At 38.2% G+C, this 144179-nt stretch overlaps 4 protein-coding genes and 1 long non-coding RNA gene across 8 annotated transcripts; 1 reads left to right on the top strand and 4 right to left on the bottom strand.

Moving 5' to 3' along the window:
* Nucleotides 1-22866: 22866 nt before the first annotated feature.
* Nucleotides 22867-102022, bottom strand: LOC148889626 (uncharacterized). The gene is made up of 6 exons (XR_016116906.1): nt 101854-102022; nt 99167-99342; nt 97576-97730; nt 71245-71661; nt 27845-27936; nt 22867-23498 (listed from the first exon to the last, which is right to left on the bottom strand). It is a non-coding gene; the product is annotated as an uncharacterized LOC148889626 (long non-coding RNA).
* Nucleotides 71193-87470, top strand: hs3st1l1 (heparan sulfate (glucosamine) 3-O-sulfotransferase 1-like1). The gene is made up of 2 exons (XM_089012127.1): nt 71193-71340; nt 86133-87470. The coding sequence occupies exon 2, from the start codon at nt 86312-86314 to the stop codon at nt 87197-87199; it is 888 nt and encodes a 295-aa protein (XP_088868253.1). The 5' UTR covers nt 71193-71340; nt 86133-86311; the 3' UTR covers nt 87200-87470.
* Nucleotides 102023-104674: 2652 nt separating the features above from the next.
* On the bottom strand, nt 104675-109298 carry vox (ventral homeobox). Of its 2 annotated transcripts, XM_089012129.1 has the most exons (4): nt 109161-109298; nt 106290-106491; nt 105977-106203; nt 104675-105093 (listed from the first exon to the last, which is right to left on the bottom strand). In XM_089012129.1, exons 2-4 carry the CDS (start codon nt 106447-106449, stop codon nt 104836-104838), a joined length of 645 nt encoding a protein of 214 aa, XP_088868255.1. In that variant the 5' UTR covers nt 106450-106491; nt 109161-109298; the 3' UTR covers nt 104675-104835. The 2 variants fall into 2 exon arrangements, with proteins under 2 accessions (XP_088868255.1, XP_088868254.1); XM_089012128.1 differs by lacking the exon at nt 109161-109298 and having other exon boundaries at nt 106290-106542.
* Nucleotides 109205-120672, bottom strand: kndc1 (kinase non-catalytic C-lobe domain containing 1). The gene is made up of 14 exons (XM_089012119.1): nt 120329-120672; nt 118969-119059; nt 118790-118887; nt 118512-118696; nt 117353-117463; nt 117124-117271; nt 115491-115631; nt 115103-115288; nt 114712-114794; nt 113375-113534; nt 112960-113082; nt 112724-112783; nt 110811-110965; nt 109205-109433 (listed from the first exon to the last, which is right to left on the bottom strand). The coding sequence occupies exons 1-14, from the start codon at nt 120668-120670 to the stop codon at nt 109205-109207; spliced, it is 2112 nt and encodes a 703-aa protein (XP_088868245.1). The 5' UTR covers nt 120671-120672.
* On the bottom strand, nt 120534-133719 carry LOC148889630 (kinase non-catalytic C-lobe domain-containing protein 1-like). 3 transcript variants are annotated; one of them, XM_089012122.1, is made up of 15 exons: nt 133448-133719; nt 130603-130801; nt 130353-130411; nt 128782-128928; nt 128184-128286; nt 127977-128101; nt 126829-127467; nt 125442-125556; nt 125208-125279; nt 124933-124994; nt 124707-124865; nt 123988-124083; nt 123820-123907; nt 123279-123392; nt 120534-120672 (listed from the first exon to the last, which is right to left on the bottom strand). In XM_089012122.1, the coding sequence occupies exons 1-14, from the start codon at nt 133511-133513 to the stop codon at nt 123325-123327; spliced, it is 1998 nt and encodes a 665-aa protein (XP_088868248.1). In that variant the 5' UTR covers nt 133514-133719; the 3' UTR covers nt 120534-120672; nt 123279-123324. The 3 variants fall into 3 exon arrangements, with proteins under 3 accessions (XP_088868248.1, XP_088868246.1, XP_088868247.1); XM_089012120.1 differs by having other exon boundaries at nt 128184-128301; XM_089012121.1 differs by lacking the exon at nt 120534-120672 and adding an exon at nt 121891-121974 and having other exon boundaries at nt 128184-128301.
* Nucleotides 133720-144179: the final 10460 nt, after the last annotated feature.

Here is a 144179-nt window from a genome sequence, read left to right on the forward strand (position 1 = left end):
ATTATGATAGGCTAGTCACTAGCCAATCATAGGATCACTAGCCGCTTGGCGATAAGAGCACATTGTACTGGCCAGCGCTAGCAAGTTCTATCTGTAGCGAGCTATACATATTGTGCAATACATTTTGTGTTTCTTTAATATCGGTTTTGTCAACCCACAATGGCTGAAAGAGGAGAAGAAATGGATTTGGTTGCAGATATACTGTTAAAGCCATTTTCAAGACGGACTTTTCAAGAATAAATGGACATCATTAAGGTTGGACAGCTCCTAAGCTAGCAATAATAGCAAATAATATTGCAATTTTATGAGGGTATCATGAATATACACGTTCATAGTAAAAATTCGAACGATTTCATGACATTATTTCTTAAGTTTCTTCAAGTCACAAGTTATTTCCTGGCCAATGACAGTCTGTAGCGGACGTGTCATAAATCATACCACATTGGCAGCTGTGAAGTGATTTAGACGTAGCACTACTGAAGGCCTCGGAGTGACATGCACGGCTCGCCACTGGTAACAGCAATTGAAACGGCATTAGTTTATGAATTTAGAGGAGTAGAATTATACTTTTAAATGTTCTATTTATGTATTTTTTTATTTTAACTTGATCCTGCTTGTATTATGAATGTGTTGAGCAAAGTTCTGAATATGTCTGCATTTAATTTGATGAAACTACAGTTGTGAATGATAGGACACACAATAATTTACAGGATGGCATGTGATTGTCAGTTTAGCTACAGTATGCATGCATGTGACTGAACCTGTATAACAATTCACTAGATCAAATAAAAAATAGCGTGATCATTTTGCTGAAACAAATTACAATCGTAAACATATTTGCTTCACCTACACGCTATTTAAAATAATATTGGATGAATAAACGCCGCCATCCGCTGTAATTATTGACATGGCTGTACAATAATTGACATCACCATACAACAAGAGAAGCAAACAAACAACATGTACAATTCTACCTCTTCTCCTTTCTTTGCCTTCCCCAGAGCGTACCGCTGTCTTGTGTGTATAAACCGGATTGGGATGTTGTACACTCTGCCTTGAAAATACACCAGCAACGTGGAGGGCTAATTTGTGTCCTGCCCTGCACACTTCCTCACCATGAAGGCCCCGTCCTGAAGCAGAAACCAACAAAGGGGAAGACAAGTTCCATTGACTATGTAAGAAACAAGTTTGGTAAGACTCTTACTTGATTTGTGTGAAACAAAAGCTCTTCTGCAGTCTTGCGGTCACATTCTCCAGCAAACCATGACTTCTCATACAACTCTGAACGCTAAAGGAAAGAAGAAAAAAAAAACAATGCATGGGAAATTTAAATGGTTTCATTTTACTCTTAAGCACATTTTAATACTCAGAAGTTAACCTTGTCTTGGTCAATGGTCCCAGTGTCTGTTTTTTTCTGGTACACAAAGAAAACTAAATTTCAGGAAAAACAACATTGTGGATATCTTCTAATGTGGTTGTATTCTTCAAACTATACAAAAAAAAAAAAACAAAGTCAAAGTCAGCTTTATTGTCAAATATGCTAATATGCATGACATTACTGTCCACCCGGACCCAGCGTGCAAGGCACCTGTAATGACTTTAACAAATATAATAAACACGAAAAGGCCAATTTTTAATCAAATGTTACTTATTAAAGGAAGACACATTAGGTCTATAAGAAGAAAGTCACAACAAATAGCAGGTCACAATGATCGAGAGTAATTTTAATAATTGGTTTTGCACGTAAAATACTGCATTCGCCTTACTTTGGCCATTTCATATCCGGAGTAAGCGGTTTTGGAAGATGTCCTTTACGATCTGGGTCAATCATTGGTAGCGTTGGACCTGTAATAATCCGCATGGAGTATCAAACTGGGTTATCAATCCATTCCATTTCTAAACTGCTTGTTTCTCAACAAGTGCCTTTGTATTTCTGTCATCAATGGAAAATAATCTGCTCTGCTTTAAAAAGTTTTAAAATGCAATTCCAAGTTATGTAATTGAGGCCATAAAGGGACACGGGGATACCTAGAAAAAACATGCTCATTTTTGCTGGTTGGTTGGACCAAATACAAAAAAACTTGCGCTCAAAGTCTCTCCGCTTTATAGCTTGTGCCTGAAATAAGAGTCATGCATGTAATTTCAGAAACGGATAACAAAGGGATCAGTCAAGAAATCTTAACTCAACCCTATCGAGTAATAGAACCTACCAGACTTAAGGGAGGTTTTGCTGACCTGATCAAATGAAAACAGGCCTCATCAAAACATCCATCATTTGACAAGTCAACAGAATGTAATATAATGTTTTTATATATTTATTTTCTTACTTACAGTCTTGGGAAATGTTTGGCAGGCTCTCCATTTTGGTCATTGTCATAAAAGGAAATCACAATAACAAGTGCAAAAGATCTCTATGAGACGTTTAAATATCCTGTGACTGTAAAGTGTCCTTGAGAGTTTTGAAAGGTGCTTATAAATTAAATGTATTATTATTATTATTATTATTATTATTTATTATTATTATTATTATTATTATTATTATTATTATTATAAATGCTTGAGGAAACGGTTCTGCATTTATTTTAGTTGTTACACTAGCCAGCCTCTAGGTGGCGACATTTGCCAATTTACAAAAATCGGTTTTTACTGTAATTAGAGTTAATTCATCTTCCAGTTAAGACTCACTGACGTTATGATCCCACATGTTGTATGACGAGTCACTTTCAACCTGATGCTTCTGGATGACATCACATTTATGTGCGGGCACACACACATACACACACAAATTAGCTTGTAGTAGAGCATTCTGTATATGATTGGCCCAATCATATACAGAATGGGGTGTGATTGGGTGTGCTCATTTGTTCAAACATACAGGACAAGGTGATCTCTTCATTTGTACTCTAAAAACAAGTTCAGAATAGTGACACATGTATACATGCTATTTATTGGGCCATCAGTTTCTCTTTTTCCATTTCTTTTTAGTGCTGTTTAGAAATATGGCTAATTTCACTCTCACATGTATTAATTTTACCTGAGTACCAGTGACGTGTGGTGAGGTTCATGGCTGGTGAGGCACTGACGTCATCACAGTCAGATTCACAAACATGAACTCCACAGAGTAGCGTCTTCACCATTTGATTGGCATCCATCAATCCACTTAAGCAATGAAAACCAATTGGAAACGGTTTAGAAGCGAGCAGACATGTAAATCAGTTCAATAACAGATATTTTCAGTGTAGCAACTTAGTGTGATATCTATCCTTAAGGGGATTCAAATCAGAAAAAGTAAGTGAGGCAGAGGCCATCTGTTTGAGCTATTTTTGGCTTTGTCATCTTTCCTGTGAAAATTAGTCTGAAAGGAGAAATATTTGCCACCAAGATTCATTTTTAGATGTAAGAAATCTGCCATTGTGATGAACAAGGCATGTGTAATTTCATTTGCTGTAATTGTAAGGCAGTATATCGTTCATTTTCCGTGCACAAGTAGTCCGTTTCGGGTCAAGTTAGCCTTCTGATAGTTGTTGATATCGTAACATCGGCACTTCTCGGGACTGTTTCAAGTGCACTTTGGTACTACAGTCCCATAAGCAAAACAATTGAAAGAAATCAAATGCAATGTTTTGGAATGTTAGCTCATCATCTATAAGCCTGGACCACTGATGTTTTGACATTGCTGTTTGTTCAGGAGCCTAAGATGAGTAATAAGAGTATGGTCCGTGGTACTTACGGTCGATGGAGCGGGCTGAACTTGCTCACGTCGCCATCTGATATGGTCTGTTCAAACAACACAGATTAGCTGTATACAGATCTGATAAGTAAAAAGATGGCTTTGTTGAGGTCATTTTGCACTCGTTGTTGGCCTGTTTCCAAACAGTGGATGGCAGTATTTCACTTTATCATGTTGTGAATGCCTTCTATAGTGCAATTTGCAATTTTTTTAAATCCAGCATTTAGAGGTGATACTAGGGTCACCCTGGAGCATTTTTGGGGCGCACATTTATTTCCATATTTTAATAAGCAGCAGTCTCACAAACAGTACGAAAACAACAATAGACAATGAGCAGCGTTGCATCAGGAGGTGCTCATCATGAGTGTTACTTGACACTGTCAAATCTTATTCAGATGCTCCCCAACTTTAAAGGAGATACGTTCCGAACAGTCGTCCGTCAGGAGAATTAGTTCGTACGTTGCTTCAATGCTATATTTTGTATGGATTGTATGTTTCAGGCTTACATAAATGTATTTAATGTTTACACAAGTGTGATTAACTACAAAATCTAACTTAGAGCATCTCTGTCTTGTCTGAACATTTTTCGACATACAGTACCCGCCAAAAAAATATTTGTATGTACCATTCTTCATAGCTTGAATGTTCGTAAGGGGTGTATGTTTATGTAAACTAGGTTGTTCATATGAATGGATACAGTGTGAACAATTTTAGTACACCATCCGAAATCAAAAGACACTGTTGTCACTTGATGTATGCGGACAACTACCGGCTGAGGGGAAATTTAGACTCTTCATGGATGTTTTTGGACTGTGGGAAGAAGCCTTAGAAACTATACAGAGAAAAGTCCAGGGAGAGATTGTGATCCACTTGGACTGTGAGACAGACACTTACCACCAGGTTATGGAGATGCTATATTATCACTGGCAAAAAAATGGGGTAACAAAAAAATAAAGATAAATGTACTGGTAAATTTTGGAACAACAAAGCAATGGTAAATGAAAAGGTAAATGATTACCATAAAATATGCAACAATACCAACTAAATTATGTATTTTTTCTTCATTCATAATTCATTGCTTCATTGCTCCAACTCTCTGAGTCGCCTTCTTTTTTATATTATGTTCGGGAACTCCCTGACAATAAAATGCCATGTAAACAAGCAGAATCAAAGAAACACATGTTACAAATAATAATAATAATAATAATAATAATAATAATAATAATAATAATAATAATAATAATAATAATAATAATAATAATAATAATAATAATACATTTTATTTATAAGTGCCTTCCAAAGCTCTCAAGGACACTTTACAATTACAAAACAGTCACAAGTAAAAAAAAAAACCTTCAGATAAAATTATAAATAGAGACGGGAGATAAAACTATACAGAGAATGCAATTTTAAATTGTGAGTTTTGAATAAGCAGTTAAGAAGCAAATAAGCATTTAACTCATTCACTGCCAATCGTGTGCAAAAATGTGTACACTCCAGTGCCAAGGCTTTTGTCATTGTCACTCGAATTCCAGGACCCACAGAATATTGAGTTTTAGTACGACATAAACATTAAATGCAGCGTAAGAAACCTTAGACATTCTTCTTTCATCAGAAAAAAAGAGTTAATTCCTAAATTATATGAGCCTGGAGTTATATGAGCTTGAAATCAGGGCGGCTGTCCAAAATACAATGCAATACATACATATTTGTTTATATAGCGCTTTAACAACAACTGAAGCTGGAACAAAGTGCTAACCTGAAAAAAAGAAAAATGCTGTCCCTTTGTGGAAGGGAAAAAACATTGCCAGAGGTCTGACCAGCGCTTTATCGGCACCAAAGCAAGAAAAAATGGGAATGGCGCTCTACGTCATATTTTCAATTCCCAAATAAATATGTGAATGGTAGTGAATGAGTTAATGAAGAGCTATTTCATTTTAACTACTAAAGTATACAATTGTATAAACCAAAAGCGTCCAATTGTATGGTTTTAAAGCCACTACCATGACCTTTATTTGAATGTAGGAAGCTCCAAGATATGCGCAGTGAATGCCCTTTAGAGCAGAGTCTTGTGATTTCCCCATTTGTAAATCAGAGAATGAGATTGCTTGATATGAAAGGCTTTACCACCTTAAAAAAATGAACTTTAACCTAATGCTTCATCATCATGCAATTTCCAGTAGGGAAAAGAGTGACTGTGTAAATCAAATTTAGCCTTCCGACACAGAATAAAATATCAAATAATCTACCCCAGTGGATACTTAGGCACCATCCCAATGTTGAATTATTTATAGTAGTGTCTGTGCTTGTTCAAGTGAGACGCAACTTCTCTCAGCTGCAGTCTATATCTCGCCTTCGTATTGCACACTGGAAACCGTGCGGAGAGCCGCTTTTCAAATCATAACAACTCACCTGCTGTTTGAATGATGTTCAACCGCAATTCTTAACTCATTTACTGCCATTCCCGAATTTATTTGGGAATTGAAAATATGACGTGGAGCGCTTTAGAGCTTTGTTTCAGCTTCAGCTGTTAAAGCGCTGTATAAACCAATGTGTCGTGCATTGTATTTTGGACCGCCACCCTCATTTCAAGCTCATATAACTCCAGACCCATATAATTTAGGAATTATCTGTTTTTTTTTTCAAAGAAATAAGAGAGTCTAAGGTTATTAACGCTGTATTGAATGTTTATTTTGTCCTAAAACTCAATATTCTGTGGGTCCTGAAATTCGAGTGACAATGACAAAAACCCTGGCACTGGAGTGGACGCATTTTTTGCACATCTGGCAGTGAATGAGTTAATCCTGCTTGCAGACCTGATCAGTACGATTGATACCTCTGTCATACAGTGTGGTTGAAAGAGACAATCAAGTGAGAAACCTATAACTTTGTTTGGGAAAGTGGAAGCAGAAGTGAACAATTATGGCCACTGACTACATCCTCAAGCAGAAAGGGAGAAGTAAGGCAACTAAATTGTTTTATGTATTTCCTTTTGCCTCGATCACAATTTATAGTACATTTAACATTAAAATGGACAATAGATATTGTATGTAATCATGAGAAGATGAATGGAAAATTGTGTACTGAACGTACAGCATCCCAAATTGCCTGTTAATCATTTTTGACAAACAGCCTCTTTTGTATGTTTTCACTGTGTTGCGGTAACAGCATAATCCTATTGCTTGGTCGGTCGGATTTGTCCATTTGGAAGTAATTAGAATGATAAATTGCTCAGCTGCAAACCAGATATGACTTCAGAAGATTAAAACAAATCATAGGCAGTTATTTTCAAGTTGAAACAAACAAACACACAAAAAACAAAACAAAACTTGGAGCTTCAGTACTCACCATGAGTTTCTGTACACATGTTCTCACTTTGTTGACAGTTGTAGCACCCTCTTCCATATTGTTTTAGTGGCAATAAAATACAGCACCGAACACTTTTATGCCACAGTTCTGTTCCGTTAACATAATTAGTATTCCAAAAATATGCATTGTTTTTACATTTCTGTAATGGTCAATCCACAAATACAGAAATGTTATCAAGAAAACTATTGTATACTTTAATTGATTGTTTTTAACATGAGTTTGCAAATTCACAAAATGACATTTTTTTAAAATTTGTATTTTTTGACAGACAAAATTGGATACTATTTTTAATGCGGAAATAGTCTGTGTTACAAATCAGCCCAAATTAGCTCTATACTGAATATGCGAAATCAACAAATATGCGAATCAAACCTCTATACTGAATACCAATGTTTATATTTGTCACGTTTTGCAAGGTGGTGATGGCAGTTGCGGATCCCAAAAAGCAGGCAGGAGGGGGCAGGAGGTTGTGTTTGTCAAATTGTATTAAAATAAAGTCAGCGTCAGCCGGAACAAAATGTAAAACATCAAAGTCATCTGAACGGAAAAAATACAAAGTATCAAAAGAAAACAAAAAAAGTCTGCCAATGTGAAACAAACATATGCACAGCATACAATGCATATAATTGCATTCAAAAATGACCCGACAGCGAATGGTCGTGCCGGGAGTCCTTTTGAATGTCACTGATTGGGAACGACCAGCACCTGCGAGGCAGCAGGCAGGGCTGACAGCGCCACCCGTTGGTCGCCAACCAGATCATGACAATATTCTGATCACTTAGAATGCTGTAAGTCACAAGCCATTAGACGATAGTTGAGGACAGTGAGGTTAAAATCTAAAGAAAATAGATCGTTTGAAAGCGGAGTAAAATAAACCATTTTTGTAAAACGATAAAACCCTTCACGAAATCGCCATGGTGGTTTAAGGTTTCATTTAGACCGTGCTTACAACTAACATTTTCAGTCGTTACCACGTAGGCTTAGTCATGCTAATGAGATGATACCAGGGCTAATGGAGCAATCAGTGCTAGGTATTAGAGGCAGACCAGACAGAATAAAAGAAGTAATCAGATTAGCTTCAGGGAGTAGTTTACTGCTCCCCCAACGTTAGAGCAGGGACCTATCAGAGCAGAGGCCAGCGTTACCAGCACAACTTTAGTTAGCTGACGAAGCTCTTTGGATGAGGAGCAAAATGTCCGACACCTTCAAAGAAGTACAGATGACGTCTGAAGAAACCTTTTCATCGATGAAAATCTGCATTGTTTTTACATTTCTGTAATGGTCAATCCACAAATACTAATATGTAGTAACTTTATCAAGAATACTGCCGATACTGTCTACTTTAAATTATTGTTGTTATTGTTTGCAAATTTACAAAATGACATTTTTTAATTTTTTTGTCAGCTCTATACTTAATCTTCTTCTTTTCCTTTCGGCTTTTCCCTTCAAGGGGTCGCCACAGCAAATCAGTGTCCTCCATCTGAATACCAATGTTTATATTACCATCACTTATAATGTTCTACATCACAAGCCACGCGTGATTGATGGAGAAAATAGGTCCATGTGCCTTCTTGGCACCCATTTGCACGCTCAACGTACTTGATAATGTTGCTCTTATCAGTCACCTTGCCCATAAATAAGGCCACTTGGCGCTGTTCCCTCCCATCTCTGGATGGCAAGTTCATTTCATTCACAGCAGGGGCACTGCAAGTCGAAGCGTGTGTGTGCCCCTGGAAGTTCAGTAATAGACTGACCTGTCACATCCTGCAGCTCTGGCTTTGAGCCTCGGTAAAGAAAAGTGCACAGTGGGAGGTCATTTCATTATTAGTCTCCCACATCATTAACTAATGCAGCAATTAATGGCCGCAGATCTATATTAAGATTTAACGGATATTTCCGGGAATAGAAGAAAGGAGGCTCTTTGTACATTTCTCTGTATTTCACTTTCAAATCAAAGGAAATACATACATTTAGCCATATGAAACATTGGTCACGATAAACATTATTAACATAGTAAGTTTAAAGGACAACCACCGTCACTTTTTTGTTTCCTAACTGACATCAGAAAAACATTTTATAGCATTTAAAATACCCAAAACACACAGTATGATATTTTTATTCAAATGCAAAACACCAATAAAAATGACTTAAAGTGTCCAAAATCTGTAAAAAATTGAGTTGCGAATTGGGCATTTTCAGAAAGTCCCGCCCCCAGTTCGTGACATCACGCCAGGACGTCTTCCATTGCTGGAGAATCAAAACAATGGCTTCAGTTTTGGAGAATATGCTTTCTTGTTACACATCCAGTTATGAATATGATTCAAATAGTTCTGAAGAGGAAAGCATACATGTTTGCAATCGATTAAAGAATCTATTCTGTGCCATTTTGAGGAAACATTGGGGGGAAATGTATCACCCAAAAAGAGGCAGAAAATGGCATCCAACCCCCTGTGAGGAATTAATCAGCCTGTTTCCACAGGCTGATAAATTCCTTCCATGGAGCTTGGTCGCCCTCTTCTGGTGGCTTTTTGGTGCAACACGAGGTTTTCAGACCAAACAAGTACAGCAAAATACATTGACGTGATGGAAGGACTGCTACAATGTGTCTTTTTTTTCGGTCAGGGGCGTTCCTTTAGTCACGTCACGTACGTACAAATTATGGACACAACTTGTCCGGAGATTTCGGTTGTCCTTTAAATTTCTTTCTCGTCTTTATTATTGGCACACAGACATTGTTGTTCTCTTCCAGCCAACCTTGTTATGAAATGACAGCGCTAACTAATAATGCCATGCTGGCATTTACTGATGCATGTCCCCAGGCCATCATAAACCGTCTCTCTTCTTCTTGTTTTGTCATTCACCTTCTGCAAACTGAACAAGGAAGCATGCTGCGGCAATAGGGCATGAGTGATAAACTCATTCAACCGCCTATCACGTCGAGATAAAATAACATTTTGCAAATAGACTGTGACTGAGAGGCATTTATCTTTTCAGCTCTTCTGGATAGCGAGGAAATAAAAGCATATTTTATGTCATAAACGCTCCAAAGCAAGTCAGAGTATATTTGAAAGCATATATCTCCTTGCTGTGCAATATTTCTAATTGTCCTCCTGAGACACATTTCCGGTATTTGTGTTCTTGCGTTTAGGCATAGAAAGACAAGTGTGGAATTCAAGAAGAGGAAGAACTTAGATGACCTTTGGCATTTTTCAACACTGATGCTTTTAAGTCGAAAAATACTTTTGGTGCAACATTGTAAGCAGTGGATTCAACCGAGCAGTGAGAGAATTACCGTATTATCTGTAAGACCCTATTTCCCCCCGTCCTTCCCCACCTCGTGTGTTGTGAAAATGAAATCCACATTATGGCCATATTCATTGCCCTTGCAAAATCCGTACACGTTTATCGTGTTTTGCACATTCTATTTTCAGTATGACATAATGCACATGGCCTTTTTCCAACCATTCAAGTATTATTCAATCAATCGACATCTATTTTACTTTTGTGAGGAAATCTTGAGGGGAAAAAATATATTTTGGCTTTGTGTCATTAAAATTACAGTATTTTCCGGTGTATAAGATTCACCCAAAAGCTTTAATTTTCTTTAAAAAAATGACCCTGTGCCTTATACCCAGGTGCGGCTTATATGTGAAATAATATCGAGCCACAACAGGTCTTGCAACTACTGTCAGCAGCCACAGACTCCTTTTTCCCTGTAGAGGAAGTAGTGCGTAACCCCAGCCTCTACTGTCGCGCCTTATAATGTGGTGTGGTGTTATAACAGGTAACATCCGACTTACGACCGAGTTTCGTTCCGTTCCGACCAAACGGTCGTAAGTCAAAATGGTTGTAAGTCGAAATGCATTCAAAATGAATTGGAGGCGTTGCGGTGCCAGGTGTAGAATTAAAAATTTAAAAATAGGGTCAGGAGGTCGTGGTCGTAAGTCGAGCCGGTCGTAAGTCAGATGCTACCTGTATTTGGAAAACTTTGATATGGTGCGCCTTATACACCGGAAAATATGTTACATTTTGTTATACTTGCTTCTTGCAGTGAATGGTTTGACTTACCATACCTTTTTTTTTATCATACTAAATCCAAGACTAATTGGAAATTAGCAATATTCCTTGTGATGTCTAATTCTCAGAATATATTGTAACACCCTGTTGACATATATTTCACAAATATTGAACCGTTTCTTCGCAGTATGAAAAAAAAGCAATTTACAGGAGGCAAATAGGATGATGGCAAGCAGATTTGTAATGCTATGGGTTCAGCGTTGTAATGGATTTGAATGCCACCAGACTGTGAGATGAGTGTCATTAGCCCGTTGCCCCGGAGACATGCGCTTATGAAATAACTTCAAGTAAAACGGTTGCATTTTTATTCTCAGCTTGACGCTCGCCTCAGCCGCTCGGGTATATACGTAAATCCTTTGACACATGTAGACGTTTAGCAACTCGGCAACTTTCAAGTACCTGTTATGAGAACATACACAAAAGCATCTCCGTCTGTGTAAGCTCTCAGTCGTACAGGAGTGGTCCAACGATGAGAAGGTTTCTTCAGCCGTCATTTGTACTTCTTTGAAGGTGTCGGACGTTTCGCTTCTTATCTATATATGTATTTGATGGTATCATTTTTTTGGGTGGTGCACCACAAAATGTTTTAAAGGATAACCGACATCACTTTTTGGTTTCCTAACTTACATCAGAAAAACGTTTTATAACATCTAAAATACCCAAAACACGCAGTATATTTTTAGTCAAATGCAGAACACCAATAAAAATGACTTCAACTGTGCTGAAATTGCAAAATATTGAAACCCCATGAATTGAAATTCATACACCCCTGCATGCTAAGCTAAAGTCAGTAAAGCTATTTCCCAACCCTAAGCAAATAAATGTGCAAACAAAAATTTAAAAAAAGGTAAAACGATATTTTAACGTGGACTTTGAATGTACCCCTTCGGAGTCCTCACTCCTGGCGTTATTTCAGTTTCAAGTCCACTTTTTATTGCATTGTTTTTTTAAAGATGTTGAAGTGGGAAATGCAGTTAGGGGAACATCCAGTGTTCAAATGTAACACTAATTCTTCTTTGAACTCATCAGTAAGGGTTGGTTCTCACTCCTTATCTGGAGTTACCCTGACCTCACAGAAACGTTGAAACAGGTGTGTGTGTGTGTGTGTGTGAGTGAGAGTGTGTTTCATCGCGTAACGATACGTCGATCATACGCTGCCACATGCTAAGCAAAAGTCAGTATTAACTTGCCTCCAGCGCAGCGAATTACGAACTTACGAATTAAGTTCGTAAGTTGAGTGAGACCTCAACTTACGAACTTAATTGGTTCCCAGACAGAGTGTTTAAGGCGAAAAGTGTGTATATAAAAAAAAAAAAAATCCCATAGGAAACCATTAAAATGGGAATAATCCATTCCCGGGTTTCCATAAAATATACTTTTCAAATAAATAAGCCTTAAAACTACACACAACATACCTTATTCTATGTATAATAAATGTGCTATTGTATTATAATGAAAGAAATACACTGCATTGTATCATAAAGCCACTTTATTTGCATTTGTGATGGTCATTGATGGCTTGATGGAATGGCGTTGGAGGTCGAAGGTCAAACGGAATTACTGTTTGGAAAGAGAGGCGCATTACATGAGGACTGTAATTAAAGAAATAAACTGTGCTGTAAAATAAAGTTTTATTTACCTTTTTGATGATCGTTGATGGCTTATGGAAGGAGAGTCACCTTCCATAAGGACTGTTGATAACTTAACCTCTGGTGCTGTTCGGTCGTGTGCTTCCGTCGAAGATCACTCCGCCAGCCGCGGTGCGTGTGTATTATGAAAATAGTGCTTATTATAAGGTTTAATTTTCAAAAATTTGTAACACGAAAAGTTTGTAAGATAAGGTGTTTGTAAGTTGAGGTCTCACTGTATTTTCCAACCCTAAGCAAATAAATGTGAAAGAGATTTTAACCAAATTCACTTCAGGAGTGAGGACTCTGAATGGATACCCCTGATATAGATGAAAGTAAAATAAGACCAGTACACACACCGCCACATATTTCACCAGAGCAACTGAGCGTGATTGATGGTTTTCTCCAAGACCAATCACCAACGTGTTCTGTTCTCTCCAGGTTTTCTGTATTATGAAGATATCTCAAGGGTTGTCACCAAAGCGGAGGCTGAAGCTCTGGGGAACATTATTGACGAAACTGTCCGTTTGATCACATCGGACGCCGTAACATTGACGAGTGGCTTTCACAGGTAGAACACTTGTCTCTTCCTCTCTGTGTTGATGTGGTGGTTGACAACTCTTCTTATTTTGTCATCTGCCGGAATTGTATGTTCATGGCAGTGCAAAATGTATTCCAAGATTTGCTTTAATTTTAAGCAGAGTATTTTTTTTTTGGTTGCTAAAATTTAGACATGTCAGATTGAGTATTTGTGAGTCAATTTAGTTGATCAATCAATTCGCTTTTGGTGGCATAAAATCATTGTAGTCAAATCTAATTCGTGTTTAATCTTGCCCACCTCCCAAAAAAACACTGTAAAATAAACTCAACAGTCAATATTTTTTCTTCGCATTAATATCGAATTAAAAATGCCCCAGGGGAATGGGGTCAAAGGTTATATTGATCTTTGATAGTTTTCCTTTTCCTGGCACCCTAATACTACTTCTACTAAGTGCTCTCACCCTACTGTGTGCTATTTGCACCTTCTTTTCCTTTTGAGTTCATCTTTAAATACCTGCCTTTTTGCTAGAGTAAGTTTTTTCGTGCTGTAAAAATCCATTCATATTCATTTTGTGTGTGTGTTAAATAATTCAGAAAAAGGAGTGTAGGGCAGTAAGTAAAGGCACTTAAGTCAACAGGGGTGACTGAGCTCCCACTTTGTTGGTCTCCAATCGTGCTCCGTTGACCAACATGCATTTATGGTCCCATGTAGTGTTTAACTTCATGACTTCTTTTCATATTTGTATTAGTTGTATTTATTCCACCTGCAATTCTCCATAAATGGCATGGGTTGAAAACTTCAATGCATCAATCTATAATCTAAAATGACAAAAACCATCATTGTAACTCAAATGAAGGCAATTTTTGTTTGTTTGTTTGTTATTATGTCATAAGCATTTATCCATACAAACCAGTAACTAATATATAGCAACAAATTTTCACCCGCTTGGTTTTGGGAATATCTATTTGCTGTCTATTAGCTATCTGGCTAGCTAGCTGGCTATCTAGCTCACTATCCATTAGCTAGCTACCTATCTGGCTAGCTATTAGAGCTGGCTATCTGGCTAGCTATCGATTAGCTAGATAGCTATCTGACTAGCTATCTGGCTAGCTATTAGCTAGCTACCTAGCTTTCTATCGCGTGGCTGCCGCTGCTCATCCACAGAAAAAAATCATCCACAGAAAAAAATCATGTGACTGTAATGTGACTGAGAGTTGTAAAAGGTGCTTATAAATGAAATGTGTTATTATTATTATTATTATGAATATAATACATTTCATTTATAAGCACCTTTCAAATCTCAAGGTCACTTTACAGTCACAGGATAAGTTTTTCTGTGGGTGAGCAGCGGCAGCCACACGCGCCAGCATTCACTCAACCCGGAAGTATATTATTATTATTATATTTTTCATTATTATTATTATTATTATTATTATTATTATTATTATTATTATTATTATTAGTAGTAGTAGTAGTAGTAGTAGTAGTAGTATTAGTATTATAGCAAAATATAATGCTTGAAATTACTGACATAAATTGTCTTCAAATATGGACCATATTAGATGACACTCGACGCAAAAAGTTTCAAAGAAATCAAATAAAACAATTGTCAGTCCTGTGTTTGTGTGTTAGTGTACGTGCGTGTGTGTGTGTGCGTGTGTGTGTGTGTGTAGTGAAATGTTTTTTCTAGTTCTCTTGACTTGAGAGAAATAGGAGTGTTAGTATTCTCACTATACTGCATAGTAACTCTTTACTTGAAAGTGGTGAGTGGCATTTGGAATAATTTCTGATTATGTAAATAACTGCTCCTCAAGGGAAAATGTGGTAAAAGAGATTGGGGGGGGGGGGGGGGGGTGAAGCATCATAGATAGTTAACATCAAGATGATGGCGAGCAACACTAAATGATTTATAATAGAAGAGTCTGCTGAAAAGCATAATGGGCATTATGAGAGAGCTTTTATGACTTCAAACTTGGTATGATGGAGCACACTTAAAAATCCTGATTATATTTGGTGTGGGCTTGGAGACGCTTGACGTCTAATTGGAACCATGTAGGGTTATATTGAATAAGATGATTTGCAGTGGCGGACTGTATAGGCCTGCAAAGCCTTCTCTGCTAGCCTAAATATATCTGAATCACATGCAAATTATATTTTGTTCTTGAATTCTTATTAAATCAAAATTTTCTTTCAGTTTCCTTTCATTGTTTTTCCCCTGTTACGCTGCTTCCAGTTGGGCGTTTTCTTATTCAAGCATTTAACCAATCATATTTCAGCCATCATTTGTTACCAGGGTCAGAAATCTACCCGGGCGTCTTCACAATCAGTTCTGCGGGCCCTGCCGCATCAAATGTGTTGATAAAACTGTTGCAATCAGATTTCGAGTTGGCAACCCAAAATATGTACCAATGGCTTCTTGAAGGCGCTGGTCAACGTCAGAGTTTTCTGATCACAAGCCGCTAGTGATAAGTGCATACTGGCCAGAGCTAGCACACTGTATCCGGTAGCTATCTGCATAAGCAAATATATTGTTTGGACGGAGCTTGGGTGCCATCTTGTGCATTTTCTGGGACGCTACATTGGAGTCCTGACGGCTCGAATTGATACGGGAGGACTTCTTTAATCGATTGCAAACATTGTATGCTTTCCTCTTCAGAACTATTTGAATCATATTCATAACTGGATGAGTAACATGAAAGCATCTTTTACGAATCTGAAGCCATTGTTTTGATTCTAGAGGAAGGCAAGACGTCCTGGCGTGACGTCACGAACAAGGGGGCGGGACCTTCTGAACCTCACCATTTTGAAGTCGTTTTGGGTAAGTCACAGGTGTCAAAGTCAAGGCCCGCGGGCCAAATCCGGCCCGCCACATCATTTTTTTTGGCCTGCGAAAGCAAATCAAACTTGTTAAATTCCATGATGATTGCTAAAATCTGAGCCAAAATTTCATATTTTTGGATATGAACCACAATAAAAGTCATTATTCTTGACTTCAGATTTGAAAACCAATAATATTTGAAGGGATTTAAACATTCTAATGGGTTCCCCAAATTCATAACGGCCCTCGAGAGGAAACCATAACTACAATGTGGCCCGCGGCAAAAAATAACATTGACACCCCTGCTTTAAGTCATTTTTATTGGTGTTTTGCATTTGACTAAAAATATCAGCCTGCGTGTTATGGCTATTTTAGATGCTATAAAACGTTTTTCTGATATCAGTTAGGAAACAAAAAATGTGTCGGCTGTCCTTTAATGGCTGCATCTTCCGTTTGTGTGGACAAAACATCCTGCTTTCAGTAAATTCATCCCGCCTGTCATGGTTGGAGGAAGATTTTCTTCGACGAAAGCGTTGATGACAAGCAACACTGGATCACTTTCTCTCCTAATGTTAATCACTGAAAAGTTGTTTTCTTCATGTTAAATCTTTGTTATTACAGTAAAGTCTCGTTATATCGATATCGGATATATCGATAGTCCCGGTTATATCGATACTATTTCTATGCACGCACGGAGAAAATTACATGCAAACAGGGTCGGATATATCGATAGTCCCGGTTATATCGATATTTTTTCGGACTCCCTTGAATATCGATATAACGAGACGTTACTGTACTTACAATTTCTCACAATGCAGAAACATTAAAGATGACAAATCACAGCAAGAGATGACAATTTCTTCTTATCGGTCATCTACGTTTAACTGCAACTAAACTTTTCTTACCTTGCAATCTGTGACATTTCCACAAGCAACACTTCTTGGGTCTGTATTATTCATACACGTCATCTTGTCATCCGCACAAATTTGTAAATAACCTTTAATATTTCATGTGCTTAGTGCTGAAACGCTTAATAATTTATCCTTTTGTTCTCACGCGATATACGTGTGGACCAGTTCAATTTACACAGTTTCTTCTTTTACTGTGTGACGACCGTAAGTGGAGGCCTTTCCGGTGATCGCAAAAAAAAGGAGAGCGAAACTCTCTGAGCTTCAAAGAATGGCACTTGCGTGTTATCACACAATTTTATGCTGACTAAAGCGGATGTAGGTACATACTAATCATGTTCGGAGAGCTGTGGAGTTTATGCGTACATGACCTACCCCACCACTTCCGATGCTATCATAATCCATTTCATTTCTAAGCGCCTTTCAAAACTCTCAAGGTCACTTTACAGTTGCAGGATAAGTTTTTTTTTTTCCTGTGGGTGAGCAGCAGCAGCCACACACGCCAGCGTTCACTCAACCCGGAAGTAACTCAAATACAAAGAAAATTAGCTCACTAGCGAATAGATAGCGAATAGCTAGCAAATAGATAGCGATTAGCTAGGAAATAGATAGATAGTAGCTAGCGAATAGAAAGCTAATAGCTAGCAAATAATAATCATAATCCATTTTATTTCTAAGCGCCTTTCAAAACTCTCACGGTCACTTTACAGTCACAGGATAAGTTTTCCTGTGGGTGAGCAGCAGCAGCCACACACGCCATCGTTCACTCAACCCGGAAGTAACTCAAATACAAAGAAAAACACTAGTGAATAGATAGCGAATAGCTAGCAAATATACTAGCTAGGAAATAGATAGAAAGCTAGCGATAGAAAGCTAATAGCTAGCAAATAATAATCATAATCCATTTTATTTCTAAGCGCCTTTCAAAACTCTCACGGTCACTTTACAGTCACAGGATAAGTTTTCCTGTGGGTGAGCAGCGGCACGCGCTAGCATTCACTCAACCCGGTAGTAACTCAAATAGATAGCTAATAGCTAGTGATATAGATAGCTAATAGCTAGTGATATAGATAGCTAATAGCTAGCGAATAGATAGCTACTAGCTAGTGAATAGATAACTAATAGCACACCGCACCCTGATTAGAAGTACAGTAAAGTCTCGTTATATCGATATTCAAGGGAGCCCGAAAAAATATCGATATAACCGGGACTATCGATATATCCGACCCTGTTTGCATGTAATTTTCTCAGTGCGTGCATAGAAATAGTATCGATATAACCGGGACTATCGATATATCCGATATCGATATAAAGAGACTTTACTGTAATTTGTGTCCAAGAGAGCTATAAATGTATGCTGATAATTTTACTCTCTCTCCGTGTTTATAATTTTGTTATTCCTGGCACATATTTATGCGGCACACTTGTGAGATTTCCCAATGTAGCCATCTGCTAGCGAGCTTCTCTCCGTGTTTTTTTTTTTTTTTTTTAACACCCGATACACCCTGGAAATGTCGCGGAATCTTGGCTTTTCCAATTAAGAGCACTGCAGGCTTTGAGGAAGTAGCACATTCAGCAGATGGGGAACCTACCATGGAAATAAATGTGTCCGACAAGTCAAGTCATTAAAGTTCTATTTTCATATGCGACACCGCAAAGTAACGGAGAAACATCCGCTTTAATGGAAGCATATATGCAAGTGAGAGGGCAAATAAAATGAATGTGACAAAAGCAGCGTCTGCTGAGTGTGCTTGAGAGAAAAGCATTCACAGGCTTACACGTCCCCAGCCACCAACGCTAACCATTAACGTTCACATGCTAACGCTAACCATTAACATTCACATGCCTTGGTAGAGCACTAATGGCTGTTTATAACGACTCATTTGCTCCTTGAATTAGCGACGGTGAACTCTGTGCTGTTCTATAAAACCTTTTGTGGCCCATCTTTGTTATTTTGATGTTGTTCTCTCATGTTTCTATCATTTGGTATAAGCAGCAAATGAGATCGAACGCAGAGCCTCGCAGCATATCATACTTCTCCCTTATCGTACCTGACGTTCGTTGTTGTTTCACTTTGCTGTTGGATGTGACAATCATGCGTGTGATGTGCGTGTGAGTCTGTGTGTATAATGATGAATATGAAATGGCACCTAGCCTATTTGGCAGCAAGCAGAAGCAAAGGATAGACATGAAATGGAGGCAAACTTTGATACATGTGGGACCTTCTGTCAGTCACTGGTGGCCTTTGTTTGCTGTTTGCGTCAGCACTGTTCTCATTGATGACAAACTGCAGTCTCTGCTTTTTTTTAGTGGGGCACCATAATCACAGGAATCTTTTCATCATGGCATATGAGAGCTTCAGTAATGAGCCGAAAGTGAACCAATGGCCAGAAGATGCCATTTTCTTTTCTTTTCCATTAATTTTAAAGGGCAACCGACGTCACTTTTTGTTTTTTTTTTTTTTTGACATCAGAACAACGTTTTATAGCATCTAAAATACCCAAAACACGCAGTATGATATTTTTATTCACAGTCTGCGGCTCCTGACAGTAGTTGCAAGACCTGTTATGGCTCAATATTACTTCACATATGAGGCACACCTGGGTATAAGGCGCAGGGTCATTTTTTTTTAAGAAAATTGAGGCTTTTGGGTGCGCCTTATACACTCCAAAATACAGTACGTGAATTCTTGCTCTTTTTGTTGCATCCATTCTAAAATGTTGAAATACAGTAAAGTCTCGTTATATCGATATTCAAGGGAGTCCGAAAAAATATCGATATAACCGGGACTATCGATATATCCGACCCTGTTTGCATGTAATTTTCTCCGTGCGTGCATAGAAATAGTATCGATATAACCGGGACTATCGATATATCCGATATCGATATCACGAGACTTTACTGTAGTTCAAAATGAACAAGTGTCAAAAATCCACCCATGGTGCTTAATGAGAAACAACCAGTGTAGAAAAATGGATAAAAAAAGCTTCTTGACAGCGATTCCAAAATGAACTTCAAATTTCTGTTATGGCATTTGAAGTAGTTTTGGGACACTTGAAGTCATTTTTTATTGGTGTTTTGCATTTGGCTAAAAATATCAACCTGCGTGTTTTGGGTATTTTAGATGCTATAAAACGTTTTTCTAATGTCAGTTAGGAAACAAAAAAAAAATGCTGTTGTTTGCCCTTTTGTCCTTTAAAAGTAATGTTCAGACAGCAAGGAATGAAAAATCCAAGAAACAAAATACATGTGACCTTCATTTGTACGGTAGAAAAAAGTCTTTCAATTCATCTGTCTGTCAAAAAGAAACTGTACAGTGGTTGATGCCTTTTATGCTTGTCTCTGCTCAACACAAAGGGAACTTAAAGAATCTTTCTCCTTACATCTTGGAAAGTGAATGGTTATCTGTAATTGCCACAATCCACAGGAGTAGTCGAGGGTGACACTTGGAAATTTGACCTGCAGCTGCACAACAAATGAGTTTCTCTCAATGGATAATGAGGAGTTTTAAAGGACAACCGACGTCACTTTTTTTGTTTCCTAACTGACATCAGAAAAACGTTTTAATGATATTTTTATTCAAATGCAAAACAACAATAAAAATGACTTAGTGTCCAAAATCTGCAAAACATTGAGCTGCGAACTGGGCATTTTCAGAATGTCCCGCCCCCAGTTCGTGACGTCACGCCAAGACGTCTTGCATTGCTGGAGGATCAAAACAATGGCTTCAGATTTTGAGAATATGCTTTCTTGTTACACATCCAGTTATGAATATGATTCAAATAGTTCTGATGAGGAAAGTATACATGTTTGCAATCGATTACAGAATTTATTCCGTGCCATTTTGAGGCAACATTGGGGGGAAAAAGAGGCAGAAAATGGCGACCGAGCTCCTGTGAGGAATTAATCAGCCCGTTTCCACAGGCTGATAAATTCTATATATGGAGCTTGGTCGCCCTCTTCTGGCTCTTTTTGGTGCAACATGATGTTTTTAAGACCAAACAAGCACAGCAAAATGCAATGACGTGATGAATGGAGATTTGCTCTCTATGATCATTGGCACCACCCTACCCACTCTCGAGGACTTGCACACTGCAAGAATCCAAACAAGGGCGCGGAAAATCTTACTGGACCTTCCGCGCCCTGCCCACCATCTTTTCCAGCTACTTCCCTCAGGTAGGTGCTACCGATCCATGCGCGCCAAATCCAGCAGACATTTAACCAGCTTCCCCCAAGCCATCAACTCTTTAAACAGTAACCCAAATAGAACTGTATAGTGCCTCTGTGTAATTTTATTCGGATGATACTAGTGCAGCGTGTTCTACCAGACACAAAATCCTTGTGTGTTCGACATACTTGGCAATAAAGGTGATTCTGATTCTGAAACCTTCTAATGGCTTCTCCAAATTCATAACGGCCCCAGAGAGGAATTCGGAAGTACAATGTGGCCTGCGGCAAAAAATGACTTTGACACCCCTGATTTAGGGCATTGTTTTTTACGCCAATTACATCTACTTTCCTACTGTACCTCATATTATTTCAGACCCATATCACTTGGGAATTAACCCCTTTTTCTGATGAAAGAAGAAATTCTAAGATTTCTAATGCTGTATTGAATGCTTATGTAGTCCTAAAACTCAATATTCTGTGGGTCCTGCAATTTGAGTGATAATGACAAAACCCTGGCACTGGAGTGGACACATTTTTGCACATGTCTGGCTTGATTGCAGAAAAGTCCCCAGCCTGCATTGCAGACTTCATTTTGTGGCTTATGTGACCATGCGAGACTCTGGATCCTATTTTCGTACCCAGCAGAAGTGAAACGTAATCTAACTTTGTGCATGGGTGGCAATTTCTTTCACTTGGGTGGTGACTCCTGGCCAATCAAAGAGGCGATTTCATTTGCATTAAAATCAGGGCAGTTTCAGCGCATGTCGTACTTGAGGGTTTGACATTGCAGAAATAGCAATAGAATTAGACTCGCCCGCCCAGTTCTGGGCATGACACTGATCTGAGCAAAGTACATTTGTCAAGGTAAAGTGCAAGATATCCCCATGGGACTGATGTCCTGTAGTTGGTTATTGCCATTGGAGACCGTCATGGACCCACGGTTATGTGCCTGTGTGTGAATGGGCCCCATCCACCACTTCAATACAAACAAAACTAAAAAGACCCATGGGACTCGAGCACACAACAACAAAGGCAGGCGAAAAGGCAGTTTTCAAGCGTCAAAAGATAACGGGTGTAGCGTATCAGTGTGCAGATCGACATCGGCGCCATCCTGTCACTGCAAGGTCCCGTCAGCGTCTCCCTGGACGTAGAGGTCAGCGTCTCGGGATCACTGGGTAGCAGATTCATGACAGTTTTATGGACAACCGGCCAACTCAGATGGTGGTTATTAAAATGCAGGGACCAAGTCAGGCCTGCTGACTGTGCAGCCATCCGTGGACTAAAGTGGACAGGAGAAGACATATGCTTATATTTAAACATTGTTTAACTCATTCACTGCCAGACATTCTTCAACATGACCTTAAACTACCGCTACTACTACTACTACGACGACGACGACTACTACTACTACTACTACTACTACTACTACAAATAATAATAATTAGTATTACTGTTGCTTCGCTAGCCTTTGGCATCCTTCGCTAGCGAATTTTGCTAGCCTTCGCTAGTGAAGTTTGCTAGCCTCCGTTGGCGAAGTTCGCTAGCTTTCGCTAGCCTTTGCTCACCTTTGCTAGTCTGTGCTAGCCTTTGCTAGCATTTGTTAGCTTTTTCTAGCTTTCGCTAGCCTTCGCTGGTGAAGTTTGCTAGCCTTTGCTAACCTTCGCTAGACTTTGCTAGCCTTCGCTAGCCTTTGTTAGCCTCTGCTAGCCTTCACTGGCGAAGTTTGCCAGCCTTCGCTAGCTTTCGCTAGCCTTTGCTGGTGAAGTTTGCTAACCTTCGCAAGCCTTTGCTAGTCTGTGCTAGACTTTGCGAACCTTCACTAGCCTCTGTTAGCCTTTACTAGTCTGTGCTAGCCTTCGCTATCTAGCCAAGAGTCCCAAATGTTCAGCTCTCAGTTGGGATAGAAGCTGTACTGTATACCGACTTTTTCAGACTGTTTAAGTGTCGTTTCTTTCACATCGTTGAATTGAGACCTTTGAAAGAGATGCCACTTCACGGTAAGATCAGAGCATTGTCATCAAATGGCGAGTAGTTTTACTTTGTTTGAATGTTGCTGTACTGATCACTATTTTGTCATCTTTATTTAGTTCATGGATATGCTTCTTTTGAAGCCACAAGGGGACACAAGCCAGTGTCTTATTGTGTCGGTCCCAAGCCCGGATTTATACAGAGTGTTGTGTCAGGAAGGGCATCCGACGTAAAAGCTTGGTCAAAACAAACATGCGAATCAACCCCCTGAAGGTGGCTGTGGCGACCCCTGAAAGGACAAGCCGAAAGGAACAGAATTAGATTACTGTTGTTGTTGTTTTCATGATTAGTTTTTTTGTCACAACCCTCCAACTTTGTAAAACAAAATAAGATGACAATAGGCAAAACGAAGGTTACGGTCTGCCAAACATTCTCACCGTTGAATGAACAGACATCCGTATTTAACCGAGCTAAATTTGTATTACAGTGACGATTTCTTTTTTTCCACCACTGACAAAATCCAAAATCTGGCATTTTGACAGTTCAGCAGAAATGTTACCACTTGCTGCCTCAGGAAATAAGGGTATCGGGAAGACGCTGAATCAAAAAAAAAACAAATGCATTGTCGTTGGAGGAGCTTGTGAGATGTGTGAGAGGAAAATCTCACACTGATGTCAAAATGTGTACCTCCGAGACTGAATTTTAATCAGCTGTCTTTCCGAGGTCGGATCATCAACTCAGCAAGGCAGATAAATCTCACAAGCTCGACATATTCACCTAAACATCAAAGTTGCATCTATTTTTTTAGTCTGTTTGTGAATCTGGGAGGCATGCAAATCAATTGTTTTGGTGTTGTGAGATCGAAATTCCTTCTTTTTTAGATATGCCTTGTGGCATGTACTCAACACTAGCTGAATTGAAATACAGTGATACCTTGGCTTACGAACTTAATTGGTTCCCAGACAGTGTGTAAGGTGAAAAGTGTGTATCCCAAAAATTAATTTCCCATAGGAAACCATTAAAACGAGAATAATCCGTTTCCAGGTCCCCATAAAACATAATTTTCTACTTTCTAATTTCTAAGCCTTAAAACTACACAAAATACTTTATTTCATGTATGATAAATGTGCTATGGTATTATAATTAAAGAAATACTGTATATATGTATATATGTGTATATATGTATACTGTACTATATAATAAAGTCGTTTTATTTACCTTCGTGGATCGCTTGATGGAATGGAGTGGCCGGTTTCATCAGCATTAAACAATTGATGAGGAACGTAGCCTTCTTTCTTTATAATTTTACCTTGTTCCTCATCAATTGTGTTCTGTTTAGCTATGTTGATAGCTTTTTGCATCAAGTGTACAGATGGCTTGTGTGGGTTATTTGTGGAGCCTAATTGATGGGAATTTTAACCTTGCAGTCTACACTCTGCCTTTGAACTATCAAAGTCGAAACTCTCTCACTGTAGTCTGCCTGTCTCTTTAATGTTTAAACCACCTCCCCTCACTGCTGCGTTCTTGACCAATCACGTGGCTTTAACCAAAGACTGGGGGTGGGGAATAGAGGACCAAAACAAGCCGGATGCCATTTTCTTTTAGGAGAACGGACTCGTTCGCGAATGACATCACTCCTTGTGGCAGCTCCGTGTGTAACCCGAAAAATAGTTCGTATGACAAGGTAAAATTTTCATAAATTTAACCTTCGTAAACCGAAAAGTTCGTAAGCCAAGGGGTTCGTAAACCGAGGTATCACTGTAGCTCTGTGGAAATAATACATTGTTTTCTAAGGACATTATTTGCCACGTGCAAACTGTCTCTAGCTATTACATATGGTCTTAGTGTTAGGATCATTTGCATTGCTCATTTGAGGTAGACCATTTTTCTGTATTATTTACATACACACAAATAACAATGGAACACAATCTTTTTGGCAGCGCACTTAGTGAAGCATTTCACCAATTAAATGCTTATGTTTGTATCAGTTAGTGCCAAACAAAAATCACACAATCATTTAGTGAATTCGGCCCTGAGATTTTATTCAGACATCAAGCTATTAGCGCATATCCAGAGTAAGATTTATGCAACGTTAGGTCTCTATACCAGTTCTTGAACTTAAAAGAGAATGTCATATGAGTCACAGTATCAGTTGCTCTGTTACGCGGGCGCAGTGAGGCATTAATGACTGTCTGTGACTGAGGCAAGACGAGAAGTTTTTGCTTCGGCAAGCCATGACTGACATCTCAACAATTTGTAGTGCCCCAGGCACTTGGAACCAGCATCAATAGGGTTGGATGAATTTACAGAAACAGGTCTGCTGTGATAGTCGTCTCGACAGCGCTAGCTTAATATCAATGGAGTTTGGTCTGTGTGAACAAATGTGCATGTCCCATGTTGAAATTCTGAAGCTTTATGATTAATTAATATGTCCGGTGGGCCTGATGAATGAGGACAGATGAAGGATTTCATCCCATCATGATGGACTGACTCCCTGTCCAACTTCTCGAACCACACTGAACTATAGCATGTGTGGAATGACCCATCATTGTAACTTAGTCTTTAGAGGTCCAAGTGTGTGTGTGTGTCAGTCTTAGGGCCTAATTACTCTTTGTCATGTGCAGTATATGATTAATGAAGTCCTGCTGGCACGGCTGCTGGTGTAGATGTCATGGTAAAGTCTAGTTGCAGTTACTGATATGCTAAGATAATTGCGCCTCTTTTTAGCTAACTCTCACCAAAATAAGTAAACAAATAACTAATGAACTAAATAAATACATAATAGGTACATGGATAAATAACTAACCAAATAAATAAATAATAGATAATTGGATAAATAAATAACTAAATAAATAATTGCTACATGGACTAACGAACGAACTAACGAACGAACTAACTAACTAACTAACTAACTAACTAACTAACTAACTAACTAACTAACTAACTAACTAACTAACTAACTAACTAACTAACTAACTAACCAACTAACTAAACAACTAACTAACTGACCAACTAACAAACGAACCAACCGACTAACCAACTAACCAACCAACTAACCAACTAACCAAATAACCAACAAACTAACCAACAAAATGAATGAATGAATGAATGAATGAATAGATAAATGAATAAATAAATGTATAGATAAATGAATAAATAAATGGATATATAAATAACTCAATAAATAGCTAACCTTATCCTGTGACTGTAAAGTGACCTTGAGAGTTTGAAAGGCGCTTAGAAGTTAAAAGGATTATTATTATAAATAAATAAACACATAAACTTTCCAAACAGCAATTCCCTTTGACCTTCGACCTCCAACGCCATTCCATCAAGCCATAAATGACCATCACAAATGTAAATAAAGTGACTTTATGATACAATTCAGTGTATTTATTTCATTACAATACAATAGCACATTTATTATACATAGAATAAGGTATGGTGTGTGTAGTTTTAATGCTTATTTAGTTGAAAAGTATATTTTATGGAAACCGGGAACGGATTATTCCCATTTTAATGGTTTCCTATGGGAAAATTTTTTTTGAGATACACACTTTTCGCCTTACACACTGTCTGGGAACCAATTAAGTTCGTAAGTTGAGGTCTCACTGTACTTATATAAACCTTAAACCTACTAACATAAGCCACAAACATACATTCCATCCAAAATATAGCACTGAATCAACTTACAAACAAACACCTTACGAACGACCGTTCGGAATGTATCTCGTTCGTAAGTTGGGGAGCGTCTATAGTCACTCACACAACATTTTTTTTTGTGCAAATTCCCTTTAAGAAATTCAGCAGAAGGCGCCGTATCATTCACTATTTCCCCGAAAAAGCCAAAAAACATTTCATTTAAAATTTGAAGAAAGTTCCTGTCATGCAAAAGTTCATTGCCCCCATGACGGCAGAGCAGAGATTGATATGCAGCTTCTCACTGTCAAATTAGAAAATCGAAGATGTGGAGTACTGACAACTCTTTCGACCTACCTACTAGTGAATGACTGGACAATAACGGACAGGGCAATTGCACTGTGCTTTGGGGAGCAAGAGTTCCGATGCTCCCTTTCTATTTCCAAGCTTGTGTGATGTTTGAGGATAGAACCTGGTCATGAAAAGGATCTTAAGTGTGCAGGGTGAAGGGGAGGAGAGGTTTAATTTAGTAGCTGGTGGCACATGGGCCCTAAGGGTTTTCACTTATATTGTAAGAAGCGCACACCTGCGCGACCATTGTGACAGCCAAGCCAACTGTGTAAGGTGTCCTCTAAAGAGTCAGGTGTGTGTGAGGGAGCTTGAAAATTAGCTGCCGCGAGTTCACACATGAAGGTGTGGTCCCTTTTGCACATTTGCTATTCGCGTCGACAAACCTCTCTTCCCGTCTGTTCTGATGAATTTTAATTACAGTTCAATTAACAGAGGCATATCAAAAGACCCGGAACAGCTGTAGTTTTATTGTTATATACTGTTTCAAGGTCAGATGTGGTATTTTTCTTTCAATGCTCTATGTGTGCAGAGTTGCAAGCCTTGATGAATTGATTCGCAGCAAAGCATCTGGTAACCATGGGAAGAAGCCTCCCCTCTCCCCCACACCTCAAAAAAGGCTTTCAGAGAAATACACATTGTACATACCGTATTTCCCAGTGTATAAGCCGCACCCAAAAGCCTTAATTTTCTTCAAAAGATGACCCTGTGCCTTATACATTGAAGTTGCGCTTTATAATCTGGAAAATACACAACAAAAAATATAGCACTTATTAGAAGAATAATGAAAAATAGTGACTGGTGGGTCATGGGCAAGTGTTTGATTAGACCAAGCAATCTTTGGTATGATGTTAATGAATGCCATTCTGACACCCGTGAAAGAGTGAAAAGGGATTTAAAACGCGAACCATTCTCAACCGTTCACTCCTTTGGACCGAATTACAACTGAACACAGGCCGTTATTGTCACGTTTTGCGAGGTGGTGATGGCGGGTGCGGATCCCAAAAAGCAGGCAGGAGGGAGCAGGAGGTTGTTTGACAAATTGTATTAAAATAAAGGTCAGCTGGAACAAAATGTAAAACATCAAAATCATCTGAATGGAAAAAATACAAAGTAGCAAAAGAAGACCAAAAGTAAAAGTCCGCCAAGGTTAAACAAACACATACACAATGCATGCAGCAAACAAGCAGCAAACAAACAATGAACCGGCCCCGGATGGTCGTGCCGGGTGTCCTTTTAAGTGTCAATGATTAAACGACCAGCACCTGCGAGGCTGCAGGCAGGGCTGACGTCGCTACCCGCGGGTCGCCAATCTGATCGGGACGACCAGTACCTGTGCAGGTGCAGGCGGGGCCGACAGCGCCCCCCGCCGGTTGCCAACCAGATCATGACAGTTATTTGTTTAGCGTGTATGTGAAAGTACAAACTACGTATTTTCCGGTGTATAAGGTTCACCCAAAAGCCTTCATTTTATTCAAAAGATAACCCTGCACCTTATACGCATATATATGTGAATGTAATATTGAGCCACAACAGGTCTCGCAACTACTGTAAGCAGCTACGACTCCATTTCTCCCCTGTAGAAGAAGTAGTACATAACCCCAGACTCTAATGTAGTGCTTTATAATGTGCTGTGCCTTATATTTGGAAACTTTTATGTATTTGTATACATATATTTATGTATATGTAAAGCCATCCATAACCTTGCCCCCCCCCCCCCCCCCCCCCCCCCGTATCTGTCTGACCTACTTCAAAACTCCGTTCCCTCTCGGACCCTCAGATCCTCATCCTCCCTCCACCTCTGTATGCCCTCTGCCCGTCTCACCACGATGGGGTGCAGAGCTTTCAGTCGCTCTGCTCCCAAACTCTGGAACTTAGTTCTACCCAACACCCGTAATATTGACTCCCTTTCTACTTTCAAATCTCACCTCAAAACCGACCGGTCTAGTTTAATCTGCTATTTTATTATTTATTGTTTTATTCATGGTTTTATTGTTTTATTTGTTTTTATTGTAAGGTGTCCTTGGGTGTTCAGAAAGGCACCTGTGAATTAAATTTATTATTATTATTATTATTATTATTATTATTATTTATATATTGTATTTGGAAAACGTTTTTCATTCATTGAAGGTGCGCCTTATCCACCGGAAAATATGGTACATCAATTTTGGGTCAGTGAAATCAAGTAACTATTTTCTATGAGAAAAATCATGACAATCTTACATTGATGTGGAATCTCAGCATAAACGTACCAAGGAAATTGCAAATTTGTGCGGATGTCTGTTTATTTATTTATGTGTTTATTTTTGTAACCATGACAGTATCCATCAGAAGCCATTGGGTGCGAATCCCAATATCTAACTTTAATTTTCATTTCCATAAGCATTAACAAACCTTAAACTTGTCCCGTTCCCCAAAATTTAAAGCTATCGGTCATGGGAAATGTGGGAAAGAGAATACTAAAATAAGGCAAGCACCCAATTTTATTTTGTGACCTCATTAGAGCAAAGAGCTCGAGAAATAGTTTTTTCCTCCCTTGCCTCACATGGCTAAAAAAAACATCTTGCATTTTATGAGGTACACAGAATCATTAACATCATCGTTTTCACTGTATAATATTGTCGCTGTTATGTTTTGTTCATCGTGATAAATCCAGTGCTTCTTAGAATGTAAAATTATTTAATATGGTTTGAAATTAGTTATCCAATCATAAAGTAATAAAGATCGGGAACCCCAGATTATCAGATTGCTGAAAAAAATGAAGATGGATTGTCAGATTGAAAATATCTCAGCACTACCGGATGCCTGCATGCTCCCGATTTCTAATCTCAAACATTCCAGCCTCCCTTCCTCCTGTGGCTCTAAGATAAGAATGGGACATTACAAATTTCATCATCCATTCGTATTTGTAAACAGGATTAAGGAAATTGGACCATTTCAACTGTTGCAGACGTTTATCCTTGGAATGTGTGGTGACAAACACAAAACAAGCGTGGAGGACACCCAGAAGCCAAATTTAACAGCTGTTATAATTGGTAGCAGGATACTGAAGTGAGAAACTCCAGACCCATTATAATGTATTTTTATCCATGCTTTTCAAAACAACGGTCGTAAATCAAACGGTCGTAAATCAAAATGGTCGTAAGTCGAAATACATTCAAAATGTTGAATAGAGACTCGCCAGGGGTGTGGCCATCGGGAATTATATGAAAATATTTTAACCGTACATACAGTAAAGTCTCGTTATATCGATATCGGATATATCGATAGTCCCGGTTATATCGATACTATTTCTATGCACGCACGGAGAAAATTACATGCAAACAGGGTCGGATATATCGATAGTCCCGGTTATATCGATATTTTTTCGGACTCCCTTGAATATCGATATAACGAGACTTTACTGTATATATACACACACACACAGAAGGTTTCAGGACTGTCTAACGTTGGATCACGACGTGACTTGTCTTCTACCAATAATTGATTCTGAGCTGGCGTGAGCACAGACACGCTTCCATTCTGGGCTTCTGTTTCAGGTTGGCCCATGCATGATTTATGTAGAAGAACACTCGAATGAACAATCACTGGTCTGGTTCAGGCTGATCTTTGCGGTCACTGTGCAGCATTGGTGCCGTTTGACTCTAGCAGGAAAATGAGCAGACGGTGTGTCTTGCTAAGAGGAGTGCTGACCTCAGACATGTTGTAACCTCCGACTTGACAGTATATTGTGACATCAAAACTCATGTTGTGAATGAAGATGTCCTCGAGAAGATTTTCCCGGAATAAACGTATCCATTTTGTGTATCACTTGTTTCGGATATAAATACAGTGATACCACGGTTTACGAACCCTTTGGCTTACGAACTTTTCGGTTTATGAATGTTAAATTTATGAAAATTTAACCTTAGCATAGAAACCATTTTTCTGGATACACATGGAGCTGCCACAATGAGTGACGCGTCGTTCGCGAACGAGCCCGTTCTGCTAACAAGAAAATGGTGGCCGACTGTTTTGTCCTCTATTCCCCGCCCCCAGTCTTCGGTTGAAGCCACACGATTGGTCAAGAACGCAGCAGTGAGGGGAGGTAGTTTAAACATTAAGGAGACAGGCAGACAACAGAGAGAGAGTGACAAAATGGATAGAATACTGTGAAATTTGGACTCGTTTCAACTTTGATAGTAGTTGATAGTGCCTTTGATAGTTCAAAGGCAGAGTGTAGACTGCAAGGTTAAAATATCCCATCAATCAGGCTCCAGAAATAACCCGCACAAGCCATCTGTACACTTGATACAAAAAGCTATCAACCCAGCTTAACAGAACACAATTGATGAGGAACTAGATAAAATTATCACAGAGAAAGCACCTACAAGGGATCATTCCTCAAAATGGTTAAAGGAGAAGGCTACGTTCCTCATCAAGTTTTTCATGCTGATGAAACCGGCCACTCCATTCCATCAAGCCATCAACGACCATCACAAAGGTAAATAAAACGACTTTATTATACTGTACAGTTTATTTCTTTAATTATAATACCATAGCACATTTATTATACATAAAATAAGGTATATTTTGTGTAGTTTGAAGGCTTAGAAAATTAGTAAGTATAAAATTTTGTTTTATGGGGACCTTGGAACGGATTATTCTCATTTTCATGGTTTCCTATGATAAATTAATTTTTGGGATACACACTTTTCGCCTTTCACACTCTGTCTGGGAACCAATTAAGTTCGTAAACCAAGGTATCACTGTATATTATTTAGTTATTTTTTTTCTCGTAATTTATTTCCACTTACCCTACAAGTAAAACATATTTTGGAAATTAAGTCACACTGTACTAAACGCATAGCCATTTTGAATGAGCCGACTTAAAGGCGAACATCGCTTGACGCTTGCATCTCACAGCCTGAATTCTTTTAACCTCCACAGAGAGAATAACCAGGATGTTCTTGGTCCCTGTTCAATAAACCGGTTAATTATTCATGAGCCTCGGTGCAAGACAGAAAGTTAATTTTCTGCTATCATTAGAGTAGTGTTCTGTGTGGCTCCAAATGAGGGAAGGAGACAATATCTAACTGCAAGCTTAGTTGTCAATCTTTAAGCCTTTTAATTGTTCGCTGCAAAAGAACAGCTTACAAGAGAATACAAATTGATTTATATAGTGCTTTAACAACAGCTGAAGCTGTAACAAAGCGCTTAACATGGACGGACGGCTATCATATACAGGAAATAAAGCAGTCACAAAGATAGTAGAAAGCCTTACATGTAAAAGATGATGAATTAACACATTTAAAGGACAACCGACGTCACTTTTTTTTCTTAACTGAAAACGTTTTATATAAAAACGTTTTCTAAAACACCAATAAAAATGACTTAAAGTGTCCAAAATCTGCAAAAAAAATTGAGCTGCGAATTGGGCATTTTCAGAAAGTCCCGCCCCCAATTCATGACGTCACGCCAAGACGTCTTGCATTGCTGAAAAATCAAAACAATGGCTTCAGATTCGGAGAATATGCTTTCTTGTTACACATCCAGTTATGAATATGATTCAAATAGTTCTGAAGAGGAAAGCATACAAGTTTGCAATCGATCAAAGAATTTTTTCAGGAAATGATCAGGAAATCCATCCATTGATGGATGGATGGATACATTCCAAGTACAGGTTGAATGAAATTGGAACGAATAAATATTTAACTCATTCACTGCCATTCCGGAATTTATTCGGGAATTGAAAAGCATGATGTGGAGCGCCATTCCCAAATTTGTTCAGGTTTAGTTTTTTTTTTTCTGCGAGGGGGTGCGTTTCAAGCATCGGTCAGACCACTGGCAATGATTTTTCCCTCCCACGAGGGGGCAGCATTTACCTTTTGTACAGCCACCCCCACTTTCAATGCAGATAACTCCAGACCCATATAACTTAGGAATAAACTCTTCTTTTCTGATGAAAGAAGAGAGTCTCATGTTTATTACGGTGCATTGAATGTTTATATAGTCCTAAAACTCAATAGAGTTAACATCCGACTTACGACCGGCTCTACTTACGACCACCCGTATTTACGACCACGACCTCCACACCCTATTTTTACATTTTAATTCTACATCTGGCACCGCAACGCGCTAGCAGGCCGGCAATGCGTACGACAATTTTGGCCAGCCAGCCAGCATCTCACTCTCGCACAGCAATCGATCGCGTGATGGCACCAGAGGGGGGAGTTTGCCAGTCATTTATCCTACGAGTCTCTAGTCAACATTTTGAATGTATTTCGACATACGACCATTTTGACTTACGACCGTTTGGTCATAACGGAACTCGGATGTTACCTGTATTCTATGGGTCCTGCAATTTAAGTGAAAATGACAAAAAAAAAAAAACCCTGGCACTGGAGTAGACACATTTGCACATCATCTGGCAGTGAATGAGTTAAAAAAAATCGGTTAAAATATTTTCATATAATTCCCAATGGCCACGCCCCTGGCGAGTCTCTGTTCAACATTTTGAATGTATTTCGACTTAGAACCATTTTGATTTACGACCGTTGTTTTGCAAAGCATGGATAAAAATACATTATAATTCAATTTAGACACATAACCAAATGTTCATCATACGTAAACCGCCAATGCTTCTTTCCAGTAGATAATAAAAACATACAACTATTTATTTTCATTTCTCTCATCTTTCTGGCTGGCCATTCATTCCACTGGGGCATCCAAACAATTTTCATTTGCAAATGTTTGCTCCACTACAGGCTGCAGAGAGCAATCCGATTTGCATATTTGGTGTTGGGACCCCAGTGTTTCTGATGAGGAATTCATTATTTACTGGACCGCTGCCTGTTTTATAGGCCGATTAACAAGCCAGGGAAAGTTGGCCGATGACAACAATATTAAAGCCATTTTATAAGCAGATCTGTTTTGAGTCTTCTCCTAATTGCTGGTGTGATTAGTGAAGTGCATGTGCCCTTCCTGTGTCTGCATCTGATGTTTGACCTGAGGACAGCATATGCTTGTCTGATCTTTTTTGAAGGAGTACCTTACTGTGCCTTACTGATATCTTACTTTATGTATCCCAGAGTGCCTTTTTTCTGCTGTTATTTTAACAAATTGAAACATTTCTTTATCTTTTGTATGTATGTATGTATGTATGTATGTATGTATGTATGTATGTATGTATGTATGTATGTATGTATGTGTGTGTGTGTGTGTGTGTGCGTGTGCGTGCGTGTGTGTGTGTGTGTGGGTGGGTAGGTAGGTAGGTGTGTGTGTGTGTATGTATGTATGTATGTATGTAGGTAGGTAGGGAGGTGTGTATGTATGTATGTAGGTAGGTAGGTAGGTGTGTATGTATGTATGTATGTATGTATGTAGGTAGGTAGGTAGGTGTGTGTGTATGTATGTATGTATGTATGTATGTATGTATGTATGTATGTATGTATGTATGTATGTATGTATGTGTGTATGTATGTATGTGTGTGTGTGTGTGTGCGTGCGTGCGTGTGTGTGTGTGTGTGTAGGTAGGTAGGTAGGTGTGTGTGTGTATGTATGTATGTATGTATGTATGTATGTATGTATGCATGTATTGACTATGTAGGTAGGTGTGTGTGTATGTATGTGTGTGTGTGTGTGTGCGTGCGTGCGTGCGTGCATGCAGGTAAGTAGGTAGGTAGGTGTGTGTGTGTGTATGTAGGTAGGTAGGTGTGTGTGTATGTATGTATGTATGTATGTATGTATGTATGTATGTATATGTATGCATGTATTGACTTATTTATTTTTGTATGTATTTATTGACTTAGTTATTTTGTATGTATGTATTTATATATTTTTTCTTTTTAAATCTATTTGTTGTTTGTTTTTAGAGCTTACAATATAGGGCAGTGGAGGTCGGGGGAAAGTCAAAGTCAGCTTTATTGTCAAATATGCTAATATGTATGATGTACAGCACAGATGAAATTACTGTCCTCTCGGACCCAGCGTGCAAGGCACTTAGAATGACTTTAATAAACACAATGAACACGAAAACGGCAATTTGCCGGCAGAGAGAGGGGAGCCACTGCGCGTGAAGTGGGGAACGGAAAACTGAATGAATAATTCAAGAGCCTTACTGCATATACCTGGTTGTACTGCCATCTTTTTGCCTCACGGCCAACCTGTCCTTTGCATTATCTGTAACAAGCAAAGAGGCGGGGTGGACTTGCATTTCTCACTTACTGTATGCCTGCCTTGAGCTGACAGTGTTGCTTCTTGTTCTTTTGGCTTTTGCCTCCCATCCCTTTTTGCACATGTCAGGTCCAGTTTAGCACGTGAAGGCAGTACGTGTCAAACTCGCAGCTCATTCTCTCTTCAGGCAGTCTCATCGTTCCCAAAGTCAGTCAGACCTCGTCAGCACTCTTATGAAGACATAACCCCTCATCGCCTGGTGTTACTAGACAGCCAGCTGTTAATAACCTAGTCGTGTTTTGTCATCGAAAATGTTCATCTCATCGGTGGTAGTACAAGTGCTGACAGCAAAGTGTGAGGAGAAGAAAAGAGGATGCAAGGTGCGAATGAGCTAAATGGTCTTAAGTGGGGGGGATACATGTGACATGCTGTGACTATGATGTAACGCACGCACAATACACAAGCGAAACAAGATGAACAAATATTGTTTACAGAATGGATATTTCCAGAATGGTGTGGAGATACGGATGTTGTAATTACAAATATAATTGATGGGTTTGAGGTAAAAATATCCAAGGTGGTAGCCCTCGAGGACTGGTGTCAAACTCCCTCGCTCTTAAAGGCCAACCGACACCTCCGGACAAGTTGTGTCCATAATTTGTAAAAATCACTTGAAATGACTTCTACTGAGCGCATTTTACAAAGATTCCAGCGCATATAGCTATATTCTACCTTTTAAGACTCACGCTGAATATTCAGAAAGTCTTGTTTTTCGAGTTGATGACGATGCCTGACGTGAAATCACGTCACATCTGGAACGCCCCTGACCGAGAAAGCGACACACAATCCATTTTGGGTACTTTGAAAACATCGTGTTGATGGCGAAATTAGAAGGAAAAACACATAAATAATGCGATGGTGAATCGTTGTGTGTCGCATCAACACTACCAATTTCGGTAACACCATAAAAGTGGAGCCAAATTCTCAGCAGACAAATCAGCCCATTTCCAACGCAGCTTGTGCGCCATCTTGTGCATTTTCTGGGAGTTCCATTGGTGTCCAAACGGCTCGAATTGATACGGAAGGACTTCTTTAATCGATTGCAAACATTTATGAGAGAGCGAGAGAGACAGACAGAGAGAGATCCACCCATTTTGGCGTTATTTTTGGTTTAAATGCTTGTACATGATTGATAATGTTACTCGTACAGTAACATTATCAGGAAGAGAATAAATACTCTCCATTCAAAGTTCTCATGTTGTCATGACACATTCAATACAAGGGTGATTGTATGACTTCGAGGGAGACTGAAAAAGGTGGCGGCAGAAAGGGAGAGTGAAGTTGGGGGGGGGGTAGACAAGAAACAATGAAATAGATGGGTGAGGGCTTGTCGAGAAAAATGTTACAATCACTCTCCCGGCAGGAAAGTGCTCAGCGTGAAGCAGAAGCAGGACTTGTGGGAATTGAGTGGCTGGTAATGAGCTTGGGATAAAGAGCTTTCTGTGTCGCCATTTAGCCTCCATTTCAGTCTGCGTCCGTCCACTGCACATCATTTCGCCGCTTCCATTCAATTTTCCAAAGACTTGCGCTTAGCCTTAGCAAACGGACCATCTAAGTCGCACGTTGAAGCAGAATGCAGCAAACTGTGTTAATCGAGAATCAATGTAGGTCTCTTGAGCAAGGCACTGTAACTCGTCCAATTGCTCAGCTGTGATGGGGAAAATGAAGCCATTTTTAATAATTCAAATGTCTCGGTGTCAATATTTTTCCATTTTAAAAGACAACCGACACCATTATTTGTTTCCTAAGTGACGTCAGAAAAACGTTTTACAGCGTCTAAAATACGCAAAACACGCAGGCTATTTTTATTCAGAATCAGAATCAGAATCATCTTTATTGCCAAGTATGTAGAACACATAAGGAATTTGTTTCCGGTAGAAAACGCTGCACTAGTATCATCATCAAAAAATTGCTAAGTGGCAGGCACTACACAGTTCCATTTGAGCTACTGTTGAAAGAGTTCAAAGAGTTAATGGCTTGGGGGAAGAAGCTGTTTAAATGTCTGCTGGATTTGGTGCGCATGGATCGGTAGTTGGAAAAGGCGGTGGGCAGGGTGCGGAGGGTCCAAATGCAAAACACCTATAAAAAATGACTTAAAGTGTCCTAAAACTACTTCGAAATGTCGAGTTTCAGAAGGTCCCGCCCCCTTGTTCGTGACGTCACGCCAGGACGTCTTGCCTTGCTCTAGAATCAAAACAATGGCTTCAGATTTGGAGAAGATGCTTTCTTATTACTCATCCAGTTATGAATATGATTCAAATAGTTCTGAAAGGGAAACATAAATGTTTGCAATCGATTAAAAAAGTAATTCCGTGTCATTTTGAGGAATCTGGATGAAATGTGGCGTCCCAGAAAATGCACAAGATGGCGCACAAGCTCTGTTGGAAATGGGCTGATTTGTCTGCTGGGAATTTGTGTCAACTAGTATCCAATAGTAGTCTTGGTGCAACACACACCGATTCACCATCGTGTTATTTATGTGTTTTTCCTTCTAATTTCGCCATCCACACGATGTTTTCAGACCAAACAAAGTACCCAAAATGCATTGTGTGTCGCTTTGCAAATTTCCCCATTGTGGGACGAATAAAGGTTTTCTGATTCTGATTTCTCCGTCTGGGGCGTTCCTGACGTGACATCACATCAGGAATCGTCACCAACTCGAAAAGACTTCCTGAGTATTCAGCGCGAGTCTTAAAACGTAAAATTATAGCTATACGCGGTGGAATCTTTGTAAAATCCGCTCAGTAGAAGTCATTTGAAGTGATATACAAATTACGGACACAACTTGTCCGTAGGCATCGGTTGTCCTTTAAGCTGGGTGTCTGATGACGCAAGAGGATTATTTGTTTGTTTCTGTGTTTTGTGGCTTTCAGAAAGCATTTTTTTTCCAAAAGTTGCATAACCCATGATCATGAAAGTAATTTTCAATCCGTAAAAGTCATCTGGGACAGCCTTCATTGGTTCGATCATTTTCAGCAACATGGTTTTATCAATGTTTACTGTTACCTTGCAGGAATTCTATTACCAATCACTGTCCAAATGTCAATTCATCCATGCGTTTTTTCCCCCCTCCTACAGTTTTCAATTGTAATATCACATACCGCTTGTTTATTCATGACTTTCAGTCAATCATCTATCCATTTTCAATGCAAATTCTCGCCTTTGGCTTTTCAAAGACTGGCAAGCATAACCCGTCCCATCCACCCATTTTGATTTCTGAGGTATAAGACCAAACATGACTGGAGTGTGACACATGATAAATTGCATGAAGCCATTTTCATTTTAATCTTTTACTGATTTTCCGACAAAACAATCATGCTGTTTCCGATTCCGTCCGTTTTACCTTTCTATACATGCAATTTTATTTAATTTCCAGTGTCAAGTCACACTGATGATGCAAAAGACGCTTGACGTTTGAAGCCTACATTATGGAACCGGAATTGTACAGGCCTTTTGCAGATTTTATCCTGTGGTATTTCCTGCTCCCGACTGACCTTTTGATAAGCACGCACACTTTATTTTACATTGCTGTGTAAAATGACATATGGCCATCAAGCACCTCCATTTTTCACAGCAGATATTACATGATTGATTTAGAGAGAAGATGATGTGTTGACAGTTTGCATTGATGGAACGTGCTCAATGATTAATGGTCTTCTCTTTGAGAAGGACACATGCACTCGGGGGAACATGCATCAAACCAGAGTCCTCTTCAGGACAAATCTGAAGATTCCATTGAAGAAAAAAGAAAAACAGTTGCATTCTCAATCAAAGTTGTGTGACAAAAGGCCAACCGAAATGAGTCCACATTACACGCAAAAATGTCTCGTTTTGAGTACAATTATAATAGAAGAGCATGGCCTGTTTGCTTGTATGGTATGCTATTTATTTTTTGTGTGACCTGATAAATCAATACCTTGTGAATGAATGGATCATCACACTTGGCCACTCAATGTTAAAAACAAGTATGAAATGCAACCAAATGCTACTCGTCAGCAGTTGATTGATTCCATCTTCAGGTGAATGACCCTTATTTATTTATTCGTTCGTTCGTTCGTTCGTTCGTTCGTTCGTTCGTTCAAGTATGTGTGTGTGTGTGTGTTTCTTTGTTTGTTGTGTATTTATTTATTTATTTATTTATTTATCCGTTTTTGTATTTATTTGTGTATTCATTTTTGAATTTTGTAATTTGTAATTTTAATTTTAATTGTAATTTTTTAATTTGTAATTTTTTTAATGTTTCGCTTTTTTATTTTTTTTATTTTAATTATTAATTATTGTTTTAATTTTCAAATTTTCAAATTTTTTAATTGTTTATTTATTTATTTTTAATGTTTTTATTGTTTTATTTTTTTGAATTTTTGATTTATTTGATTTTTTGTTTTTTTGATGTTTAGATGTTTTGATGTTTTAATGTTTTATTTTTTTATTTTTAAATTTTTAATATTTAATTGTTTAATTTTTTTGTTTTTTTTGATTTTCTTTTATTTATATCTGAATCTAAAGCCATAAATAAAAGAGCTGTATAGAGATGCAGTGAAAAAACAAATATTGATATTATGATGTATCATGCCATTTTCTGTTATGATATAGCACTGATGCATCAGCAATAAATATTTTGCATAGAGAGCAAAGGCAGTAGTTATTTTTCTTGTTGCTGGCAAAAAAAAAATGCATGGCTATTATTTCTTAGTGGAAAATTTTGTTTTTTTTTCTTCTTATATTTATTGTAGATGGCCCAGATTTCCAGATTATATTTTAGACCTTCTCTAAAGCAATGACCATGTTCCTTATCATGGGCTTCATATTGCTTTTTTTTAAACCATCATTATGATCCAAAAATGTATTGTATAGGTCTGGAAATTGAGGGATGGAAAGAATCAGTTCTAACGTGAGATGATTCCCACTATATAAATGAAATCATGTTGTAGGGTGAATGGTTTTTTTTTTTTTTTTGCAGTGCGTACATAGAGGCATGAACACTCTTCATTTTAGCTGAAACCAGTCAGTCTAAATATAGCTTTAATTCTAAGTTGACTCCATTGTGTATTGGTTCAATAGTGAAACATCCAACATTATTAATAAGAGATTAAACGTTTGTCAGAAACAAAACCAAGATAAGTGCAACTGCTCAAACAAAGCTTTTGTTTTTGACAAGTTGACAGTGACTTCTTTTGGGGCTTTAGTGCAATATGTTGGGGCCATTCAACGCCAACGAGGGAAGGTGACAGAATAAGGACACTGCGCATCGTTGCCTCTCAAGGCCCGTCACAAAGCCAGTTCAGCCAGAGTGAAGTGAAAGCAATGCGCTGTGACCAGCTCCACGACAGCACAACAAAGTGATTGCAAGACGGCTACGAAAAGACGCCCACAAGCTCCTGTTTCTGTTGAAAGACATTTTTTAGATAGCTATTGGATAGTCAGACCCATCATAAGCAATTTTCATTGGACGTAATATTTGATATTATTTATTTTCATATTATCGACCGACCTACCTACCTACCTACCTACCTACCTACCTACCTGCCTTATAATAATAAGAATAATACATTACATTTTAAGCACCTTTCAAAGCTCTGAAGGACACTTTACAGTCACAGACAAGCATAGATACTATAATAAATAAAATGTAATCACAAATAGAATGCAATAAATAAAATCCAAGTATAAATACAAACGAGAGAGAATGACACAGAAAATGCAATTTTAAATAGGTGGGTTTTGAGATGGGACGTGAAGGTGGGAAGAGAATAGATAGTTAGTAATGTTGGGAGGAAGTGAGTTTCAAAGTTTGGGGCAGAACAGCTGAAGGAGCTCTTGGAGAACGGCGGTGATGTGGTGAAAGGATGGGGTTCTGGTGATGATCCAGGCTGAAGAATTCTGGATGAGTTGAAGTTTGTGGAGAAGTTTCAGAGGGACACCAAAGAAAAGTGAATTGCAATAGTCAAACCGGGAGGTGACAAGACCATGAATGAGGATAGCAGTGGTGTGAGGAGTGAGAGACGGGCGAAGACTATTGATATTGTGTAGGTGGAAGTTTTTTATATTGGAGTGGAAACATAGTGTGCTGTCAAGAATGACACCTAGACTTTTTACCTGATGGGAGGTAGAAACGGTCGAATTGTCAATAGTGAGAGAGAAACTGTTAGCTTTGCTCAAGGTGGATTTGGTACCAACGAGGAGAATTTCAGTTTTTTTCGCTGTTAAGTTTGAGGAAGTTACGGGTAAACCAGGATTTAATTTCAGAGAGGCAGAGTGAAAGGGAAGAAGGTGGAAGAGACGCGTCGGGTTTGCTGGAGAGATAGAGCTGGGTGTCATCCGCAAAGCAATGAAACCTACCTACCTACCGAGCTAGCTAGCTAGCTGTTTGTTTTTTAAGGAATTGTTTCATTCAACTTTGATTGTGCTTTACAAATTCTGCATGTGTAAGTGGTGTGAACAGGAAAATGAATCTGAATTGCATTTCATGCTGAATAAACACCTTAGTTAAGGGCTATGCCACTCTGGTGGATAAAGAGCAAATTAAGTTAGAAATGCTCACTGTGGGGTGTAAAATGCCAGAAGATGTTCAGATTTGGGCCCATAACCTTTTGTGCTCTTCAAGAAGTGTTTATTGTCTGAGTAATCACAGAGTATTGTGGCCCTATTTAAAAGAAAATTTAAGGCAAGAGTTTGAAAGGAAGACAAAAACGGAGAAAATAAATTCAAGTAGAATGGAGACACAATGACATAAAATGCCATTGAACAGTTGAGATGGGCTCGTAATCTCAAATCACATTTTTTTTTTTTCACGCTCAGTCATTGTCTGTCTTGATGATTGCTTCTATTTAATAGATGAGGACTTGTTTTCACCGGGGAAATTTCAGTCTTTAATTGTCCGTCTCGCACAAAAAAAACGAGTTCTTGTCCTAATTTATTTGGCTTAATTTATCAACAGGCTCGCTTGGGAGCTTGAACCTGCATTGATTTTTGGCTCTGCAGTGATTATAGCTGGAGACTTTCTGAAGGTTGGACAATAGGTTGTTTCCTGCTGTTGTAATGGCCTATGCTGCAAACACATGCACATGACTTGTCAATTTAAAAGAAAGACGTGCTGAGAAAGCTAGAAACAAACATTGCCATGTGTTCTGAGACAACCTTGATTCCTCTAATGAGCTTATTGTACATCCTGCTTGTGACTTTGACCAACCTGCAGTATCGTAACACAGGAAGATCTGAAAATGTAGACCCCCCTAAGACCCCCCCCAGACACTGTCCATTACCCACCAGTCCCGAAGTGCTGTCAAATAACAAGACATCTAAAAAGTACAGATGACTAAATGTCAATTGTCTCACTCAAAGTAGATTTAAATGCCACGCTGCTCTCAGATGACCACAAGTCAAACAAATTCATCTTTTAATGTATTTGGTGGAATGGGAAATTGATTTCATGCTTTCTAAACAAACGGTGGATGTCATCTCTCTTTAGTGCTCACTCTCAAGTCTTTATCCAAGACCCACAAGTCATTCTTCCACCATCATTTTATCAAACGTCTCAATTCTCTTCAAAGTACTTTGAAGAGCAAGCATAGGAGAGCTCTCATAATATAACCACATTTGTTTTCTTTGTAGAAAAAGAAAAATCAACAATTACTGATCTCTTATTACACATAACAATCGACTTTGACCAATGGTGATCCTCTACTGATGATTTGGTGTTCATTGCACCGTATTTTCCGGTGTATAAGGCACACCCAAAAGCCTTCATTTGCTTTAAAAAAAGACCCTGTGCTTTATACGCAGGTGCGGGTTGTATGTGAAGTATTATTGCCTCTGCTACCCCAGCCTCTATTGTAGCGCCTTGTTATGTGGTGTGCCGTATATTTGGAAAACTATTATACAGTGGTACCTCGGTTCTCGAACGCCTCACAGTTCGAACAAAATATTCGAGACATTCTTGCTTCGTAGTTCGAACACCAATACGGCATTAGATCCGGCATTGGCGAGGTGATCGCGAACTGTATAAATGCCCCGTGTCCGTGATTAGAGAATTGACAGCAGGTGGAGAACGCCCGGGAGAGGCAGCCCCCCCCCCCCCCCCCCCCCGCTGTCAACTCGTAAGTGACAGGAGCAAAGAGATGGTGTTGGTGTTCGAACAAATCGCTTTTCTAACAGGGTCCTGGATCGAATTACGGTCGAGAACCGAGGTATCACTGTATATGAAAATATCATATTTGGAAAGGTTTTTTAATTCATTGAAGGTGTGCCTAATAGTCCGGTGCGCCTTTATATATAGAAAAGGTTTGAAAATATACCATTCATTGTGGGTGTGCCTTATACTCCGGTGCGCCTTATTCACTGGAAAATATGGTAATCATGACTGGGAGTAAAGATGAGATGGAGTAAAATAGATGGTTGCCATTCGTCCTATGGATAGAGTAGATCCAGTTGACATTGTATGTGTGTGTGAGATAGAGGGAAAAAAGAGAGTAAAGAGAGAGACAGATCAGTAAATATCACTCTGCAATGTAATATTTTTCAGTGCGGCTGTTTTATAGTGTTTACTAGGATAACAAGGTTTCTTGGGCTCAAGGGGCTCTCCTTAGATTCTGCGGACGCAGGAGTCGACAATACATTGCAGTTTATGGCCCTTGTCTTGAGGTCTGCAGGCTAACCTGAGACAGCTGGAGGTAATTCACTTTGCTCCATTTTGCTGGCCATCGACAGCTCATGAGCTGATGATAGCAGGGTAAAAACCTTGAATCATATTTGCGGGTAGTTCAGCATTTTCTCACAGGTGGTGTATGATTATGGTTATTGTGTGCACCTATGTAAGAGATATTGAAAAGGGCTTGAACGTCAGAATGTGTGAGTGTATGTGTGTAAGGGGTAGACCCGGGCTATGTATCGTTGATGTGCTACTTGAGGCTTGCTGTACACAAGATGGTATTAAGATGACCCATGGTCCTTTAACCTGGCTTTGGTGATATTGAGATGTATCAGTTTGCCATTTTCTGACATCGGCTCATTGGGCAAATGCCTTTACCGGCTGAGCTGGTGCACGAGATAGGGATTTTTGTCTACAGGAGCTGAGGTAATAATCTAATAGGGGACATTTGTTTTAATCTCTTTCTTCCTTCTCGGCTCCAAAACAAGAGTTGTCGACGCAGGGGGTGGGGGAGGGGTGAATTTTGCTTCAGCGGCACATAAATAATGATGTGACAGCAGAGTAAGTGTAACTTGCACCATTTGGACTTCCTGTTGACACAATGTACAGTATGTAATAGACATAGGATGAACCCCCTTTTGAAGTTTGCAAACCCGAGAAACTGTTGGAGCTGCGAGAGCAAGATAATTGCCAAATAGCCACTCTCTTGATCTTAGCAGGACCTGACTTAGACTGACCCTGGTCCCGACAGGAAAAAAAGAGGAAACACTAACCTTTATTTTTCTTTGACATAGAGCTTGTACTCTAAGAAGTATTGTAGAAGTAATCCGACATGCTAGCTTGATCTGTTCTTCAGGGACAAAGTCAAAATGTCATTGCGATAACCACATCAATAGGTGAAGCAGATCTCAAAGAACATCATTAATGAGGGCTTGAAGCAAACAGCTTGAGCATTTGTAAGACCCAAAAGGCATCACTGATTTTAAAGGTTGTTTGTCACACACACACACACACACCTCCCGGATATGCACCAAATGATACTTTAATACTTGCACTTTCCAAACCCAAACAAGTACACCCGAATTGAGTGTTTAAACCAGTTGTTTTTAATCTTGTTGGAGGCACCGAACCACACCAGTTTCATATGCTCATTCATCGAGTCCTTCTTTCAATGACTGTGTCCACTAACTGCAGACTAGACTGAGGGGTGGACGTCTGTGGCGGAGGATCCACAAAACCCCTCAGACCGACTGATCTAAACAAATAATGTTTTTGGCTCTAGCTTCTTCTTCTTTTCCTTTCGGGGGTCGCCACAGTGAATCACTGTCCTTCATATAACCCAGTTTTGTGGAGGCTCTTCTCTCACACCAACTACCTTCATGTCCTCTTTGACCACATCCATAAACCTCCTCTTCGGTCTTCCTTTCGTTCTCCATCCTGGCAGTTGAAGGCTCAGCATCCTTCTCCCGATATAGTCACTCGAGTCTAGGTACTCTGGACATGTCCAAACCATCTCAGTCTGACTTTCTTTCCAAAACCTCTAATATGAGTTGACCCTCTGATATACTCATTCCTGATCCTATGCAACCTGGTCACTCCCAAAGAAAACCTCAACATCTTCATTTCTGCTACCTCCAGCTTTGCTTCCTGTCTTGTCTTCAGTCCAAACATCATGGCTACTCTCACCTCATTTGTGGCCTCTAAAACAGAGGTACCAGAACACATACAAAGAAGGGCTGACGCATCGAGACAATAAGATACATCTTGCCCCACGACTGATTATATAAAGCCCGACTGTGAAAGCAACATCGCCTGTAAAGCAGTTGTGGTTACTCTTTACTCTGTCGGTGATAAATTGAGACATGATCTTGTCTTTTTAGTTACAAACGAGAGGAGTAGAGAAGGAGATATAGTTCTCCATGGCTTCCCTTTCTGACATATTGTAAAGTCAACTCGGAGGTAAGATGGCTCCAAGGGATAAGTCTATGGCGCAGTTATACTGGCAGTAAGGGGAATGGAAAGCCCCCCGTGAATTTCTATGTACTTCCCCCAAGTCATGAAATTCATGATAAATCGAGGAAAAAAATCAGGAAGTAAAGAGAATAAGAATGATAGAACATAGAGAACACAATTGTGTGGGGAAAGAAATAGTGTGATTATAAATCTCTTGGACAGACGACCCACCAACCGAATCAGTACCACAAAAATGTAATTTGTAATGTAATTTGTATATTTATTTTGTGCGACTCAATAACATAACTTCAATGACTGATGTATGTTTAATGATGAGTGCATTTATTGATTAGGTTGAGATGCTGTCTTGTCTTTCAGATGATAAAAACTGTATTTATTTACTTATCTATTTATCTATTTATTTATTTTTGTTTAGTTATTACTTGGGTAATTTAATCACTGCCACAAATTTATTCGGGACGCAGAGCGCCATTCCCGATAAAGCGGGTGCCGATAAAGCGCTGGCCATTCTTCCTTTCCACAAGGGGGCAGTATTTCCCATGTTTTTTCCCATGTTAACGCTTTGTTCCAGCTTCAGCTGTTGTTAAAGCCTCATATAAACCAATATCTATGGATTGCGTTGTATTTTGGACAGCCACCCTCATTTCAAACTCATATAACTCCAGACCCATATAAATTTAGGAATTAACTTTTTTTCTGATAAAAGAAGATAATCTAAGGTTTCGTACGCTGCGTTGACTGTTTATGTAGTCCTAAAACTCAATATTCTGTGGGTCCTGGAATTCGAGCGACAATGACAAAAACCATGGCACTGCACTGTACACATTTTTGTTAATTAGCTATTTTATTATTATTATTATTATTATTATTATTATTATTATTATTATTATTTATCTACAAGGTGTGCTTACTTGAGAAATTGTGAAGTTGAGAAGTTGTACCAGGAATTGACCTTGATGTAACTATTTAACATAAAGCTCAAGGTCACAGTTTGTTACAAGAGAAAATACAGACATCGTGCAGCATATGTCAATCAAAAATTTCTCCATAAACTCCAACTAGTCCAAAATTCCTCAGCCCAGATCATCACTAAAACCCCCTCTTTTCACCACATCACCCCTGTCCTCCAACAGCTCCCCTGGCTCCCTGTTAAACTCCGTATTGAATTCAAGATACTTCTGTTTACATTTGAAGCCATCCATAACCTTGCCCCCCCTATCTGTCTGACCTAATTCAAATTTCCGTTCCCTCTCGGGCCCTCAGATCCTCTTCCTCCCTTCACCTCTATATGCCCTCTGCCCGTCTCACAACGATGGGGTGCAGAGCTTTCAGCCGCTCCGCTCCCAAACTCTGGAACTCACTTCCACCCAACACCCGTAACATTGACTCCCTTCCTACTTTCAAATCTCACCTAAAAACCCACCTGTTTAAACTTGTCTTCATGGTCTAGTTTAATCTACTGTTTTATTATTTATTGTTTTATTCATGATTTTACTGTTTTGTGTATTGTCTTTGTTGTAAAGTGTCCTTGGGTGTTCAGAAAGGCGCTTGTAAATTAAATGTACAGTAAAGTCTCGTTATATCGATATTCAAGGGAGTCCGAAAAAATATCGATATAACCGGGACTATCGATATATCCGATATCGATATAACGAGACTTTACTGTATTATTATTATTATATGTTATATGTGCAGCATAGTGACGATACAGCAGGGGTTCACACATGAACGATCGAGAGGATCCAATTGGCCACATCACACACACACAATTGATGACAGCCCCTCCCTGAAAGTCGATGGACAATTTCTCAAGGCCAATTGTGTAAATTAGCTCATCAGCGCGGCACGAAATGAGTCGAATATCATTTTCCTAATCTTCACATTGTACCTAATGATGCGTACAAAAGGACTCCAATTATGGTGGTTTTATCCTTTCTATCCTACCGTATGTCTACCTGAACATTGCATTGAATTTTCCACTTACTTAACCTCAATGTCTCTTTTAAAGAGGCGTAGTTAGCTACATAGATCAAACACGGGCATGATTTACTTACTTTGTTTCTTACTTACTTTGTTTTCACCTGCTAATATTAGACGTTAGTCAAACCAGTATCCACATTTCTTGGTGATGAACGTAGTTGGGACTGTTTATGTAGCATTCTAACATGAATCCCTCTAATTGTCTTCACCATTTCACAGATGAGAAGGTTTCTTCAGCCGTCGATGGATCACTCCTGTACGACTGAGAGCTTACACAGACGTTTCACCATTTCACCCAAACTCAATTCGTCAATTGGTGAGTCTATTGTGTTATTTTCAAGCCTTAAAACTACACAAAATATACCTTATTTTATGTATATTAAATGTGCTATTGGATTGTAAATAAATAAACTGTACTGTATAATAAAGTCGTTTTATTTACATTTGCGATGGTCGTTGATGTAGTTGCCTCTTGATGATATCCGAGTGAAGTTGCCGAAGTTTCTCGGTGATAATACCCTCACACACTGTCCCCTGCTAGCTGCTTTTCGTTAATGCAAATCAACGTAGTTTTTTCAACCTCTTCTATTGCCTGAGACTGTTGCTTAGACAACACAGAAACACCCTTAGCCACACGTAGCAATGGTCGACTTAGCATACTGGTACTGGTGCGCTAAGTCACACAAACGCACACCTTGTTCGTGTATTTCGATGATCTCCTTCTTCTGCTCGTCCATAATTTTCTTTTGTGTCCTATTCGACTTAACACTAGCCTGTGGTGGGGTCTTTGTCGGTTCCATAATAGCAAAAGTACTCCACTCGATAACAAACAACGTCCGCACTCAAACGGGGTGAGGAAAACAAGTCCGCCAGTCACCGTGGCACTGTTCGACCGTGTGATTTGGTGTTCTTCCACCGAAAATGAGTCCGCCAACCACCGTGACGCTGTGTGGTTTGGTTCATTTGCCGAAAACTAGTTCATCTGCCAAGATCATCTTCTCGCAAATGTAATGTTCGTAAGGCGAAAAGTTTGTAAGCTAAAGCGTTCAGAGGCTGAGGTATCACTGTACTCTCAATAAATAGCTTGACAGATGGCTGCAGAAGTCGGGTGTCGGTCATGAATGGCTACATCCCCTACCGGCAGTAAAAGACAATCTTCCTGTGTTCGAGCCTTTGTTCACTTTGTCCAAACAAACATTTTTTTTCATTTTATGTTTCACCAAAACATCTTTAAATGCCTCTGAGTCTTATAACACTGTTCACCAAATTACATTTACGTCTACCGTAGTCTACGTTTTTCTAACCGATGTGTTCAAAATCCATTTTGTTGTACTTTTGGTTATATAAATGCTCTAAGTCATGCACGTATCAAATAATTTCTTTTATGATCAAACATTGGCCCAAAACTCTGCTTTCTCCACAACCATAAAGTGTGTTTACACCTGCGAGGCGAGGTTTTTATTGCACAAACTCATATGATTTCTCTCCAGCAATAAAGATTCACAGGTTTTAATAAACTTTATACTTCAAACACAATAAATTTGACATTGCAGAGGAATTTCGCATATCATTGTGGCTCACAAACACCAAAAGGCACCATAGATTATTGTCTGCTGTTCTTATTAGTCGGAGCTGTCAATGTTTTGTTTTTAAATGTATTGAAGTACTTTCGCAGTCTCATTGTAACCTGATACTAAAGGTTCAGAATTTGACCCTGAAGAACCGGAAACTTCTTGCCAAGATATTGCCAAAGATAGTGAAAAAGGATTACCCCCTCTCATTGAATGCACACGTCGATCGCCTACTTCGAGCTTTTTGCTGATAATTTTACTATGATGGGACCGAAAAACCCCCACAATGCAGTGTATTTCTTTTATTACAATACAATAGCACATTTATTATACATAGAATAAGGTATGTTGTGTGTAGTTTTAAGGGTTATTTACTTCAAAACTATATTTTATAAAAACCCGGGAACGGATTATTCCCATTTTAATGGTTTCCTATGGGAATTTTTTTTTGAGATACACACTTTTCGCCTTACACACTCTGGGAACCAATTAAGTTCGTAAGTTGAGGTCTCACTGTATATGAAAAATGTTTCAAAATATGTCATTTATTGAAGGTCCATCCAGCTAAACGTTTGGATGGATGGATACAAATATGTCATTCATTGAAGGTGCACCTAATCTGGTGAGATTTATACTGTATATTGATTTTTTTTAATGTCAATCACTGAAGTTGTACTTTATAATGTGGAAAATACGCGCCAAAAAAAAATAGCACTTATTAGAAAAATAATGAAAGATAGTGACTGGTGCAAGTGTTTCTAATTTTGATTGGCAGATCCATATATGATTTGAGGAAGCAATCTTGGGTGTGATGTTAATGATTGCCATTCTGACATCCATGAAAGAGTTCAAATTGATTTAGAATATGAACCATTACCAACATTTCACCCCTTTGGACCGAATTACAAGTTAAAACAGGTAGTAATTTGTGTAGCGTGTATGTGAAAGTACAAACAGCGTACTTTCCGCTGTATAAGGCCATACATCAGAGTAATTTGCCACCTTTCGTCACCAGGGTCACGAGAACAAGGAAATCAAAACTTTTTTTCATGCACCTTGTACTCAAGTTTTTAAAGTATATTCTAGATAAGGCTAATTCAACCCATTTACCGTATTTTCTGATGTATAAGGCACACTCAAAAGCCTTGATTCTCTTCAAAAGATGACTCTGCGCTTTAAAAACTATCATTGTACGAATCTAGCTGGCTATTGCGCTAGCTATCTATTTGCTGTCTATTAGTTATTTAACTAACTAGCTGGCTATCTAGCTAGCTATCTAGCTAGCTATCTATAAGCTATCTATCTAGCTATCTATTATCTAGCTATCTAGCTAGCTATCATCTAGATAGCTAGCCATCTATTAACTAGCTAATAGCTAGCTAGCTTTCTATCTATTTAAGTTATTCTGGGTTGATTGAACGCTGGCGCGTGTGCTGCCGCTGATCACCCACAGAAAAAAACATCCTCTGACTGTAAAGTGACCTTGAGAGTTTTGAAAGGCGCTTAAAAATGAAATGTATGATTATGATGATGATGATTATACGCAGGTGTGCCTTGCATCTGAAGTAATATTGAGCCACAACAGGTCTCACAACTACTGTCAGCAGCAGCCACTGACTCCATTTCTCCCCGTAGAAGTAGTGCGTAACCCACGTTTTCTACCGTAGCGCCTTAAACTGTAATGTGGTATGCCTTGTATTTGTACAACTTTTATATATTATATTTGGAAAAGTTGTTTGATTCATTGAAGGTGTGCGTTATTCTCCGGTCCGCCTTATATATGGAACATTTTTGAAAACAATACAATACACCACGAAATAACCTGGTGGTTTTAATGGCCTCATTATTTCATTGCCGCAAGTCATACAAATTATACTTACCTCGCTGAATTAAAACCCCGTGTAAGAACGCTTCTTAATTTCCCCAAATGTATTCATTTCGAATGCTTACAAAGTTGCAATTAAAGCTGCTTTATTTCAAATGTATTTTATTTCAAAGTGGATGATATAAGCAATCGTGCCAAAATGAACCGTTCCCTCTTGACAGAGCGAAATGGAAATTGGAGTCTACCTGACAAAACGAGATCTTTCAGCCCACAATTCCCCTGATCCTCCTTACAAAGAACAAAACCCATTCAATTTAAAGTCAAATTGGAATTCCTGCAAACGGAAACCATTCGATGTTGAATTTCTCAATTATAGCATTGTCGTCTGTAGCCTCATGATGTTGTTTTTTGTTGTTTGTTAATGTTTTAACTCAATGGGGCATGACTCCAGCATTTTGCCATTTGCAAATTGTGAGATTGCTTTATCCTGCAGATGGTTCGGACTCATAAAACCTCCAAACAGGTGGATGAGCGTGTTTCCTAATTAACATCCTCATTAATATCCCTACTTGCATCAGTTTAATCTAAGCAGAGAAAATCACCCTCGCTTAGATTGTGTTCCTACGCGCTGAAGCCAGAATAGCATTCTGAATGACTCTGATGTTCTCGATATGCCCCATTGAGATGAAATTGCCTGTGTTTATGGTGTATTGAGGAGTTATGGCTAATTGGGTATCTTTTGAAACGTGTTGATTCAATGCATCAATAATAGCCTCCCCTTCTTCTCTCTAATTTTATTTAGATGCAGTCACTTTGGGTTGATGAGAAGGTGTCTTCAGCTGTCATCTGTACTTCTTTGAAGGTGTCGGACTTTTCGCTTCTTATCTTATTTTATGTTTTAAGACTCACGCTGAATATTCAGGAAGTCTTGTTTTGGAGTTGATGACAATGCCTGACGTGACGTGACGTCACTGAAGGAACGCCCCTGACCGAGAAAGCGACACGCAATGCATTTTGGGTACTTTGTTTGGTCTGAAAATTTCGTGTTGATCCGTGTTGATGGCGAAATTAGAAGGAAAAAACATAAATATCGCAATGGTGAATCGTTGTGTGTTGCACCAAGACTGCTATTTGATACTAGTTGACATAAATTCCCGGCAGACAAATCAGCCCATTTCCAACGGAGCTTGTGCGCCATCTTGTGCATTTTCTGGGCACTACATTGGAGTCCAGATGCCTCAAAATGAGACGGAAGGACTTCTTTAATTGATTGCAAACATTTATGCTTTCCTCTTCAGAACTATTTGAATCATATTCATAACTGGATGAGTAACAAGAAAGCATCTTCTCCGAATCTGAAGCCATTGTTTTGATTCTAGCGCAAGATGTCCTAGCGTGATGTCACAAACAAGGGGGCGGGACCTTCTGGAACTCTGTGTCTCCGAGGTAATTTTGAAGTAGTTTTTTGGGACACTTTAAGTCATTTTTATTGGTGTTTTGCATTTGATAAAAAATAAAAAAATTGGGTATTTTAGATGCTATAAAACGTTTTTCTCATGTCAGTTAGGAAACAAAAAAATGCTGTGGGTTGTCCTTTAGGAGAAAACACAGACGGTCCATTTACCCAGAAATTATTCAGGTCTAAAGATCACAGTGCCTACACACGTTGGTTCAGATTCCCCCCACACAAATGCACTCCCAAATTTTTCAAGACAAGCACCTGCTCATTTGAATGTGACTGCGTCAGTGTTTTGCATACAAATAGCCTCTTAGTTTTGCTTGGATTAACATGTTGTTGTTTTTTTTTATTGGTTATTTTACAAAACCGTGCTCAATGCACATTTCGCTATTTCAGATTCTCAAAATGCAAAACAGAAATGTTTTGCATGAATTTTATTTCTGAGCACTAGATTGCAGGTGTGCTTTTGTTTTGACATCCTTGTGTTGTACCCCCGTGACAGATCACATTTACATTCTTATGCAGACTGAAATGGTTGAATCTAAGATAACTATTTTTACTCCTGCCTGACAAGCAACCATATTGATGTGAACATGTACTGTATAACTTTATTAACTCGAAAAGGACAGAAAACAATGAATCTTCCACCGCTGGCGCGTGTGGCTGCCGCTGCTCACCCACAGAATAACTAATCCCCTGACTGTAAAGTGACCTTGACAGTTTTGAAAGGCGCTTAAAAATGAAATTTATTTTTATTATTATTTATATTTATTATTATTATTATTTATTATTATTATTATTATTTACAAAAGCAGTCAATGAAATTTACAAAAAAAGACGCAGTATGAAGTTATATTTTTAAAGACTCATAGTTGATCAAAAGCATCCAGAAAAAGTGGAAGATTTAAAAGAAGACATGTCATTAGATCATTTATTGTACTTCTTTTCTTCTTTTCATCAAAAGCCTTAATTCTTACTTCCAGTTTAAATTATGTCCCACTTGCACACTGAATTATTTAGCGTCCGTCGGCCCGAAGACTGACAACACTGAAATGGGAACTTTTACACGAAACAAAGCCATTTTGAAGGAGCGAAATAGTACCATATATTCCAGTGTATAAGGCGGACCCAAAAGCCTTGGTTTTCTTCAAAAGATGACCTTGAGCCTGAGAAAAGTGTGTGTAAGGTAAAAAGTGTGTATTCCAAACATTAATTTCCCATAGGAAACCATTAAAATGAGAATAATCCGTTCCCAGGTGCCCATAAAACATAATTTTCTACTAAATAAGCCTTAAAACTACACAAAATATACCTTATTTTATGTAGAGCAAATGGGACAATCAGGCTAGTCGTAGACCTCATACTCATAATAATTTACGCTGGACTTGCAAATTACAGTGCGTAGCTCAGCTATTGGTCACGGACATTTACATAATCCTGAACGTCCACCTCACACCAGCCAGAGGGAGGAAGAGAGAAATCAATTAAGATGTGATTGATTAGCACCAGGTTTAAAATTGGTGTATTTCAATGTAATACAACAAATAATATTTCAAGAAAGACCAGAAACATCAGGTATTTTTATTCTTAGATTAAACTGCACGGATAAAACACAACGTGTAATTATTTATCAGCCGGCATTGACAAATGTTTCGTATGCAACAAGAGCCTAAGGATGTCCCAAGTGCATGCTAATGCTTTGTTTAATAAGAATGTGACGTGAGGTGCATGAGATTTAAAGATGCAGTTTCGCTAGCATAACACACCAAGGATGGATTCTCTACTAAAGAGGGTTCGAATCTGAGCAGAGATTACTTGGTGGCTTTTTATACTTTAAGACATAATTAACTTCAGCATCCGGCACAGAAACACTTGTTGTAGAATTGTATCTCTTGGTTTGTGAAATAAAATGTTAATTTATAGGACAACCGACGTCTCCGGACAAGTTGTGTCCATAATTTGTAAAATGGCTTCAAATGACTTCTACTGAGCGTATTTTACAAAGATTCCACCGCATATAGCTATATTTTACGTTTTAAGACTTGCGCTGAATATAAAGTCTTGTTTTTGAGTTGGTGACGAGTCCGTACGTGACGTCACTAAAGGACCGTAAAAAAGACGCATTGTAGCGGTCCTTCCATCACGTCAATGTATTTTTCTGTACTTGTTTGGTCTGGGGACCTCGTGTTGCACCCAAAAGCCGTCAGAAGGCCAGAAGAAGGCGTCCAAGCGTCATATAAGGAATTTATCAGCCTGTGGAAAAGGAGGTGGCCACAGGAGGTCGCCATTTTGCGCCTCTTTTTTTTGGGTGAGAGATTTTCCCCCAATGTTGCCTCAAAATGGCACAAATAAATTCTTTAATCAAATGCAAACATGTATGCTTTCCTCTTCAGAACTATTTGAATCATATTCATAACTGGATGTGTAATAAGAAAGCATATTCTCCGAATCTGAAGCCATTGTTTTGATTCACGAGCAATGCAGGACGTCTTGGCGTGACGTCACGAACTGGGGGCGGGACTTTCTGAAAATGGCCAATTCGCAGCTCAATTTTTTTGCAGATTTTGGACACTTTAAGTCATTTTTATTGGTGTTTTTGCATTTGACTAAAAATATCATCCTGCGTGTTTTGGGTATTTTAGATGCTATAAAACGTTTTTCTGGTGTCAGTTAAAAAACAAAAAAGTGACGTCGGTTGTCCTTTCAGAGTTTTCCGTGCTTGTTTCAGTCAGCATCTGCCCTCACTGAAAACACTCTGGAGGGCAACAGTGACAGCCCAGTGACTCTGACAGGTCCATTACAGATGTCATATTACTAGAAATGAATAAAGAATGAGAAGCTAAATGGCTCCGTTGGAGTTCAAGTATAAATGTTAAACAGACACAAGATGTAGTTTTGCAGCAAGTTTCATCAAATTTTGTACATAGTGCACAGACCTGATGTGTCAGATCTTGATGGTGAGATAAAGAGATTCCAAAGGACATGGTCGTTTTTACAGCTAAAACGTCTTACTATACATGGTCGTTTTTTTACGCCTTACTATAGATGGTCGTTTTTTTCGGCTAAAAACGCCTTACTATACATGGTCGTTTTTTTACGCCTTACTATAGATGGTCGTTTTTTTCGGCTAAAAACGCCTTACTATACATGGTCGTTTTTTTTTCGGCTAAAAATTCCTTACTATACATGGTTGTTTTTTCGGCTAAAAACGCCTTACTATACATGGTCGTTTTTTCGGCTAAAAACGCCTTACTATACATGGTCGTTTTTTCGGCTAAAAACGCCTTACTATACATGGTCGTTTTTTTCGGCTAAAAACGCCTTACTATACATGTTCGTTTTTTTCGGCTAAAAATGCCTTACTATACATGGTCGTTTTTTTACGCCTTACTATCGATGGTCGTTTTTTTTCGGCTAAAAATGCCTTACTATACATGGTCGTTTTTTTCGGCTAAAAATGCCTTACTATACATGGTCGTTTTTTTTGGCTAAAAATGCCTTACTATACATGGTCGTTTTTTTCTGCTAAAAACGCCTTACTATACATGGTCGTTTTTTTCGGCTAAAAAAGCCTTACTATACATGGTCGTTTTTTCGGCTAAAAACGGCTTACTATACATGGTCGTTTTTTTCGGCTAAAAACGCCTTACTATACATGGTCGTTTTTTTATGCCTTACTATACATGGTCGTTTTTTTCGGCTAAAAACGCCTTACTATACATGGTCGTTTTTTTCGGCTAAAAACGCCTTACTATACATGGTGGTTTTTTCGGCTAAAAACGCCTTACTATACATGGTCGTTTTTTCGGCTAAAAACGCCTTACTATACATGGTCGTTTTTTCGGCTAAAAAAGCCTTACTATACATGGTCGTTTTTTTCGGCTAAAAACGCCTTACTATACATGGTCGTTTTTTTCGGCTAAAAATTCCTTACTATACATGGTTGTTTTTTCGGCTAAAAACGCCTTACTGTACATGGTCGTTTTTTTCGGCTAAAAACGCCTTACTATACATGGTCGTTTTTTCGGCTAAAAACGCCTTACTATACATGGTCGTTTTTTTCGGCTAAAAACTCCTTACTATATATACATGGTCGTTTTTTTCGGCTAAAAAAGCCTTACTATACATGGTCGTTTTTTTCGGCTAAAAACGCCTTACTATCCATGGTCGTTTTTTTCGGCTAAAAATGGCTTACTATACATGGTCTTACATGGTTGTTTTTTTTTTTTGTTGTTGCCAAAAAACACAACATACATGGTGGTTTTTTTCTTGCTTAAAACGCCTTATTATTATGCATGGTTTTTTTTTTCGGCTAAAAACACCTCTGCTGAAATCGAAACTAGATATGCTGGGGATTGAACCTAAAAATGCCTTACTATACATGGTCGTTTTTTTCGGCTAAAAACGCCTTACTATACATGGTCGTTTTTTTCGGCTAAAAATGCCTTACTATACACGGTTGTTTTTTCGGCTAAAAACGCCTTACTATTCATGGTCGTTTTTTTCGGCTAAAAACGCCTTACTATACATGGTCGTTTTTTTCGGCTAAAAATGCCTTACTATACATGGTTGTTTTTTTCGGCTAAAAACGCCTTACTATACATGGTCGTTTTTTTCGGCTAAAAACGCCTTACTATACATGGTCGTTTTTTTCGGCTAAAAATGCCTTACTATACATGGTCGTTTTTTTCGGCTAAAAATGCCTTACTATACATGGTTGTTTTTTCGGCTAAAAACGCCTTACTATACATGGTCGTTTTTTTCGGCTAAAAACGCCTTACTATACATGGTCGTTTTTTTCGGCTAAAAATGCCTTACTATACATGGTCGTTTTTTTTGGCTAAAAATGCCTTACTATACATGGTCGTTTTTTTCGGCTAAAAACGCCTTACTATACATGGTCGTTTTTTTTCGGCTAAAAATGCCTTACTATACATGGTCGTTTTTTTCGGCTAAAAACGCCTTACTATACATGGTCGTTTTTTCGGCTAAAAACGCCTTACTATACATGGTCGTTTTTTTCGGCTAAAAACGCCTTACTATACATGGTCGTTTTTTTCGGCTAAAAATTCCTTACTATACATGGTCGTTTTTTTCGGCTAAAAATTCCTTACTATACATGGTTGTTTTTTCGGCTAAAAACGCCTTACTATACATGGTCGTTTTTTTCGGCTAAAAACGCCTTACTATACATGGTCGTTTTTTTCGGCTAAAAATTCCTTACTATACATGGTTGTTTTTTCGGCTAAAAACGCCTTACTATACATGGTGGTTTTTTCGGCTAAAAACGCCTTACTATACATGGTCATTTTTTTCGGCTAAAAACGCCTTACTATACATGGTCGTTTTTTCGGCTAAAAACGCCTTACTATATATACATGGTCGTTTTTTTCGGCTAAAAAAGCCTTACTATACATGGTGGTTTTTTTCGGCTAAAAACGCCTTACTATCCATGGTCGTTTTTTTCGGCTAAAAATGGCTTACTATACATGGTCTTACATGGTTGTTTTTTTTTTTTTGTTGTTGCCAAAAAACACAACATACATGGTCGTTTTTTTCTTGCTTAAAACGCCTTATTATTATGCATGGTTCTTATTATTATGCATGGTTTTTTTTTTCGGCTAAAAACACCTTTGCTGAAATCGAAACTAGATATGCTGGGGATTGAACCCAGGACTTCAGACATGCAAAGCCTTCACTCTACCACTGAGCTAAATCCCCATTTTACAGGAGTGAAAACTTTACTATCCATGGTCGTTTTTTTCCGGCTAAAAATTCCTTAGTATACATGGTTGTTTTTGTTTTTTGTTTTTTTGGCGAACTAAAAACACCTTACGATACATGGTTGTTTTTTTGGGGGGCTAAAAACGCCTTACTATACATGGTCGTTATTTTCGGCTAAAATGGCCTAATGTACATGGTCGTTTTTTTCGGCCAAAAATGCCTTACGATACATGGTGGTTTTTCGGTTAAAAACGCCTTATTATACATGGTCGTTTTTTTCGACTAAAAATGCCTTAATACATGGTTGTTTTTTTTCGGGCTAAAAATGCCTTACTATACATGGTCGTTTTTTTCGGCCTAAAAACGCCTTAATACATGGTTGTTTTTTTTCGGGCTAAAAATGCCTTACTATACATGGTCGTTTTTTTCGGCCTAAAAACGTCTTCCTATACATGGTCGTTTTTTTCCGCTAAAATGGCCTTATATACATGGTCGTTTTTTTTTCGGCTAAAAATGCCTGACTTATACATGGTCGTTTTTTTCGGCCTAAAAACGCCTTACTATACATGGTCGTTTTTTTCATGCTAAAAATGCCTTACTATACATGGTTGTTTTTATCGGCCAAAAAACGTCTTACTATATATACATGGTCGTTATTTTCGGCTAAAATGGCCTTATGTACATGGTCGTTTTTTTTCGGCCTAAAAACGCCTTACTATACATGGTCGTTTTTTTCAGCCTAAAATGCCTTACTATATATACATGGTCGTTTTTTTTTTCGGCCTAAAAACATCTTACTATACATGGTCGTTTTTTTCCGTTAAAATGGCCTTATATACATGGTCGTTTTTTTTTCGGCTAAAAATGCCTTACTATACATGGTCGTTTTTTTCGGTCAAAAATGCCTTACTATACATGGTCTTTTTTTTTCAGCTAAAAACGGCTTACTATACATGGTCTTTTTTTCGGCTAAAAATGCCTTACTATAGATGGTCGTATTTTTTCGGCTAAAAATACCTGACTTATACATGGTTGTTTTTTTCGGCCAAAAATGCCTTACTATACACGGTTGTTTTTTTTTCGGCCTAAAAACGTCTTACTATACATGGTCGTTTTTTTTCAGCTAAAATGGCCTTATATACATGGTCGTTTTTTTTCGGCTAAAAATGCCTGACTTATACATGGTCGCTTTTTTTCTTGCTTAAAACACCTTACTATACATGGTCGTTTTTTTCGGCTAAATACGCCTTACTATACATGGTTGTTTTTTTTTTCATCTAAAAACGCCTGAATATAAATGGTCATTTTTTTGTTGTTAAAAACGGCTTAGTATCATGGTCATTTTTTTTCGGCTAAAAATACCTTACTATATATGTTAATTTTTTTAGGCTAAAAATTCCTTACTATACATGGTTGTTTTTTCGGCTAAAAACGCCTTACTATACATGGTGGTTTTTTCGGCTAAAAACGCCTTACTATACATGGTCGTTTTTTCGGCTAAAAACGCCTTACTATACATGGTCGTTTTTTCGGCTAAAAACGCCTTACTATACATGGTCGTTTTTTTCGGCTAAAAACGCCTTACTATACATGGTCGTTTTTTTCGGCTAAAAATTCCTTACTATACATGGTTGTTTTTTCGGCTAAAAACGCCTTACTATACATGGTGGTTTTTTTCGGCTAAAAACGCCTTACTATCCATGGTCGTTTTTTTCGGCTAAAAATGGCTTACTATACATGGTCTTACATGGTTGTTTTTTTTTTTTTGTTGTTGCCAAAAAACACAACATACATGGTCGTTTTTTTCTTGCTTAAAACGCCTTATTATTATGCATGGTTCTTATTATTATGCATGGTTTTTTTTTTCGGCTAAAAACACCTTTGCTGAAATCGAAACTAGATATGCTGGGGATTGAACCCAGGACTTCAGACATGCAAAGCCTTCACTCTACCACTGAGCTAAATCCCCATTTTACAGGAGTGAAAACTTTACTATCCATGGTCGTTTTTTTCCGGCTAAAAATTCCTTAGTATACATGGTTGTTTTTGTTTTTTGTTTTTTTGGCGAACTAAAAACACCTTACGATACATGGTTGTTTTTTTGGGGGGCTAAAAACGCCTTACTATACATGGTCGTTATTTTCGGCTAAAATGGCCTAATGTACATGGTCGTTTTTTTCGGCCAAAAATGCCTTACGATACATGGTGGTTTTTCGGTTAAAAACGCCTTATTATACATGGTCGTTTTTTTCGACTAAAAATGCCTTAATACATGGTTGTTTTTTTTCGGGCTAAAAATGCCTTACTATACATGGTCGTTTTTTTCGGCCTAAAAACGCCTTAATACATGGTTGTTTTTTTTCGGGCTAAAAATGCCTTACTATACATGGTCGTTTTTTTCGGCCTAAAAACGTCTTCCTATACATGGTCGTTTTTTTCCGCTAAAATGGCCTTATATACATGGTCGTTTTTTTTTCGGCTAAAAATGCCTGACTTATACATGGTCGTTTTTTTCGGCCTAAAAACGCCTTACTATACATGGTCGTTTTTTTCATGCTAAAAATGCCTTACTATACATGGTTGTTTTTATCGGCCAAAAAACGTCTTACTATATATACATGGTCGTTATTTTCGGCTAAAATGGCCTTATGTACATGGTCGTTTTTTTTCGGCCTAAAAACGCCTTACTATACATGGTCGTTTTTTTCAGCCTAAAATGCCTTACTATATATACATGGTCGTTTTTTTTTTCGGCCTAAAAACATCTTACTATACATGGTCGTTTTTTTCCGTTAAAATGGCCTTATATACATGGTCGTTTTTTTTTCGGCTAAAAATGCCTTACTATACATGGTCGTTTTTTTCGGTCAAAAATGCCTTACTATACATGGTCTTTTTTTTTCAGCTAAAAACGGCTTACTATACATGGTCTTTTTTTCGGCTAAAAATGCCTTACTATAGATGGTCGTATTTTTTCGGCTAAAAATACCTGACTTATACATGGTTGTTTTTTTCGGCCAAAAATGCCTTACTATACACGGTTGTTTTTTTTTCGGCCTAAAAACGTCTTACTATACATGGTCGTTTTTTTTCAGCTAAAATGGCCTTATATACATGGTCGTTTTTTTTCGGCTAAAAATGCCTGACTTATACATGGTCGCTTTTTTTCTTGCTTAAAACACCTTACTATACATGGTCGTTTTTTTCGGCTAAATACGCCTTACTATACATGGTTGTTTTTTTTTTCATCTAAAAACGCCTGAATATAAATGGTCATTTTTTTGTTGTTAAAAACGGCTTAGTATCATGGTCATTTTTTTTCGGCTAAAAATACCTTACTATATATGTTAATTTTTTTAGGCTAAAAATTCCTTACTATACATGGTTGTTTTTTCGGCTAAAAACGCCTTACTATACATGGTGGTTTTTTCGGCTAAAAACGCCTTACTATACATGGTCGTTTTTTTCGGCTAAAAACGCCTTACTATACATGGTCGTTTTTTCGGCTAAAAACGCCTTACTATACATGGTCGTTTTTTTCGGCTAAAAACGCCTTACTATACATGGTCGTTTTTTTCGGCTAAAAATTCCTTACTATACATGGTTGTTTTTTCGGCTAAAAACGCCTTACTATACATGGTGGTTTTTTCGGCTAAAAACGCCTTACTATCCATGGTCGTTTTTTTCGGCTAAAAATGGCTTACTATACATGGTCTTACATGGTTGTTTTTTTTTTTTTGTTGTTGCCAAAAAACACAACATACATGGTCGTTTTTTTCTTGCTTAAAACGCCTTATTATTATGCATGGTTCTTATTATTATGCATGGTTTTTTTTTTCGGCTAAAAACACCTTTGCTGAAATCGAAACTAGATATGCTGGGGATTGAACCCAGGACTTCAGACATGCAAAGCCTTCACTCTACCACTGAGCTAAATCCCCATTTTACAGGAGTGAAAACTTTACTATCCATGGTCGTTTTTTTCCGGCTAAAAATTCCTTAGTATACATGGTTGTTTTTGTTTTTTGTTTTTTTGGCGAACTAAAAACACCTTACGATACATGGTTGTTTTTTTGGGGGCTAAAAACGCCTTACTATACATGGTCGTTATTTTCGGCTAAAATGGCCTAATGTACATGGTCGTTTTTTTCGGCCAAAAATGCCTTACGATACATGGTGGTTTTTCGGTTAAAAACGCCTTATTATACATGGTCGTTTTTTTCGACTAAAAATGCCTTAATACATGGTTGTTTTTTTTCGGGCTAAAAATGCCTTACTATACATGGTCGTTTTTTTCGGCCTAAAAACGCCTTAATACATGGTTGTTTTTTTTCGGGCTAAAAATGCCTTACTATACATGGTCGTTTTTTTCGGCCTAAAAACGTCTTCCTATACATGGTCGTTTTTTTCCGCTAAAATGGCCTTATATACATGGTCGTTTTTTTTTCGGCTAAAAATGCCTGACTTATACATGGTCGTTTTTTTCGGCCTAAAAACGCCTTACTATACATGGTCGTTTTTTTCATGCTAAAAATGCCTTACTATACATGGTTGTTTTTATCGGCCAAAAAACGTCTTACTATATATACATGGTCGTTATTTTCGGCTAAAATGGCCTTATGTACATGGTCGTTTTTTTTCGGCCTAAAAACGCCTTACTATACATGGTCGTTTTTTTCAGCCTAAAATGCCTTACTATATATACATGGTCGTTTTTTTTTTCGGCCTAAAAACATCTTACTATACATGGTCGTTTTTTTCCGTTAAAATGGCCTTATATACATGGTCGTTTTTTTTTCGGCTAAAAATGCCTTACTATACATGGTCGTTTTTTTCGGTCAAAAATGCCTTACTATACATGGTCTTTTTTTTTCAGCTAAAAACGGCTTACTATACATGGTCTTTTTTTCGGCTAAAAATGCCTTACTATAGATGGTCGTATTTTTTCGGCTAAAAATACCTGACTTATACATGGTTGTTTTTTTCGGCCAAAAATGCCTTACTATACACGGTTGTTTTTTTTTCGGCCTAAAAACGTCTTACTATACATGGTCGTTTTTTTTCAGCTAAAATGGCCTTATATACATGGTCGTTTTTTTTCGGCTAAAAATGCCTGACTTATACATGGTCGCTTTTTTTCTTGCTTAAAACACCTTACTATACATGGTCGTTTTTTTCGGCTAAATACGCCTTACTATACATGGTTGTTTTTTTTTTCATCTAAAAACGCCTGAATATAAATGGTCATTTTTTTGTTGTTAAAAACGGCTTAGTATCATGGTCATTTTTTTTCGGCTAAAAATACCTTACTATATATGTTAATTTTTTTAGGCTAAAAATTCCTTACTATACATGGTTGTTTTTTCGGCTAAAAACGCCTTACTATACATGGTGGTTTTTTCGGCTAAAAACGCCTTACTATACATGGTCGTTTTTTCGGCTAAAAACGCCTTACTATACATGGTCGTTTTTTCGGCTAAAAACGCCTTACTATACATGGTCGTTTTTTTCGGCTAAAAACGCCTTACTATACATGGTCGTTTTTTTCGGCTAAAAATTCCTTACTATACATGGTTGTTTTTTCGGCTAAAAACGCCTTACTATACATGGTGGTTTTTTTCGGCTAAAAACGCCTTACTATCCATGGTCGTTTTTTTCGGCTAAAAATGGCTTACTATACATGGTCTTACATGGTTGTTTTTTTTTTTTGTTGTTGCCAAAAAACACAACATACATGGTCGTTTTTTTCTTGCTTAAAACGCCTTATTATTATGCATGGTTCTTATTATTATGCATGGTTTTTTTTTTCGGCTAAAAACACCTTTGCTGAAATCGAAACTAGATATGCTGGGGATTGAACCCAGGACTTCAGACATGCAAAGCCTTCACTCTACCACTGAGCTAAATCCCCATTTTACAGGAGTGAAAACTTTACTATCCATGGTCGTTTTTTTCCGGCTAAAAATTCCTTAGTATACATGGTTGTTTTTGTTTTTTGTTTTTTTGGCGAACTAAAAACACCTTACGATACATGGTTGTTTTTTTGGGGGGCTAAAAACGCCTTACTATACATGGTCGTTATTTTCGGCTAAAATGGCCTAATGTACATGGTCGTTTTTTTCGGCCAAAAATGCCTTACGATACATGGTGGTTTTTCGGTTAAAAACGCCTTATTATACATGGTCGTTTTTTTCGACTAAAAATGCCTTAATACATGGTTGTTTTTTTTCGGGCTAAAAATGCCTTACTATACATGGTCGTTTTTTTCGGCCTAAAAACGCCTTAATACATGGTTGTTTTTTTTCGGGCTAAAAATGCCTTACTATACATGGTCGTTTTTTTCGGCCTAAAAACGTCTTCCTATACATGGTCGTTTTTTTCCGCTAAAATGGCCTTATATACATGGTCGTTTTTTTTTTCGGCTAAAAATGCCTGACTTATACATGGTCGTTTTTTTCGGCCTAAAAACGCCTTACTATACATGGTCGTTTTTTTCATGCTAAAAATGCCTTACTATACATGGTTGTTTTTATCGGCCAAAAAACGTCTTACTATATATACATGGTCGTTATTTTCGGCTAAAATGGCCTTATGTACATGGTCGTTTTTTTTCGGCCTAAAAACGCCTTACTATACATGGTCGTTTTTTTCAGCCTAAAATGCCTTACTATATATACATGGTCGTTTTTTTTTTCGGCCTAAAAACATCTTACTATACATGGTCGTTTTTTTCCGTTAAAATGGCCTTATATACATGGTCGTTTTTTTTTCGGCTAAAAATGCCTTACTATACATGGTCGTTTTTTTCGGTCAAAAATGCCTTACTATACATGGTCTTTTTTTTTCAGCTAAAAACGGCTTACTATACATGGTCTTTTTTTCGGCTAAAAATGCCTTACTATAGATGGTCGTATTTTTTCGGCTAAAAATACCTGACTTATACATGGTTGTTTTTTTCGGCCAAAAATGCCTTACTATACACGGTTGTTTTTTTTTCGGCCTAAAAACGTCTTACTATACATGGTCGTTTTTTTTCAGCTAAAATGGCCTTATATACATGGTCGTTTTTTTTCGGCTAAAAATGCCTGACTTATACATGGTCGCTTTTTTTCTTGCTTAAAACACCTTACTATACATGGTCGTTTTTTTCGGCTAAATACGCCTTACTATACATGGTTGTTTTTTTTTTCATCTAAAAACGCCTGAATATAAATGGTCATTTTTTTGTTGTTAAAAACGGCTTAGTATCATGGTCATTTTTTTTCGGCTAAAAATACCTTACTATATATGTTAATTTTTTTAGGCTAAAAACGCCTTACTATACATGGTCGTTTTTTTTGGCTAAAAATGCCTTACTATACATGGTCGTTTTTTTCGGCTAAAAACGCCTTACTATACATGGTCGTTTTTTTCGGCTAAATACGCCTTACTATACATGGTTGTTTTTTTTTTCATCTAAAAACGCCTGAATATAAATGGTCATTTTTTTGTTGTTAAAAACGGCTTAGTATCATGGTCATTTTTTTTCGGCTAAAAATACCTTACTATATATGGTAATTTTTTTAGGCTAAAAACGCCTTACTATACATGGTCGTTTTTTTTGGCTAAAAATGCCTTACTATACATGGTCGTTTTTTTCGGCTAAAAACGCCTTACTATACATGGTCGTTTTTTTCGGCTAAATACGCCTTACTATACATGGTTGTTTTTTTTTTTCATCTAAAAACGCCTGAATATAAATGGTCATTTTTTTGTTGTTAAAAACGGCTTAGTATCATGGTCATTTTTTTTCGGCTAAAAATACCTTACTATATATGGTAATTTTTTTAGGCTAAAAACGGCTTACTATACATGATCGTTTTTTGGGGGGCTAAAAGCGCCATATTTTCATGGTCGTTTTTTATCATGCTAAAAATGGTCGTTTTTTTCATAACAATAAAAAGCCTATAATAGTCGAAAAAAAACAGCATAAGATAAATGCATTTTTTTGTTTCCATTCAAACTCGGCATACCCCAAAACTTTGTGAAAACATTCGTTGTTGTTTAAGTGCTCTATGCAGTAAATATGGGTGCATGACAAAAAAAGGGTTATCATGACCAATACTGGACTGCCAGCGTAAAATCACCTTTCTCTGGCAATCCTGGCCTTCCAGCAGCCAAAAAATAATTAGGATTTGCAGGCATGTAATAACATAAGCCCGTCAATGGCCTCTGCTCTGTATATGCGCTTTTGCATTATGAGATTTGTGCAGCTGTGCTAAATTACAGGCTCGAGGGTGCATAAATGGATGATGAATGTCCGAGTCCATTTGCAAAAGTCTGTGCTTTCCCGTAATCAGAACTTGAATTGAATCCACTGTACGCAGTTATTTGTCAAGTCTTAAACGCTAATAAATATGCAAACACATGTCCATATTCACAGCCTATTCCTCCCCCAAAAAAGCCTTTACAACTCATCAAATATTTGCAGGCATGTTTGTGGATGCAGGTACATAAAATCAGTCAATATTTAGTTCACAAATTCATGAGAACTGCTCTCTTTGATCATTGGCATCGCCCTACCCACTCTCGAGGACTTGCACACTGGAAGAATCCAAACAAGGGCGCGGAAAATCCTATTGGACCCTCCGCACCCTGCTCACCACCTTTTCCAGCTACTCCATGCGCACCGAATCCAGCAGACATTAAAAAAGTGTCTCCCCCCAAACCATTAACTCTTTAAACAGTAACCCAAATAGAACTGTATAGTGCCTCTTTGCAATGTTTTTGGTGATGATACTAGTGCAGCGTGTTCTACCGGAAACAAATTCCTTGTGTGTTCTACATATTTGGCAATAAAGATGATTCTGATTCTGATTCTTTTCATTGGAAATTAGGATCGGTGATGGATGAACGGACAGACAGATGGGCAGAAATAGGTTCCTAAGGTATAGGTCTACACAATTTTAAAATGGGAAAGTATTATATTAGAAGAAAAATGTTCCCTACCAATCACTTTAAGTACTATAATAATAACTTTCATTGATGGGTGAGTAATAACCGGTTGAACTCCAGTCACCTGATAAATGCAGCCATCTATCCATCGTTAACACTTCTGAATAGGATTTGAAACCTGCCTGGTCTCTAGCAGCAGGCAAAGAACAGAATAATGAACTCCTACAGCGAGGTCAGATTTCACATAGCAATAAGGTGAAATAGTCCGACACAGAAAAAAACCTCAATTTTCACATGCCAGACAGGCAATAGGTGCCACATTGTCACCTCTGAATGTATGAACAAAACCTGAGTCCAAAATCAGCGACGACTGAGCTGTTCTTCATTCAACAGAGAACAATACCTGAACGTTCAAATCAGTTCATTCAATTATTGGAAGTGGTTGATGGGGAATAAAAAAAGTTATCATCTTTAAAAGTTTCATGCTGTTATATGCTTAGTCAACATGCGTGACTCAAATACACAATTAAAGCACAGACAACCTGGGGTCAATCTGAGGTCAACAGACACAGCAAATTAAACTGTCATCTTCATCTAGGAGATCTGGCCTTGGACAGAATTTAGGACTTGGGAAACTCATTCCTCACCGAAGCAATTTACGACTTGAAACTCCTTCACAGGAAGAGCTCATTAGCCATAGTCATTCACTCAGTCATTCAATCTTAAGCACTTTTCTGCACCCTCCTTGTCTTGCGAAGCAGTTCTAGATGAAAGAGGAGAGGATCAAAGTGTCCTTTTCACCAGTGGATCTTGGAATGCGCACGTCTGCTACAAGCTAAATGTTGCAACCAAACACGAAGCTGTAGCATCCATTGACAAAAGAGACTCATGTCCCACGTATGTAAATCCGCTTCAATTCCAAGCCGCGACAGGTCCACATACACATCGGCGCTATGCACTGACACTCCTTTCTTGTCCAGCTGCGGACTTATCCAACAGCACTGACCTTTCCACTGAACAAAGTGGAGCTGTGCCCATTACAGTCGCTCCAGAGCTGTCCAGCGATGACAGTCATATGGCACCAACATTCCTCCCAATCAAAAACAGTGCTGGAATATGCATGAGATGGTGAAAGGAACCCTTTGGACAGGTGACACTTTCAACCCTTGAATCGGTGAAGCGACTACGTACAGTGAGACCTCAACTTACAAACACCTCAACTTACAAACTTTTCGTCTTACAAACGTCAAATTTATGAAAATCAAACCTTATAATAAGCACTATTTTCATAATACACACCCACCACGGCTGGCGGAGTGATCTTCGGCGGAAGCACACGACCGAACAGCACCAGAGGTTAAGTTACCAACAGTCCTTATGGAAGGTGACTCTCCTTCCATAAGCCATCAACGACCATCAAAAAGGTACATAAAACTTGATTTTACAGCACAGTTTATTTCTTTAATTACAGTCCTCATGTAATGCGCCTCTCTTTCCAAACAGCAATTCCCTTTGATCTTCGACCTCCAACGCCATTCCATCAAGCCATAAATGACCATCACAAATGTAAATAAAGTGACTTTATGATACAATTCAGTGTAATTCTTTCATTACAATACAATATCACATTTATTATAAATAGAATAAGGTATGTTGTGTGTAGTTTTAAGGCTTATTTAGTTGAAAAGTATATTTTATGGAAACCCGGGAACCAATTATTCCCATTTTAGTGGTTTCCTATGGGAAAATCTTTTTTGAGATACACACTTTTCGCCTTACACACTCTGTCTGGGAATCAATTAAGTTCGTAAGTTGAGGTCTCACTGTATTTCCTCCCTAAAGACCAAGTTCAAATGCGGGTTGCGGATAAGGCAGTTGAGATTTAACCGACAAGAATTTCAATCTCTGCAGCGTCTTAAGTACAAATCACTCCGCTGCAGTTAACACAAGACAGAGCTGGTGAATTCCCACGCGATGTCTCTTGTCTCCCGACCTTTTGTAGCACTCGCAGAGGGGCATCATCGTATTGACAGATAAAGGCCGATGACATGCTGTGATGAAGAAGAGTCGCTTATTTTTCAAGCAGCATGTGACATATGGTACATGCATACCTTTGGGAGGATCCACTATAAACATATTAGAGGTTTCCCTTCAGCTAACAAGACATGCGTCCTCTGTGTGCTTTTCTGATTGAACTATCTGTACAAGCTGATGCAAGTTGCCCCGGGATTCCGAAACTATGCTTTATCTCTTAAATGAAAATGTCATCATCAGAACTGTTTTCTTTCATTTTGGAAGATGAAATGGGACAAGGCTGAACTGTGTCTATTATGTCAACCAGATTTCAGCCTGCAATCACAGTGGTGCCAAACGGTGTTGAATATACAGTGATACCATGGCTTACGAACTTAATTGGTTCCCAGACAGAGTGTGTAAGGTGAAAAGTGTGTATCCCAAAAATTAATTTCCCATAGGAAACCATTAAAATGAGAATAATCCGTTCCTAGGTCCCCATAAAACATAATTTTCTACTTTCTAATTTTCTAAGCCTTTAAACTACACAAAATATACCTTATTTTATGTATAATAACTGTGCTATGGTATTATAATTAAAAAAAAACATACAGTATAATAAAGTCGTTTTTATTTTATGATAGGTCAGTGTGTAGCTAACAGTTTGATCAAAACCACCGATGACATCGTGCCTGAAAATGTTGTAGCAGATGGATGGCTAAAAACATAAGAGAAGCCAAATAGAGGGCAAGTGAAGTGTTCATTTATATTTTAGTAGCCCCCGTCGGACAGAGCGAGGAAGTCAGGGAGCATCTGTGATGGCCTACAAATGCGTGGTATTATTTTGTAAGGCTTGCTGAAGGTTGACAAAGACAATTATATCTTGGTGGTGTGGAATTGGGTACAGCAAAAAAAAAAAAAAAAAAAATCAGGAAATGAGCTTTATAATCTCTCTGACACCTATTTGACGTGCAGAGATGAGCTCCTTCACTGCATCCCAAACATTAACTTTTCATGCTGACTCAGAGGCTTTGATAAACAGACTCTTACATGAAGTATAATTAACAGGGCTCCAGATTTCTCTGAAATGGTGGGTATATTTCCCCAAACATTTGAGAGAGTGCAACCAAAATGTTCATCTACTCTTATTATTATTATTATTGGACATTTATTATACATAAAATAAGGTATATGTTGTGTAATTTTAAGGCTTAGAAAATTAGAAAGGAGACAATTCTGTTTTATGGGGACCTGCGAACGGATTATTCTCATTTTAATGGTTTCCTGTGGGAAATTAATTTTTGGGATACACACTTTTCGCCTTACACACTCTGTCTGGGAACCAATTAAGTTCGTAAGCCGAGGTATCACTGTACTCAATTATTGTTGTTAATAAATCATTCAATGCCCGATGTCTATTGATGACATTCAGCAGCGTAGAAAATGGATCTCGGTACGTATTTTGGTTGATTGGAGAGGCACCACCCATATGTGATGAGAGCACCTTGACATGCCAGTACCCACCCACCCATCTCCCAACCCTCCAGTCTGACACCTCTCTCTCTCTAACCCCCCTCCCCCTATTTCCACGCTCATCTGTGCACACATTCGCCAGAAGGATCCGCGGTAGCGTTTCCACTCCCTTTCTCAACTGCATTCGTCTACCATTCAGACAGCAGCGGACAACGGACGATTTATTTTTCTTACCGTGATGGTGATCAAAAGTGCGTTCCATATTTTGGCATAATCTTCATCCTCATCATCAGCATCAACGGCAAGAGACGCGCTGACATCGTCACCGAGGTAACCACTTTTTCCACACCTTTTCTGGCTTTGTGCAAGGTAACACTACGCGGTGTCTTCCACGTGTTTGCGACAATATTCAGGGGTTGAAATTGTTGCCAAACAATACTCACAGGTGAGTGATATTTCATGTAGAAAAAAAGACAATTCTGAATCAAGCCATTTCAATTACAAAAATGACCCATTGTTAATATTTTCTGACTCCATATCAATAAATTCCCCCCAAAAAAATCACGTATTGATCTTTGTTACCGTACAGTCGTTGATGTTCCAGGTGAAGCGACCTTGATTCACTTCCGACTTCTCCTTTTGCAGCAAGTTCTGAAATGGCAACAGCCACTTGTTAATGTCATAAAAGTCAAATTGCTACAGGCTGTGAAATTTGATTATAACCGTGTGGGTGTTAATCTGTGGGAGCAGGTGCTTTGGGAATATGTATAAGGAATTTGTCAAAGGCGAAAAGAATTGTCTGACTGGAGCAGATTGTGTGATGAAATTTCACTGAAATACTGTACAGTGTGATTCATCTCCAACGCAATTGAATTTGGTGTTTGATGGTCATTTTTTTCCCCACTCGTCGCATTAAAATAAAAAAAAAACTATGGTTTCTTAAAGGACAACCGACGCCATTTTTTTTGTTTCCTAACTGACATCAGAAAAACGTTTTATAGCATCTAAAATACCCAAAACACGCAGGCTGATATTTTTAGTCAAATGCAAAACACCAATAAAAAATGACTTAAAATGTGCTAAAACTGCAACAAATTGAGTTGCGAATTGGGGATTTTCAGAAAGTCCCGCCCCCAGTTCGTGACGTCACGCTAAGACGTCTTGCCTAGCTCGAGCATCAAAACAATGGCTTCAGATTCGGAGAAGATGCTTTCTTGTTACTTATCCAGTTATGAATATGATTCAAATAGTTCTGAAGAGGAAAGCATACATTTGCAATCGATTAAAGAAGTCCTTCCAGATCATTTTGAGGAGTCTGGACTCCAATGTAGCATCCCGGAAAATGCACGAGATGGCGCCCAAGCTCCATTGGAAATGGGCTGATTTGTCTGCTGGGAATTTGGGGGCGGTCCTTTCATGACGTCACGTCAGGAATCGTCACCAACTCAAAAACAAGACTTCATGAATATTCAGTGCAAGTCTTAGAACGTAAAATATAGCTATATGCGGTGGAATCTTTGTAAAATGCGCTCAGTAGAAGTCACTTGAAGTCATTTTACAAATTATTGACACAACTTGTCCGGAGGTGTCGGTTGTCCTTTAAATGTGAACAAGCTTAACAACATTTAAAAAATGGCAACCGGCTTGATTGATATCGGAATTCAGATTATGAGTCAGAAGAAGCTACACTCCAAAATTTGAGGAGCACCTTTATGTGGCAAGAATAGAGAGATTAGGAGGCAGCAAGAAAATCGGGTTCCACTGAGTTCTTTTTGCTGTTTATATGATGGACTCACTCGATCCAGATGTCTTCACTTCAGCAGCGAATGTGCTGAGCCAAGAAAATTAAAAAGCTAAACAAAAACGATTCCCTTTCCATGTTTTTTTTTCTAATCAAGAGCAATTGAAAATAACAAAGGAATGGGATTTTGTCCAATTAGGGAATGAACACCATTAGCTGCGGTATTCAGAGATATTTGTTAAAAATGCTAATTAACTCTGTTGGTTTATTCATCAAGATTGTGTTAGCGCGGAAGAACAACAAAAGGGTCTTTTTCTGTTTGAATGCCACATTTTCAAGGCTTTGATATAAGATTGAGTTGAACAACAAACAAAAAAAAACAGAAATCTGTGTGACCTTTAAAATCATTTTCGTTTTGAATATATGAGACAATGGATAAAATATTCAAGAAGATAATATTTTAAACATTTGTATGCTATTTGTGATTGTATTTTATTTATTATAGTACCTATGCTATGTTATTATAGTACCTTAGCTTTTAAAGGGGTTTATAATGTAAAGTATTATTACGATTATGAATGTGATTATGAATATGATGATGGTGATTATTATTATTATTATTATTATTATTATTATTATTATTATTATTATTATTATTATTATTATTATTATTATCATAGCGATGTGAAGCCGGTGCTTGAATTTTTCACTTTCTGGCTATGTAAACCTTTTTGGATAAGCCTTTATTAGTCTCGCAGTGGCGACATTTACATTTCACAGCAGCAAAGTGATTAAAGTAAGACAAAAGGAAAGGAAGAAGTAGAAAAACTAAATACAGGATCTGTTGTAAAGGCAGCCACTCTCGCGGCGCCATGTTGAAGTCAAAACAACAGAAAAATTAATAAATAATGTGACACAACAGAAAGGTTATTCTATCTAAAGCACTTTTGCACCCTCTTTGTTGTATGAAGCAGTTCTAGATGGGAGGATAGAGGATCAAATCGTCCTTTTCACCAGTGAATCAGACACGTCACGGTGAAATGTGCAGGTGTGCTACAAGCTAAATGTTGAATGCAAACATTTTGCACCCTCTGTGTTGTATGAAGCAGTTCTAGATGAAAGGATCAAAGCGTCCTTTTAACCAGTGGATCACAGAGGTCACGGTGAAATGTGCACGTGTGCTACAAGCTAAATGTTGAAAGCAAACATGAAGCTGTAGTATCCATTGATGAAACTGTCTCACATTTCCTATCCTACATACAGTAAATCCGCTTCAATTCCAAGCCGCGACCGTTCCACATACGCATCGGCGCATTGCTATTTGGATTGGATTGGATTGGATGTACCTTTATTTGTCTCGCAGTGGAGAAATTTACATTTCACAGCAGCAAAGTTATGAAAGGAAAGAAAGAAGTAGAAAAACAAAATACTTGAAGTAAAAAAAAAATAACACTCCAATGTGATGTTTACTGTAAAATATCTAAGTGGCTTTCTGGCTAGCTACCTAGCTAGCTATGTATTTGCTATCTATTAGCTATCTAGCTGGCTGGCTAGCTGGTATCTATTAGCTAAATAGCTATCTAGCTAGCTTGCTATTAGCTATTTGTTAGCTAACTAGCTCACTTTCTATCTATTTGAGTTACTTCCGGGTTGAGTGAAGGCTGGCGCGTATGGCTACCGCTGCTCACCCAAAGAAAAAAGTATCTTGTGACTGTAAAGTGACCTTGAGAGTTTTGAAAGGCGGTTAAAAATTAAATGTATTATTATTATTATTATTATTATTATTATTATTATTATTATTATTATATGAAATAACATCCATGTTCATACATTGGAAGCATTTGCATATGTAACCTCCGCCCTCTAACCTGAACCTCCAGAGACCCCCTTGCCACCCGGGTAAAACTGTCTAAACCTGTCAACGAGTCACGCGTTAACCCAAAACTCCGTGTGTGGTATAATAAAATGTCATTTCATTTCCTTTTTTATAAGCTTGGTCCCTAGCCCTCCTTGGTTCCTGCATCCCATCTGCTTCCCCTGTCACCGTCTGATCATTTGCCATCGCCACAACCATGGAGATACGAGCTAGTTGCTATGAATAATGTGGGTCAAAGAAGACTGGCTGAGCATGTGCTACGGTTGTTAAAATAGAATCGTAAATAAAGAGTACAAGAAGAGTAGGAAACTAGAGGGAGTAGGAAGGAGTGAGGTACTCGGTGGAGAAGACTTCCAGCTTGGGGAGAAAAAAAAAACTATAAACAAAAGAAGTTCAAAAGATTTTTTTTGTAACATCCATGTAATGTAAATTCCAGATGCTGTGCTGGCATTCTTTGAAATTTGGGGCAACTAGAAAAAATACAGCTTGAATCAACTGCTGCAAAAATACATTTGGCCCTGATGTTTGCACGAAATAACATCGTTTTGCCTGCAAGTCAAATATTTTGACTCATTGCAGTGGAGTGGACAAACCGTATTTTCCGGTGTATAAGGCGCACCCAAGAGCCACAACAGGTCTCCTAAAAGGGCAACCGATGCCTCCGGACAAGTTGTGTCCATAATTTGTAAAATGGCTTCAAATGACTTGTACTGAGCGTATTTTACAAAGATTCCACCACATATAGCTATATTTTACGTTTTTTAAGACTGAATAATCCGAAAGTCTTGTTTTTTGAGTTGGTGACGAGTCCGTACGTGACGTCACTGAAGGAACGCCCCTGACCGAAAAAAAAAAGGACACATTGTAGCAGTCCTTCCATCACGTCAATGCATTTCTGAAAACGTCATGTTGCACCAAAAAGAGCCAGAAGAGGGCGACCAAGCTCCATATAAGGAATTTATATGGAAACGCACTGATGAATTCCTCACAGGGAGCTTGGTCGCCATTTTCTGGGACGCTACATTGGAGTCCAGATGCCTCAAAATGACACGGAAGGACTTCTTTAATCAATTGCAAACATGTATGCTTTCCTCTACTAACTAACGAACTATTTGAATCATATTCATAACTGGATGTGTAACAAGAAAGCATATTCTCCGAATCTGAAGCCATTGTTTTGATTCTCCAGCAATGCAAGACGTCTTGGCGTGACGTCACGAACTGGGGGCGGGACTTTCTGAAAATGCCCAATTCGCAGTGCAATGTATTAGCTATCTAGCTAGCTATTGGCTATCTATCTGCCCTGCTATCTATCTGGCTAGCTATTACCTATATATTAGCTAGCTTTCTATCTATTTGAGTTATTTCCGGGCTGAATGAACGCTGGCGCGTGTGGCTGTCGCTGCTCACCCACAGAAAAAACTTATTCCGTGACTGTAAAGTGACCTTGAGAGTTTTGAAAGGCGCTTATAAATGAAATGTATTATTATTATTATTATTATTATAATTATTATTATTATAATTATTACAGTAAAGTCTCATTATATCGATATTCTCGGGAGTCGGAAAAAATATCGATATAACCAGACTATCGATATATCCGATCCTGCGGCATGTAATTTTCTCCTTGAGTTCATAGAAATAGTATCGTAATAAGCAGTACTATCGATATAACCAATATCGATATAACGAGACTTTACTGTATTATTATTATTATTATTATTAGAACGGGTAAAATAAATGCCACTGCATTGTGTCATGCAGTAGGAAGATGGTGGAGTGTTTCATAAATTGCAGTGTTCTCCACTCTCCATCCACGCCTCCCCAGGCTCATCACTGATCGCGTTTAACATCAGCCTTGTGGGGGGGAAATTAGAGGATTAGCCACAACTGCACACTTAGTCCCCGTGTATCTTCCAGGCTTCCAAATCCAGTACAAGCCATTGTTATTTTAAGTCGCTTGGCGAGCGTGGAGGCAGCCGCTAATTGTTCCTCGGAGTGGAAAATAAGCTTGCGATTTTTGAGCTAGCTCTCCTGCTATTTATGCTCCATCAAGATGTGAAACTGCGCATCTGAGAGAATCCAACTGCCAGGACCTCTCACTCCAATACTCGCTTCATAAATAATAAATAAGTCACTGTTAGTTACAGTACGGCAGTATAACTAGGCTAATGCCCAGATTTGCATATTTGTGCTGAATTCCATAATTCATGAGAGTGGAGCAGGGAGAAATCTGCGGTGCGAAGGCCTTTATCCATATGCCGCGCATCGGTTTGCAAACTCATATCCGCCATGTGCGCTAACAGAGACACATCAAAAGCAGTACTGGTGCTGTCACAGACTCTTGGATGCTGCATCTTTAATAATAATAATAATAATAATACATTTCATTTCTAATCGCCTTTCAAAACTCTCAAGGTCAATTTACAGTCACAGGATAAGTTTTTCTGTGGGTGAGTGTTCACTCAACCCTGAAGTAACTCAAATAGATAGACTGCTAGCTAATATATAGCGAATAGCTAATCAGCTAGATAGCTAGCCAGATAGATAGCTAATATATAGCCAGCCAGACAGCTAATAGATAGCAAATAGATAGCTAGCTAGCTAATATATAGCGAATAGCTTGTCAGCTAGATAGCTAATAGCCAGCTAATATACAGCCAGCCAGACAGCTAATAGATAGCTAGCTAGCTAATATATAACAAATAGCTTGTCAGCTAGATAGCTAGCCAGATAGATAGCTAACAGCCAGCTAGACAGCTAATAGATAGCTAGCTAGCTAATATATATAGCGAATAGCTTGTCAGCTAGATAGCTAGCCAGATAGATAGCTAATATATAGCCAGCCAGACAGCTAATAGATAGCAAATAGATAGCTAGCTAGCTAATATATAGCGAATAGCTTGTCAGCTAGATAGCTAGCCAGATAGATAGCTAATAGCCAGCTAGACAGCTAATATACAGCCAGCCAGACAGCTAATAGATAGCAAATAGCTAGCTAGCTAGCTAATATATAGCGAATAGCTTGTCAGCTAGATAGCTAGCCAGATAGATAGCTAATAGCCAGCTAGACAGCTAATATACAGCCAGCCAGACAGCTAATAGATAGCTAATAGATAGCTAGCTAGCTAATATATAACGAATAGCTTGTCAGCTAGATAGCTAGCCAGATAGATAGCTAATAGCCAGCTAGACAGCTAATAGATAGCAAATAGATAGCTAGCTAGCTAATATATATAGCGAATAGCTTGTCAGCTAGATAGCTAGCCAGATAGATAGCTAATAGCCAGCTAGACAGCTAATATACAGCCAGCCAGACAGCTAATAGATAGCTAGCTAGCTAATATATAACGAATAGCTTGTCAGCTAGATAGCTAGCCAGATAGATAGCTAATAGCCAGCTAGACAGCTAATAGATAGCAAATAGATAGCTAGCTAGCTAATATATATAGCGAATAGCTTGTCAGCTAGATAGCTAGCCAGATAGATAGCTAATAGCCAGCTAGACAGCTAATGTACAGCCAGCCAGACAGCTAATAGATAGCAAATAGATAGCTAGCTAGCTAATATATATAGCGAATAGCTTGTCAGCTAGATAGCTAGCCAGATAGATAGCTAATAGCCAGCTAGACAGCTAATATACAGCCATCCAGACAGCTAATAGATAGCAAATAGATAGCTAGCTAGCTAATATATAGCGAATAGCTTGTCAGCTAGACAGCTAGCCAGATAGATAGTTAAGAGCCAGCTAGACAGCTAATATATAGCCAGCCAGACAGCTAATAGATAGCAAATAGATAGCTAGGTAGCTATATAGCCATCCAAATAGATAGCTACATCTTTATCAACAAAAGACTCGGGAGTCTCAACTCAGCCTATAGGGCAGGGTCGGATTCAAGCTTTAAACAGCTTGATGGATGGCTATTCAGAATGCAGAGTAGCGCACAGGAAGCATTCGTAAGCCGAGGTATCACTGTATTTTGTGTCTTCTCTGGCATGCACGGCATGGTCACGATATCGCACTCCATTATTACCTCTGCATTAGGCCCATTACATTGGGATGTTTTGAAGCTAATTATTATTTTTTTGCAAGGTCATCACAAATCAGACGGCGATAGAAATGTACGGAGCGCCGAGAAGGTTATCCTTGAGTGACAAAAAGCCTCGTTGAAATGTTTATGATAACCGACTGATCAAGGTTATCATCATACAATAAATGCTTTATTATTCATGGCTACACGTGTAAACGTGCTAGCTACAGCTTCATCATGAAGTCTGTTATCGTCAAAAAAGCAATAAAATAAAACCATCATAATTTTACTGAGATAGATTTTCGTATATTTGTCATTTCCATGCCAGCCGACGGTACTTTATCACTTTAGTGGCTTTGATCGCGGCGTCTTTGAGGGGCAGATTGCAAAGCACATTTGCAATTTACAGGAAGTGTAATGTCATTTCACCTTTCAATTGAGTTTTCAAAGCAGATTCGTCGACGCGTGATCATCTTATGCGCTGAATAAGATATAATAAGATTACAAGGTCGAAGGTGTGATCTACTTCAGGGGTCTGCGAAGGAGGAATCAGGGGATTAGGTATGGCTTTTTCGATCGCAAAGGTGGATAACATCAGCTATTTCTAAGCTTCTTGTGAGATGATTGAAGATTCTTGGTTTGAACCTGCGAGGATGTGTATGGGTTAATTTCCCCGGTTAATCTAACAACAGAAATGCATGCAAGAAAGCTTCCAAATTTTCCTCGGAAGATTAAATGTGAGTCTGTATCTGTCCGACCTTCTTCAAAACTCCTTTCGCTCGCTCCCTTACGTCCTCATGCTTCCTCCACATCTGTGTACCCTCTGCCTGTCACAGCAGAATGGGGTGCAGAGCTTTCAGCTGCTCTGCCTTCGAAGCTCTGGAACTCACCCACAACCCTATTTACGAAATACTTACTCTGTTTTGTATAATAATTAATAGTTTTATCTGTGGGTTTATTGTTCTTGTTTTCTCAGAACAGGTTATGGTGTGTATATATATATATATATATATATATTTATTTATTTAATTGAACTTAATTGGAAAAGTGTGTATCTAAAAAAAAATGTTACCATCGGAAACCATTAAAATGGGAATAATCCGTTCCCGGGTTTCCAGAAAATAAACTTTTCAACTAAATAAGCCTTAAAACTACACACAACATACCTTATTCTATGTATAATAAATTTGCTATTGTATTGTAATGAAAGAAATACACATCATAAAGTCACTTTATTTACATTTGTGATGGTCATTTATGGCTTGATGGAATGGCGTTGGAGGTCAAAGGGAATTGCTGTTTGGAAAGAGGCGCATTACATGAGGACTGTAATTAAAGAAATAAACTGTGCTGTAAAATAAAGTTTTATTTACCTTTTTGATGGTCGTTGATGGCTTATGGAAGGAGAGTCACCTTCCATAAGGACTGTTGGTAACTTAACCTCTGGTGCTGTTCGGTCGTGTGCTTCCGCTGAAGATCACTCCGCCAGCCGTGGTGGGTGTGTATTATGAAAATAGTGCTTATTATAAGGTTTAATTTTCATAAATTTGACGTTTGTAACACGAAAAGTTTGTAAGATAAGGTGTTTGTAAGTTGAGGTCTCACTGTATGTATATATGTATACAGTAAAGTCTCGTTATATCGATATTCAAGGGAGTCCGAAAAAATATCGATATAACCGGGACTATCGATATATCCGACCCTGTTTGCATGTAATTTTCTCAGTGCGTGCATAGAAATAGTATCGATATAACCGGGACTATCGATATATCCGATATCGATATAACGAGACTTTACTGTATATATATAGTTGTACTGTTATTATTATTACTTTTTATTATGATTATTGTTTTATTATTAATATTATTATTAGTTGTAGTAGTACTATTACTATTCATACTTTTATTATTATTTGTACTGTTATTATTATTGTTTTATTATTTTTATTATTTATGTTTTAATATTATTGTTTTATATATATATATATATATATATATATATATATATATATATATATACACCATAACCTGTTGTGATCGATTTTAATTATCTTTTTCTATTCGAGCCTTGATTCTTGGTTCACAAATTTCTCTAATTAAGAATTCCTCTTCATCAAAATGACCAGCAAAATGACTCTTGCCGCAAAAAAACCTGGGGTGATAAAAGGAATTATTGGACCTCTGTCCTCTTTCGCCTCTTATCTCCCATAAACACTTTGATTGCTTTTAAAGGTCCAGAGAGCTAGAGGAGCAGTGACCAATGACATATTCATTCAAGAGCTGTGTAACAAAATGTATGTGAAGTAATCACATGATTAATCTCTGGCATTGGCTTCATACTGAAAGAAAAAGCATCTCCTGCATTGCATATCCTTATTTCTTTTGTGAGAAAAGAACGCAACACCCTCATTAGCCTTATATGTACTGCAATAATTGCTTATGGGTTGAGCATCAGGTCTGCCCAGATGACTTTCTGTGATGAAAGTCACCCTGCTGAAATAGCACAATGTTTTATTCCCTGTGTCTTCTCAACCTGGTTCTTTCACATCCGGAGGTTGGCACATGTTCAGATATTGTCATTACTTTCCAGACAGTTACCTCACCCCCCCATCAGATGTTACAATTGTATGGTGGGATTATGTTCAAACTGTCAGAGCTATGCTTGCCAGAAGGAACAAGATAATGCAGCGAGTGACAGAGTGCTGCTGCAGGTGCTTAGTTTTCATCTACTACAGAACTTCAAGGATGGTAAAAGTCCTCCCCTGGTGGGAAGGGAAAGCTACTAAGCTTCCTTCCAGTCGCAATGTTTTCCCTGAAGATCAGAGGTAAGAACATAATCACTGAGTGACCAGGCATCCAATCATAGTGCTCTGATACCCTTTTCGCCTTACACACTCTGTCTGGGAACCAATTAAGTTCGTAAGCCAAGGTATCACTGTACTTGATAAAGTCAAGGCTCTATTTAAAAATGTGACATTTTCAAACCAACTATCTAAATCTTTCAAATTCACTAAGGCACAGGTGTCAAAGTCAAGGCCCGCGGGCCAAATCCGGCCCGCCACATCATTTTATTTGGCCCGCAAAAGCAAATCAAGCATGCCAAGTGCTATGGTGCTTGCTGAAGTCTGAACCCAAATTTCAATTTGTCCCATGTAAACCACAATAAGTCATTATTCTTGACTTATTCATTCATTTGTTTTGCGCTCTATATGTCATATGTGCAGGGCATTAAACATTCTAATGCCTTCTCCAAATTCATCATGGCCCCCCGAGAGGAAACCTTAACGACAATGTGGCCAATGGCAAAAAATGACTGACACTCCTGGTCTAAAGTCACCTGATCGGATCGTCTAAAGCACAGGTGTCAAAGTCAAGGCCCGCGGGCCAAATCCGGCCCGCCACATCATTTTTTTCGGCCCGTGAAAGCAAATCAAACTTGTTAAATTCCATGATGATTGCTAAAATCTGAGCCAAAATGTCATATTTTTGGATGTCAACCACAATAAAAGTCATTATTCTTGACTTCAGATTTGAAAACGACTTATTCATTAATTTTCTGTGTGCTCTATATGTAATATTTGAAGGGATTTAAACATTCTAATGGGTTCCCCAAATTCATAACGGCCCTCGAGAGGAAACCAAACTACAATGTGGCCCGTGGCAAAAAATGACTTTGACACCCCTGCACTAAGGCCTTTAAATATTACATCTGTTTGTGTGGTATCTGTTGTTGCAGCTCCCTGTTTCCTGCTGCTCACTCCCACCGTCTGCCATGCTTTGTTTCTGTCTCACTGTATATGTTTCCGTCAAGTATATCTAGCACACACACAGCCATACCCTGCTGTTGCCCCTGCCGCAGAAATGACTTCTAAGTATCTGTGTGATAGTACTTTAACTCTGATGCGTGCAAAAACAGAACATGAGCACCAACTTGAATGCGTTATTATGTGGCTATCACATCAGTGCTTGGCACCCCTCTGCACATATTTGTGATGGCAGGAAAAACACTGGCGCATTGCTGACATCAACCTTCCAGTGGGATGCTTTTGTGCCAAAGCAAGCGAGGCTTTCCAAGCTGACGTTGAAATTTATACGCCAGCTGGAGTTTGGGGAAATTAAACAAGATGGAGTTACATTGAAACATATTTGGATAGTGACGGAGTTTAGCAGGATTTTGCCATTGTACGCAACCCAATGGAAATGAAGCACCAATGATGTGATTGAATTGTGGATTTCAATTTAAAGGACAAATGACGCCTCCGGACAAATTGTGTCCATAGTTTGTAAAATCACTCCAAATAACTTCTACTGAGCGTATTTTATAAAGATTCCAAGGCATATACAGTAATGTCTCGTTATATCGATATTCAAGGGAGTCCGAAAAAATATCGATATAACCGGGACTATCGATATATCCGACCCTGTTTGCATGTAATTTTCTCCGTGCGTGCATAGAAATAGTATCAATATAACCGGGACTATCGATATATCCGATATCGATATAACGAGACTTTACTGTAGCTATATTTTACGTTTTAAGACTTGCGCTGAATAGTCAGGAAGTCTTGTTTTCGAGTTGATGACGATGCCTGACGTGACGTCACGTCTGGAACGCCCCTGACTGAGAAAGTGACACACAATGCATTTTGGGTACTTTGATTGGTCTGAAAACTTCGTGTTGATGGCGAAATTAGAAGGAAACCACATAAAAAACGCGATGGTGAATCGTTGTGTGTTGACTACTATTCGATACTAGTTGACACAAATTCCCAGCAGACAAATCAGCCCATTTCCAACAGAATTTGGGCGCCATCTTGCATTTTCGGGGAGCTACATTGGAGTCCAGACGCCTCAAAATGATACAGAAGGACTTCTTTAATCGATTGCAAACATTTATGCTTTCCTCTTCAGAACTATGTGAATCATATTCATAACTGGATGAGTAACAAGAATGCATCGTGTCTGAATCTGAAGCCATTGTTTTGATTCTAGAGCAAGGCAAGACGTCTTGGCGTGACATCACGAACAAGGGGGCGGGACCTTCTGAAACTCGCAATTTCCGGGGTCATTTTGGAGTCGTTTTGAAACACTTTAACTCATTTTTATTGGTGTTTTGCATTTCACTAAAAATATCAGCCTGCATATTTTGGGTATTTTACATGCTATAAAACGTTTTTCTGATGTCAGTTAGGAAACAAAAAAAAATGGTGTTGGTTGTCCTTTAAAATGGTTGCACGAAATTAGCTGTGCGTTATTTGCAGGAGAGCGCTCAATGTCGGGGAAATCAAGCTGGCCGATGATGATCAGGCAACTTCCTGCACTGAATATGTTTTTAGTTCCTTACCAACACAAAGTCTCATCCCCAAAAAGTGACTTGCTACCAGGTTGATGAGCAATTTAGTTTCCTTTATCAGCTAAAATGCCTACAGCGAATCTGCACAATGTCAGCTTGATGCTTGAAGAACATCTCAGAGCACTGTGAAAGTGAAGTTACCTTCGGGCGTTTGTACGTTTTGGAGTTGGTCATAAAGGAGATAATGTGCTGCAGACATCGAATGTGTTTCAAGTAGGTTGCTAGGGGAGCTCATGTTACGTTGACCCTTGCTGTTTACATCAACATTCGAGTCGTCATCATATAAAAATATAGATTTTGGTGTTTGAAAAGGGATTTTGTTCATTATACTAATTCGCATTGTACTGATATAACACGGTGTGCTATGTTCAGGGGGTGCTAGCTCGCGAGCTATTAGAACATAATCTGTTCTCTCGTGCATAGCCCACAGTGGGTCGAGGGATTCGGTAATTGGAAATGACAGCTTTCCAAGTGAAACCACTTTGCCGGAAGAAAGTGCTGAAAAGGCTGCAGCAGCACTGTGAAGGTTTAATTTGGCATTTAGCAGATCGTAGATAAAAGATTATAATTAGTTCATGGGGTTACATGTCTCAACTCGTGAATGACATATTACAGTGATACCTCGGTTGACGAACCCCTTGGCTTGTGAACTTTTCGGTTTACGAACGTTACATTTCTGAAAATTTTACCTTGGCATACAAACTATGGTTAAAGCCACGTGATTGGTCAAGAACTCAGCAGTGGGGTGGGGGCGGGTTACAAACAGAGAGAGAGTAAGGCTGTTCTCCCCAAAACAAAATGGCGTCTTCAGTTAAAGCCACGTGATTGGTCAAGAACCCAGCAGTGGGGGAGTTAAACATTAAAGAGACAGGTAGACGACAGAGAGAGAGTGAGAAAAAGGAACGACGCAATTATGGAGGGAGGTCAGTGTTGCATGGTGGGGCAGTATTTGCCTTTTTTCCATGTTAGCGTTTCATTACAGCTTCAACTGTTCAGCGCTATATCAATCAATATGTATGTATTGTATTGTAAAGTCTCGTTATATCGATATCGGATATATCGATAGTCCCGGTTATATCGATACTATTTCTATGCACGCACAGAGAAAATTACATGCAAACAGGGTCGGATATATCGATAGTCCCGGTTATATCGATATTTTTTCGGACTCCCTTGAATATCGATATAACGAGACTTTACTGTATTTTGTACAGCCGCCACCATTTCAAGCTCAGATAACTGCAGACTCATATAACTTAAGAATCAACACTTTTTTTCTGAAGAAAGAAGAGAGTCTAAGGTTTCTCACTCTGCATTGAATGTTTATGTGTTCCTAAAACTCAATATTGTGTGTGTCCTGCAATTTGAGTGAAAATGACAAAAACCCTGGCACTGGAGTGGACACATTTTTACACATCGTCTGGCAGTGTGTATATTCATAAAAAAATAATAATAAAGATGTTCTGTTCATTTACTTTCCCATGGTTCATCTGCATTCTCAGCAGTATAATTAATCTGACTTCATGCCAAAAATCAAAAGCTTTATTGTGTTCGCTGGATTTTGATTCCCGACTATTGATCTTTCCTGGCAGTTTTTCAGAAATCCAAGTGGAATCGGATGAAATATCTCTTTTTAGACAGTATACCTCAGCACCATTGATACGAAGGCGATCTAAGGAGCTGTGGGGGAGGGGTTTGGGTCGTCTTGTATTGATTGTCGCATAGATTCTGAAAAAGACATAGCATCCAGCTGACTTGCTGGCATTCAGCCATTCTTGCATCCCTTCAGTTGATGTTTCCCTAACGAACTGCATTGTTGGATTTTTTTTCACCCTGTGTGAGATATTACAGAATCAATAGAAAACGGCTTGAGACGGTGAGAAAAGAGGGGAAAAAAAAACGATTGGATGGAGGATGATGAAGGAGGCTCTAAGCAAAGATGAATAGATCTCATGCTTTCGAGACGATACACTTTCAGGATACTGCACATGGGCTGTATATAGAGCTGGATTTTATTTTGAAGGGAGTGAGAAAGGTGCTATTTCCATGTAATGCAGACATTCATCTCACACTGCATAAGTCGAATCTAAAAGCTTTTCTCTCTCTTTTTTTACCCTTACAGATGTGCTGTGGACTCCCTATCATTTCTTCCCCCGCTGTTCAAATTCCATGGCCGGTTAAACCCGCACTTTTCACCTCTGAGCCCGAAAAGCCAATTCTGGTTCACCGCTAAATCACAAGTTCCTGTTTGTAGCTCCTCGCCTCCATTGTTAGCCTCCACGCTGCTGTCAATCAATCATCATGACGTGCTTGCTAGCATCCTCCTTTCTTTTCGTTCTGCAAGCGTTTGCTGCCCCACCCCAGGCTAGTATTAGCATAGATGAAGATTTAGCCTTGTGTCCTCCACCAGGTACGAGTAAAAGACTCCCACATAGCATTATCATCGGGGTACGCAAAGGAGGTACAAGAGCCTTGCTGGAAATGCTCGACATCCACCCCGAAGTTGCCGCAGCTGCAACTGAGGTACATTTCTTCGACTGGGATGAGAACTACGCCAAAGGTTTGGAATGGTACCGTGAGCTGATGCCTTACTCACACCCGCACCAGATAACAGTCGAGAAGACCCCAGGATACTTCACGTCGACCCTTGCCCCCGAACGCATCTGTGCAATGAACTCATCCATAAAACTACTTCTGATCTTACGCGACCCGTCCGAACGAGTCGTCTCGGACTACACTCAGGTGTACTTCAACCGTCTGGAGAACCACAAACCGGTTCAAGCTATCGAGAACCTTCTGATCCGAAACGGTGCGCTTAATACGCGGTACAAGGCCATTCAGAGGAGTCTGTATGACGTTCACATGAGCAACTGGTTGCGTTATTTCCCTCTGGAACAGATTCATATTGTCGACGGGGATTTGCTGATTGACGACCCTTTGCCAGAACTTCAAAAAGTCGAGCGGTTCCTCAACTTGCCTCCTAGGATAGTGGCGTCTAATTTTTATTTCAATCAAACCAAGGGATTCTACTGCATTCGAAGTGATGGTCGAGAACGATGTTTGCACGAGTCTAAAGGACGTCCGCACCCCGTGGTCAACAGCACCGTGCTACAACAACTCCGTTCTTATCTGCAAGAGCATAACAGAACCTTCTTTAGGTTAGTGAAGCGCACTTTTAACTGGAAATAATAAACCACCAGTCGAACTCAAAGGAGCCGGTTTGCGAGAAGGTCAAAATGAGGCCCGAAGCACTTTACAGAACTTGCTTTTAAAGCTTCTCAGTTTCTCGACTTGTCTTCTCTAGATCTCGCTGACTTGTTATGAACTTATTTTACACAAGAAGGCAAAATGGATGATTCTTCAAGTTTGAAAATGTTCTCTTTGCTGCGAGCATATCGTTGATAAAATGAATTTGATGGACCCCCCCCCTCCCACAGACCCACTTCCTTCTCTGTCTTGTTTGATATCCTTTTTCTTGATAATAAATTGTTCTTTCAAACGTTTCTGGCATGCCAGTGAATTATGTTTCCAGTTCATTCGTAATAAAGCCTTTTGTTGTAACAGAGACTGTCGCGGAAAGTAGATGTTAATGCAAGGAAATGGTTACCCCGCAGCACAGCTTTTGTCGTACAGAAGTCACGAATGGTTTTGGACACTAAAGGTCGCCCGCGCCCGCAGTTAATTTGAGTCAGCATGCTCAAGATTCCAAAAGCTTTCCTTACATTTTACCGCTGCTCTGCTCATCAATATATTCCCGTGGTAGAAAAGCGTAACACACCTTTTCTAACCTCATATGTGTTATTGAATCCTTGTTCTCGACACAGTCATTTTCCAGAAGAGCATTTCGAAGGCCATGTTCCCTGAAACATCATTTAATGCTATACACAGCACGCGTCATGTTTCCTTTCATTGATTCAGTTCTGAACAACAACCCAAGTTTCAACTCTACTGGGAGCTGATGAAAATTTAGCCGCTTTGCTACCTACCGGCAGGCTTGCTGTCATAACAATAGTCCAGTGAAATGTGTATTGATATCCACTATATGGGCATACATAAATAGTATGTAGAAAACAGTTAACCATTTTTTTTGTCCAATAAATATTATGATTTTGATTCATTTTGGTATTTATTGTAAAGAATAATCATTTATAAAATATTACCATACTTTCTAGACTCCAAGGCGGACTGTTATTATCCTCAATATTATTATTATTATATTATTATTAGTAGTAGTAGTACTTATTATAATTAGTAGTAGTTGTGGTACTTTCATTATTATCTATTCTTCTTCTTCTTCTTCTTCTTATTATTATTATTATTATTATTAGTAGTAGTAGTAGTAGTAGTAGTACTAGTAGTAGTACTAGTAGTAGTATTATCAATAATAAAGTTTATTATTATTATTATTAGAATTAATAATAAATATTACGATTAATAAATAGTAGTAGTAGTGATTTTATCATTTTTATATCTACTGTAAAGAATAATAATTGGTAAAATATTACCGTATTTTCCGGATGATAAGGCGGACTACTATTAATATTATTATTTATTATTATAAGTAATAATAATAATACAAAAAAATAATATTAATAATAATACTATTATTATTAGTAGTAGTAGTACTGATCATTATTAATAATAATAATAATAATAATAACAATAATAATAATAATAATAATAATGTTATTATTAGTAGTTATTAATAATACTGATTATTATTGTTGTTATTATCATGTTTAGTAGTCATAGTACTGACCATTATTAATTATTATTAATTATCAAATATTTATATTATTTGTCTTGAGGTGGCTGACTTATATCAATATGTTTTTATTTTTATTTTGTTTAGTTCATTTTTGTTTGTTTTAATGGCAAGTTTGCAATCAAAGGGCTCCATTGCAGGAGGCAACAACGGACACAGGAACTCATTTTCTTGCCCACAAATGACTCTACGGCCCAATGACGCGCACACACACACACACACACACACACACACACACACACGCACACACACACACGCACACACACAATCATTTGTTTTACATGAAAACCCGGGAGATCAAAATATATTTCGACAGAGAATTCTCCCTGTTCCTCACCAGGGGGCACTTGGACACAACAATAACTCGGGGCTGAAGTTCAACCAGCTAAACTCTAGTAGAAGTTTATAATCTTTCCAAAATCCCTTTTTTTTAGCCAAAATATGTGTGCATATCAAATACCCTGGCTAACATCTGTCTGTCTTCCCCAATCACACACTATTACACGATTATAATTTAACAGCTCAGGATTTATGTTTATGTTTTATGAAAAACATCCCAGTTTGTGGCATCCATTTCTTTAGTCTAAACTAGCTGTGCTTTCTGCAAGCACATTGACGGATGATTGGATAAATAACCAATGTCTTCCAGAGACGTTCCAGAGTAAACTATTCAGCACACATTGCTTCAGGACAAAGAAACTGAACTTTAACATAAGTCATTTCAAGACACTTGACACAGAGCCGCAATTGATTGAGTCGCTTGTCATTGTAGGTCTTTGATAAATGCCTGTCTGGAGTGTAATTAAAGTTTTGAGGGGTGACAGAGCAATCTGCAGTCCATGTTTTTTTTTTTTCTTTTTGCTGGTCTTGTCATTTGAAGACCGTCTAATGATCTGTCTGGATTGTGATTGATGAAGTACTCCGTCAAATCAAAGGGTAAGCAACACTCTCTGCTTGCTAAACGGAGCATGGTCTTAAAAACGGCTGGACGGAAAAACTGATCATGTGACTGTAAAGTGACCTTGAGAGTTTTGAAAGGCGCTTATAAATGACATGTATTATTATTATTGTATCTATTAGCTAATAGGCTAGCTAGCTTTCTATCTATTATTATTATGATGATGATGACGATGATGATGATGATTATTATTGTTATTAGTAGTAGTAGTAGTATCATTATTATCATTATCATTATCATTATCACTATCATTGTCATTGTTATTATCATTATCATTAGTATCATTATTATTATTATTATTAGTAGTAGTAGTAGTAGTAGTAGTATCATTATTATCATTATCATTATCATTGTCATTATCATTATCATTAGTATCATTATTATTATTAGTAGTAGTAGTATCATTATTATCATTATCATTAGTATCATTAGTATCATTATCATTATTATCATTAATTATTATTATTATTATTATTGGATTGGACTTGGATTGGATTTGGATTGGATTCGTCTCACAGTGGAGAAATTTACATTTCACAGCAGCAAAGTTATGAAATAAATTAGATATGATTAATTATTATTATTATTATTATCTTTATTAACATTATTATTATTATATTATTATTATTATTATTAACATTATTATTAGTATTAACATTAACATTATTAATATTAAAATTCTTATTATTATTATTATGTGTGTGTGTGTGTGTGTGTGTGTGTGTGTGTGTGTGTGTGTGTGTGTGTGTGTGTGTGTGTGTGTGTGTGTGTGTGTGTGTGTGTGTGTGTGTGTGTGCGTGCGTGCGTGTGGGTGTTTTGAATTAACTTTGAGTTACAATTGTGACGATTTTGGATGTATATTTTTTATCGGAAACCGTAATTTTCATTATTAACTCGTAAACCGGAATGGGATTGGACTGGATTTGCCTTTATTAGTCTCGCAGTAGATAATGAAAACCGTAGTTTTTGCGGCAAAACCGGAGTAGTTGGCAGATATGTATTTGCAACATATTGCATGCGGGTTGACGTCATGATCCAATTTCTCCTGAACATGTTTCCCTCTATTTTGTTGTCCTTTGTTATGAACAAATAATTCACGTTTGTGGCTCTTTTGTCGCATCGCCTCAGGCACCAAGGGTGTATTGTTTGATGAATGATGACATCCCGTGCCACACGAAGGGAGGAAGGCTACTGCCGCCGCATCCGGCTCGGGGGAGCAGAATAAGAACGTGGCTGTTTATTTGAACAGCGTTATGAATATACCAGATGTATTTTTTGAGGTGCTGAAAAAGATACTAGCGAACGTAGAGAAGTGATGAGAGTTCATACTACTACTACCACTAACTACTACTACTACTAATAATAATAATTATTATTATTAATAATTATATTTTTATATGTATATTATTATTATTATTATTATTACTACTACTACTAATAATAATAATTATTATTAGTAGTAGTAGTAGTTAGTGGTAGTAGTATGAACTCTCATCACTCCTCTACGTTCGCTAGTATCTTTTTCAGGATAATAATAATTATTATTATTAACGAGGTGACGACAACAAGCATTGAAAAGACACAATGCAGCTGTTTGCTTTGTCAACAAAACTGCACATTATGTTCACACAAACACACGCACACTAAATCCAATCAAGACGCAAATGGTTGTTTCTCCTGGGAACGCTTTCTCCTTGAATCTGTAACAATTTGCAAAGAAGTGAGCAGGGCTGACTGATTGCGCCAATGCAGAATGTCAATAAAGGCTTTTTCACACGAGTGAATTTGTGCATCTGCTCTCATGAATTCAACATCTAATCCTCATTTTGGTGTTATTTAAACATTCCAACAGCCTCTCATCTCAGAAGATTTCTTAACTGTCTCAACGCATGCTGTTTTTAAACTGTGTGAGCGTTGACGTGCACTACAACACACATCCTTCAATGGGATTTCCACCAGGCCGTGATTTTAACACAACTAAATACAATAGGCATCATCTTAGAAATGCAAGTTTGGCTATTTTGCCAAGTATCCACAAAAATACACACTCCTGATCTATTTATTACCTTTGAACATTGTTAATTTCGGTATCGTTCTTGTAATAATACAGTGATACCTCGGCTTATGAACTTAATTGGTTCCCAGACAGAGTGTGTAAGGCGAAAAGTGTGTATCCCCAAAAATAATTTCCCACCTAGACTAGTTCTCTGTGTGTGTGTGTGTGTGTGTGTGCGTGTGTGTGTGTGTGCGTGCGTGCGTGCGTGCGTGTGTGTGTGTGTGTGTGTGTGTCAAGTCAAGTCAAACCTGGCCTCCACAGCAGGAAGTGTTTTTATCTATTAATGAGTGATACACGGATGGGATGCACCCTCACTCCCTCTTGCTGCTTCCCGATAACCGGCACTCACTTCTTTGCCAGTCTCACAGCAAGTCATTTTTCATCGAAGCAATAACTCTGTCCTACGATGAAACACTGAATAAATCAAACAGCGGTGGTTTCGTTGACAGCCTATTTCCCGACCCTTTAGCACGTGACACAGAGGTCAGGTTGAATTAAAGGACAACGTCCCTAAGGTGCCTTTACCAAAGTCATTTTACATCCTCCTATTTTAAGTTTTTCAAAACATGATCTGATTTTATTTGTATTTAATTCATATTTAATTTTGTTTGATTTTATTTTAATTTTATTTTGATGTTTTTTTATGGTATTCTTATTTTATTTTTATGGTATTCTTATTTTATTCTTACTGTATTTTTATTGTATTGTAACTTGTATTTTATTTGTAGTTTTTTGTATTTATTGTTATTTAAGTCTTATTGTATTTTTATTTTGACTTGTATTTTATTTGCATTTTTATTTGTATTTGTATTTTTATTTGAATTTGTATTTTGTATGTGTATTTTTATTTGTATTTTTTATTTGTACTTTTTATGTGTATTTGTATTTGTATTTTTTATTTGTATTTGTTATTTGTATTATATTATTTGTACTTTTATTGTATTGTTACTTGTATTTTAGTTGTATTTTTATTTGTATTTATTCTTATTTAATTCTTATTGTATTTTTACCTGTATTTTATTTGCATTTTTTTATTTCTATTTTTTATTTGTATATTTTATTTGTATTTTGTATTTGTATTTTTTATGTATGTTTGTATTTTAATTTAATATAATTTTTATTTGATTTGATTTCATTTTTATTTATTTACACTCAAAATAGGTTGTGTGAAAACACATTAATCAAAAGTCAACAATTCATTGTATCCTGCGAGATGGTTCCAATATTATGACCTCATTTAGTTGCACGGAACAATCATGATAAGACTATTTTTGACAGTTACACCTTTTTGAAAATGACATTCTTCGCTGAGAATAATTCACTTTCTGTACCTAATGAAGTTTCCTTTGAAAGTGACACACACACATCCCGTTTTTCAAGCTCCAAGTGACGAGTGCTTCGTAGAAATATATTAAAAAAGGAAAACGATCACCTTTGGTGAACCTACAAAACCTGTGCTTGGGCCAAGGCCAATCGAAGCGGTTCATTTTTTACCACAGTTACGATGTGATTAATCATTTTTTTGCACTACAGCTGCCATGCTACCGCGTCGTCTCCAAGGTTATGACACATGGGTATTTTTACGATGGAAAGTATAATTTTGTCAAGACCCTATAGGGTTGCAAAAAGCTGTGAGAATATTGCACATGCAAAAAAAATATTTGCTAATCTATGAAATGCAAGCTCAGATGAATACATAGATATACACATCTGCAACCTTCATTCCCTTGTGTGCATCAGTGGGTTGACGTAGGTACTCCCTGTTCTCTGGAGGACGCCCGGAAGCCACCCTGCTCTTCACCTTATCTCAAAGTTCCCACAACTAGCAAAAAGGGAGGTCTTTAATTTGACTCTTATCATGCTAGAAAAGGGGATTTGAGTGTAAATAAAGAGAATGTGTTTGTTTGACGTAGGAGGTCAGAGCCCCCAGATGCACAATGCCAAAGCACCACTTTCCCATGCTTACGTTTATACACACACACACTATCGGATTAGACATAGAAGACTGAAATGAACTTGACTATGCTCGGAACAATATGGTATGGCCACAAATTTTATTGGGGTGTAAAGAAAGAAAAATTACATTAAAATATTCAAAAATAGTGAAAAATGGTGAAAAATGCCAAATCGTGAGACTCGATATAGACAATGGGTCCTTCACGGTCTGTTCACACCATGTTGCTCACTTGAGCTATCTAGCTAGCTATCTGGCTATCTAGCTGGCTACCTGGCTAGTTATCTATTATGTATCTAACTAGCTAGCTAGCTATCTATTAGATATCTATCAGCTAGCTAGCTAACTTTCTATCCATTTGAGTTATTCCGTATTGAGTAAACGCTGGCGCATGTGGCTGCCGCTGCTCACTCGCATAAAAACTGATCCTGTGACTGTAAAGTGACCTTGAGTTTTGAAAGGCGCTTAGAAATGAATTATTATTATTATTATTATTAACCAGCAATCAAGTTGTACCCTCCTCCCCCCACTTATTTTCAAAATAAAACGTTTCCTGTGATTATCCTTTAACCTGAGCCAAAATTGTAACCACAAATTTGTATTGTTTCATATATGGCCACAAATTTTGTTGTGGTGTAAAGAAAGAAAAAATACATTAAAACATTCAAAAATAGTGAAAAATTGTGAAAAATGCCAAATCGTGAGACTCGATATAGACAATGGCTCCTTCAGTCTGTTCACAACATGTTGCTCACTTCATCTAATTAGCTATCTATCTGGCTACCTAGCTAGTTATCTATTTGCTATCTATTATGTATCTAACAAGCTAGCTAGTTGATAGATAACTAATAAATAGCTAGCTAGCTAGTGTATCTAGCTAGCTTATGTATCTAACTAGCTAGCTAGCTATTTATTAGTTATCTATCAACTAGCTAGCTTGTTAGATACATAATAGATAGCAAATAGATAGCTAGCTAGGTAGCTCAACGGCTAGACGTAAAAACTGATCATGTGACTGTAAAGCGACCTTGAGAGTTTTGAAAGGCGCTTATAAATGAAATGGATTATGATTATGATTACGATTATTATTATTATTAGTAGTAGTAGTAGTAGTAGTAGTAGTATATGAACGTATTACAGTATTATCATATGAACGTATTATTAATATTATATGAACATGTCTTCTGAAAGCAACAAAAATGTCACTGTTGACATTATTATTATTAATTATTAATTATTATTATTACTGTACATGTGATTATGAAAAAGCTTGACAGCAGTCCATCTTATGTATGATATAAAACCCCAAATTGTCACAAATAAACAAAATAGAATCAGGTGACTCTGGCACGTTTGTTTTGTTGGGGGGCTCATAGGATAAACTCCCATCCCGTCACTTCTTAAACTACACGTTATGTCAGCAAACTGTGAGTGAATGTATGTACAACTCAGCTTATGGCTCCTTTCTACTAAGTGAAACATTTTTGCTTATATATGTTTATTTATTGTGCTTCACTCTGTAAATTCACCGAAACAATTGGCAAAGGGGGGGAGGGGAACAGGGATAAAAAAATGAACGTCAACATGTACCCAATTAAAAAAAAATCTCCTCAGGAGACAGTGTGGAAATGAGCCTCGCATTTCGATGCGGGCGATGATTTCTATTTTGACATTTTAATGATCCAGATAATCTTCTTTTCTTTTCTTTTCTTTTTACAAGAAATAGACATGAGGTAGACATATGTTGAAGATGCGCTCGAAAAGACAGAGCACATGTGATATCAGAGCGTATCAGGACATATCTTATCCACACAACCCAAACACATTCCAGCTCGTCAGACCTTGAGCAGGACAAAGGGCACAAAGCAGAGCGGTGGATGGCTTGTAAATGTTTATATCGCGTGAAAGTGTTTGCCTTCCGATTAAATGTCTTTTGGAATATATATGAAATGTTATTTTATGTATTTTTATGATGTTTTGCTAAAAAAATGACGTTTGGCTTTATAGTACACATTTGAAACTACTGCCACCAAGTGGTGCTTTGTATAAATAAGCTTTCTCGATCCAAATTTGCACTACATATGAGTTCTATACACAATATTAATAATAATACATTTCATTTATAAGTACCTTTCAAAACTCTCAAGGACACTTTACAGTCACAGGATATTTCTTCTGCGGGTGAGCAGCGGCAGCCACACGCGCCAGCATTCACTCAACCCGGAAGGAAGTAACTCAAATAGCTAGCTAGTAAGTGAAAAGATAGCTAATAGCTAGTAAAAAGATAGCTAATAGCTCGTGAATAGATAGCTAATAGCTAGCGAATAGATAATAATAATTATATTATTATTATATACATATTTTTTATCCACATTATACATCTTATGAACACAAATTCTTTTTTTTTTTGCTGTGGACAAATGTCCACAGCCAAAAAAAAAGCCACAATGCTCTACAACAAAGAACATATTTGATTATTGCTAGAAATATGTTGTATCTTGTTAAAAGTATTCACGTTTACATGTGAAAATTTGTTCATAACATTGCGCAATGAGTAAAATAGTAAGGTCACAATGCCTCGCAGGTTGACAGGTATGAATCTAATCTAAATGTGGTCGCTTGGTATTGCTCTCAATGAAGTTCAGATACACCCACGGTGCTTATTTATGCTAAATATTACGCATTGTATGACTTTTTCCGCAGAAGTGGGTCATTTTTTTAAATGGCATAAAGTTAGAAGTCCAGAGAATTAAAAACATTTTGGTTGCTCTGGCCTTGGCATGCCATTACACTGTGTATGTTCGTATGTGTGTGTGTGTGTGTGTGTGTGTCAAACTCCATCACACTCCTGAGAGTCAATGTCTTGAGGCCTTGAGAGCTAAAAAAAAAAACACAAAGAGCCGTCTTCTGGGGGACACGGGGCACTGAAAACCCTGAACAGATAAGAAAATATTCCACCAGAAAGAACAAGGCGTTCTTCTTCCATGATTTACCTCTGACGTGGAGGCCATGTGCAAGATAGGATGCGCTAACTGTGACAATAGACAATGTGTACTGTATCTTTTTTTTTTTTTTTTTTTAAGCGAGGCATCTGTGGCTCGAACCCAAGGGAGGGTGAGCGCTGACTAAGCACAGGCATTCGCTACAATGTTTCTCTGAAAATATCTTCAAGGTCCCAGAGGAAGGATAAATGCCCATCAGGCTGCCCGTGTCCCACAAGACAAAGCTGGAGCTCCACCGGGGTAAGTCCACTTCACACACACTATCCTGAAAATGGGTTGACTTTTCATCTAATTAGCCTTCCGTTATATGCATATGAAAATCACGTTTGTCTTTTTTCTTCCTGTCTTTTGTTTTCTTTTTTTTTTTTTTTTACAGGATGCAAGGAGGATAAAGCAGCACTGGGGTTCCGCACTCGCTGTTCCTTTTTCCTATGCATATACCTCTTTGAGAAGTCACTTTAAAGAGGCATAGGGCATGGGAAAATGGGGCTGCCGAGGTAGTCCACAAATCTCCGTCGTCGTGATCATCAGTGTCGATGAAGCGAGGCAAGGCCACTCTCACACTTTAAGTCTTCTTCTTTTCCCTTCGCCACAGCAAATCAGTGTCTTTCATCTTTAGAGGTTTGATCCGCATGTTTGTTTTGGCCAAGCTTTTATGTCGGATGCCCTTCCTAACACAACCCTCTGTATTTATCCGGGCTTGGGACCGGCACGAAAAGACTTATGTCCCTTTGCGGCTACAGAACAAGCAACTCGCTCAGTAAAAGGCTCCCAGAACACAAAATGGTCATCGGCACGGCAACATTCAAAAAAGCAAAAACTATACTCACCATTTGATGACAATGCTCTGATGTTACCGTGAAATTGGCATCTCTTTCCATACATTACATCATAAACAGAATTTCACTTTTGTGATGTCGTCATTTGAAGTGATTCTTCTTTTTAGATCATGATGTGCTTTTTCTGATGTCTGTCTGTTCAATGTCTGCAATAAAGATCAGATAATAAACATTGACTGAATGGGATTTATTATAGTGGGTATTGAAACATTTGTGTGCCCAAAATCAGTACAAAAAATCAGTAAAAAAATAAATAAAATAGAAAATCAGGCAAATATTCATTAAAAAAAAGAAGGAAAATCACACAAATATTACTTGATTAAAATACCAAACTTCAAAAACTATTATAACTACTATTGAAAGTTCATCATGAAACATGTTTCCATTTTTATGATACTCATGATCAGTTGTTGTGAAAGCGCAATATAAATAAAGATGTATTATGAAATGTATTCAGCTATTTTGCAGTTTTTATGAAGGTAAAAAACACAGTATAGTCACAGCAAGACAATACTCATAATAATAATACATTCAATTTATAAGCTCTTTTCAAAACTCTCAAGGACACAGCAAAGTACACGAAAAAATGCGAGTAAATTAAAATAAGATGGTTTTTTTTCTCGCTAGCACATTAACCATAGTCAACAGCTAGACAGCTTACAGCCAGTCAGCTAGACAGCTAATAGCGAGCTAGCTAGCGAATGAATAGCAAATAAATAGTGAATAGATAGCCAGATAGCCAACAAATAGACAGCTTACAGCCAGTCAGCTAGACAGCTAATAGCTAGCAAGCGAGCTAATGAATAGCAAATAGATAGCAAGATAGCCAACAGCTAGCCATCTAACAGTTGGCCAGGTAGTCAGCTAATAGCTAGCCAGCTAGCTAATGGATAGCAAATAAATAGCGAATAGTCAGATACCCAACACCTAGCCATCTAACAGTTGGCCAGGTAGTCAGCTAATAGCTAGCCAGCTAGCTAATGGATAGCAAATAAATAGCAAATAGATAGTCAGATAGCCAACAGCTAGCCAGCTAACAGTTGGCCAGGTAGTCAGCTAATAGCTAGCCAGCTAGCTAATGGATAGCAAATAAATAGCAAATAGATAGACCGATAGCCAACAGCTAGCCATCTAACAGTTGGCCAGGTAGTCAGCTAATAACTAGCCAGCTAGCTAATGGATAGCAAATAAATAGCGAATAGATAGTCAGATAGCCAACAGCTAGACAGCTAACAGTTGGCCAGGCAGTCAGCTAATAGCTAGCCAGCTAGCTAATGGATAGCAAATAAATAGCAAATAGATAGTCAGATAGCCAACAGCTAGCCAGCTAACAGTTGGCCAGGTAGAAAGCTAATAAACGGTGTAATTTTAGTCGCAGAAATGGCCAAAGTGCAGACGGATTTGACCATGACATTGCAATGTGTTGTCAGAGAGAAAATCCAACATCTCCCCACAGTGTTACTAGATAATCCTCTTTGAGAACAAGTGTTTCAAATAATGAATGAAATACCTCCGTTTACTACGACATTGATGAGAGCAATCCTTCCCTTGACTACTCAGACACACATCACAGTTAAATTACCTGCAGGCAATCATCGGATGATGTCGTATGGAGCCGTTTTGTCATCAAATGACACTTCCAAGTGTGTCTGCAGGCAAACTTTGCTCTTGTAAACTATGTGACACCTTACTTTGGTGGCTCCAGTCTGTCTGCTGCCATCCACTCGCAACAGTTAGCACCTCTTCACATTCAATTCACTTGATTGAAAAAGAAAAAAAAAAAGATCAGTGAAAAGGACTGTCATTCCACTTAAAGGCTTTATGCTCAGACAATAGACATTTATTGCTGTTGGTTTGGCCATTAGAGGCGGTCACTGCTGCCTTTGGCATTTTTCGTATGCTATATTTTGATTATAAACCCCAAACTTTGAGTATGGTTAATTGTATGTGTAATAAAAGGTGAGCTGCAATCGGTCAGGAATTACAAGTGTATCCTATTCAGGATTCAAAACACAACTTGTGAGTGACGACATTAAGCCTCAGGTGGTCTTCAGGTCAAAATGACCCCATACTCTGTTAAAAATGCCCAAAATTATGTATTTTTTTAAACTTTTTATGACTTTTCCTTGATTATCACCAACTATAGAAATATGGAAATGTCATTTTAATTCAAATTTCCAATGAAGCTGTACAAAAAAAAGGTACAAAGATGGTATTTGTGTCAACATGACCTGTCAGGCAAATAAAGTTGAAATTAACTCTTTCACTGACATTCACAAATGTATTCGGGAATTGAAAATATGACATAGAGCGCAACTACTACAAAAAATGTATATATAATAATAATAATAATAATAATAATAATAATAATAATAATAATAATAATAAGAAGAAATTTATATAATAATATTTATATTATAATAATAATACATGTATATAATAATAAGTAATAATAATAATAATACATTTATATAATAATATTTATATTATAATAATAATACATGTATATAATAATAATAATAATAATAATAATAATACATTGGATTGGATTGGATTTGCCTTTATTAGTCTCGCAGTGGAGAAATTTACATTTCACAGCAGCAAAGTTATGAAAGAAATGAAAGTAGAAAAGCAAAACACACATTGAGTAGCGGCAGCCACACGCACCAGCGTTCACTCCACCTGAAAGTAACTCAGATAGAAAGATAGCTCGCTAGCTAATAGATAGCTAATAGCGAGCTACATAGATAGATAACCAGCCAGCTAGCTAGATAGCCAGCTAAATAGCAAATAGAGAGCTAGCTAGCTAGCCAGCTAGATAGCAAATAAAGAGCTTATGTTTATATAATTATATTATTGTTAATTATATACTCCATTTGAACTATTTGATACTCTGTTTTGATTTTTAAAAAATGAATTTATCTGTGTTTATATGAACATGCGATAGAATGCAGTACAGCTTTATTTAGAGAGCCTTCACAACGTGTGCAGCTGTAACGAAACTACGAGAACTGGTCACAAACGTGGATGTCAAATCAGAATTTTGTAATTGAAATGAATGAAATTGCCATTACCGGTGGAACATTTTGGAAATAATATGTATTTTTTGTGTGCGGTTGTTTTTAAGCATAAGAATTTTTTGTTTGTTTTTATCATAACTATACAGTAGAACCTCGGTTCTCGACCATAATCCGTTCCAGGACCCTGTTCGAAAAGCGATTTGTTCAAACACCGAAATAATTTTTCCCATTAGAAATAATGTAAATCGTTTTAATCCGTTCCAACACCCTGAATGTTTACCTTTTTAGTATTTTATACAGTATTTTATGCATGAAATTGCACATTAATGAAAAGCAATGTATATCTCAGAAAATGTTAAGCAAAATGGCAAAGACACAAATAACATAAACATAAATGAAACCCAGGCTAATCGTATGGTCGCGTTATCGTAATCTTCCGTACAAAAGATTACACTAACATGAACGTGTAAAAATAAAAAAAGGATAAAGAAAAGAATTATGAATAGGATTTCACAGCCTCCTTATTCTTTAGTATCGTACTGATCGTACGATACTATGCATGATTTCGCCATGCTGTATTCCCTAGCCAGATCAGACACTCGCACACCTCCTTCATATTTTTATATTATTTCTTTCTTAAATGCAATAGTTGTACGCACTACTTTTCTTTTTTCACTTGTAGCAGCTTTGCTGCTTGCACTGACTTTCTTTGGAGGCATGATTAGGGGCTAAAACACTTCGTACACCTATATTAAACGCGAGAGCAAAACGCAGCACGTCCGCACGCAACAACAGTTGGTCACGAAGAGAGCGATCTACACCGTACGCCGCTCAGCATCCCACCCTCGCGTACGCGCTCACGCGTCGTACTGGCGTTCGAACTCCGATTTTTGTTCGAACTACGAAGCAAGAATTTCTCAAATTTTTTGTTCGAGGTTCCACTATATTTAATTTCGAGAAATTTCCTTTGTACGTATGTGCATCATCTATCACATATTGGGATGAAGGACAAGTTGTTTCTTTAAGCAAAATTTACAAATGTGTTTAAAATATCAATGTAGCTGCTTATTTGGGGGGGTTAACTGAAGACGGGTCATTTTTACCCAAATGACACGGGGTGTGTAGAGAAAATGAGAACAACAGGAGGGTTAAATAGATCGCTCGACGTGAGGCTTTATGACAGGGTGACTCAATCAGCCAGCATTTAGCCAGTGCCACCTAATGACTTTAAACGTGAGGCAATACACACCTTCGGCAGACTTGAAGGCGCCTTCCCCGCGATACTTCCAAATACGTGCGAATTGTTCGAATACGAGAAACAAAAGGGCTCAATGGTCCTCAATAATGTGGCACTTAGATCTACTTTGATGTCTTGAGAATGTAAATAAATCGGGAACGAGGAAGTGTCTCGACGGCACGTCATGGCCACACACAAGACGCCAAATGAAAATATTTGCCCGAAGCATTTGGGAACAGCACTTTCGGACTAGATTGCAAAATAGCCCAAACTCAGAATCATTTCGGTGAAAAAAAAATGCAAACGAAGATACACATCGTTCAATTCAATGACATCAAAATCTAACAATGATTATTCTTTTTTGTCAATGCGAATAACTCCGTTGCAACAAACTGGAAACAGTGTCGAATATGTTGTCCTGTCTTGTAACCCAAATAATATAAATAAATGCATGTTTTTAATCATAATTCATCAATACCCAAACATATTTAAGTAGTACTTGTCACTGCTAGTAATCTTTGAGATAAACAAACCTCACGACTTTGACTGAAATAAAAATAACTTCGGATAGCAACTCAAAAATAACTTTATGAAGAACAGATTCCTTTTTACGTGAAAATCACGAACCTATTGCGGAGTAGTCAGAAAGCATGTAACATTTTTTAAATTAAATTCATTTTTTTTAAAAGTATGCCCGTAGGACAATGCAATATTTTTTTACACCTACGCGTTTCAAGAAAAGCAAACGTTTAAAAAAAATCTTCAATAAATAACGACTATTACATGAATAAAAATAGTCATTCATGAATTCCACTTTGTAAATACATAGATTTTACCAATACACTGCAAACGAATCAATAAATAACTTATCATTCCTAATTCAATGTGACTAGTTTTTTTCTATCCAAGAGGGGAATATTCGTGAATTTAAAAAATATTTTAACATCAACATTTGCAGGGAAGTAAATACGTTGGATTTTTTTTAATGTATTGCGACGGTGTTTAAAAGAACGTGCAATGACAACTTATACACCGAGCGAAATGCACTTTTTTATATCGGTGTAAGTGTGTGTATACACGCGTGAACGCGTGCATGTGATTGCGTGAATTTGTGCACGCGCGCGCGTGTGCTCGCGTGTTTGAGAGTGCATAGAAAGCGTTGCTGCCGTGGAACTGTCCTCCATGGACGTGGTTCTGAAACAAGGAGGTCATCCCGGAAGTGAAAATAAAGAGCTTCCTGCAGCGTAATCCCAGCAACTTCCTTTTCTTTTTCCATCGAAACATGAGAGAGCCACCTCCACGTCAAAGTCTTCTGACGTATCCAGTATGTCTAGCCTCTCATGACCCCTGCGGTGAACCTTATGGGTGGAGCACGTATATATATATTTTTTAAATTTACACATGCAAAGTCCTCAACAACATAGATAGAAACTTGATGGACTCTGTAAGTGATCTTAATAGAAGGCGACAAAGTGTTTATTTTTTTTCTTTCATCCAGCTGGCACGAGTGAGTCTGCAGCAACCTGGCATGTCGGCATAATGTGATTGAGTGGATGCAGCCGCTGAACTAAAATGTCAACCGGCTGACTAAAATTAATGACATTTTACGTGCGGATTGTGACAATTACGACTGTTCTGATCCAAACACCTGTAGATGTCCTTATCTTGTGACTATAAAGCAGGGGTCATCAATATACTTTTGCAAGAGACAGCAGAAAGCAAGCGTGGAAGCTAATGAGCCGTTTGCAGGCTAGCTAGCAGTAACTTTGCCTATTGACGCGGCAAGTTGACTTTTATTCCGATCGTTTGGCTGAATTTTTACCAATCAGGAGGAACGGAAAACCATTCATGTTAATCGTGAGTACTATCACAAAGTTATTTTAAATAATACTTTCTGACATTTTGTTGAAAAGTGGCCGTGCATGTGTGTATGTGGCTCTCACAAAAAAAAAAACACATTTCTAAATATTTGACTTTTATGGCTCTCTTAGTCAAAAAGGTTTGCGGACCCTTCTATAAAGAGTTAAGTTATAAAAGTTATAAAGAGTTTTGAATGTCACAACGTTTATTGTGAAACACTTGAACACCGTGAAAACTATAAAGGACATTAAAACAACATTACAATAAGTTCGACAAAACATTCAGTCAATAAGGAAATTAATAACGTACCGTGCGCACCTTATTAACCGAAAGTAGATAAACGTTGACATAGACTTGAGACTGTCGTTTTCTATCGAGCAGTTGCTCTGCTTGTCTCTCTCGAGACTTTCGTTCCGTCTGTCTCGCCGTACTCGCTTTTATCTAAAACACCTGACACGGAAGGGGAAGTGACAATGACAAACATTATAAAGTATCGAAGACGATTTTTAGAAAAAAAAACACACAAAGTTTCGCATAGAAACATTAAACACTTTTACAGAACAAGTCTAAATAAATTATATTTTTGTTGTCGTGGCAACCAATGACAAGATACCCGTCAGTTACAATTATTATTATTACTGATGATAAACATATTGTTTTTGGTGTAGCTGCATTGTGTTCAAAACGAGTTTCGTTTTTTTTTTTTTTGCAATCTTCAAATCACATCACGCAATCAAAGCGTTGACCTCAGGACTTCAAACTAAAGATTAAAATTCATTCACATACAAAAGCGCAGACTGTCAGGAGCCAAGCCGCAGCTCCCCCCCCATCCCCCTAACGCCTCAACTCATCAATACTCGCTCTAATGACAACTAATTGTCAACCATGATCTGCCCAGTTAGCTGCCGTTTGAAATACAAATGCACAAATTGGCATTTGACATGCTTTGTGTGTTGGGGAGGGGTGGGAGACATTTTCTGCGTTACAAAGATACATTTTATTAAATAAACTTTTTTTTCCTGACATTATTTACAACTCTTACATAAAACAACGTAACAACACAAAACAGATTTAAAAATAGTTCAAAATTGCACTTAAGTGTTTGACTGGGATGTCCTCTGCTTTAACCAGCTCTTAGTATACATGCGGGTTGTGGATCATAACATGGGACCCTGGGCGAGGGGCCATCTGTTGCTGCTGCAGGACCAGCTGGGGCACAGGGATGCGGTACAGGGCCGGTCCGGTTGCTGGGTAGTGTGGGTGCTGTCCAGAAATGGCGCTGTGGTACTGAATCGGGTGCAAATGTTGGTACATGACCGGTTGGACACGTGGAGCGAGGTCTTGAACCTCCCGTTTAAGCTTCATCCTTCGATTCTGAAACCAGGTCCTCACCTTATTTTTAAGAAAGACAAGAAAGACAACCCTTAAAGGACAACCGACACATTTTTTTGGTTTCCTAACTGACATCAGAAAAATGTTTTATAACATCTAAAATACCCAAAACACACAGGCTGATATTTTTTGTCAAATGAAAAACACAGATAAAAATGACTTGAAGTGTCCCAAAACTACATCGAAATGTCCTCAGAAAGTTTCCGTTTCAGAAGGTCCCGCCCCCTTGTTCGTGACGTCGCGCCAGGACGCCTTGCCTTGATCGAGAATCAAAACGATGGCTTCAGATTCGGAGAAGATGCTTTCTTGTTATTCATCCAGTTCTGAATATGATTCAAATAATTCTGAAGAGGAAAGCATAAATGTTTGCAATCGATTAAAGAAGTCCTTCCGTGTCATTTTGAGGCATCTGGACTGCAATGTAGCATCCCAGAAAATGCACAAGATGGCGCCCAAGCTCCGTTGGAAATGGGCTAATTTGTGTCAGCTAGTATCAAATAGTAGTCTTGGTGCAACACACAACGCTTCACCATCGCGTTATTTATGTTTTTTCCTTCTAATTTCACCATCAACATGAAGTTTTCAGACCAAACAAAGTACTCAAAATGCATTGTGCGTCGCTTTCTCGGTCAGGGGCGTTCCTTCCGTGACGTCTGGAATCGTCACCAACTCAAAAACAAGACTTCCTGAATATTCAGCGCGAGTCTTAAAACGTAAAATACAGCTATATGCCGTGGAGTCTTTGTAAAATACGCTCAGGAGAAGTCATTTGAAGTGATTTCACAAATTATGGACACAACTTGTCCTGAGGCGTCAGTTTCCTTTCAACTCCTGTCAAGATTTCATAACGCTTATTAAATATGGACATTGTAATGAAGTGTACCTGAGTTTCAGTGAGCCCCAGTTTGCGTGCTGTTTTCACCCTTTCTCCAGCATCCAGATATTTGTGCTTATCGAAGATTTTGACCAATCTGCTTATTTGCTCGTGGGTAAATTTAGTTCGTACTCGACGTGGCGAGCACGATTTCTCCGCCTCTCCCGCAGACGACAGACACTCCGACGAAGCCGCTTCGCTATCGTAGCCTGAAGAATAACCGCTCGTTTCTGAACCTGACAAAAAATGGCGATTTTAGTTAAAATCGTGTTGACGATGCTAGCAGAACAGAACCATAGCTAGCTAGCAAGCTAGCACTTACTTGGTGTTGTGCAGCGTGTTGAATGCGAAGCAGAGGTCACCACTGATTCTTTAGCTTTAAACGACTTTGTTTTGGGCTGCAGGTAACTTTTTCCAAACCCGGGGGGGCTCGGTTGCACCATGCAGGGGATGTGCGGCTTGCAGATGAGAACGTTGCCCATTCCGACATCTTGTTTCTCTTCCAACGCGCTGTCACGGTGGCTCTGGGCGAGCCAATCCACAGAAAAGTAAACCACCATGTTCTCGATAGTAGTTTGCGACCTGTCCAACAAGTGTCAATACAAGTGTGGAAGCAATCCCCCTCCCCATGATAGCTGCTATATAAAGGAGTGGGCCGAGCGCCATCATTTGCATTTGTTGAAAGACTTGTTAACGCCCGATCGATTCACATGATTAGAAGTTAATGGCTCGTTACTGAAGTCTTTGCATATCCTGTGAGTGTGTGAAGACCTGGCGCCACTGAGCCTGTGAAAACAACCGCCCCCCACATGCATTTGTCGGACCTTGAGTGAAACCGTGATCTCCAGCAAAACACGTATGGAGTTATTTTAAACATCAATGCAACGCAAGAGACACGTTGCTATTTATAGAACAGGGAAAAAAAATGATATCCAAGTAAATCTAAATTACGCAACTCGGTGGAAATATCGTAACACCAAAATTGCAACGATTTAAAACACTCATTTAATCCTTTGTATGTCAACAAATTACCAATAAACCAAAACACAAAAAATAACTTACTCAACTAAATTATGCCCACAAACATTCTGATGATTTTACACACGCAAATAAAGACGTTTCTATAAGTTTTTATGTTGCTTATATGTCCTAGTTTCGTAGTAGTGACTACAAATGGAGAATGTAGGGATAAACTCAAAAAAGACGAATATACCTGTTTTTATTCCTTTTTTATTTACAAAGTATAAAGAAACAGAGAGAACAATCCATAAATGAAATAATCAGTAAATTAGATTAGGCGAAATGTGTGCTGTAATCTATATGGAGGAACTACCAACAATTAAAGTACCGCATTTGCCCTTTTGTAACCGGGCCATCACGTTCTTGTGTTGACATGTCTGCGACACCCCAGTGCGCCATGGCGCCAGCGACCTGCAACCGTCCCGCATTTGGCCCAAAAGCATTCAGACGTTCCAGATCAAAGGTTTTTACAGGAGCAACACAATTACTGTTGAATGTCGAGCCATTCAAATGGAAATAAGAATAACAAGCCGCAAGGAAACCCGGATTCGATGTTAAAAAGAAGAGCACAAAGTCAACCCGGAAACCATTCAAAAGTTAGGGAGTGTCTCAAAATTATTTATTTTTCTGAATCGAGTTTCATTGAAGTTCTTACGTGTTCAACAATTCGTTCGCAGCAATGCCTTCAGGTGACAACAAAGCCCCTCCACGCGAGGTCACGGCAAGAACAAATGCATCTAAAACGATCGTTATTTTTATGACAATGCTGATAAGACGCCGACTCTGGTCTTGCAAGCTATCAATCTTCTGTCTCGGAGGAGTCAGAGTCCCCTTTGGCATTTTAAGAGGAGCTATCTCAAAAGCTTTGAAGATGCTCCTTGATAATCAAGAAAGAAGGGGGAAAAAAGAGGGCGCGTGACGTCGCCTTCACGCTGCGCCGATTTCCTCACAGCTGACAGCGGCATTGTGCATTTGAATGTTATCACCCATTGAAATGCTACTGTGTCAAATTCCGTATCGATCGCAATACAGTAAACCCTCGTTTATCGCGAGAGATACGTTCCAAAAATAGCCTGCGATAGGTGAAATCCGCGAAGTACAATGTAGTAAAAATAAAATAAAAATTACAATGCAAAAGTGTACATACTGCAGAATGAACAAAAATTAAAACCTTTTTTTTTTTTAATAGTATGAAGAACAGTGTTGTAAAACAATATTTTGCTGCTGCGTCTATTCGTCCTGACTCCGCTGGGCTGTAGCGTCTTTTTCTACTGAAGGAGTCTTTCTCGTAGTTGTTGGCATTGTTGGCACTGTCTTTTTTTTTTAGAATAGAGAACAGCTCATAGGGCAGAACTGTCAATGCCATTGTGTTTGATTTTATTCTGCTTTGTTTGAAGTGTTGTTTGTTTTTTACTTTGTTTGCACATTTGCATGCCATTAATAAAAAAAAAAAGTTTTTTTTCCCCCCTGAAAAAAAATCTGCGATGCACTGAAGCCACGATAAGTGAACCGCAAAGTAGCGAGGGATCACTGTATTGACTTTGTTGAAACTTGAACACGATATTAAAGAGCATTTCATTGCTTTATCACACCTTTCTTATTTGGATTGGATGTACCTTTATTTGTCTCGCAGTGGAGACATTTACATTTCACACCAAGCAAAGTTATGAAAAGAAGAGGAAAGGAAAGAAAGAAGTAGAAAAACAAAATACAGGAGCTGCTGGAAAGGCAGCCACTATCGCAGTGCTATCTTGAAGAAACCAAAAACAAGACTAAAAATAATAATAATAATACATTTCATTTCTAAGCGCCTTTCAAAACTCTCAAGGTCACTTTACAGTCACGGATACGTTTTTTCCTGTGTGTGAGCAGCGGCAGCCATACGCGCCAGCGTTCACTCAACCAGCTTATATAACTCCAGACCAGTATACTTTAGGAATTAACACTTTTTGTTCCTGATGGAAGAAGAGAACATAAGGTTTCTTACGTTGCATTGAATGTTTATGTTGTCCTAAAAACGCAATATTCGCTGGGTCTTGGAATTAGAGTGACAATGACAAAAACCCTGGCACTAGAGTGGACACATTTTTACACATGTCTGGCAGTGAATGAGTTAAAGAGAATTTTCACATTCTACTGTTGTGGTAACAGAAAATTAAACGCAGTGGTTCACCTGTGGTCCGCTGAGTGAGGATGGCGTGGGGGTCAAGGCAGTGCTCACTGGAAGGAGGCCTTCACCTTTCTCAGGGTAGCCTCAACTCGCTTTGTTTGACGCTCAGTGGTCTGTTGAGAATCAGCATCATCGGCAGCAGGTAAGAGTAGGATGTCGGAATTGCCAAGCTTGTTGATGCGGTGGCGAAGGTAGGCCTGCATGTCCCGGTCTGGATCGTAGGTGAAAATGACCTCCTGGAAAGCGTGGACCTGACTCACCACCTTTGCGATTCTCCTTTCAAAGCCCGTAATGGGATGATGAGAGGAACATGAGATGGGATCAGAAACATGAAATCAGAATATGAAAAATGGTTCTCTCCCCCCCCCCCCCCCCCCAAAGTAGCTTCAACATTTTTTTTTTCCTGTGGCCTAATTTGAAGACAACATTGAAGGACCCTGGTTTGAGCCCAACCAGCTGTTTCTCTGCTTGTGTCTGCTGGATCTTTTGACCTGGGCATCTGGCTATTCCCAGCGGTAACGAAGCATCTGGATCTTTTTCCAATCAAACCCACCTCCCACGGGCACAATCTGCTACAGCAGTGGCAAAGCTTGAATTCAACAGCTGCATTATTTCTTTTCCAACTTGCCCCCTTGCTGTGACTCAGCATCTGGTCAATCTGAAGGAGAGGAGTGGGTCCATGCCATCGATGGATACTTGGTATGCATAAAATAAGCCATTTTCAACTAAAGGCAGGGGTGTCAAAGTCATTTTTTTTGTCGCGTTGTATTGTCCTGACTGATTACTTCTATTGTCCTGCCTGAGTATGAGGTCTACAACTGGCCTGATTGCCCCATTTGCTTTGGTATCACCTCATCAGCATAACTAAGCCTATGTTGCCTAAGAAGTCTGTTGTACGAACGATCCAAATTGAACCTCAGCCCATCATGGCGGTTTAGTGAAGAATTTTGCTGTTTTATGTAAATAGCTTCTTTTTACTCCCCTTTCAAACCATCTATTTTCTTTCACTAAGATTTTAACCTCATTTTCGTCAAATGAGCTTGTAGGTGCATATGTACTGCCGATTGAGGCCCACTAGTATTATCCCTGCGATGTTGATAAAGTCTTTTTTTTGAGAATTTATTTTGTCTCCCCAATGTATTGCTACAAAGAAGTACAGATGACGGCTGAAGAAACCTTTTCATCGATGGACCACTCCTGTATGACTGAGAGCTTACACAGAAGAATAATGACTGTTAATGTGGTTTTATAACTAAAAATATGATTTTTAGCAAGCATAATGGTATTTCACATGTTTGATTTGCTTTCGCGGGCCGAAAAGAAATTGTGGCGGGCCGGATTTGTCCCCCGGGCCTTGACTTTGACACCTGTGGTTTAAGGGATTTTGGTTTGCACTAAATGAGTGAGTGTATCCATGAATGCATCCTATACTACTTTAACATTGAAAAAAAGGGTAAAATATCAGACGCACACTGAGGCCTGAGCTACATTCACGCATCACAGGAAATGGTAGTTTTTCAATGAAAATCAGGGTTTCTGAAAAGTCTACCCAAACACATTTTTAAATAAAAAGTCAAGGAAAGTACCTTAGTTCATCCAACTGCTGTTCAACATTCTATCAGCTGACATTTAACCCCTGACATTTTACCTTACCTAAGCTTTGTCCACTTGAAAGCTCCGCTCGTGACCGTAAAGGCTCCAATTTCCAGCTGTTGAACGTGCATGGCCAGGATGTGCGCTGACGGCAGGGTGGGTTTTCGCTTTTGTTCTCCCACCATCAGACACATGTCATCACTTTTCAGGAACACCTGAGGAGAATGGAGTTCATTCATATAGACGTATCAGGTCGGAGAAGAAAATATAGTTATAAGCAGAGAAGACTCATGGTGGGCAGTTCAGTGCCTTGCTCAAGAGTTGCCTGACAGTCATCAGGATTGAGATTTAAAAAAATGTTCTCGAGTCCGTGAAAGTCCTTTACAGAATTAACATGGTTCGAACGTTACATATATAACGATAGATGTCCAGTTAACGCGATTTTTCTTGGTGACAGTTTGGACTGGAAAACAGATTACAGTGGTACCTCAACTTTCCACATTTCTTCATATGAAATTTTGAAGTTACAAAACGCCTCAATGGGAAAATATTGTCTCCAGTTGCAAAACAAATGTCAAGATTTGAAAGGTAAAAATACAGTATGGTCTGCTATTCGCAGCTTTGAGTTTTCTGAATACAACATAATCATTTACGTATTCGTTTTTAAATTAATTGTAAAATAAAAATGCATGTTTTTTCATATTTAGGATTCACATGTAGGCAAAATTATTGCAAAATTACGCTAATATTATGTAAATATGACCCCTCATAAAAAAGTGTTCACCAGTAGGGCGAACGCTCCTTATGCTCACATTTGCCTTTTTTTTTTTTTTTACAAAATCCCAGGTAGAAAAAAACACTTTCCAGAGAGAAAATTAGCTTAAAATGCCAAAAAACAATGAAGATGCGGTTAAAATTTAACTAATTCACTGCCAGACATGTGCAAAAATGTGTCTCCTCCAGTGCCAGAGTTTTTGTCATTTGTCATTTGTCATTTTTCATTCGAATTCCAGCACCCACAGAATATTGAGTTTTAGGACTACATAAAAATTCAACGCAGCGTAAGAAACCTGAGATGCTCTTCTTTCATCAGAAAAAAAAGAGTTAATTCCTAAATTATATGGATTTGGAGTTCCAAAACGCCTCAATAGGAAAATATTGTCTCCAGTTACAAAACAAATGTAATGAGGGCGGGTGTCCAAAATACAATACAATACATACTTATCGTTTTATACAGCGCTTTAACAACAGGTGAAGCTGGAACAAAGCGCTAACGTGGAAATGAAGGCCCCTTGTGGAAGGGAAAAAAAAACATTGCCAGAGGTATGACCAGCGCTTTATCGGCACACCCCCGCAAGAAAAACCAAAACCCGAACAAATTCGGGAATTGCGCTCTACATCATATTTTCAATTCTCGAATAAATTCATGAATTGCAGTGAATGAGTTAAATGACCATTATTTTTATTTTTTACTCTATTTGTTATTTATATGATGCACAATTATGTATTGCACAATAATTTAATTATCACATTTATTTGTTATATATTTTGATGCATTTTCATGCTTGAGAAAACATATATGTCTGGATTTTGGAACAGATAAGGGCATTTACATGGAAAACATGTCTTGATTTACAATTTTTTCTCATGAAGACATTTTTCCAGATCCAATTGATTATAACACGATTGAACTCATGTAATGGCAATCATTGCAATTGTCCATATTGTAGATTGTGATGTCAAAGTGATTGCTCCAGAGACCAGATTCTTGTTCGCAGTTCCAAGTATAGATTATTTATGTATAAGGTTCTTTTGGAGGTAGATCTTAGTGGAAATGGCAGCTGTGAGCACACGTGAGTTGTTTTCCGATTGATTTCCTTGCCCTGAAGCCCAATTTTAAAATGTGTGGCCAGACTGGCCTTCAGATTGGCAATCCCCTTGTGCATACACACACACACGCACACAAGCTGCACCTGCACGGCTCGTAGCTCCTCCAAAATTTCAAGCATCTTGGAAGACAGATGTTTCCAAGCCTGTAAGAAAATTAAAAAAAGGAAGATATTTTTTGCTTTTTAATTTTGTTCAGCATAGTGTAGCTTTAAAGTAGCCCTGAGCAAAGCAGTGTTGGGAAAAATAAAACACAGAACTCATTCTCACCACAGATGTTGAGACTTAAACATTTGAAAACAAAATAGTGAGTCATCCTTACTGGTAATTGCCTGACAATCATATTCTCCAGACCTTGGAGGGCCTGCATGGCTGTCGCAAAATTCCGGAATTCATAGCAATGCTTCCCAATCCACAGATACTTTGAGAGCAAGGCAACTTGTTCCTGGATGAGGGAAACAAATTACATCATAAACTGTCCACTGTAGTAACTGCCATCAGTGAAAGGGTTAATTGAGTAAACATTAAAGCGTGATGAGTGCATATTGTGATCTTTTTATTTGAGTAATATGTCAGTCCGTACTGTGCCATATGTCGTTTAACAGCACAATGACTATTTTAAAGAGTTTCTGTACAGGCACACACCTCTTGTGACCCCCAAAATGTCTTCAGGCAATCACAATAGCCGAGAGAAGGAAAAACAGCCACAAATGGATTGTACATTTTGCACACCTCACCTTGACTGAGTCGCAGATGATTATTTCGCAGGTGATCCATTTCATAACGCTGTCAGAATAAGCAAGCAGTTGCTGGAGATAAGGGTCTGATGGTGTCCATACGTGTGGCAGGTTGCTGCCCTCTACTGGTGGAGTTTGTGGCGACACATTATTTGAGATGCTGTTAGACAAGGAATGTTAGGGAAAACATATTAACAAGATATATAAATACATGTACAAATATTGATAATTGTGTTTTATTACACATTGCGCTTTAGCAACAGCTGAATTGTAACAAAGCGCTTAACATGGACAACTATTATATACAGGAAATAAAGTAGTCACAAAGATAGTAGAACGCACCAGGGGTAAAACTAAGAGCAATATACTGTATATATATATATATATATATATATACACACACACACACACACACACACACACACATATATATATATATATATATATATATATATATATATATATATATATATATATATATATATATATATATATATATATATATATATATATATATATATACATATACACACACACACATATATATATATATACACACACACATACATATATATCTATATATAAACATATACATACACACACACACACACACATATATACATACATACATACATATATATATATATATATATATATATATATATATATATATATATATATATATATATATATATATATATTCACCCCCCCTAAAAAAACAATAATTATCTAGGGGTAAAACTAAGAGCAATATACTCTATCTATCTATCTATCTATCTATCTATCTATCTATCTATCTATCTATCTATCTATCTATCTATCTATCTATCTATCTATCTATCTATCTATCTATCTATCTATCTATCTATCGATGAATATGCATGGGAAGTTAAGCAAATCACATTATTTTTGCCCAACTGACCAACTTTTACTTGGGGATGGTTAAAAACATGTTTATTGAGAAGACAAAATGTCACTCAAGTAATGAAATGGAATGTGTTGAATTCTGGCTGAAAATCTGATGGCCATCTAATCTCAAGGATCTCTACCACCCACCACATCACATCAGTTCTGCAACAACTGTTTATTTTTTGATTAATGTGTGCCTTGTGTTCAATTTTCATTATGTACTGCAGTCTTAACAGGTGCAGTTGTTTTGCTGTAGCAAAAAAAAAGTTGAATTGACGGAAATGTGTATGATCTAGTAGTGTCGGTGGTATTTGTATTGAAAAAAAATAGCGGTAACAGCGAATTTTACATGATTAAAGTACAATGATGCTTTGGATTTCTTATTTGCGGGGAGTAAAATAATATTATAACATTGCTGGATAACTTACTTGTCTTTCCTAGAGGGCTTATCGATGATGCCTCGTATTCTGGAGTTGAGGAAATGAACCGGATGACATTGGTGGAAAATGTCCTGCATTGGAAAAGATTGGCTGACAATAATAAATCAGCCATGATGTGATGTCTCCCTCTAGCGTTTAAGAAAAATACTCGTGAATAATACAATTTCACACATGATGTCTCCTCGTTCGTTCACCCATTTTCACAGCGGTTAAAGGTGCTTCCATATATGGCTGTCACGTAACTGACATTGTGGTGAAAAGATGTCAAAGTATCCTGATGACAAAGCTATCCAAACTTGAATCTGCAATCTTCAATTTGGGAATTTCTAGAAGTTTATGACACTGAAGTTTATTGGAAAAATGTTGATTTTTGATATACCTGCTGCAGAAGGGTGAGTTGCTGAGCAACATGCATTGCGCTGTAATTTTTCTGGATGAAGATGACTTTCTCATCACTGCTGGAAGGATCATACGCCAGAGAGATGGAGCAAGGCACGGGCAAAGCAGCAACTATGGAGAAGGCCTTTTCTTTTGGCATGGGTGCTGAAATTTCGGCCACTGTTTCCTAAAGTACCAATTTAGAAGAATTTGAGACGTTGTTTTTGCAACAATTACCGAATTTGAATGAGACAAAAAAAAATTACTGTCGTATTACATCATGGTTTTTGATCGTATTCAAGATTAGTAACTTAAAATGTCAATTTCGCTTGGCAAACTTGCCCTCTATAAGTAAGAGGACATTTTTGACTCTGATCCATCCTTTTCACCTGATCCTCAGTTGACAATGGACCGCAAAAGGATTGCGCAACACAACCAATTTGACTCTCTCTGATTGTGCTCCAAATTGTTCTTGGAGGACTGTGGAGAGCAGCAAGTAGGACCCGCCCTCGCACGTCGACTGGAATTACCTGGGAGAAAACAAGAAACAGTTTCAGATAACCATTATTGTCCTGAGCTGTTTTTATTTTGTCTGAATATGTTTGATTAATTCTAATATCGGCAAATACTGTAAAACAGGGGTGTCAAAGTCATTTTTTTGCCGCGGGCCACATTGTAGTTATGGTTTCCTCTCGAGGGCCGTTATGAATTTGGGGAACCCATTAGAATGTTTAAATCCCTTCAAATATTACATATAGAGCACACGGCAAATTAATGAATAACTCGTTTTCAAATCTGAAGTCAAGAATAATGACTTTTATTGTGGTTGACATCCAAAAATATGAAATTTTGGCTCAGATTTTAGCAATCATCATGGCATTTAACAAGTTTGATTTGCTTTCGCGGGCCGAAAAAAATGATGTGGCGGGCCGGATTTGGCCCGCGGGCCTTGACTTTGACACCTGTGCTATAAAAGTATATGTTTGAATTTACAAATGATAGGATTTTTTCCTTTATTCTACAAATCAGTGATTCCGAACTATTGTCACTCTGCCATCTGCATTTTTCAATTGTTGTAAAGTTTTGACCCATTTACAGAATGTTTTTTAATAGGTATTTTTTTTAATGTTTTTTTTGGCATAAATCTTAAAGGACAAGCGATGCCTCCGGACAAGTTGTGTCCATAATTTGTACAATTACTTCAAATAACTTCTACTTCTATTTTACAAATATTCCACTGCATATAGCGATATTATACGTTTTAAGATTCGCGCTGAATAGTCAGGAAGTCTTGTTTTTGAGTTGGTGACGATGCCCCTGACCGAGAAAGCGACACACAATGCATTTTGGGTACTTCGTTTGGTCTGAAAACTTTGTGTTGATCTTCGTGTTGAAAATAACGCGATGGTGAATCGTTGTGCGTTGCACCAAGACTACTATTTGATACTAACTGACACAAATTCCCAGCAGACAAATTAGCCCATTTCCAACGGAGCTTGGGCGCCATCTTGTGCATTTTCTGGAACGCTACATTGGAGTCCTGATGGCTCGAATTGATATGGGAGGACTTCTTGAATTGATTGCAAACATTCGTGCTTTCCTCTTCAGAACTATTTGAATCATATTCATAACTGGATGAGTAACAAGAAAGCATCTTCTCCGAATCTGAAGTCATTATTTTGATTCTCGAGCAAGGAAAGACGTCTTGGCGTGACGTCACGAACAAGGGGGCGGGACTTTCTGAAACTGAAACTTCCTGAGGTTATTTTGAAGTAGTTTTGGGACACTAAGTCATATTTATTGGTGTTTTTCATTTGACTAAAAATATCAGCCTGTGTGATTTGGGTATTTTAGATGTTATAAAACATTTTTCTGATGTCAGTTAGGAAACAAAAAATAGTGTTTAAATGTTGAAAATGGCTTTTTGTCTGCTAATGGCTGAAAAACAAGACATTTTGGGGAGGTCACCAGTAAAGACAGCATCATATTTTGCAATACATAGTGTTGTCATTGTGTGGTTACCGCAGCATGAAGGAAGTTTTCCAAAACATCCACAATGTTGGACTTTGGTATGAAATCGACTGTTTTACAATCCATAATCCACACATGCAACAAGTCCAAACTGCGGTGCATGATATTCGCACGATTTTCCGATCTGTCTGGACATTCTCTGTCAAAGTAAAAGCAGGATGTTCATGCACCGTTTGCAATTAAATTTAGTATTACGTATACTGGTGCATTCATATTGTACCTGACGACACCGATGAACATTTCCATGATAAACTGTAGTAACTGCTCAGAAGTGCAGAAAAAGCGATAGGTATACAGGAACTGCTGGATGAACCCCTCGAAAACAGCGTTTCTGTGCAAAAAGAATATAGCATGACCCTGAATATATGACGGTGAGTTGAAGGTGAAGAAAGAGAGAAAGAACTGTAAAAAAAAGTCATAATTTAGGTTATTACTGCCACTTTTTGTCGTGTGTGTGTGTGGTAAAATATATGTAGGGTTATCGAAATCATCTTTTTATTTGCACACACCGGAAAAGACACATTGCAGATCTAATTTTTTTTTGGTGGGTACATGTAATCTTTTTCTTTTAAGTACCGTATTTTCCAGTATATAAGGCGCACCGGACTATAAGGTGCACCGTCAATGAATGAAAAAAAGTTATCCAAGTATAATATATAAACATTTTTTCCCCCAAATATAAGGCACACCGCATTATACGGCGCTACATTAAAGGCTGAGGTTACGCACTATTCTGCCACAGGGGGAAATGGAGTTGGTGGCTGCTGACAGTAGTTGCAAGACCTGTTGTGGCTGCCGCTGCTCACCCGCACAAAAACATTCTGTGACTGTAAAGTGTCCTTGAGAGTTTTGAAAGGCGCTTAGAAATGAAATGTATTATTATTATTAATATGACATATATACATATAAGGCGCACCTGCAGATAAGGTGCGGGGTCATCATCTGAATAAAATGAAGAATTTTGGGTGCACCTTATACACTGGAGAATACGGTAATATTTTCATTTACACACACTGTACATGGAAAAAGATGGTAAAATACGTCTTGAGAACTCAACACTTATGCAAGATCTCACATAAATCAAATTTGTCTGCATCATCTGTACATACAAGCAAAGTAAAAATTACTCAATACAGTTACATATATCAAATATGCTTTTTATACTGCATTTTTATACTTGCACAGTTCTTTTTATGAACCATTTTTTCGCAGTTATACATTTCAGTCTTCTAAACTTTCTATTCTACATAGAATACTTTGTTTTTATCTTATCACCAGCCACCCCATTCAATTTCTCTGCTGTAGATTGCAAATTTCCCCATTGCGGGACTATTTAAAGGCTTTCTGATTCTGATGACCGTATCAACATTTCAAAATACCTTGCATAAAGGTAAGCCATGAGACCGAGAGGAGTTCCTGCTTGCAGAATAGTTTTTCCTTTGCATGTTGCAAAGCTCAAGATGGAAGTGTCCTCAGAGGTTTGGGCAGCCATGGAGTTCAGCCCACAAGCAGACAAAGAGGTCAGTACTGCAATGTCTGAACCCCATTGATCTACACTTTTTGCCTGCAGGACAACAAGAAATCATTCGTCGGTACGAATAGCAAATGTTAAGTGAAGTATGCAGGGGTGGGAGCGGGGGGGTGACTTTCAGAGCACCTCTAGGTATTTCTTGACATTATCCAAGAAGATCACTTTGGATCTCAGCTCTTCAAGCTGTGCCTTGAGTTTGAGCAGTATTCCTTTGCTTTCAAAACCTTTGACATAGAAATATTTACTTTTTTTTTTGTTGAAAGACACAAATACCACAAGAGCGGGCACAGTGGCCAATCACAAACCTTTTTTTTTCTCTTGCTGAATCAGTTTCTGGTAGAAATTTCTCATTTTCTTAAAATTCCTTGTTTCAATGATCAGTTGCTGCTGCAGCTCCTGTTGAAGACAAAAGCGACATAGTCTTAAACCACATTTGTAATGCTTTGAAGATGCCACCGGGCATTTATACAGTGGCTTTATGTTTTTTGTTCTGTCTCAGCACTATGGCAACAGAAGCAACAGATCCTTTGATGTTAACTGGGTGAAATGGCAATCAATTTATGCTTAACATGAGTTGGTGCCTGATACAGTGTCATGAAAAAAAAAAGTCCTGATCTCTGTATTCTCTTCATATTTATCACATCCAAAGTTTCCAGTTCATCAAACCAATTGGCCTGTTCTAGATTCTTTGGATACTTCCCGGATGAGACGTCCATACTCTTTTAGCTAGTCGACCATACACTTGCCATTGCTTCCAGTTTTAACATTTTCCAGACTAAATCTTGAATTGTAATTTAAAACAGATTCTTATCTTACAGACAGTGTATTGTCGGTGTTCAAATACCTGACATGTTTCGGCGTCTACTTGAATTGTTTCTTGAGATCTTGTAGCCTACTTAACTGTGCCTGACAGATTCTATTCACGTGATTTCTTGATTCAATATAAGTGGTGCTAATGTGTTGCCTAGGAAACTCAGCTTTTCCAAAACAGTCCTTAGACACAGTTAGCAGCACTATGTGACTCAACAAGGAAGAAGGCAATCATTTTTTTCACGTAGGGACAGGTAATAGCTGGCTAGCTATTAGCTATCTATTGGCTTGCTAGCTAGCTTTCTATCTCTTATTCTTACTATTCTATTCGAGTTACTTCCGGGTTGAGTGAACGCTAGCGCGTGTGGCTGCCGCTGCTCACCCGCAGAAAAAATATCCTGTGACTGTAAAGTGTCTTTGAGAGTTTTGGAAGGCGCTTATAAATGACATGTATTTTATATATATATATATATATATATATATATATATATATATATATATACAGTAAAGTCTCGTTATATCGATATCGGATATATCGGATATATCGATAGTCCCGGTTATATCGATACTATTTTTATGCACGCACGGAAAAAATTACATGGAAACGGGGTCGGATATATCGATAGTCCCGGTTATATCGATATTTTTTCGGACTCCCTTGAATATCGATATAACGAGACTTTACTGTATATATATATATATATATGGAAAAATATTTGAAAAAGAGCACAGGAAAAGACAAATCCAGTGGTGCCAAACTGAGGTTTCCAATGCATCACAAAAAAAAGTCATCATTACAGTTAAAGGTCAAGTACTGTATGACTGTTTACAACAAAGTTTGAAGTTGACACTCACCTGAGTTTTCACATCCAGACATGGCGATTCTGTGTACTGGCCAAGATTCATGGCATATTCAATCACGTCAGGGCTAAAACAATCCTCTCCAAAGAAAGCCAAGTCCCAGGCCGGCCTGAAATTTAGGTCTGGACTCTCTAATTTAGATGTCGATGAGATTAGCAGAAAATTGCTTTCGTCCGTTTCCTCTAAGCTGTCCATACTCATCTGTTCTTCACAAGTATCAGCCAAACTCGTCGTCCCCTCGGAATGACAGTCAGCTTGAGAAGGACTTTCATGACTGACCCCAGCGGAGTGGTCTCCAGTCTCAGAGAGCCCTGCGTCTGAACCGTCGTCGTCCATGTCTGAGTGGAGTGTGTAGAGATGGGTCAGTGAGAAGGAACAAAGAGAGCTGACTGAATCACATGGGCAGTGAAAAAAAAGAGATGAAGTTACTGACGAGCAACACAACGAGTAAGCCATCGGCACTGAGGAGTATTTCAATTACACAATGAATCCACTGTGATGAGTTTAAAGGCCATTAACTCATATTCCGTTCCTCATCATCGAGTTTTTTTTCTTCCGTTTTATGTTTGATTCTAATCAACAATGTGATACCATGGATGAAAAGGTGTGTTTAGTGTTGCCCAATAAGTTATTTTTCATAGCATGCCTAAATTTAGGTTTTTGGGGAAGGGGTGGGGGGGCAGCCTCAGTTCATGTGACCTTCATCAGCAACAGAGAAAGAATACGTTTTGACAAACACAAGAAAACGGCTTTGGGATCCATAGTACTAGCTTCTCACTGGTTTTAGGTAGCTTCTCTAATGTTTATAAAAGTATTTATTTTGGTCCGACACAAAGATAATTAACTCATTCAGTTCCATTCAAAAATTTGTTGGGGAGTTGAAAATATGACGTAGAGCGCCATTCCGAAATTTGTTTGGTTTTTTTTTATTGTTTGGGTGCTGATAAAGCGCTGGCCATGGCCTCTGGCAATGTCTTTTTCTTTACACAAGGTGGCAGCATTTCCCTTTTTTTCCACATTAGTGTTTTTGTTCCAGCTTCAGCTGTTGTTAAAGCCCTATATAAACCAAGATTTATGTGTTGTATTTTGGACAGTCACCCTCATTTCAAGCTCATATAACTCCAGACCCATATAATTTAGGAATTAACTTTTTTTTTCTCTGATGAAAGAAGAGAGTCTAAGGTTTCTTACGATTGAGTTTTAGACTGATTGAATGTTTATGTCGTCCTAAAACTCAATCTAATGTGGATCCTGGAATTTGAGTACCAATGACAAAAACCCTGGCACAGGAGTGGACACATTTTTGCACGTCTGGCAGTGAATGAGTTAATTTTGCTTTCCTGGAAGATGACAGAAATCCGAGAATAAATATCTGAAACTCCGAAAAAAAAGAATGAATAATTGAATTTCAGAAGAACGATCAATACATTTGTTCATCAATGAGTTGTTGATTGATTATCAATCCACCTATTTTCCAATCTGCTTTATCCCCTCAAGGCTTGCGGTTTGAGCTGAAAACCTATCCCAGCAGTTTGCATATTCTCCCCGTGTGAGCATGAGAAAAACATGCATGGCAGGCTGATTGAACACCCCAAAACATCCCAAGGTGCGAGTGCAAATGGTTGTTCATTTCTGCGACCCTAATGACAATAAAGCGGTCCGGAAAATTAAATGGAAATCACCACATATTTTAAAGACAGAGATTGAACACAAAACCATAAATCATATTAAATGAAAAGCATCCGCAAAATAAGATTTTACCCTCGATTCGGTCCTCTTTGATTTCTTAGTGCACATAAATGAAAAGAGACATGAGAACAATTGTTTGCTTCCATTCATGTTTCCACTATAACACTTCAGTACTCCTTCTCAAGAGATTTACACATCATTAATAGTGAAGAGTAGATTCAACATAGCTCCTCAATGTGCTTCGACGCTACTCAGCATTCAGTCAGACAAAACTTGTTTCCACGGGCAACACTAATGCTTCTTAGATTATGCATACAAGCATTCATGTTGGATGAAATGATGTACATGCAATGCACTCAGTGTGCACACGGATATAAGAGTGCAGAGGACATGCTCCTGTCATAACATTCATCATAACAATAATATTGAAAAGATCTTAATCTAATTAGAGTAATCCAGTCATCTACATGAAAACTGGTCATAAGGTTTGTGTGCTTTTTTTTGTTGAATTATTTGCCCTGATAACATTTATTGTTTTGTGATGCCATTTATATTTATATGTTTCATGTCTATATCTGTGAGCAGTCCTTATGGCTTCCTTACAGCTGCCGCTGTAGTGGATTGTATTTACTTTAGCATAGCTCCATCTAGTGAATGCGGAGCACAGTTTAAAAATCATCCATTGAAGGTGTGCCTTATAATCCGGAGCATATTGCACAGAAAATATGGTACATACATAGTCAAAGGGATACTTCACATACGCACGCCATTTCCCAAAGTAGAACGTTGATTTTTCTTTTTTTATCATTAACTCATTAACTGCCATTCACAAATTTATTTTGGAATTGAAAATCTGACATATCGTTTTTGTTTTTTCTTGTTTTTTTTTCTTGTTCTTGTGCCGATAAAGCGCTGGCCATGGCCTCTGGCTATGTTTTCCCCTTCCACAAGGGGGCAGCATTTGCCTTTTTTCCATGTTAACGTTTTGTTCCAGCTTCAGCTGTTGTTGTTAAAGCGCAATATAAACCAATATGTATGCATTACATTGTATTTTGGACATCCGCCCTCTTTTCAAGCTCATATAACTCCAGAGCCATATAATTTAGGAATTAACTCTTTTTTGCACGTCTGGCAGTGAATACGTTAATTTGAGAACTATTTTTTTCCATATCCATTTAATAACCTTAAAACAATTATAAAAATTATATAGATGTCCACCATGTTCTTTCAATATGACACTACAAAATCTCCTTACTTGTGAATGCCATTGCCAATGTTTCACCTCTTTTCCACTTCATTGGTCAGTAGGATGGGGGTAAAGAGCTTGGTTGTGTAATTGAATGTCTGTGGGTGCAGGAGTTCACTGGTCCTTGAACAGATCAGATGAAGAAATCGTGAGATACCTGGCGTTCAGTGGCCATGATTACACATACTGTACAGTTAATTAATGTCCACTTTCTACCACGTAGTAGTGGTATGTCTGTGGTGGTCCTTTGCTCCAGACATGATGGTGCATATTGACATGCAACGAAGAGAGAGTTCATTGCACGATGTGCATTCTACCGGGTGGTGGTAATGCATATAATCTGCAATTGCCAATTGGTGCATGAAAAAAAAGATACATTTAGAAGAAAACTACTATTATAACTTACATACAGCTCAAAGAACATTTTATGACCAAATTATACAGAAGTTACGGATTGAATACTTGATCCAGACCCACGATCAGCATGTTTGCCAGACAATAGTTATAAGTATTTATAACACTGAATGTTTTGAAAAGAAAACATTCCTACCACTGCTCACGTGAGGAGTACTTTTATTGGCATTTTCATATCTGTCATCTGCACTCAAATTTTCTCCATCAGTGGACCTTGAGATAGGCTGGAAAAAAATAGCATTGCATAATAAAATAAAATAAAATAAAATAAAATAAAATAAAATAAAATGGTTGTAACTGTTACCGAAGAAGTGGACTTGAGCGCATGAACTCTGCTGATGAGCTGGTTCCAAACATTCTCTGCATTTGTACCTTGACTTCTAAAGTAGTCACAACAGCTCTGGAAAGAATGTGTATTAAAATCATGTGAATGGAACAATAAATGAAAGTGAAAAAAGACCTTTCTTGGAATAAATGCAGACAAAACTGGAAATAAAACAGCCAATGACATTCAGTTGATAACATCAATCGCACTATTTTTTGTAATGCCTTTCATTTGATTGTTCTAAAACTTTATTTCATTTCTTTAATGATAATTACAGCCTAATTCTTGTTTTATTTTAACATGAGGGAACATAGAAGGCTCTCTACAATACGAGATGCTATCTTTCACAATAATGTTTGAAAATTAAAGAACACTCTCTGGACATGTTTGAATACAGCATTATCTAAGATGAAACACCAAGAGAACATCAATGTCAAAACTCTTTAAAATAGGGAAGATATTAAAAATAAGAGCTACTGGTAAATTGGCTAGAGTGGGGGTGTACTGAATTGCTATCAATTGATGTCAATCTGGATCAACTTTTCAAAATAAGACTGCATTTTAAATAGTAAATGCCCTTTTTATGAGCAACTTCTTCAAATAGCTGACATATATGATACCAGTACCTTAATATGTAGCACTTAATGAAAAAAAAATCATAAACATTCACTTCGAAAAGCAGCGAGGGATAAACAAACCTTTTTAGCCATGGCAATGGAAGGTCTCTCAATGGGTGTGCTGTTGGCCATGTCAAGCAGAAGTCGCTTCAGTTTGCGAGGCATTACAAGCTTCTCACTGGGCAACAATGTGAACTTTGCCGTTGTCCACAAGACAGAAGCGACCCCATAAACACAAGCCTGGACAATAGCAGAACATTTGTTGACTCCCCCCACTTTTTTTAATGGAAGGAATCAATTTACATACCTTTTCAGTAACAATTCCGTGGTTTTGATATTCAGGGGAAAGATACAATGTATCTTCAGATACTGCAAAGAACACAGTTACTTGATAGGGAAAGAAATATTTCAGATACTGTACACTCGACAAGACACTTCGATCTCAAATTTAAAGGGGAAGTCAAGGGAAAAAAACATTCTTTACAATTTTATATTCTATGAGTAGTTTGATTAATTTATAGTCAACAATCTTTTATAATTGTCTTTTCCTGATACAAAAACTAGTACAGTGAATAATCTTACCAAAGTTTTTAGGAGTCAGGAAAAGCACGGTTCCCTGAAAGCTAATGTACACCGTGTCCAGGGATAAGAAAGCTTCAAAAGAAAACAAGGAAAGGTGGTTGGTTACATTCAATAATTTTGCCATATTTGATCATAATTTGCTTTCTTCCAACATAATTTCCAATCAGAAAATAGAGAAGTTAGTTGCAGTATTTTTGCAATAGCAGTTAATACAAACCGAATTTGGAAGATTACCTGGAAAGTCAAGATATGTCTGCAAGGATGACAGGCAGGTGTAACAGAGAGCCCAGAGCTCATTCGCTGTCAGCCTCAGTCCACAGCGAGCAAGTAACTCTCTTAGTGTGATCCACTGAAAGAAACAAATAATTCATCAAGGGGTATCTGCCATAACTGCTATCTACATTGATGTGAGATATCTCCAGTGTCCTTTCTTTAGGTTTGTTTGTTTTTGAGATTCAGGCGGGATTGGGATATGTCACCACACTCACATGCACATTATTAAATTTTGCATAGGGCAACAAACAAAGCATGTTGTATCTGCATTGGGTTTTACCCGTTCTGGCTTTTAAACAACCATATTTTCCGGACTATAAAGTGCACCGGATTATAAAGCATACATACCGTCAACAAATATTTTACATTTTAAAACTTTTTCCATATATAAGGCACAATGGATTATAAAGTGCATGGTCATCTTTTGAAAAAAAATGGAGGCTTGTAGGTGCGCCTTATAATGCGGAAAATATGGTACATATCAGTATGCATTTCAAACATGTAGCAAAACAATGTAAGAATTGCCGACTTTGTTTTTACCCACCATTTATATTTTATCCCCGACAGTGTTAAATACTTTTTTTCAGTGTATAAGGCGCGCCCAAACACCTTCATTTTCTTCAAAAGATGACCCTGAGCCTTACACATAGGCGCGCATTATATGTGAAGTAATATTGAGCCACAACATGTCTCGCAACAACTGTCAGCAGCCACCGACTCTATTTCCCCCTGTAGAAGAAGTACTGTAGTGCGTAACCCCGTTTTCTTGCAAATTTCCCCATTGTGGGACGAATAAAGGTATTCTGATTCTGATTCTTCTAGTTTGAAAATTCATTGGGGTTGGGCCTTATACTCCAGCGCGCCTTATACACCGGAAAATACGGTACTTGCTTTTGTTACAGTTCACGAGTCTGACCTTTCTCATGTTATTGATGTAATTCAAACCAAATGCTCACCAAGTATACACTTATATGTGATGTTAATAGATATCATTTATTCATGGAATTATATGGGCAACCATTTATATCTTTTGACTAAACAAGTGAAGTAGAGTATCATCAAACTGTTGTTCGTGTTTGTAGTGGGAACATCCTGCATAAATTCTTATTCACATATTTTCCACCAATTCGGTACAGTAAAACAGTAATGATAATGTTAAGGAATGGTAAGACGGGGCTCAATACATTGTTGTCTGTTGCTTGGTTGAAAAGAAATTGTCAATTTTGTGTAATAATCGGAATGGAATATGAAGACTACAAAGTGAGCAAAGAATAAGTCGCGGATGTTCAATCAATGGATAAATGTTAGATGGAAACAAAAACAAAACATCAATAAGTAATTTGCTAACCTCATTCGGGGAATCTTCATTGAGGAAAAACATGCATTTGGTCATGTAGTTCTTTGTCATGGAGCGCTTGTGGTTTTGGGAGATTTTAGCCTTGATGTTGTCATATTCCACATCCACTGGGCGGGGAGATGCGGATGTGCAGGAAGGGCTGACATCTTGACTCTTTTCCTTCAGTATATTTTCATGACAATTTTGAAAAAGACTTTCTTCATAGCAAGAAGACTTCACAGCATCTGCATTTGTTCTTGATCTTGAATAGCTAGCAAGTGAGCTCACACAATCTTCTGCACTACGCCGTGGATATGACTCACAGGACCTTCCTCGGGCAAGTCTTTTGGATCTTTTACCCCACACAGACTTGCAACACAAATGTTCATCCGCCCCGATCTCTGTTAGATCTGATACGGGTACGTTGATATTTCCATGTGGTGGAGTGGGACAAGGTGGGTTGTTGGAGTCTGGGACAGAGCAGGAACGATTCAATACTCCCTTCATCCTGTTGAATCTCTTCTGTGCTTTCATCCTCACTGGGGAGCTATTGTGAGAACGGCAGTCCGGCTCATCTCCTGAGCCTTTGCAGTATCGGTCAGCATTATCTGCATCCTCAGCCCAGAGGGAGGAGTCCCAACCCACACATACCTGTAAAATTTCAAGTGCATTTAATATTAACAGAAAATTTAAAGTGGCAAACGTCTAATACACAGGTGTGAAAGTCAAGGCCCGCGGGCCAAATCCGGCCCGCCACATCATTTTTTTCGGCCCGCAAAAGAAATCAAACTTGTTAAATTCCATGATGATTGCTAAAATCTGAGCCAAAATTTCATATTTTTGGATGTCAACCACAATAAAAGTCATTATTCTTGACTTCAGATTTGAAAACGAGTTATTCATTAATTTGCTGTGTGCTCTATATGTAATATTTGAAGGGATTTAAACATTCTAATAGGTTCCCCAAATTCATAACGGCCCTCGAGAGGAAACCATAACTACAATGTGGCCCGCGGCAAAAATGACTTTGACACCCCTGGTCTAACATCACGTCAACATTTCAATTCTTCTTTCAATTTACACTTTGAGAATGTATAATAGACCTTACCATTTTTTTGGAGGTGAAGATAAAGCCTTGGAATGTTTATACAATCACCAACCTGTTGTCTGGGAAGGCCATTTGCCTTAACAGCAGTGTTTACAGAAAAGTCTTTGCTCATATCATAGGAAGTCCGTCTTTTGGATTTTGAGTGGCGCCAAATTGCCTCACCACTCTCTTGTCCATCTGCGGAAAGATGAACGTGTCAAATCAGAAATCATTACGGAGATCAAATGTTGACACAATGAGCAAGAGACGACGGAATGACCTTGGAAATTTGATATTGATTCAATGGAGAGAACACGCCGTCCAACGGAAGACAATTTACGACACACAGCTGCAGACGAGGTGTGGGGCAGCTGTGCTTGAGCCTGAAAGAGGATGTCCTGGGGTATTGTCACGAATGATTGAACATAAACACAAACAAAAAAGAAAAAAAAAAACATTGAAGGTGTAATGAACATGTGCAAAGACCTGTCTTTGGCATACGGACTCATTTTGACATTTAACATGATAAAGTAATCAAATTTATTGACTCTAAAATTCTATGGCTAATATAATCTGTAATATGCAGAATATCCCATGCTCAAACCTGTAAAACATGTACGAGGGCTTCCTGTGTATTCACGGGTCTTTTATATACTGCTATTTATATTTTAAAATACAGTAAAGTCTCGTTATATCGATATCGGTTATATCGATAGTACTGCTTATTACGATACTATTTCTATGAACGCAAGGAGAAAATTTACATGCCGCAGGATCGGATATATCGATAGTCCGGTTATATCGATATTTTTTCCGACTCCCAAGAATATCGATATAACGAGACTTTACTGTATATTTTCTGGTTAAGAATGATGAACCTGTATGAGTGGTCTATCTTCTGATTTCTTCTCCTGCATTTTCTCCAACAGCTTTTGAGTTTCTTCACCCAGCTCAGCTTTCAGTTCTGGTTCGATCACAAAAGTCAATGCAGCCGACAGAGTTGAGCCCAGAGAAAAAACATGGCCCTGGATACCAGCACAATGAAGAACTTAGTAAGTAAGTAAGATTTATTTATAAAGCACTTTTCACAGGTAAAACCACAAAGTGCTTAACAAAATTTAAAACAGTCATAATGAAAACAATACACAAAAAAGCATGAAAAGTACTCAAAATAACTCCCAACGATAAAACCTACATAACGTTCAATGTACACGTGAACGAGAATGTAGGGGAAATATCAACTATCACGTTTGTTAGCCTCGAATGCTAAGCTACGAGGCTACAGGGGGAATTCAGGTGCCTTATGAATACTTAGATATGTACCATGTTTTCCAGTGTATAAAGTGCACCCAAAGGGGTTGATTTTCCTCAAAAGATGACCCTGCGCCTTATACGCAGGTGCGCATAAGGTATAAAGTATTATTGAGGCACAACAGGTTTCACAACTACCGACTCCATTTCCCCCCGTAGAAGAAGTAGTGCGTCACCCCAACCTCAACTGTAGCACCTTATAATGTGGTGTTCCTCACATTTGGAGAATGTCTAAATATTAATATATTATATTTGGAAAACTTTTTCATTCATTCATGCGCCTTATACACCGGTGCGCCTTTTATATGGAAAAAGTTTCAAAATACACCATTCATTGGGGTTGCACCTTAGACAACGGAAAATACGGTACATAAAGAATTCCAAGGTATTTAATTCCCTGCAAATGTTTATATTAAATTTATGAAATTCATGAATATCCCCCTCTTAAAAAGAAAAACTAGTGACATAAAATTATGAATGATAAATTATTTATTGATTTGTTTGCGGTTTATTGGTAAAATCAATGCATTTTCAGAGTGGCATCCAACATCTATTGGACCGCCTTATAATGTGGTGCGCCTTATATTTGGAAAACATTTATATATTGATATATTTGATTTGCAAAACTTTTTCATTCATTGAAGATGCGCCTCATAGTCCGGTGTGCCTTATATATGGAAAAAGTTTGAAAATGCACCATTCATTGGGGGTGCGCCTTATACTCCGGTGCGCCTTCTACACCAGAAAATACCAGAGCTACCTCATATTTATATCAGCGGGACAAGTAAGGTATTAAAAACATGCAATAATTTCAAATTTAAAATCATTCAATTTTCTCAAATGTTGCAATTTATAATCTGGCGCGCCTTATATACGGATATGTTTGTCGTCTATGGTCCCACTGCAAAGACCTTAGTTTTTTTAAATCCATGTTTTTTTTAATACTTCTAGTTTCAAAATGTCTTTTTTCAAGAGACAACATAAGAGACAAATAGGAGTCCAAACAGTGTCAAGACAAGAAAACAAAATATAACACACCATGAATATAAATAACAATACTGCCCATACTGTTGTGTTTAAAAGCAAGATTGACAGTAAAAATATACAAATAATATAATAAAATCAAAATAACCTTCACCTCAAATGTGCTCCCCGTGCTGTCAAACTCTGGGGGTACAAATAAGCCTTCAGGATCATCTAAAGGCCAAAAACACGCAAACAAAAAGATCAGAAATGGAGACTTTACAATCATAAATGTGAGCATTCAACTAACACGAAAGTTTCCCATTTTGACAGATATTCTTGAAATAAAATGTATTTTCCTCAATATTTTTATTTTCTGCTACAAGCCTTTGTACTGTATATGTGTGTTGTTGCCATTGACTCACCGCTTAGCTGTTCCATAAAGCAAACATTCCCATGTGCATTGAAGGCCAGAGTGTCTGGGGTGATGCATAAAGTGTGGAAGAGATTGGAGGGTTGAATGCTTTGCAGAGCCAAGACACACTCCGCACACATTGCCCACACGTCCTCCTCAGACAGACAGCTGTCTCTCAAAGTTAGGATGTCTGCCAGAGACACATTCTCCTGGAGACAAACGCTTATCGTTATGTCCACATAAGTAAACACAAGCCAGGGTGTGAAAGAATGGTTACACATCAGTTCCACTATTGCCATTTTGCAGTGGATCAAAATTACAGGTGGGGAATGACCTGGACTGGTCGACAGTTAAATTGCAGTGTAAACATATAGAGCGCCGATGCGTATGTGGAACTGTCGCGGCTTAGAATTGAAGCGGATTTATGTGGGACAGGAGATGTTGATTCATCGATTCGTCAATGGATGCCACAGGCTTCGTGTTTGCTTTCAATATTTAGCTTGTAGTAGACGTGCACATTCCACCATGACGTCCCTGATCCACTGCTGAAAAGGAAGCTTTGATCCTCTCCTCTTTCATCTAGAACTGCCTGATGTCACAAAGAGGGTACAGCAAGTGCTGAAGAATTAATGACTCTCTGTGTCTTTGTGTTGTCATATTGGATTGGATATTATTTGTTATTTAGTTTTTTTTACTTCAAGATGGCACCGCAAGAATGGCTGCCTTTCCAGCAACTACTGTATTTTGTTGTTCTACTTCTTTCTGTCCTTTCCCCTTCCTTGCATAACTTTGCTGTTGTGTTACTTCAAGGGTAGAGTGAACGCTGGCGCAAATGGCTGCCGCTGCTCACACGCAAAAAGAAAAGTTCTTATCCCGTGACTGTTAATGTGTCCTTGAGAGTTTTGAAAGACGCTTAGAAATTAAATAAATTATCATTATTATTATTATTATTATTATTATTATTATTATTATTATTAGTAGTATTAGTAGTAGTAGTATATTTTTTATTATGATTATATTGTATTCCTTTCATCACTTTGCTGCTGTGAAATGTAAATTTCTCCACTGCTAGACTAATAAAGGCACATCCAATCCTATAATAATAATAATAATAATAATAATAATTATTATTATTATTATTATTATAATTATAATTATAATTATAATTATAATTATTATTCCAAGTGAGAATAAGGGCACACGAGATTGAAGTCATTGAGGGCAGCACAGTGTTGTTAAATTGGCTGCCGCACAATGAAAAATTCCCAAACTCAAAATTTCAGTACTGCTTTTTTCTGTTTTTCTGTACTGTTCAAAAACATGCAAATGAGATTAATTGATTATATTTGTTCCTGTTTGATTGTGCATGTGAAGATTTATACAGTTCATGCTTGGACTTTGACTGCTGACCAGTCCATGGTCCTCCTCACCTCTTATACAAGGTCATCTCCAGTAAAATGACGAAAATATTTCCAGGGCACCAATAACCCTAGTGAGGACAGTGTCGCAGAAACCATTAAATTCATTGTCACAAGAAGTACTTCTTGAACACAACTAACTATTATGATGCTACAAACAGAAAATACCAAATTTTATTCAATAGCAAGGACATTTGGCACAATGTTCACCACATCCTCCACACGCAGATAACACCGTGTAGTGATTCTACACACCCCCACAGTAATGTGAGTCATCTGTGAGCTACAAATGGCCTCCGTTTTCAAGACTAGCATGTTCAATATAGACTCAACTGTAATGTGCCCCTCACCCCCCTTACTCCATCTGTGTCCACCTCCACTTAGCTGTTTAAGGGCTTGTGTGTGATCAGGGTAATGGAAGCGTCACCACAATTGTCACATCCTCCCTCAAGTCTAACGATTTATTATCTACCCAGCCGTGACCCAAGCAAATGCTATTATACATGTGATAATAATTTAATGTACATCTCAATATATGTTCAGCTGTCACTGAATGGGCTCCATTAAAAGTGACTTTCAAAGGCATGAGAGAAGTGTGGCTCTGTTTTGCATTTAAAACGCTGTATTTGTGTGCTCTTACAAGATGATCTGGCTTAAAATCCATAAATAGACAGTTTCCCTTGAGAGGAATACAAAGAAAGCCAGAAGCCCTGTGAGAAAAGTATTTGTTATGCATGAGCTTTTGAGATGAAAAGTGAGAGAACTCACAGATGGTGTGTGATTTTTACTGTGTAATTGTGTTAGTTTTTGTGCATGGTGGGAGTTATCTTTGGCAACTGGACTTAAAACAATCAATTGAGTCATACAAACACATTCAGATGGCCGCCTGTAATTGTTTTAGTTACATAAAAAGCTCAGCTAAAATGGTATCAATTAAATTCCTTAACTATCGATAGTTTTGTGACACCACTTGTCCAGACAACAAATTGCACCTATGTTAACTGAAAATTGTGGAAGCTTCACTACACATTACACACGTTTGAGTCTGTTTGTGTTTTTATACAAAACAATAACTGCGATTGTGAAACACACTACTGTTTTGAAAACATCAAAAAATGAAAAGGGGATGCGTAAAAGCCAAAAAAAGTGAATCTTCGCTAGGGGTAAACCACACTTTATCGACAGAGAATTATAATTACGTGATTGGCAATATATGCTGTATGCTGTTTTATCGGAAATTCACCATTGAGATGACCGTAGTTGAAAGTACACCATGTTTTTTCTTTTTATATTGCAATCACACTTTAGGGCTTGTTATTCATATCATGCTAATGTCAATTTGTTTCACGCGCAGAGACAAAACCACCTGTAAACTCCATTCGTGTAGCCGTGTACAATTTGTGCTTGTCAGTTCTCGTTTGATTTACGACAACGTACCTCATCTTCCAGCAGAGGAGGCAGATGGTCCATTTCATAGTATGCGTCTTTCCACGGAGTCTCCATTGCAGCAACTTAAGTTCGAACGAGCGAGGGTTTTCCTGTCAGAGACGATGGCGACTGCAGTCATGCCGACGCACCCCAAAAAAGCAGCACCAAGTTCGGTCCAGCAGCTGATGGTTGTTCGTCATGTCAAAAACAACCAATACGTGGAAAAATGCTCAGATTTGGGCTCGTATGGCGAGCATCTTATTTGAGTCAAGCTAACACACACTTTGGTTTCTCTCTCTCTCTCTCTCTCTCTCTCTCTCTCTCTCTCTCTCTCTCTCTCTCTCTCTCTCTCTCTCTCTCTCTCTCTCTCTCTCTCTCTCTCTCTCTCTCTCTCTCTCTCTCTCTCTCTCTCTCTCTCTCTCTCTCTCTCTCTCTCTCTCTCTCTCTCTCTCACTCACTCACTCTCTCTCTCATTCTGTTTGTATCTGTCTCTCTCTCTCTCTCTCTCTCTATTTCTATGTCTCTCTTTGTTTCGGTCTGTCTTAATAATAATAATAATAATAATAATAATAATAATAATAATAATAATTCCAGCAGCTCATGTATTTTGTTTTTTCTACTTTCATTCCTTTCATCACTTTGCTGCTGTGAAATGTAAATTTCTCCACTGCCAGACTAATAAAGTCAAATCTATCCATCCAATAATAATAATAATAATAATAATAATAATAAAACATTTTATTTATAAGCGCCTTTCAAAACTCTCAAGGTCACTTTACACTGTAAAGTTTACAGTCACTAACTCAAATAGCTAGAAATCTAGCTAGCTAGCAAGCTAGCTAATAGACGGCTAATAGCTAGCGCTCACTCAGTTGGGCAGTTGGTTGTTTGTTGTAAATTGTAAAGGTAATGTACTGTAAGGCACACATGTATAATCATTATGATGTATAAATAGCGTCTTGTGATGCCACATCTGTAGTACGGATCAATTATTTTAGAAAATGAAAAGTGCACACTTATTCAGATTAGATTTGTGAACAGTATTGACAAGAAATGAGTGAGAAAGGCAGATTAAAAATGGTAACTAAAGTGTCATGTTTATATTTTCATTCAGTATCATAAAAAAATGGTTGTTTGTTTTCAATGATTACTACCGGTATTTGGATGTCCACTCTTCGATATTAATCGCCAATACTGTGAAGAAAATTGTTGAAAATATCACCCGAGAGACGCCGGCTGCACAATATTAACTCAGATGCTCGAGCCAGATAGGCAGGAGGAACTTTTGATTTAACTGTTCATCGTGGCACGTTGAGATAATTGGAAAATAATGTTTCTACAGCAGCCCGGACATTAATATGATCAATTTCCTGTATATCTTTCAACTGTCTTACCTCTTTAGAAACAAGCGGCGTATCTGATGCTAATGGGTTTCAGGAAATCAATCAGACAGATTTTCATCTTGAAATTGATGAATGTGGAATTACTGAATCACTTTCACAGATGTACAGATGATAAAACACTCCCTATAGCTGATTTTATACCTCAGATCATCAGATATTGTCCTTTTACTTTCTTTCCCACATTTGCCATTCCGCAGATATATTCAATGTGCTGTTACGTGGATATGATGTAGGCCTACTGATGCGCACGTATCTGACATACAAAGTATAAAATACACATTATCCATCCATCCATCCATCCATCTTTTCATGTATATTGTATTCTTTATTTTTTTAATACATATTTTGTATTTTCAATCAATGAATCTATCTATCTATCTATCTATCTATCTATCTATCTATCTATCTATCTATCTATCTATCTAGATAGACAGACAGACTATCTAGCTATCTAGCTCGATAGATAGCTAGCTTGCTATCGATCTAGCTATCCATCTATCTTTCGAGAGAGAGGGAAAGACAGAGAGAGAGAGAGAGAGAGAGAGAGAGAGAGAGAGAGAGAGAGAGAGAGAGAGAGAGAGAGAGAGAGAGAGAGAGAGAGAGAGAGAGAGAGAGAGAGGTTGCAGCCATTCAACAAAATAAACAACAACACAAAAACTTACCTTGGTACCAATGTTTGAATTAAGTTGGCCATAACTGTACAGATACATACATCATACTGTACACTCTACATCAAAGAAACCGACACATACACTTTAAACATCAATATACGTAAAACATCAATAAAAAAGCTTTTTGCCAATAAACGTGTGTCATTATGTTGATTGTTGTTCTCGGATTTTGCCATCAAAGAGGGGGAAAAACTGCTTTGCATAATGTTGTCTTCTAGGCAGCAGTATGATCGGAATCAAAGCTGGTGATCACTAGTCAGTAGTTGGGCAATTTTGTTTCCTTTTGAAAATGTCATGAGCACACCAAATTGTGTCTGTTCTATCTCTTCAAAATGATGGCTTCTCACGACAGAGCAATCCCCTTTACTTTTTTGGGATTCCATTACTAATTTCACCACAAGACGGCGATAGTATATCGAGAAAACCCTGAGCATGATTGCATTCGCACCGACGGTCAATTTTTGCTCATATTGTGTCATGTAATGTTACCTTTTACTACCGTAGTACTGCTTTATTCCAGATGATTTTTTTACAGGCATAAGTTTACAACGCTGTTATTAACAACCACATAATGTACTGTATCATTCCCAGCTTGTTTTCGAATGGAATAGGAGGTGGGGTACTTGGCTGTTGTCTTTAACAATTGTTATGACAGTGTCTGTGCCAAGGCTATAAAACTGCCACAACAGGCTTGTTTCAATAAAACCATCACATGATTCTGTGCTCCTATGCAGTTGTACAAGGTTGCGTCACCAATGAGGAAAGCTATAAATAACAAAGACAGGCCATGGGGGGAGGGAAGGATGATATGGTGGCTCATAGTCAAACACCAACATCACAGATTGGCAGCTATCTCCTGTCTCTAAATCCAGCGCATCGTGTTCATTCAATTAAACAGTGTAGTAATATTCATGTAGTATTTGGTATGCATCACAACACTCCCAAAGGATTGAATGCTTGAGTAAATTTGACAGGGTTGACAAATTGTATGGAATATTTTCATCTGGCAATGAAAAAAGCTTCTTAAGAACAAAGCCTGAGTGAGTTCTTTCCTTCGCATTAAATACAGGGGGAGTTGAATGGTGGCGACTTGTGAAAAAAGTGATATATACAGTAATGGTAGTTTTCATTGTGTAAACTAAGTGAGTGCATATCTTTACAAATCCTACCCCCTTCTGCAGCCAGTAACTGCACCATAGTCACTGTGTCACCAACATAATTTATCCTCTCCTATGTCACTTTTCATTCCAGCCAGTTGAGACAGACAACCGTCCCGGACAAAGTCTGTTGGAGAGATGCAATCTTTCCAATTTGTGTAGTCTCGTTTGAGAATCATAGTTGTAGAAATGCTTCATTAGGTAAAGTATCGTATTTTTATGGCTTATGAGGCACACCGGATTATAAAGCGCACCATCAATGAATGACATACAGTATTTTATTTCATTTTTCTATATATAAGATGCACCGAATTATAAGGCGCACCTTGAATGAATGACATCTTTTTCCATATATACAATAGAGTGCACTGGATTATAAGGCGCATGGTCAACTTTTGAAGAAAAAAAAAAAAAACGCTTTTAGGTGCGCCTTATAGTGCATAAAATACGGTACCTTTGTGAAAAATACATTCATATATACGATCACAAACTATATATAGCTAGATAGCTAGATAGATAGCTCAATAGCTAGCTAGCTAGATTGTTAGACAGATAGATAGAAGGATAAATAGACCGATAGAGAGATAGATAGCTCGCTAGCAGCTCGCTGATAGCTCTCTGATAGCTCGATCGATAGATAGATAGATAGATAGATAGATAGATAGATAGATAGATAGATAGATAGATAGATAGATAGATAGATAGATAGATAGATAGATAGATAGATAGATAGATAGATAGATAGATAGAAGCTCGCAGATAGCTCGATAGTTAGCAGTGCGCTGGTAGCTCGCTAGCAGCGCGCTGATAGCTCACTGATAGATCGTTGATAACTCGATGGATAGATAGATAGATAGATAGATAGATAGATAGATAGATAGATAGATAGATAGATAGATAGATAGATAGATAGATAGATAGATAGATAGATTCCTAGCAGCTCGCTGACAGCTCGATAGTTAGCAGCGCGCTGATAGCTCGCTAGCAGCTCACTGATAGATCGTTGATAGCTTGATCGATAGATCAATAGATAGATCGATAGATGGATAGATAGTTCGATTGATAGATCAATATATAGTTGGATAGATCAATAGATCGATAGATAAATAGAAAGGTAGATAGATAGAATGATAGATAGATAGATAGATAGATAGATAGATAGATAGATAGATAGATAGATAGATAGATAGATAGATAGATAGATAGATAGATAGATAGATAGATAGATAGATAGATAGATAGATAGATAGATAGATAGATAGATAGAAAGCTCGATAGCTAGCAGCTCGCCGATAGCTCGATAGGTAGCAGCGCGCTGATAGCTTGCTAGGAGCGCGCTGATAGCTCGCTAGCAGCTCGCTGATAGCTCACTGATAGCTCACTGATAGCTGGATCGATAGATCATTAGATAGATCGATAGATAGCTCGATCGATATAGATCAATAGATAGTTAGATAGATCGATAGAAAGTTGCCAGTCAATCAAAGGACACCCAAAGACAAAGAACAATTTGCATTCACAATCACACATTGAGAGTCTTCCGTTATCCTACAATACATGTTTTTGAGGAAACCAGAGTATCACGGGAAAACCCACGCAGGCATTGAGAGAACCTGCAAACTCCACACTGGAAATCCAGAGCCTATATATTAAGCAAGCCTATTATTTAAAAAAAGGCTTGCCCATCTCTTCCTGTCTTCTTTTCCTCTTTGATCTTGACACCTTCCCCTCCTCGTGTGTTTCCGTACGCGTGTAGTTAGCCACCACCTAAGCCTTAACCATCCCTTCCAAAACCTACAACCCTTTCTCGCCTTTCTCTCAGCCCGCACTTGAGTCAAGTTATTTCAGTCAAGGACAGCATTAGCATGACTATCACAGCCTTCTAGCACAAGTCATAGCGGCGGGGAGGAGTGACATTTGTTATTGAAGGGATGGGGGGGGAAAAATGTGTGTAGGGAAAAGAGGGATTAAGGCAGCCAATCACAATAGACTAGATTAGCGTGGCCTACAGGAATATAAAAAGCAGACATCAGTCATCATTAACAAGAAAAAAAAATGCATTTGTGGGAAATTTAAGTGGTTTTTTTTTTCTCCTCTCTGACAATTAAGGGCAAAAAAAAAAACAGTCGCCACAAAGACACATCTCCATCATATATAGAAATCTACATTGTGGTGCGAATGCTTCAGTGAAAGTGGTGAGCAAATGTGCGCAAAGTCCTGCTTATTATTCCTCATCTGATTACTCATGCATGCCCACCGGCGTAATACATTGTCTTTGCCTAACAACACAGGCGCTTTCTCATTTTGGACCTCTCACAGCTAAGACTCACATTTACAAGCCTGTTTTATATTCTGAGTAATTAAACTAGAAGGAACAGAATGAAAAAGACACATCTTTGGCACCATACACATGGCCAAACTTCAATGCAGAGAAATAGACCACATTCTCAGATTTCCCGCCTTCAGGCAAATAAGGGCTATACATCGAATTCATTCATCAGCTTCTATTTTATTTATTTTTTCAATAGAGCGGAGGCAAGAAAAGAAGGACATCCTATAATGTTCGCCAAACCAATTGTAAGGCATATATAAACCATTCACACTCCAATTCACACCCATCGGCAATTTAGAGACCTCATTTACCCTAACATACATGTTTTTGAAATGTGTGTGCGTGTGTGTGCCTGACTCTGCTATAATTGGGCCCTGCTCTCAGGTTGGGGGGAGCAGAGGACTACTCCCTGCGGTTACACTGATTCTTCTATTGTCCTGTCTGAGTATGGGGTCTACGACTGGCCTGCTTACCCCATTTGATCTGGTATCACCTCATCAGCATAACTAATCCTATGTTGCCTAAGAAGTCGGTTGTAGGAACGATCCAAATTGAACCTCACCCCACCATAGCGATTTAGTGAAGGGTTTTGCAGTTTTATGAAAATCGCTTCTTTTACTCCCCTTTCAAACCATCTATTTTTTTCCCGCTAAGATTTTAACCTCATTGTCGTCAAATGAGTGGTTGCTAGCTTTTAGGTGCATATGTACTGCAGATTGAGGCCCACTCGTATTATCCCTGCGATGTTGCGAAAGTATTTTTTTTTTGAGAATTTGTTTAGTCACCCCAATGTATTGCTATCATAGCAGAGTCTGGCACCGCCACGTCTGGACAGTAGGGGTATATATAGGAGTATATATAGGGCCAAAACTACCAGCAAAAGATTTTAGTTAGCTGACGAAGCCTCTTGGATAAGAAGTCAAATGTCCGACACCGTCAAAGAAGTACAGATGACGGCTGAAGAAACCTTCTCATCGAAAGACACCAAGCAAACGTTACACAAGATGGCCTAAAGGCTTGGAAAATCATACTGGACCCTCTTTGCTTTTCCCTGATTTGCTTTCGCGGGCCGAAAAAAATGATGTGGCGGGCCGGATTTGGCCCGCGGGCCTTGACTTTGACACCTCTGATCTAGGAGATCTGGCCTTGGACAGAATTTAGGACTTGGGAAACACCTTTATCACAGGAGTAATTTATGACTTGAAACTCCTTCACAGGAAGAGCTCATTAGCCAGGTTACAAATTTATCAGTTCATGGAAGAGACTATAGCTTACAGCTGTTCATGCTTAGAACTCAAGAGGCGTGGTATTTTAATCAAGAAAACTATGTGTTACGAATGTATCACTTAAATTTGCAGATACTCTCAATAAATAGCTTGGCAGAGGGCTGCAGAATTCAGGTGTCTGTTATGAATGGCTGCGTCTCCTGCCGGCAGTAAAGATGATCTTTCTGGGTTCGAGTCTTTGTCCACAGTGTCTGATCGAACAAAAATACTATCGGCAGTTACATGGTGAAAAAATACATTTATTGGAATCTGTGTCAATGTAGAAAAGAGTTGCTTTGGGTTTGGTCACAGTGCCACTGGTCAGTTTTCAAGCAGCTGCTAAGTGACCCCCAAAAAGTGAGCAGGGACGCTCATTTGGGACGGCACAACTGACAATAGAGAGGCTATTCTACAGTGGCACTATGACACCAAACACACGGAAACAAAACACGCAAATACAATTATACAGCCATCAACAGAGACCACCGTTCTCTTCAAAAAGTGTATTTTGCTCACGTCATTTTTCAATGTTGTTCTTTAATATTTTGCTATATCATGCCTTTCAAGACGCTCTTGTCATGTGTGATACTGTTACAAATTCATTTCCCTGACAACTCAAGAGGCAGAGTGATAGAGAATAGACAGAAAAGAAGTTATCATATTTCATGCTTAGAAGGCCCACAATGGAAGCACAGGAAAAATCTGGGGTCAATCTGAGATGAACAGACACAGCCTGTTAAACTGTCATTTTCATGTAGGAGATCTGGCCTTGGACTAATTTAGGACTTGGTCAACTCCTTCACAGGAAGAGGTCATTAGCCAGGTTACAAATCTCTTGGTTCAGGGAATGGGACAACCCATTAAAATGTCTATCTTCGGTTGCTCGAACCCAGAAAGATTGTATTTTACTGCCGGCAGGAGACGCAGCCATTCATGACAGACGCCTGAATTCTACAGCCCTCTGCCAAGCTGTTTATTGAGAGTATATGCAAATTAAAGAGATACATTAGTAAAACATAGTTTTCTTGATTAGAATACCACACCTCTTCAGTTCGAAGCACGAACAACTGTAAGCAATAAAACATTGTCTTTTCTATTAACTGATACATTTGTAACCTGGCTAATGAGCTCTTCCTGTGAAGGAGTTTCAAGTTGTAAATTGCTTCGGTGATAAATGAGTTTCCCAAGTCCTAAATTCTGTCCAAGGCAAGATCTCCGAGATGAAGATGACAGTTTAACAAACTGTGTTTGTTGACCTCAGATTGACCCCAGGTTGTCTGTGCTTCAATTGTGTATTCGAGTCACACTAAGCATATAACAGCATGAAACTTTTAAATATGATAACTTCTTATTCCCCATCAAAGTGACTACAAGAATATAACCCAATGTTTTAGCACTCTAATTCAGCCTGTGATCAATAATTTTGTACAAGACTGTGGTGGAATAAACTCTATGGGTGGGGCGTGGTTCATGCATGGTTTATGAATACAACTGCAGTTTCAGTGAAAAAAAAATCATTAAACATGAAGTGAATGCTTCTCTCCTCTCATTTCTACAGAAGTTTTTTTTTTATTTTTCATCTCAGATATTCCAGTCTGACTTCACCATTTCCTGAATTATCACACGAGAACAGCAAGCGATGTGATTCAGATAGGTTAACATTAGCACAGGTAGTGCATTTAGGAAAAGTCCAATAACACGTGGTGAATCTGCGTACTTATATTAATGACAACAACATAAAAATGACAATGCATTAGAAAGCATTAGAAAACAAAATACATAACTAAACTCAGATACTGAGTATTAAAATCAAAATGTCAGTATTTCCCCATGACTTTATTCATATTGTTATTGTGTTTATAAATATTTCAAATCTGATAGAAAATAAAATAATAAAGTAGGCCTCATTTTTATTCACACAGACTTCAGTTCACATAATGAGGAAAGACGATGAGCATGCCAAGGTGGTTTTAAGAGAACAGGGTTTGCAGTCGCAATGTTGAGTATGTGCACGTATTTTCCAGTGTATGAGGACATTGGAAATGGCTTCATAAATAACGAGATTTTGACAATTATTCAGTGACATATTAAAAGAACATGGTATTATTTTTATAATTGCTTTAAGGATGAGAATGTTGCTTCAGCTGTCATCTGTCCTGTCGGACGTTTTGCTTGTTATCCAAGAGGCTTCGTCAGCGAACTAAAATTTGCTGGCAGTCTTGGCCCTATATATATATATATATATATATATATATATATATATATATATATATATATATATATATATATACAGTAAAGTCTCGTTATATCGATATCGGATATATCGATAGTCACGGTTATATCGATACTATTTTTATGCACGCACGGAGAAAATTACATGCGCACAGGGTCGGATATATCGATAGTCCCGGTTATATCAATATTTTTTCGGATTCCCTTGAATATCGATATAACGAGACTTTACTGTATATATATATATATATATATATCCCTACCGTCCAGACGTGGCGGTACCAGACTCTGCTATGACTGGTCCCTGCTCTCGGGTTGGGGGGAGCAGAGTACTATACCCTGAGGCTATACTGATTACTTCTATTGTCCTGACTGATTACCTCTATTGTCCTGCCTGATTATGGGGTATACGACTGATTGCCCCTCCTGATTGCCCCCTTTGTCTGCTATCACCTCATCAGCATAACCAAGCCTGTGTTGCCTAAGGATCCTGTTGTAAGAACGATCCAAATTAAACCACACCCTACCATGGCGATTTAGTGTGTTGTCATATTATTTGTTATTATTGTTTTATATTTCCCAAGATGGCGGCGTGTGCCCACGCAGCGGCTCCCTCTCTCTCCTGGCAAATTGGCGTTTTCATGTTTATTATGTTTGTTAAAGTCATTCTAAGTGCCTTGCACGCTGGGTCCGAGAGGACAGTAATTTCATCTGTGCTGTAGGTATTATATATATTAGCATATTTGACAATAAAGCTGACATTGACTTGAGTGAAAATGACAAAAACCTTGGCACTGGAGTGGACATATTTTTTGTACATTGTCTGGCAGTGAATGAGTTAAGAATGATGACAACAAATAATAATGAGGAAGTTCTTTAAAATTTGGTTTTGGTTCATTTTATCAGGTTTCAGACTCAAAGGGTAAAAAATATCCTGTAGTGTGTTACCTTTGAGCACAAACACGCATATCCATACATACAACCATTCAATTTATTTTATGTGTACAAGTACAGTGATAACTTGGCTTACGAACTTAATTGGTTCCCAGACAGAGCGTGTAAGGCGAAAAGTATGTATCCCAAAAATTAATTTCCCATAGGAAAGCATTACAATGAGAATAATCCGTTCCCAGGTCCCCATAAAACACAATTTTCTACTTTCTAATTTTCTAAGCCTTAAAACTACACAAAATATACCTTATTTGATGTATAATAAATGTGCTACAGTATTATAATTAAAGAAATAAACTGTACTATATAGTAAAGTCATTTTATTTGCCTTTGTGATGGTCGATGGCTTGATGGAATGGAGTGGTCGGGTTTCATCAGCATTAAACACTTGATGAGGAACGTAACCTTCTTTCACCATCTTGCGGAATGATCCCTTGTAGGTGCTTTCTCTGTGATAATTTTATCTAGTTCCTCATCAATTGTATTCTGTTTAGCTGGGTTGATAGCTTTTTGTATCAAGTGTACAGATGGCTTGTGCGGGTTGTTTGTGGAGCCTGATTGATGAGATATTTTAACGTTGCAGTCTACACGCTACCTTTGAACTATCAAAGTTGAAACTCTCTCACTGCCTATCTCTTTAATGTTTACCCCCCCCCCCCACGCCTCACTGCTGCGTTCTTGACCAACCACGTGGCTTTAATCAAAGACTGGGGGCGGGGAATAGAGGACA

This window comes from Hippocampus bargibanti, linkage group LG13 (assembly GCF_051943395.1).
Source record: "Hippocampus bargibanti isolate YZ-2025 linkage group LG13, ASM5194339v1, whole genome shotgun sequence".
Lineage (NCBI taxonomy): Eukaryota > Metazoa > Chordata > Actinopteri > Syngnathiformes > Syngnathidae > Hippocampus > Hippocampus bargibanti.

Bases quoted from the DNA above. Each gene is read 5' to 3' on its own strand.
- LOC148889630 (XM_089012120.1), bottom strand. From the start codon at position 133,513: ATGGAGACTCCGTGGAAAGACGCATACTATGAAATGGACCATCTGCCT. The intron at 125,280-125,441 runs GTAATCTTCCAA...TTTCTTTTGAAG, and splicing joins GACATATCTTGACTTTCCAG to CTTTCTTATCCCTGGACACG. The intron at 123,393-123,819 runs GTAGGAATGTTT...GATCTGTTCAAG, and splicing joins TACTCCTCACGTGAGCAGTG to GACCAGTGAACTCCTGCACC.
- kndc1 (XM_089012119.1), bottom strand. From the start codon at position 120,670: ATGGACGACGACGGTTCAGACGCAGGGCTCTCTGAGACTGGAGACCAC. The intron at 118,697-118,789 runs GTGCTCTGAAAG...GTTGTCCTGCAG, and splicing joins ATGTCAAGAAATACCTAGAG to GCAAAAAGTGTAGATCAATG. The intron at 115,632-117,123 runs GTAACCACACAA...GTTTTCTCCCAG, and splicing joins AAAACTTCCTTCATGCTGCG to GTAATTCCAGTCGACGTGCG.
- vox (XM_089012128.1), bottom strand. From the start codon at position 106,527: ATGGTGGTTTACTTTTCTGTGGATTGGCTCGCCCAGAGCCACCGTGAC. The intron at 106,204-106,289 runs GTAAGTGCTAGC...ATTTTTTGTCAG, and splicing joins AACACGCTGCACAACACCAA to GTTCAGAAACGAGCGGTTAT. The intron at 105,094-105,976 runs GTACACTTCATT...CTTAAAAATAAG, and splicing joins TGGGGCTCACTGAAACTCAG to GTGAGGACCTGGTTTCAGAA.
- hs3st1l1 (XM_089012127.1), top strand. From the start codon at position 86,312: ATGACGTGCTTGCTAGCATCCTCCTTTCTTTTCGTTCTGCAAGCGTTT.